Source organism: Capricornis sumatraensis, chromosome 15 (assembly GCF_032405125.1).
Source record: "Capricornis sumatraensis isolate serow.1 chromosome 15, serow.2, whole genome shotgun sequence".
In the NCBI taxonomy this organism is placed as follows: domain Eukaryota; kingdom Metazoa; phylum Chordata; class Mammalia; order Artiodactyla; family Bovidae; genus Capricornis; species Capricornis sumatraensis.
The window spans coordinates 21,107,244-21,244,190 of record NC_091083.1 but is presented as its reverse complement, the minus strand read 5'-3'; the positions used below and the strand labels follow the sequence as shown (position 1 = coordinate 21,244,190).

The window sequence follows — 136,947 nt, the reverse complement described above, 5'->3', positions numbered from 1 at the left end:
GAGGAAGGAAGATAAGAAAGAAACGAGGAAAGTAAAACCCCAGGTTTCAAGTGAAGGAGAAGGGTGCTTGGTACTCACGCAGTTATCATTCACTCCATCACTCAACCTTTCATTCAGTCGCTCAGAGTCCGTGTAAATGAGATGTATGTTCAGAAGTGTGGACACTGAGAGGGTGACCCAGGGATCGGCAGACAGGGCGTAAAAAAGTTGATGCTGGAGGTGCAGTAGGTCAGAATGGGAGGCATATGTGGGCAGAGCCAGATGGGGTCTTCCTGAAGGAGGCAGACTTGGGAGTGACTGGAAATGCAGCGGTGGGGGTGTGTGTATCTGGATGGGGTACAGAGCAGACACCCCCTCCTAGGAGAAGAGTCAAGGAGATGGAGGAGGTGAAGTTAGGAGTCATGGCGGGGGAGTCCATTTGGTTCGACAGAGGCTGTGCATATACATGTGTACCCCACTCTGTCATTTCAGGGGAAGGAGGTTGCATCTGACTACTTGGGACCCCCAGATAGCCAATGCCCCTCCTTTTCCCCAGTGGTTTAAACATGAGGAAATGTTATCATCTCATGAGACACCAGACCCAGATATTCAGTGGGAGATTCAGTGGCTCAACACGACCTCACGAGCATCGGCTCCCTATGTAGGCTGGTCTCCCAATCCTGGTATCGTTGTCTGGATACAGGCACCGGTGGGCAGCCAGCAGCACCTCTTCTAGTTGTCCTGTCTTCAGAGCAAAGAAAACCTGCACAGAAGACCTTCTGCAGGTCTCACCAGCTGAGTCTCACCTGCTGAGTCTCACCTGCCAGACGCTCATCGTCACCTCCTTCCGCAGCTGCTCACTGGCCTGGAGAGTGGAGCTAAAAGCTCTGGATTCCTAGTGAGGATGCAACCTCTGGGGCTGGGAGGGCGGCCAGCTTCTGTGAAGCATACGGCCAATTGGTGTTGAATAGAACTGGATTCCGGAAGAGCCAGGTGTGGGCAGCTAATGGGGTCTCCCATATTGGTGATGTGCAAGGCTGCAGCTGGCTGGGAGTTGGGGACCTTGGTGGGACTTGAGGCTGGAGCCGCACAGGACTTCCCCAGATTCTGGCTCGTCTGATTTGTACCTTGGAACCTCGTCTTTTGCTGCTAGATTAGCACAGTGTGCTAGCTCTCCACCCAGCATTAGCAGATACTGCCTGCAGCCTCCTGGTGGATGGAGCCACAGGTAAGTTGGAAGCTGTGTGAACATTGCTTGTCTCGTGCAGCAGTGCTGCATGTAATCCAGAGCTGTCACTGTGTCTGTGACTGTATTCTTCTAAGCGTGTCTGCACCTGGACTATTGGAAATAGAAATCGTTGACCCTAGGTTGGAGGATTACACCACCTTGTCAGATTTAACTGCGTGGCTTGTGACGTGAAATTGCTCAAAATGGAAGAATAGAGGGAGGACATTGCTGGGTGTGTGGCCAGGAGCTCTGCACTTACCCAAAGTAGCACCATTTGTATCAGCAGCCTCACCTCTCTGCTTCCTTCGTCAGCTCTTATGTCCAGTAAGGCTGTGCCTTTGTGCCTAAAGTACATTTTTAAAATATGAGGACTCTTGAAACCAACACACCGCTTTTCTAGTCCTCAACCAAAAATAATGGTGTGATTTGGGCACATGTGCGGCACAGGCTTCCCCCAGAAACTCAGCCAGCCCTGCTGAGTTATCAGCACTTCACAAGCTTCTCGGCAGCTGAGGTGGTCCTAGAGACACCCAACCCCACGCCAGCTACTCAAGCATGGCACAGTTGAATCTTTATGCTTTGTGGGTAAGCTTCTCTATAAATCCATTTTCCCCTAAGTACATTTCATATTCATACATTTCAGAATTCCAAATGTATTTTTTTAAACACAAACCATTGTTAACACAGTGTTTGTACTTCAAAGATTTATTTTGCCACAGGGTACTGTGTGATGACTTATGACGAGATTTAAGGTAAGTCTCTTCACGAACATATAATTCCATCAAAGATGTGAAATCGCTCAGTCCAACTCTTTGCAAGACCATGGACTGTAGCCTACGAGGCTCCTCCATGGAGTGGGTTGCCATTTCCTTCTCCAGGGGATCTTCCTCACCCAGGGATTGAACCCAGGTCTCCCGCATTGCAAGCAGACACTTTTACCATCTGAGCCACCAGGGAAGCTCATCCAAGATGGAAAATGAATAAAACAAAAGCAACCTTGCACTCTGTTACAGCAGGTTGTATGTGCTTAAATAAAATGCAACCCTTCTTATTCCTAAGCCCAGTCTTAAGTGTTCAGGAAGATAGAGGTTTTTGTTTTTTCAGATTTCCTTGTTTTAAAAAAAAGTCTGTTCGTAAATAGTACCAAAGCTCAGTGTGGGTTGCACTGCACACACTTCATTACCATTTGTTTTTACTTTTTTTTTTTTTTTATTGTTTGGCCGAGGGATCTTAGTTCCCCGACCAAGGATTGAACCAGTGACCCTTGCTTTGGGAGTGTGGAGTCTTAACCACTGAACCACCAGGGAGTCCATGTTCTTGCTTTTAATCCAGATCTTTATCTTTCCTGGGCCATCAATCAGATTTGGAGATAAAGCTTTGCTCCAAATTTATGAATTCCTTGGACCTTTGTGCAGAAAGAGTCAGAGCCTGAGCTTAACATCCTTCCTCCTCCCCTCTGTGCCCCATGGCTTCTGCCCACAGCCCTGAGGTGGGGGGCGGGGGATGAGGAAGCCTGTGAGGCTCGACTTTCAGCTCCCCAACAGTCCAGAGGGAAGGTGTCACCTTTAAAAAATAAACTGTATCCTTTTACTTTTCAGTAATCAACTTTAGTTTTTAATATAGGTAAGACATATTTGAGATTCAAAACTCAAAGGATACAAAGGTATAGAGCGCAAAGTCTGTTTCCCATCCCTGGCTCCCATCACCCGGGAGGCAGCTGCGGTCACCAGCTTCTTTTTTGGGAAAGAGATTCATGGATGATGCCTCCTGTTTCCTCAGATCGCTGTGCCATACTCAGGACCGTGATGAGAGGTTTCTGGAAAGAGACCTGCGGAGAAGGGCAGCATGTTCGTCGCTACAAGTGAGAAAGGGTCTGGAAGGAGAGAGGGGCAGGGCCCTGGCAACACTGGCACTTCACGGGCTCTTCTGTTACATCCTGAGTCCTGTGGAGGCTCCAACCGCACAGCTGTTATCCAAAGTAATGGCTGCCATTTATTGAGTGCTGTCCCTGTGCCCGGCACCAAACTGCATGCCATACGGGGCTTATCCCACCTAATTCTCATCTGTATTGGTGCTTTTACCATCATCCCCATCTTGCAGATGAGGAAGTAGACTTGGAGAGGGTAAGTGACTTGCCCGAGGTCACACAACTGCTAGGGCTCAGGGCCAAGAGCAAACCTGGCAGGGAGCAAGGGAGCCCAGACCCAAAGCAAGAAGGTGGCCAGAGGGCATATGTGCTGGCCAGGTGGGTGGTGGCTGGAGACAGCTCTGTGGTCCCACTGGGTAGACTTAAGAACACCCGAACCCTTTCTGTTGTGATGAACAAGAGCATGCATCCATTTCTTTTTAAAACTTTTTATTTTATATTGGAATGTAGCCAATTAACATTGTTGTGATAACTTCATGTGCACAGCAGAGGGACTCAGCCATACATGGACATTTATCCACTCCCCCAAACTCCCCTCCCATCCAGGCTGCCATACAACACTTAGCAGAGTTCCCTGTGCTATTCAGGAGGCTCTTGCTGGTTATCCGTTTGAGAGCATGCATCCATTTCTCTCTGGTGTTTAAAATCCATGAAGCCAGTCAGGAGAAAATGGTACTACAGATTTAGGATTAGATGTTGGAATATCAAAGCTGCAGACTTACACACTGGAACAGAATCCTCAAGCCAAAAAGAAGTGATAAAGGTGTAACTTGCTACTTTCATTTTATAGACAAGGAAACCAGATTTCAGGTTGATTTATTTAAGTGTTGAGAGTTACTGGGAATGGTGAGATTAGAAATTCTCAGAACTCTTAACTCCATTACCACAATGCCTCTCTTTTTTTATAAACTGGATTTTTAACCAGCTTTTGGAGAAAGCATAGTTTTCTGACAAACCATTTGCCCTTGTGACCCCTGAAACAGTGGGAGGCTGCAGGACCTTGGTGGATCCATCCATCTCTGACATGTGGTACAGAATTCATGAGCAAAATGGCCTTAAACTGAAACTGAAGGAAGGGGTGTCTACTTTGATCTGGATCATGTAGGTGAAGATTTTGACACCTGAAAACTTTATTTAGACAAACGTTACTTCATTTACAGTTATTTATGAATATGCTCAAAATGTGACTGAAAATTTTCCAGCTCATAAGTCTCTGCCTTGCTCAATCTTAACACGGCTGCACTGAGTAAAAGGAAGTACTGCCAGCCCAGAAACCACTGTGGTTTTCAATGCCTTAGATTTACCTTCCCATAACCCGACTTATTGATTTTACTTCTTCAAAGAACTAAATTAGTCATGAGTAAGAGAGACTATACTCCTTTTAGAAGATTTCTCTCCATGTTAACTAGTTATTTGAAAAGTTTTATTGATTATTTTATCTGATTTTTAAAATCAAACTTGTTATTTGAATAGTTTTATTGATTTTTATATAATTACATGGAAATTTTTAAAATTCTACTTTTAAATTTACAGTTTTAATGTATAATAGCTATACAAATTAAAGATTATATAACAGAACATATAACTAGTCCAAAACCAGTTTTAAAGGACTTTAATATTTCCAATAGGACTGAATTTCTAGTTTTCTTATTGAAGATTATTGTGGTGTGAGGTTTTTCACTTAATTGCATATCAGTTCAGTTCAGTTGCTCAGTCATGTCCAACTTTTTGCAACCCCATAGACTGCAGCACACCAGGCTTCCCTATCCTTCACCAACCCCTGGAGCTTGCTCAAACTCATGTCCATTGAGTCGGTGATGCCATCCAACCATCTCATCCTCTGTCGTTCCCTTCTCCTCCTGCCTTTAATCTTTCCCAGCATCAGGGTATTTTCCAATGAGTCAGTTCTTTGTATCATGTAGCCAAAGTATTGGAGTATCAGCATCAGCAAATATCATGGGTTAAATGATTTGATAGCTACGATCACTGTAGATTTGCATAAGCAAATATTTGAAAATATTTCCTTATTCCTGCTACCTGACTTTGGTGCTTGGTAACTTCAAACCCCTGAGGCCCAGGACACAGGAACTTCTGTGGTGAGAGGCAGCCATAGTCAGCGTGGTTGGTGATGTTCTCTTTGGAGATAGGTTTATGGGAAAATCCTTCACGTTTGTCTTGGCTGACACTCTGTGGTCATATAATGTACTGCAATGAATTTGGCATGTGGCAGCAACTTTGTTGCGCATGAATTCACATGCTGCAATTCATCTAGTTCAAGTGTACAGTTCAGTGACTTTTAGCTGTGTAAACATCACCACAATCTAGAAGTTAGAGCATTGCCACCACTCCACTAAGATGGTTCATACCCATTTATAGTGAACTAACTTGCTTTTATTTTGCTTCCTGTGATATAAAGAATGGTAAGATATCATTTGTAATTTGGGATTTCATCAAAACTAGGAGAGAATTTTTTTGGGGGGCTCCACCATACAGTTTCTGGGATCTTAGTTCCCTGACCAGGGACCAAACCCATGCCCCTTGCTGTAGAAAGTGGAAGCACAGAGTTTTGATCATTGGACCACCAGGGAAGTCCCCCTGTATTTTATGATGACAGTCTGGAGTTGCAGGAGAGAAGCTGCAGCAGCCTGTCGTTGGGCTGAGTTCCATGATAAAGATTGCCCTCGTGTGGTAGCTGTGTCCTCACAAACGACTGGAACCCACAGGTGTGCCCGAGGGGCCAGGTGGGGAAGCTTCAGGGAGGGGCTGAGGGGTCCCCTGGGACCTTGCATGGCGATCATTCCACCTGGTCAAGTTAAAACAAAGGTGTCTCAGGATACCTAGAGCTTAAACTGAAGTGTTATCTGATCAGACTCTGATCTGATTTCTTCTGGAAACTTAGAGGAAAATTTCTAAAGAAAAAAGGACAAGCCATAGTAAAATGGGAAAAATACTTTGAATTTTTTTGAGCCTTCGATCCTCAGAATTCTCATTTGTTAAATGAGATGCAAAATATGATAGAAATACATAAATTGCTAGATTAATGTATTTGGAGCATACTTATACTAAAAAAATTTTACTAAATTTTATACTAAAACTATTTTTAATCTGAAATTTAAATTTTATTGAGTACCCTGTATTTTTATTTGCTAAGCCTGTCAATCATATTACAAACCTTAGTGGTTCTTCAAAAAATGTTATATGGCAGTCTGGATAGAAGGGAAGTTTGGGGGAGAATAGATAACATGTGTATGTATGGCCGAGTCCCTTTGCTGTGCACCTGAAACTACCACAACATTGTTAAGTGGCTACACTTCAGTATAAAATAAAAAGTTTAAAATAGAAAAGATTTCTTATCCACTTGAAAAAAACCCTCATTCTTCAAAAAATGACTGTCATATTTGCTAAAAATGCATATATTCTCTTAATTTTAGTCAGTTATGCCCCCCCAAACCTTCCTAAGAAAAATGACTATGTTTGAAGAGGAGTTTTAAAGGTGGCAGTAGTGGTAAGAAATCAGCCTGCCAGTGCAGGGGACACAAGAGACGGGTTTGATCCCTGGGTCGGGATGATCCCCTGGAGGAGGAAACGGCAACCCACGCCAGTATTCTTGCCTGGGGAATCCCATGGACAGAGGATCCGGCGGGCTACAGTCCATGGGATTGCAGAGTCAAGACAGGAAAGCACATGCTATTGCATATTATTATTAAAGAACAGATGAGAGCCTATGAAAATTCCCAAACTGACCACTCAGTTCAGTTTAGTTCAGTCGCTCAGTTGTGTCCGACTCTTTGTGACCCCATGAATCACAGCACGCCAGGCCTCCCTGTCCATCCTGGAGTTCACCCAAAACTCATGTCCATCGACTCGGTGATGCCATCCAGCCATCTCACCCTCGGTCGTCCCCTTCTCCTCCTGCCCCCATTCCCTCCCAGCATCAGAGTCTTTTCCAATGAGTCAACTCTTTGCATGAGGTGGCCAAAGTATTGGAGTTTCAGCTTTAGCATCAGTCCTTCCAAAGAAATCCCAGGGTTGATCTCCTTTAGAATGGACTGGTTGGATCTCCTTGCAGTCCACTAGATGGAGCCAAATTGTTACACAGAAATAACAGCCCATCCCCGGGTCCGCTTAGTCTCAAAGGCACGTCAAAATGAACCCTATTTGAGAATCACTGTTCTGAAAGAGATGGGTTTTTCTTTTAACTTCCTCAAAACATAATTAACGTATCCAATTAAAAAAGGTATCAAGCAACCTATGCTTTTCAACAAAAGTGTGCTTTGTGTTAAGCATTTCCCATTTGCCATGAGTGGAGACGGGGAAGAGAAGGGAGAAGGTGCAAACTCACAGGAGATACCCAGGTGACAAGCCCTAAGACTGGTGATGTAATGCACCAAACCTAAAACTGCAAACCAGAATCAAGCACCAGGAAGGCACTGTAGGACATCGCCAAGCTCCATTCTCTCCACCACTGGGATGTTACCTTCCCGGCAGTCCTCTGACTAGAGGGCGAACCAATTCATTTTGCTGGTGCTTCCTCTCCCCAGACCTGGAAGAGATGGGATTTTTCTATTTTCCTTTCCTGTTTCAAGGGACTCCCTGGCACTCTGGTTTAAAGTAAACTTCTGTTTTACCCTTGCATTTTCCCACAAGATCATTAGTGTTAAAAACCAAGCTCTTGTAACAATGTACCAGCCAGCCTGGGTTTGCCCCTGGAAATACAAAGACAGAACATTTGGGATTTAGAAAGTCCTTTCTCTTTTGAAAGCCTGATTTGCAAGTTTGTGATCTTAAAAATTCTCGATAGCAAAGGCTAGACAGCGCAAACATAACATGTTTTCTTTGTCTTCTAGAAGAATCATAATTCTGCCTGAAACAAATAGATGCTACCAACAGGGCATAGGGAGGTCATGTACATGGAGGTACAGGGAGAGAAGGACATCACCTAATTAAAAAATAATATCCATTACGATTTTTCAGCATGACAGTGAAGCCAGCTTTATCAAGTACTTTCTAACACCTGATGTTTAGCCAGTAGTTATTCAGATCCAAGCAAACAGAAATGCGTCCTACCTTTAATTTTATTACAAGTTAATCACTGAAGGGACATTGCCTATAAACTTAAATCATACATAATGGCCCATCTCTGGGAACCCTGCCTCCCAGGTAATGAGCATTAAGCTAAAATACCTTTGTTTAGCTCCCAGGAAACATCCTGACCAGGCCCACCTGTGAAAGACTTCAGGGAGAAAGAAATTAACACATCCCTTCCGAAGGCTGACCGGAAACAGGAAATGTCTGACTTTACGCCCTCCCCTGTTAGTATAAAAGAAGCCTGAATGCTAACTCCAGACAAGCTGCTTATTTGGAACACATCCGTTATTTTTTTCAGGCTTCTGGCTTTCCTCTTAAAGTTGCTTTTCCTCGCCCCAGCAGCTCATCTCTTGATGTACTGGTCTGTCATGCAGTGAGCAGTACAAGCTTGGACTCAGTAACACATGTACATTCTCAAGCGAGATGGACAAATATCCCTGCTATTCGGAGGTCATCTGTTGGGGCCACTCCAGCCATCCACAAACACTAGAACAAACAGAACAAACAGATGTTCTCTGTTTCTCAGTGGCTGAAGTATCATAGAAGAGTCTAAGTGGCAAAAGAACTGTTCTAAAAGAATTTTTCCAAATGACTGCCCACTGTTAAAATTTTCAGCACTGTAATAATGAAAGAACTTGCTAGGAAACTGGGGTTGTAACAGTTATGTTTTTGCAGTTAAGTGTTGCAGAAAGTTGAATAGTGTTTTGCCATTACACAGCAGAAACTAGACATCTGCAGAAATAAAGAGCAACGAACAAAATGAGAAAAGGAAACGCCATTATTCTGAGTTTGCGACAGTAAGGGGGCCAGCCACAATCACTGGTGTTTCGGTGGAGACTCAAAGGTGGGCAAGGAGTGGGAAAACTTTGTAAGATGGAGAAAGGGAGGTTTCAGGTGTGCCTGACCAGAGGCTGGTGGCAGGGGGCAGCTGAGGGTGGAAAACCTAGAACCGGGGATCTTACGTGATTTCTTGGGGGTCAGATTTGACTGTCTCTGGTTGGCTTTAAATTGGAAGCAGGGGCAAAATTAGGAAGGTGTGTCAGTTATTAATCAAGCCCTAGCCATCTGAGGCCAATTGTTACAGAAGTTACTATTTAGCTTCCTGGCTTGTTGCTAGAGACAGCAATCTTGCTTCCTGTAAGTTTGATTTAAAGGAGGCTGGCTTCTTGGGCTGGTTACTATAGATAAGGGGTTGGTCTCCCGGGCAGGTGGCTGCAGGTCGTGGGTCAGCCTATTGCTCTGATGGTCTGGCCATTGGGTTTGTGTACATTCAGTCTCTCCCATTCCATTCCTTAATCTGTAACAGAAAGAAAAACTAAGCGGATACACCCAGATGTTGATGAGAGATCAAAATTAAAATTTTAATCAAAATGGGAATTCCCTGGTGGTCCTAAAGTTAGGACTCTGTGCTCCCACTGTATCTATGATTTGATTTCCCAGGTGCCTCACATATATAAGTAGAATCTTAAAATACTTGTCTTTTTGTGACTGGCTTATTTCACTTGGCACAATGTCAAGGTTGGTTCATATGTAGCATATGTCAGAATTTCCTTTCTTCCTTTTTTTAACAGCCCCTCCCTACCTGCTGCTCCCCCTGAGAAAAATTAGGAAAGAGTTAATCTGAGAATAATGAACACACAGCAGTGCCTTTGTTTCTCTTCACTTAATTTCACCTTTTGGAAACGGGCCTCAATTTCACTCATTTATAAGATTGCGTCATAATATATACCTGTTCATGTGCCCACTGCCTAGCACAAAAGAGGGGATGAGGGGCTGTTAGGTCTCCCCTGCTAGTCCCCTCAAGATGGTTTTCCCCTGCACCCCATCTTCCCCTACTCAATTTCCTTCTCTCTTCTTTTCACCCTCCTAGGAACTGAGAGAGGGAGGGACCAGGGTGAGCTGTCGGTCATGACATGAAGAGGTCATGGCCTGGTGGGGAAAGCCTGAGACGGAAGAAAACTCACTAGGCCCAGGACAACATAGAGATTCTCAAGGGGAAATTCAGCCTTTGTGAGGCTGGGAAATATTCCACTGTAGGTATACACCACATTTTGTTTATCCACTCACCTGTTGACGGACCCTTAGGTTGCTTCCACCTTTTGGCTATTGTAGATGCTGCTGCTGTGAACACGAATGTACAAAAATCTTTTTGAAACCCTGCCTTCAAATTTGGGGGGGGGGGGGGCGGAGTATACTCTGAAGTGGGATTGCTCAATCATACAATAATTCTATTTTTATTTTGGTGGAATTCCCCTGGAGAAGGAAATGGCAACCCACTCTAGTATTCTTGCTTGGAGAATCCCATGGACAGAGGGGTCTGGCGGGATACAGTCCATGAGGTTGCAAGAGTCGGACACAACTTAGCGACTAAACCAGCACCACCACACTAGTTTATATAGCAGCTGCACCAGTTTACATTCTTACCAGCAGTGCACAAACACGTTTCTTACTCCTGAGTTTGATTTCCTGGTGTGCTGGTCTCGAAGAGATTGCTTATTTAGTCACTAAGTCGTGTTTGACTTTTGCGACCCTCTGTACTGTAGCCTGCCAGGCTCCTCTGTGCATGGGATTCTGGGGCAAGAATACTGAGTGGGTTGCCTTCCTCCTCCAGGGGATCTTCTTGACCCAGGAATCAAACCCACATCTCCTGCACTGGCAGGTGGATTCTCTACCACTGAGCCACCTGGGAAGCCTGTGGATCAGAAGCAGTGAATTAGAAGGGACCAGCAGGTGAAATAATAGTGTGTCATCTGGCTGAGACGAATTCTAAGAAGCAAAACTAGCACTGGATTATTACAATATTCAATAATGTATATTTAATGATGCTTTGGAATGTAATGAAAAACTTAAATTATGTCTGATTTCCCATTTACAAAGAAGCAGACATCTATATATATTTTAGAAAAACAGCCACTGATAAATATGTAAGTACTGAAGCATTTGATTATATTATGATTTCTGAAATGAAGAGTGCTATCAAAAATGGTGAAACTTTTCAAAGGCTCCTTAAGGAGATCTTTTCACTTACCCAGGAAGTTCAGTTAAATGGCCTGGACCCCTTCCTATAATGCTGCATCAGCGAGACAATGCTGTTTCCATGTGTAATGATCATACAGAGGCATTCCCTGGTGGCTCAGCGGGTAAAGCATCTGCCTGTGGTGCGGGAGACCCGGGTGTGATTCCTGGGTTGGGAAGATCCCCTGGAGAAGGAAATGGCAACCCACTCCAGTATTCTTGTCTGGAAAATTCCATGGACTGAGGAGCCTGGTGGGCTACAGTCCATGGGGTTGCAAAGAGTTGGACATGACTGAGCCTGCCAGGCTCCTCTGTGCATGGGATTCTGGGGCAAGAATACTGAGTGGGTTGCCCTCCTCCTCCAGGGGATCTTCTTGACCCAGGAATCAAACCCACATCTCAGGGGCCTTTTCAAATTTAAATCATGATGTAATAAGGACATGCACTAAGCCAGAATGATATTTTCAGCTAATGGTGTTTGTATGGTAGTGAAATGTTTATTGATTAAGGAAAGCACTAATCCATTGAGTTGGGGAAACATTCTCCATACCATTGGAGAACGACAGGTCTAACAGATAGTGACCATTTGGGGGTGTATATTGAACTCTTATGTACAGAGCACTAGGAGTCTGAGAGAAGTGAGGAGGTGACATACGGCCTGAGAAGGGTCACGACCTAGTTATGACACACAAGGGACATTATTACAGTGTGTGGGCTGCACGTGGGAAGAGGGGGTGGTCAGAGAGGTGTGCCCTTTATCCTGGGCAAGCCAGGCCTGGGGTCCTGGGGATGCAGGGTGAGCTGGGAGGCAGATGAAATGGTTGTCGGAAAGCTTAGTCAGGGCTCACCATCAGAGGTCAAAGTCAAGGTTAAGGAATCCAGAGTAACCTGAACAGAGGTACTGAGACTGAATAAGTCACTGATGGTTAATGGGCTTCCCAGGTGCCACAGTGGGAAAAGAATCCACCTGCCAAAGCAGGCGATGTAGATGTGGGTTTGATCCCTGGGTTGGGAAGATCCCCTGGAGTAGGAAATGGCAACCCTCTCCAGTATTCTTGCCTGGAAAATTCCATGGGCAGAGGAGCCTGGTGGACTATAGTCCATAGACTTGCACAGTTGGACATGACTGAACACCATGCCCTGATAGTTAAAATGGCAGAGGTGTGTGGGGACATCTCACATGAGGTTGTGCGTGCCTACTTTTTTTTTCTTTTTAATGTCTTCCCATCTTGAAATGGGAAAAGTGCTGTCCTTTGTCTGCCCCACATCCTGGCCCCTTTGTGAAGTCGGCTGTGTTGTCAATTCACTGGGCGGTAAGCCCAACGTCCCTTCAGTCACATCATGTCAGGAGCTGAACTGGGACTGGAATTCCCTGCCCCGGAGCTTTCTGCCACCAGGTGAGTCTTGGTCCTGTTATTTTCCAGTGCTAAACATCTTCTCCTTCCTAGAAAAAGCTTTTGTTTCTAATAAATGTGTTACGTCTTAGTGGGCAGTGGGCTATGAAGCCTGGAGGGTAGCAAACTCAGTTAAAATTGCAGGTTAGTACCCTGGTTTCCTCAGCAATGTTAGGAGGTGGCCTGAAATTAAGGTGACTTGGCTTTTGAAAAGTCTTTTTGAGAGACACTAGATTTTTGGTGGCTGGCACTGAGACTTCTATTCAGTACAGATTCCATACTAACCAATAATCCTTGGCTGGACTGATGATTTCTTTCTAGGTGAAGGTATTCATCTGTTTCACAGGCAATGAAGCAATGGCTTTTGCATGTACATTTGACACTTCAGTGAATATTTCAGAAAATCACTAAAATATAAGACTACTGAGATTGCTTATGTTATTTAAGGCTTTAAAAAAATTAACTGGATTGGTAGGGAATGAATCTTGGCCACATTTTCTTTTTCAACTCTTAAGTTCCCTTATTCACTAGTTGTATCTTTAAACCTAAGTTACCACTCGTTGCTTACAAACAGTTCAAGGCATTAAAGTATTCTAGAATGTTCTGCAAACAAGTGCAGTTTAGGATGTATACTTACAATGAATCGCAAGGTGGAGTGGGCTCCCTTACTTCCTAACTCGCCTCAATGGTAGAGAAAATAACCTTGGAGCTTTGTTCTACGCATAAATGAAGCACTTTACATTGGTCCAGGTTAAGTTGCTATCAGAGTCATTACTTCCCCTGTAGCCGGTCACCATCATATTTTCTAGGGGCCTATTTTGGAGGGGTAGGGGTCACTGGAAAATAAAGTGACCGGAAGAGCACTGGTGGCACAACAAAGGGTCTTGGTTATCCCACAGCCACCTTACAAACGCCAGCGGCTGCCAGGGAAACTGGCCACCAGGTGGTTGGAGCAGACACACTCTGAGCAGGTACTTAGCCTGAGCTTGGGGCCATTTTCCTTCTTTTGACCAAAGGTCCACGTCCTGGGTTAACTTGGCTCAGTGTTTTCTGTCTTCTAGGAGGTGATTCAGGGAGTTGTGCAAATGACTGGTTTGTGTAATTATGGCTCCCTGATTCAGTTGAGGTGGTTTCTTTTTATAAGCAGATATTTATAAATTGTTTGAGCTGACAGTGATATTGCTCATGTTTTAAATATTGTGATTCCTTTCAAAATTCTGCTTTAAAATGCCCAGCTTCTATAGCTAAAAAGTTTGAAGAGCACTAATAAGCCATCCCCCCAAGTTTCATATTTATTTCTCTACAACAACCAAAACCTTCAACAGTGATTATGGAAATGAAGGAAAAAAAAATCCCAAGTACTTTTGTCTGCTCAGAGAGCAGGGTGGGGTTAGCTGATCCAGCTGGAAGCTTTCTAAGGCTGAGTGTTCAAGGACAGGGTCTCAGGCTGCTCTGCTTGCCTCCCCTTGCTCCCTCCAGCCCCACACCTGGGCCAGATCCATGTGAGAAAGTACCCCTGCATTCAGATCTCCAAGGGCTACATCACAGCAGATGCTGGGGTTAAAGGCATGGGTTTTTCCTGAATAATGCTTCTCAACCTTGCTGCCTTTGGTTGGGAGGGCTGAGTTCCACAGAAGAAACAAGGCTCCCCTCTCTTCAAGTCTAGAACTAGTCCTAAGCAGTCATTCCTAAACCACTTCAAAAAGAGGAAAGGAGAGAAGCAAGGCTCACTAGAATGGGTCTCTTTTCCATTCGAAACATCTGCAGAATCCTCTCTCATTATTCCAATATGCTTTCCTGAGCTCCTCCTGTTCAGTGATTCCTGGAGGTGGGGCAGAAGGGTGATCTTGCAGACAAGAGCCCCACTTTGGCCATTTCTCAGTAGTGTGACCTTCCACAGATTTAATGATCAGAATTAGTGTCTTTATTTGTAAAATGGAGGATAAAAGCATAGGCTTGGTAGTAAAAACAAACAAACAAAAAACCTTAGTATCCAGCAGGTGTTCAATAAATGACACCTTTCACCATCATATTGGCACCATTTCTCTGTAGTGTGACCTTCCCCAGGTTTAATGATCAGAATTAATGTCCTTATTTGTAAAATGGAGGATAAAAGCACAGGCTTGGTTTTATATATATATAAACAACCAATTTCAGAGAAGGCAATGGCAACCCACTCCAGTGTTCTTGCCTGGAGAATCCCAGGGATGGCGGAGCCTGGTGGGCCGCCGTCTATGGGGTCGCACAGAGTCGGACACGACTGAAGTGACTTAGCACCAGCAGCAGCAACCAACCAACTTAGTATGCGTCAGGTGTTCAATAAGAGATGCCTTTCATCATCTTGGCATCACACTGCTTCTGTGGCCTTTCCTGGAACCCTCACCACGTGTCAAGCAGGAGTCATTTCTGTCTTGAGGATTTTCATGTGCATGTGATGTTTTGGTGGGAGGGGTTTGGCACTCTGGAAAATTACTGATGAGGCCTTCGTACTTATCTTTCCTTTCCAGGCCTGTGGACCCAAAGTCATATCCTGAATAAGCCCCGCAGATGCATTGTTAAGGGGAATATGGCAGGAACATTAGAGGAGGAGGTGGGATGGGGGCGGGTAGTGCAGAAAAGTCGCTGTAGACCAGCAGCTGTCCATCACTGGGCAATAGCCTGTGGACACCTTGCCCCCTGGTCGTGTCTGAGCGCTCCCCCAGATGGTATTCTCAGTTGACACTGCCATTCTCTTCTGCCAATGACCCTTCAGCATGGAAAGCTTGCAGAAGTCATGCTGTCTCCTATGTGCCATTGAGTCTCCTTGTAAGCCCTTCAGCCCACGTCGTTAATATAAATATGTTAACTGTTACGATTAAATAAAAAGTTCATGTGTCTGCACAGACATGCCGCACACACAGGGTTGAATGACTGCACGCTTCCTTTCGCATAGCACCCACACCACAAACCAGCAGCTGGAGCAGATCACACAGTAACCGTGCACCGTAGCCCAGAAAATCTGGATATTCACTGACTTGCAGTTACATTCCAGCCAAACTTGCCTGGGAAGCAAAAGGGTCGGAACTGCCTTAATAAAGAGAAGTCATTTCATCCTGTTGCTACCTCCGCACCTCTATGCGACTGCAGTTCTTTAGAACTTTCCCTCCTCATCTTGGCGTTAGCACTTTGCTGTCATTCATTTTCCCAGTGCTACTGACCTGGGCCCTTGGATTCTTTAATCGACAGACATTGACAAGAGGCCAGATGAGAATTTCCAACAAGGTTTTATGGGGGCTCACACTGCAGCACAAGGGAACAAAGGCAAGAATCAGGTGGCCTTGCCCACCTGCTCCTTCACAAAAAGCTCCCTGGGTCCTTAGATGGGGTGACGGCGGGAATGGATCTGCAGTCCAGGCAGGGGGCATGGATCAGGTGGTCTGTCCATCCTCCTTGGCGGTGCCATACGCATGAATTGTGCAGTTTTTTGCTTTCTGCATTAGCACTTCAAAATGGCAGACTTGCCGACTACCGCCACCAGGAAGGGTGTGTAGTGGTCAACATTGCCCTGCTGCACAGGTGTGAGGTTGCTTTCAATCACTTGTGGTTAACTTATGGCCTTCAGCACCATGTTGTTTAAGGAAGCTGCATCCCTTGGTCAGTCTACGGATGCCAGCTTCCTGTTCAAGGAGGTGCTGTCCAGGGGCAAGTGTCCTGGAAGATGACTCAAGCTCCCAGATGATCTCATTTTCCTTTGAGGGGTTCTACACCCTTTGTTCTGAAGGGTCAAGGAGCCGAATGTCTCTGCTTCTGGAGCTTCTTCCTGCTGAGACCCTAGCCTAGCCGAGAGGTGCAGAAGTCCCTTGCTGACTGTTCCAAAGACCTATAGGGACCAGGATCACCTTCTAGGACTTAAATCCTTGGGTTTAAACCTTCTAGGACTTAAATCCTTGGGTTTAAACCTTCTAGGGTTTAAATCCTTAGGCCATCAGGAGCCTCACTTGGAACTGCTGAAGCATGGAAGACACAAATCTAACTAAAGATTAAACAGGCAGGCTCTGAATAATGACTGAAGAACTACGGCCACTAGAGGGCCCAGGAGAGGCAGGAGCCAAGGAATGTAACAGGATGAAACCTTTGAGTCCCATAGAGTTTGGGCAGTGGGGTAGCTGAACCCATGTAGCCATTTAACTTGTTCATAAATTTCCTGAGTATCTACTTCAACGTCCTCTGAGTTGTTGATGCATGTTCTACAAGTGTTGTTAATCACAGCATAGATACCCCCTTGTTCATCCAGATGATCCAGGGTTATTGTCAAACACAACATTGGCTAAGGATCTGGGGACTCTTGGAGACCTCTTAAAGGCATCACCAGTTGTTTTTTTGGCTGCACCAGGCATATCTTGCAGGATCTTAGTTCCCTGACCAGGGATTGAACCTGCACCCTTGGCAGTGAAAGCATGGAGTCCTGACCACTGGACCACCGGGGAATTCTCATCACTGTTTTCTGAGACCAGGTTTTCTATGGCTTGTGTGAGGATTCTTAAGATTGTTTCATGATAGGTAAAACTCCCCAAGGGGCAGCCAGACCTATGGCCACCCCAATCCCTGCCAGGACTAATCTGAGTGCCCAGTTATGTCTGTTTCGAGAGGTGGCACTATTATATGCAGTGGTGCTTAGCCCTTTAGCGCCCAATCGGCCCAAAGTACATTCTCCTCGGAAGTGAACGTTGTCTAGGCATGGGTAGGCCACTGCTCGGAGAGGCCAGGAGAAGGAGGAATTTGGGCTCCCTTCAAAGGGTAGTTTATTCTGCGGTGGACCACAGAGGAATAGATATCCGGCAGGGGTACAAGCTTGGCGGGGTGAAGTAGAATTAAACCATCGACGTAAAAGGGCACCCCAGCGAGGGGCATTACTGCACCTAGGGGACAAAGGCCCTCCGTCTAGCAGTCCCCCATCTAGTTCTGAATTTTCCTCTATTTCTTCCTCATCGCTGAAAGCAGAAGGGGTCTGATAGGCAAGCCTCCAGGCCGGGGCTGCTGTTCCTTTCCAGTGCGTACAAGATGTGTTGGGCTGGGTGCCTGGGGAGAGCAGAGATGAGTCCACACACCAGTGAGTCTGGTTAGGGGTGCAGGAGGAGCTTAACGTGGAAAATGACATTGGATAAATAGACAGTGAGCTTCCCGCATCGATAAGGCAGGCATCTGTCTGGCAGGGGCAACAGGGTTTTCCTTGCCCTGTGCAGAGAAAGGGCCGCTTGATCCAGAGACCCGTTTGGTTCCAACGGTCTGTAAGCTCTACACACCCCATTTCCTCATGATCTTCAAGATCCACTATTAGAAGCAGCGTGTTCCTAACCGGTTCAGAAGTCAGGGTGAGATTGACATCCTCATCTACAGGCACAATCTGGAGCTGAGGAACCCCCTCTTGTGGGTGGGGATGACAGGTCCAACTGGAGAGATTATTTCCTGAGGCCAAAATGCTGGAGAAGTTGACGACTGAGTTCTCTCTCCAGGCTCCCCTCTCCTCGTTGTTCTGTCCCCAACCCCTCCTTAGGAGAAGGGCCAGGAGAAGGGTCCATGTTTCCCATCCTGTCATTGGTTCTGGCCTTCTAGATGCTGAGGGTCCAAAAAAGCTGCTTATCCGGTGGGGGTGGCTGAGCAAACCAGGCGTATGTGAGCGAAAATGCAATGACAAAATTAGCACCCAGAAGTCCAGCCTAATGCATCACTCTTTACTCATCTGTTAGCGGTGCTTTTCTTCTGCATAAGTATCTCAGGTCTGCAACTGGCTCACAGGTATATTCTTCCGTTGTAGCCTGTGGGGTTTTTGGAGGCAAGAGATTTAATCTAGTTAAACGTAACTAACTAGGTATTCCTTCTAGTTCACTGGCAGTGAGGGTGGCTAAGATTACTCCATAGAGGCCCTTCCTTTTTGGTAGCTGAACTTCAGGGGATTCCTTCCTTCCAAGTTTTAAGAACTTGGTCCCAAAACTTCACTCATAAAGAAGCTGCCCCCTCTGTTGTATCCCTAGTGAGCGTTGGTGGTGCCTTATTGGCACTAGCCAAGGCTGCTTTGTGAACTTGTTCCAGGTTAACAGTACATTGTAGGCACTGGCTCAATTCCTCACACCGGTGGTAAGGAAGAGCCTCTGCTAGGTCATGTCAAATGGGCTAAACTTCAGGATACCCTGGGGGCTGTGTTCACCCTGAGGAGTGCAAGTGCCCTGGCTCGTGAGTCTCTTGGCAAAGTTTTGTTACGGTTTTCTTTAAAGTATGGTTCATTTTTTTCTATTTTTTCCTGAAGATTGGAGGTGCCAAGAGGTGTGTAGATTACAGCTAATCCCCAAGGTGTTTGTTAGGCCTTCCTTTGCTATGAAGGAGGGCCCATTATGGCTTTGGAGGGATTTTAGAAGTCCAAACCAAGCAACTGTCTCCTTTAAGAGAGACTCACAGACTTCAGTGGCCTTTTCAGACTGAATGGGGAAGGCTTCCCCCCATCCTGTAAAAGTACTGATGGACACAGAAAGATACTTCTATCCTGACTATGGGGGCATCTGGGTGAAGTTCAATTGCCAGTCTTCGCCCAGGTCTGTCCATCGATGCTGAACTGGCTTGAGTAATGAACCAGGGATTGCATGGGCTTGCAGATTATTACAGGGATACAAGCAAGGGTCACTTGCTTTATTGTTCCTTTAAGCCCCTTTACTGAAAAAGTCCTTAGTATCAAGTTCCATAGTGCACTCCTCCCACAGGTGGTGGCATCATATGAACCCGAATAAGCCTTCATTGTTAGGCTCCAGGGATAAGAAACTTGTCATCCTTTCTATACCAGCTTGTTCTAGCTTTCTTATAGCCCCATTTTTTCAGCATCTTCTTGTTCCTGTGGGAATACTGGGGAAGGCAGGCCAGTTCAGGGTGGGGAGACAGTCACTAGGGCCATGATTTGGTCATGCTCTGCAACTGCACTGTGTGTTTAGGGACTTGATCAGCTTTGTTCTTTCTTTGGGTTATAAAGGACCTGTCCTTCTGATGGCCATTACAGGGAATTACTGCTGCCTGGGTCAGGAACTGCACTGCTTCTAAAAGAGCCAAGATTAAATCTTCATGTTTTATGGCAGAATCTCTAGCAGTTCCTGTCTCTCTCCAAATGGCAGCATGAGTGTGTACATATCACATGGAATCCATATTTAGAATCAGTAAAAATATTTTTCTGGGCTGAAGTCTGGGTGCTGGGGCCTTGGCTTCGACGATTTTATATAAGCTAACTATGTGTGCTGTGCTTAGTCTCAAAGTCGTGTCTGACCCATGATGACCACATGGACTGTAGCCTGCCAGGCTCCTCTGTCCATGGGGATATCTAGGCAAGAATACTAGAGCGGGTTGCCTTGCCTTCCTCCAGGGGATCTTCCCGACCCAGGGACTGAACCCAGGTCTCCAGCATTGCAGGCGGACTCTTCATCATCTGAGCCACCAGGGAAGCGCTAACTATAGCAGCCTGCCATTTGGATTCCTATCTCTATAAACTACTCCCGTCAATGAACCGTTCAGCCTCAGGGTTGTCATGGGGTTCGTCCAGAAGACTGGATCTGACAGAATAAGTCTGTTTTACTGTCTCTGTACACTGATGCAATGAATTTCCATTTTCAACAGCTGGGAGAAGTGTTGGGTTTAAGGCTTGGCACACCTTTAAAGTAATATCAGGGGCGTCCATTAGAAGAGCCTGGTATTTTGCTAACCTTCCTCTGTTCACCAATGGTATCCTTTGGCTTCTAACACAGATTGCACTTGATGAAGGGTTAATTCATGTAGATGTTGTCCCAGGGTCAGCTTGTAAGCCTCACTGACCAGTAGGGCCATGCTGCTAAGCCCGAAGGCAGCTGGGGCATCCCAAGGCTACTGAGTAGAACTGTTCTGAAAAGTAAGCCACTGGCCGTCGATCTGCTTCCAATTTTTGGGTCAGGACTCCTAGTGCCATCCTTGCCCTCTCGTGGATAGGGTGAAGGGTTTGTCTAAATTTGGGAGCCCCAGTGCTAGTGCTTTGCTCAACTCAGTCTTTAGAGTCTCAAAGTGCTATTGGTGCTCCCTACTCCACTGAAAGGGTTCCCTTTCTCCCTTCAGAGCTTCATACATAAGGCCATGCTTGGAATCCAGACACGGCAGAACCCAGACATTCCGAGAAAGCCTCAGAGCTGTCTCTTTGTGGCTGGAGATGGTAATGCACAAACTGCTGTTTTCTGATCTATGGCCAGGGGGTCAAAACAAACCCTAAACATTGAACCTGTTGTAAAAGCTCAGGCTTTGTTGAGGAGACTTTATATCCCCTTTCTGCCAGGAAACTTGGGACCTTAACAGTATTCTGATCTGAATCTTGCCTTATCTCACAACTTATTAATGGTCGGACATGAGTTTCAGCAAACTCTGGGAGATGGTGAAGGACAGGGGAGCCTGGTGTGCTGCAGTCCATGGGGATGCAAAGAGTCAGACACGATTTAGTGGCTGAACACCAATTAATAGGTCATCAACATACTGGAACACAGCGTTCCACATTACAGGCTCAGTTCCATAAGTTATTTCGCTAATGCATTTCCAAGGACATGGGGGCTCTCCAGAAAGCCCCAGGGAGGCACTGTCCAAGTGCTTCCAGGGTATCAAGTTCCCTCCGTTCAAAGGCACAAAGGTTTGAGAGTCTGGATGAAGGGGGACAAAGAACATGCATCCTTGAGGTCTAGGAGAGATAAGTACTGAGCACCCCCTGGCATTTAGGTGAGTTGGGTGTATGTATGGGTTTGGCACCAAAGGGTGAATGGGGTGGATAACCCGTAAGTCTTGTACAAACCGGGGCCAAAACATATCCCTGTGAGGCTTTTTGGATGGGAGAATTCGAGTGCTGTAATAGGACTGACTGGGCTCAGTGGGCCTGTGTTTTAGGAATTTGGTGAGCAGAGCAGCAGTTTGATCTGCGACCCCTCCTCCCTGCCAAGGTCTCAGGCTTTAAAAGACAGTGCCTCTACCAGGGGTATTTTCCCACAGGCTTGACCTCTATTTCCATCCGGGGAACAAGCTTTGCCTTTCCAGGTACCGATATAGTTCCAAACCACAGGATCCACCTGTTCCCTAATTACTTGGGGAATGTTTTCATGACCAGTGGGTGGGGCATCTGGGGCTACTAACAAATGCATTCTCTGTTCTGATTTTCTGTCTTCTTGGCTCTCACCTGGTTCTAAGAGTATACTATCTCCCAGTTTATTTAGCAAATCTTTTCTGAGACGGGGAAGAGGCCACTCAGGCATACACAAAAAAGAATGAGAGATGAGACGACACCAGCTGCAAACTCACAGGTAAAGGGGAGGGGGTGTAAATCGTGTTACGTTTGGCCGCCCTTCAATCCCCAGTTAGTACAGTCGCGTTAGAGACGCGGGTGGGCTGGGGACGGCACAACCGGGCAAGGCAGAACAAGGATACACACCACTTATTCCAAAAACGGCAACAATACACTTCAGACATGGAGCTTTTAAAATACGGACTAACAAAAAGACAGAAGGGGAAGCACAAGTTTAAAAAAGAGTAAACTCGTCCAGAATTAGACAATATCATGTTTACAGTGCCTCTGGCAAGCTGTACACACATTGCGGATGCCGAGTATTTGCTCCCTTTTGTTACCAGTTAGCACCTTATTTTGTCCTTCCGAGAGGCGAGGGGGCAGTGCTGCCATGTGTGTGTGGGTGGGTGGCAGGATGGGGACCACCCTGCAAAGTTCTCGCACCCACAGCCGACTGCATGGTGGGGTGAACAGGAGAGCCTGGGGCACCTGACGACAAACCTGCGGGGAGCGCGGCGCCGCCCCGGCCCAAGGTGCATTCTGGGCAGAGGACGGGCGGCTCAGGACGGGAGAGCGCCCCAACCCTGCCCATTAACTCTAACCTCTGAGAGTTTAAAGGAGGAGAAAAAAAAAATCCCCTCCCTCCACCCCGACTCCCGTCCGCCGCTGCCAGCGGCCCAGGCGCCGCACGCACCTCTCTTCCCTGCGCCGGTTCCTCGCGACACCACTGCACCGCCGGCGCGCACGCGCGCGCGGGAGGCCACCCCCCTCCTCTGCATCCACTTCCAGGGCAGAGGGTGGGGCGAGGCCGGGTGGGCGGGGCGCCGAGGCCGCGGAGGGCGGGGCGGCCGGCGGGTGGGCGGGGAGCGGGGCGGGATCGGGCCAGCAGGTGGGCGGGCGCGCGGAGGGCGCGGCGGGGCGGGGCCGGGCCCCAGCGTCCCCCGGGCCGCCCACGCCCGGGCCCAGCGCCGCGCCTACCCGCCGCCCGCGTTCCCGTCGCCCACGGCCGCTCGCGTCCCCGCCGCCTGCTTTCGCCCCCGCCGCCTGCTTTCGCCCCTGCGTCTCAGCATCCCTAACGGCCGCGCCCCCTGAACCGGAACCGCTTGCGGCCGCCGGCGCAGAGCCGGGCCGATCGGGAAGCGGAGGAGGTTGCGCGGCGCCCGCCATGGCGGCGGCGGGGTGAGCCGGGCCGGGCGGCCGCAGTCGCGCGGGCGCGGGCGCTCCTCCGCCGCGGACAGGCCGCCGGGCCGGGCGAGGGGAGCCGGGCCGCCCATGGCGAGGCCGCGCCGCCGCCGCCGCTGCTGACCCGGGGCCGCGCCGGGGCCGGGGCGCCAGCCATGGGGAACACCGCCTCGTGCTGCGTGTCGTCCAGCCCCAAGCTCCGCAGGAATGCCCACTCGCGGCTGGAGTCCTGCCGGCCCGACGCCGACCTGAGCCGCGAGGACACGGGCTGCAACCTGCAGCACATCAGCGACCGGGAGAACATCGACGGTGAGGCGGGCGGGCGGGGGTCCCTCTGATTCCTCCGACGCCCCGCGCCGCCTGCGCGCTCGCCCCGCACCCCGCGCCCCGCCTGGCGGCCGTTGCTCTCGGCCGGTTACCGCGAGCGGACCGGGGTCTTCGCCCCGGAGAGCGGGCCGGGGCGGGGTCCAGGCCGGGCTCTGGCTGTCTGTCCGGCGGAGCTGCCTGTCGAGTTGCGCGCGGAAGGGTGAGCCTATCTGTATCCCGAGAGGCGAAGGAGATGGGGACCCTGGGCATGGCCGAGGACTGAATGCCTGGGTCGGCTCCCCGGAAACTGGCGAATTGAGCCCACTTGCTGGCCCTGACCCCATTTCTTTAAAAAACCAAAAAAAAAAAAAAAGTCCCCACAGCCCTCCTCGCAAAATACCAACAACAAAAAGGATTTTGGGTGGGGGAATGTTGAGAGATTGCAGTCAAATAACGTCACCTGAATTCTTTAACATTTTTTTTTTCTTTACAGTATTATCGCAGTGATTTGCAGACAGCTTTGGAATAAGTCCCCTTGTTTTTGCTTGAGGTTGAATTACAGTCCTGTGAATTTCTGAGTGATTTCAATGACTTCTGGACTAGGATTTGTAAAGGAAGTTAAGACTGATCGCTGCTCCTAGTAATGATTGTTGATTTTATTGGTCTTACAGTATTTTATTAGTACTGTTTTATCAATAAGCTTATGTGATTTAATATCTAATAGATGGGTAGTTTATGCATCAGTTTATGTAATTTTCAACTTAAAAAATTTTGAAATTGGAAATATATTTTTATGAAATCTTGACTTTTTCTTTAAACCACCGATTCTTTTCACAGTTGATGTGGTTGAACTAATTTGAAAAAAATTTCTTGTGTGAATGAATTGGCACAACTCTGTCATAATTCATTCTTGTCACTTTTAGAATGGCGCATTCCATCTAGTATGCAAAGCCAAATTTAAACTCTGCCACGGGGAAGAATTTTTTCATTGTTTGGCGTCATTTAATTTCTTGTAAATAGTAAATTCATCTTTTTAGAACAACTTTATTAAATGGGTACCATATGTAAAGAGAGACTAATAAAATATCTGGTTTATAGTAGACAGTAAGTTAGGGTTCAGTATGACATTTCTAATGGTGTTATTTTAACTCCCATTGTGTTAACCTGGGCTTCCTTGGTTGTCTGGGTGCATGGGTGCGAAGTGGATTCAGTCCTGGCTGACTCTTTGTGACCCCCATGGAGTGTAGCCAGCCAGGCTCCTCTGTCCATGGGATTGTCCAGGCAAGAATACTGGAGTGGGTTACCATTTCCTTCTGGGGATTTTCCTGACCCAGGGTGCAAACCCACATTTCTTGAGTCTCCTGCATTGGCAGGCAGGTTCTTTACCACTAAGTAGCGCCAGCTGGGAAGCCCTCCCTGGTAGCTCGGTGGTAAAGAATCCCTGGGTGGGGAAGATCCCCTGGAGAAGGAAATGACAACCGACTCCAGTATTCTTGCCTGGGAAATCCCATGGACAGAGGAACGTAGTGGGCTATAGTCCATGGGATCGAAAAGAGTGGGACATGAATGACGCAACTTAGCACACATGCACAGCAGAAAGGTATTAAGTCCCACTTGTCTCGATCACTTCTGTGGTGCCAAGCACCTGAAAGAAGTGTCCAGCATGTAATAAAGACTGAATAACCATTGTATTATAAAGGAATGAATGACTTTGTTGTAGAATATCGTTATTCATATACATTGTTGGAACATTGGAAATAACTTCTCCCTTGTGTTGTGTCCTGCTACTGGGTAGAGACATTGTTTTAAATAATGGATTAAAGTAAAACTAAGAAAAGGAAGACTCACATTTCTTAGACCCAGGCTGCATCCTGTTATGACTGTAATAAGGAAAGGGGAAAATAAAAGTAACTACAGTCAGCTATTTGGCAATAAGGTGTAGAAGGATTTTGCCAGAAAAATGTAGAATGATGTGTGTTCTTTCATTTGGAAGAAGTCTAAGTTTTGGTCATCATTTGTTTTTGAGGAAACATTTGAAAGATCATCAGTTCTTGTTTTGGAGCTTTGGGATGGTTTGAGAGACTAGCAGAGCAGGTTAAGAGGATTTCTCATCTGGGCTGTAGTGTCTTCGTTCCCCAGAACTCACTGGTTATGATGCTAATTTAAACCCAGAAGTCCTCATTCACTATTTAAATAATGTTCTGTCTGCCGCATTCAGTCAGTAATATTTGTAGTTTACCTATTCAGCTGTTCTCAATGATTTCAGTTAGACCAGAAATCTAGGACTGGGCTTTGGCATGAGTATGTGTAAAGCTCTCCAGGTGATTCTGAGATGATACTGGTTTGAAAATCACTGGTTGAGGTGTCTTGGAATTGTCATTGTTGTTCAGAGGCATTTTCCATGGGAACTCATTGTGTCAGAAGCTGACAGAAGAAAATAGATTTGTTTAAGTTGTAGTGTATAGATATGTATATATATATATTTGTATTTTAACTTCTGATTGTTAGACGATTAAACTTTTAAAAACTGCGTCTCAAGAGTTCTTAATTTTAGTACATAACAAAAGCTGAAGTGCCTAAGTACCATATTTCTTCTGTCCTGAAAGACCTTCCAGTTAGGTAGACTTGGAAGATTCAGAGAAATTCATAGAGCTTGGTTAGGTTAGTTTCTTTAGAGCACCAAGGATACTAGGTTCACGTTTTCCACACCCAAACACAGCAGGTAATGTTTGTCTGTAGAATTTCAATGATTGTATTAGGCTTCCATGATGTCCAAGGGGAAAGTGCCTCCTTTTATATTTGGTGTACGCTATCCACTGCAGGAGGGAATGGCTACCCACTCCAGTATTCTTGCCTGGAGAATCCCCTGGACAGAGGAGCCTAGAGGGCTACAGTCCATGGGGTTGCAAAGAGTCGAACATGATTGAGCAGTTGACGCACAATGTTAGGTTATTCTTGTCTTAGAAATTTATGTTAGACTCATTAGATAAGAAAATGAATGAGTTACTAAATGAAATAAATGTTACTAAGTAAATGTTTGAGAGTCCCTTGGACTGCAGGGAGATCCAATCAGTCCATTCTAAAGGAGATCAGTCCTGGGTATTCTTTGGAAGGACTGATGCTAAAGCTGAAACTCCAATACTTTGGCTACCTCATGCGAAGAGTTGACTCATTGGGAAAGACTGATGCTGGGAGGGATTGGGGACATGAGGAGAAGGGGACGACAGAGGATGAGAAGGCTGGATGGCATCACCGAGTCGATGGACATGAGTTTGGGTGAACTCCAGGAGTTGGTGATGGACAGGGAGGCTGTGCTGCAGTTCATGGGGCCGCAAAGAGTCGGAGGGACTGAGACTGAACTGAAAGAAATGTTACTTCTTATAAAGTTATTTTGAGATCAAGAAGTAACAGAAACACTTAGCAACAATGATGATAACAAAGTATAGCACTTACATGTTACTTGAGTTCAGCTCATTCATTTAGTAACATTTAATCACATTTAGTGACAGTAACATTTCATTTAGTAACTCATTCATTTAGTAACATTTAGTCACAGTAACCTTGGGGATAATATCATCCTTACTTTAGGACCAGAAGCAAAGGAGAGAGGAGAAATGACTTGCCCAAAGCCATGGAGCCATTAAATTACAAGTGGAAACTTTCCAGTGTTGCTTGACTAGCCATCAGATAGTAACTAGGCTGGGCTTGCCTTCTTGGGTAGGCTGTGGGTCACCGGGTCATATCTGTGGTTTCTCTTCTTCCATCTGTAACAACTGGTCTTACCTGATTGGACCATTTTTTATGGAAGAAGAAGAGGAGGAAGGGACTAAAAAGAATTTAAAATTCAGTGAGGCCAAATAAATCAGGATAATTATAATACCTGTACCTGGTATGTCAGTTTGGGTTGACGAACTCAAATCTTAAAATGATTGAGAGCCACTTCATCCAGGGACTAGCTGTCATCCCGGACCACCCTATCACTTCCTCATCTCCTGTTCAGTCTGCTGGGCAGCATGACTCTGCCTTCAAAGTACATCCAGAGGGACTCCCCTAGTGGCCCAGTGGCTGACTCCACACTCCCAGTGCAGGGGATCAGGCTTGATCAGTCGTCAGGGAACCAGATCCCACTGACAGCAATGAAGATCAACGACTCTGCATGCCACAACTGAGACCTGGTGCAGAATCTGACCACTCTAAAACCTCTCCTGCTGTTGCCATGTAATGAGCCCGACTGGTCTCCCTGCCTCTCTCCAAGCTTACCCACTGCAGTCTGTTCTCAGCACTGCTGCTGCACTGAGATCCTTCTGAGAACTTTTAACACATCACTCCTCTGCTTAGAAAGCTGCAGCGACTCCTTCTGTCACATAGAATAAAAGCCTTACAGTGAATTTGACAACGCAGGCCTTCCAGTGGGCCCCAGGGTCCTTTGTAATCTGCATGCCTGCCTACCTGCCTCAGTCACTTGCTCTTTGCAGCCACACTGGCCCCTTCAGTGCTGTTCCTTGAACACATCAGACATGCAGTTGCCTCAGGACCTTTGCTCTGTCACTCTGCCTGGAGTTCTCTTCTCCATGTGTGCTCTTGGCTAGCTAGCTTCCTCACCACTTTCAGTCTCAATTCAGGCCTCACTTTTCAGTGAATCCTTCCTTCCCAGACACCCCACTAGACACCCCTCTTGTCACCCCATCAGCAATCCTAATATGCCTTTTGTGCACCATTTTTCTTTATTGCATATCAGCTATAGTGCATTGTATATGTTCTTGTACCACTGCACCACTTGCGAAGCCCCTTTTCGTGCATACAACTGTAACCATAACTATTTCCACTTTAGCGTGTAAGTTCTAATAGAACTCTTTTATTCATTGATGTAACACACATGCTTACAATAGTGGGTTGTCTGATACCTTGCAGACATGCTCTATTTGTTGAATGAATGCATGACGCCACCCGCTGAAGGACATCAGTCAGAGCATCAGCGTGTGTTTATTGAGAGGAAGTAGAGAATGTGTAAGACTTGTAGTAATGAAAGCAGATTGGGATAGGAAACTTTTTGGTGTGCGTTTCTACCTGAGAGGTAAGCAGATAGGGTCATGTCCTGAAAATGCAACTTAAGAAAGATTTCAAAGCATATAGCGAAAGAAAAAACACCCAAACGAAAGGAAACTGAAAGGAAACCGTGGCTAGTGGCAATCTGTTTAACAGCAAGATACTGTTCAGTCTTCTTTCCTTGTCTCTTTAGATGAATGACTTTAGCTGTCTCACATCTTTGAGGATCAAAAAGAGTCTCAAATGCTTAACACACCAAAAAGTACTAGATAAGCATTTTTGATTAGGGACACAGCCACTCACGGTGATTTTCATGTATTTAATGTGAAGTGTGTTCTGGGCTGTACAGCACTGATACCTGAACCACTCGTCTCAGGCACGGGAGGTGCACAGGAGAGTCCAGTGTTTAAACTCCAGGGACTGCAGTGCCTGTTGGGGAGTATTAGCCTGGACTCCTGCAGTCAGTTTCCATGCTGTCTGCAGCCTATGGAAGTTCATCTCTTATGCATTCTTTTTCTCGGGCTCTAACTCACTTTAACCTTTCCAGTTTGATGGGCAAAACCATGCCAGTAGACTTTGCTTCCAAACTAAAATTTATTAGCAGTGCTGCCTGCGAGGTTGTGAAGATGCCCTGACCAAGTGTGGGCTGACTGCATACAGGTGGCTCCCTGACCACCACCCCGCTCACTTGTTTTCCTCTCTGATTTAGAGTAGGGGATCGTTTGCTCCCATCCCCTCATGCTGTGCATGAGGAAACTGAATCTTGGAGAGGTGCAGTCTCTTGCCCTGGTCTTGCAGATCCTGGACAAGGGCAGTGAATCTCTTCATGTCTTTGTCTTCATTTTCCAGGAGAGGTAATCGAGTCTTAAAGGTTAAGATAGTTGCTCGAGTTTCCGCAGCTGGTTAGTGGCAGAGTTGGAGTCCAGCCTGCCCTCACTTGGTAGAGGATCCCACCTCAGCTGCCCTGTGCTTGCTAATTCGAGGTGGGGGGTGGTCTGTGCCTGGCCCACACTTGCCTTGTTTTCAGAGATTCAGTTGTTGCCTGTGCACTTTTGACTAGCAGTATTTGTGATTAGGATTTTTACTTTTCTGCTCCTTTTTGAGAGGAGTGCATATTAAATAATTTTGTGAAATAATATTGAATAAATTTTCTCACGTTTTCTACAAAGCTGATTGTCTCTATCCTCTTGAGATGAATTGCTTTCACATTTCTGGCTAGATGAAACTTAACAACACAAAGATGAAATCCTTTCCTACCCAGGAAAGGGCAGAACCAAAAGGAAAAATATAGGAGACAAGCCACATGAGCAGTTTTGAAATCTTGTTTTAATTATGCAGGGTCAGAGATGTAGCGCCAAGTGTATAGTGTTGGACTTGTCTGTAAGGAAGCAGTGTTTGGTATTTTTCACAAGAGAGCTATTGACAGTGTTATACTTGTCACACTTCAAAGTACAAATCCCTTAACGATTCAACATCTGGGCGCCCAGGGTAAGTGCATGGCACCAGCAGCTGATGTCGGGGCCTCTCGTGTTTTCAGCAGAGAGCTAGAAGGAAAGAGAGAGCTCACTCTCTCTGCAGCCTTTGCGTCATCGTGAAATGTTGAGTTTGTGGCTGCGAGTCTTGGGTAGGAGATCGTTTCCTCTCTGTGCTCTGAGACTCACTGTTAGCCTGTCCTACCTTTCTGGGAGAAGAGGGAGGGCTCTTTTCTGAATGTTTTTCAGAATATGCCTCTGGCTATGTGAAGTGGGTGGAGGGTGAAGAGCCCAGAAGTCAGGAGTCTGCACTCTGGCCATGACCCCGCCTTGGCTATGGATCATCTGTCCTACTGAGCCTCACTGCATCTCTTCTTAAACATACTGCCTTGACATGTGACCCGAGGAACCTGAAATTAGACTAAGATGCTTAATAAACCAGAGGTGCTAGATGGATATATGTCGTTATGAACGTAGCATTCAGGCTGATTTTCTTGAGTTAAATATGCAGTGAGTGGTAAGAGCTACAGCAGCCTGTGTATGAACTTGCTGTAGCCAGAGAAGCCAGCAGCCAGAGGGCTTGTCCTGCAAACACATCGAGGGTTCAAGGCAGTCCTGGAAGGATAAATGGAGTTCGAGAGCTGGGTGGGATGAGGTTAAACAGAGCTCTGTGACTTGAGTGGATACTTGCAGGCAGTAGAATTTGAACTGCAAATCCTCCTCCTCTTGGCATTTATTGCCCTTCTAGGTTGTGTCTCTCTACAGTCACACCATAATGCCGCACAGAGATGGTGGGATGAGTGTTTGAGGCAACTCCCTTCTCTCCCGTGGGTGCTGGGCCCACCCAGCCGGCCAGTCCGCGTCCACCCTCATCCTCGGAACGTCAGCTTGTGCCCTGACAAAGGGTGAGGCCAGGGATTTAAAAAAAAAAAAATCTTCAAAGAATAAGGTTTAGAGGCCTGCATACAGGTGCTTTATTTTAACTGCTCTAACTAAAGAGGAGTTGATGGGCTGAAAAATAAGCGCAGGCAGCCCTGAGTAAATTTGGGGGATGGTTTGTGCCTGTTTCTTTCAAGGGAAAGTCTAACCAGCTGGCTCTACAGCTGCAGAGGTCAGAGGAGACCGATGGTCCCTTCCTTTGCTTCTTTTTGAGGCTTCTGTTGCTCTCTGCCAGCTTGGAGAGAGGGATGTGCTGAAGCTAAAATCGAGTGGTCGGCCCAACAGCAGACAACTTGGCAGGCTCCTTGGTTGGCAAGATTCTGCCTAGAAAGTCAGTTGGTGGCTCTAAGAAGAGAGGTCATCTCAGGGACGGTTGGTCCCAGTCAGCAGCGTGCTGGCTTCTCTGCTGCTTTGCTGGGAGGTTAAATACTGGAGTGGAAAGCCTTGAAATCCATTATTCTTCACCTTTGTCAGAATACTGACATTCTGTACATTGGTTTTGACTTTGTAAAGAGGTTTTTGTTTTCATTATTTGTTTTTTCATCTGGCTCAAAAGTTGGACTGGAAAGAGTCCAAAAAGGGAGTTCTAAAATGTTCCGGCAATGGAGACATCTCTGGGCTAAGTGTTTAGTCTCCCTTGGTTATACTACTTTGATTAAAAAAAAAAAAATTCAACCTGGTTTTATTATTCTATAGATACATTACCTGGCACGTGTGATTTTAACTTCTGGGTCATTTTCTGCGGTCTTTGTCCCCTACTCGGGCTGTATAGTGGGGGCTTATTGGGTGTGACAGATGAGTGCCGTGCCCAGCAGAGATGTACCAGCCTCCGCAGACATGTCAGCTGGCTCCTGGTACTGAGAGGAATACAGCTGGAGTACACTAAAGATAATTGTTAGCTACTGCAGTTACATCCTTGCCAGTGTGCTCTGTGAGCTTTGCAGAAGTCTTCATTGGATGGTGAAATGCAAGTCACTTCTATTTTGGATGCCTCTGATTATAGACCTTGTGACTCTGAGGAGGGTGAATAGGAAATACTCTGCATGGGAGTTGGTTGATATGTAGTATAGCCATGAGTGTAGCGCTTGAAACATTCTGTAAGCAAGTTTCCTCTTGTGACTGTGTGATTCTGGTCCTTGGTGGGGAAAGAAAAGCTATGAAAAATATTCTGATTATATTTGGGGAATCTTGTCTCTCTCTGCAAATTGACCATTAATCTGGGGAATTGGTGCATGGATTGATAGGTTGAAAGGCCTGTACTTCAAGAGAAGACTTTGCTCCACACTTAGAATTTTGTCCATTAATGAACCTCTGACTCAGGATACCAGTTGATGACAGCTGTTCTGTTAAGTGTAATCATCATCATCTTTTAAACACGCTCTTGTTTTTAGATGTGGATCTAGATTTTGTACAGTTGCTAGTCAGTCCAGGTTTTAGGGCTCCCTGTGTGTCCTGCCAAAATCTAGGACGAGAGTTGAAGTCATGATGCTGTGTTTGAATTCAGCTTCGAAAATTTTGAACTCCCAAAACAATCAAGCAGTACTTTCATTTATGGTGAACATTACTTTTGCCAGTTTTATGCGGACAGTCTTTTTTCCCCTCAAGCTGTAAGTGATGGGTGGTTATTTTAATGTATAGTCCTTGTTACTCCTTTGCTTGAAAGGCATTAGTAAGCAGAGTTTCTGCAGTGTTGGAAAATGCCTTCTGTCTTCTGCAAGCTGCAGTGGGGACTCGTTCATTCACTGTAATGTTAGCGTACATTTGATTCTTAAGATAAAGCTAATGTCTAATTTTCTGTTTCTTGCATTTTGTCAGACATCTGGAGGAAGCATAGCAGAGCTGGCCTTCAGAAGTGTGACTTTAGGTTTTAACCACACAGCCCTGAACTGGAGGAGGAGAGCATAGGCCCTTGCTTTGCACGCCGCTCCCTTCCCAGAGGCTGGTTGTTCAGAGCCCTGGCCTGGCTGCAGGGCCTGCTCCTTTGCAGCGAGGGTGGTGTGGCTTTGTTGCTGGCTTTGCAGCTGTCACTGGCCCCCGGGTGATGGGAGTGCAGGATGTGAGCAGAGTGTGCGTGAAGGAGCTGCAGTGGCCTCGAGAAGCAGGAAGGTGACCGAGCACAAGACCCCCAGGCAAGCACAGCCCCCACGGTGGCCCAGGAGTGCTCAGTGGCTCTGCTCCTGGGTCACGCTGGGTGTCTCTGAGCCTTTGAGAATGAGTGGGTCTGGATGGCGAGTGTGGCCGTGGTTTTCAGTTGGTGGGGATGGTCTGCTGGGGCCCTGTGGGCTTCTGGTGTGGAGCCAGGAGACTGGATGACTGGACCACATTGCCTTCTCTCATTTAACCAAGAATGTTCTGGGAGGAGCCCTTGGGGAATCTAGAGTCGGGTTTTTTGAAAACAAACGTTATTCCTGTGTCTGGGGTAAAATAATGCTGTGATGGCTCAGAGGGAAGGACAGAAGGCGCTGTGGACAGAGTGTGAGGACAAGAGAGGGCGGAACGAGTAAGTGCGGGCCCCAGCCACTGAGGCCAGGTGAGTCACCCTCGTCCTGGCCACCCAGCCCCCAGGGGCCTCAGGCTCGATCTGTGTCTTCACGTTGGATGCAGAAGGGTGGCAGCCGGGGCACTGGGCGAGTGCTGTCCCCCGCCTTCTGGGTCCGGAACATAGTGCTGACATCTAGCCAAGAAGGACCTCAAGCTGATTTTCATAAATGGGTTTCTGTCTTGATGAGCTGTATTCACGTGTGAGGGGAAATTTATGGAGCCTGGCCTCTTGGGGTGAAGATCAGGGTCACGTTCAGTAAAGCAGGCGTCCTCAGTGAAGGCCCACTGGGTCTCTCAGCCTTGGCGTTGTTGACGCTTTGGGCAAGATCCTTCCTTGGTGGTGGTGGTGGTGCTGCCTGTCCATGGTAGCATGCTTGGCAGCGCCCCTCCCTTCACCCACTGCTCAGGACAGTCAGACATGTCCCCAGACTTTGCCACATCTCATTTCCCCAGAGGGCAGCTCCCCTCTGCCCCTTTTGCGGGCTCCGTGAGTCAAAGTGACAGAGAAACTGACATGGTGGCCGTCCTGCGCACACCAGAGGCTGCAGTGCAGGCCTCCTGGGGCACCGTGTGGACCATACCACTGGTCCTCCACAGGACTGCCTTCTGTACTCATGTGGACTCTGTGGAGCTGGCCCAGGCCCTGAGGTGGGGCTCCTTGGAGTGCTGTGGACAGCAATCTGTGCCCTTGACTCTGATGGTGCCATGGCGTTCTGGGTGCACTGAATGGTGTGTGATTCCATTACTCAGATTAAAAGGTCATGTGTTTTTCTTCTCTGTGCCTTTTCCTTTTTTTCTCCTTTCTTTTTTCCCTTTTTAATGCAATATACTGAGAGGTGTGGTACATTTTTCTTCTTTTAGCCAGCAGTTTTATTTTTTACTTCAACTTCAAAATCAGCTGGTTTTTTGTGGGGGTTTTTCATATTTTATCAATACTCACATTGGACTCTCCTCTGAGACTCTGTTTTGAGGAGAAATGTAAAGATTGTTCGAGTTGGTAAAGCTCTCATCTGTGTTTTCTGCTTCATTCTGGCTTGGTTTGACTGCTTAGTGCAGTTTTGTATTTTTGTGGACCTTATCAAATCTCATCTCTGCAGCTGGACAATCTGGGTGAAATGGGTGGGTGTTTGATTCAGGGTCTGGTGTTCAGGTCATGCTCAGTAGAAAACTTGAGGGGGAACCCTCAGGGCATGGATCTCTGTTGCACTGTTGCACTCTGAAGGAAAAAAGTTGAGAGATGAACCCACTTAAGTCACTTGAAACACACCCCTGCTGGAATGAGGAAGTGGAGTTTGGGTTTCTTGAGATGGAAGTTTAGAAATTGAGGTCTTGATTTGTAGCTTGCCTAGATGAAGAAAGCCCCCTAAAATATGGTGATGCTGTATTCCTGACAGTTAAACGTTGCTTCTATGAATATTTGAAGCCAAAATGTCAGTCCCTCTGTTGTAAAAGTCCTTATAAAAATACAAATGGAAGTATGTATCTGTATGTATGTATTGGTTCCTGAAGTTAGAGGTGTCCTCCCAGAGCCTGGGGGTTGAAGGTGTCTGGTCAGTGCCCACATAGCACAGATCATTGGTTAGGAAGCATCCTTGTGGTCAAGGTGCAGCTGCTGGTTAGAGGGGTGCTGGTCAGCACCCTTGTTACAGAGCTAGGAGGGAAGCTGGCTGCCTGGACCTTGACTGCAGGATTGAAAAGGATCCCAGCAGAAAGATGGGAAGACCGAGGCCTTGAGGCTGGGACTGCGTCTGGGGCTGCCTGTCTGTGCACATGTAGTGTGCCGTTTAGCAGCACTGTTCGGAGTTATTAGGTCCAGCCCCTCTTGGTCCTCGGGACACATCTGGACGTGATGCAGAGGTGAGCCTCAGAAGCAGCCAGAGCTTGGTCATTTTCTCTCACTTCTTTCTGTATTCTAAAGTTCTCCAAGGTGACCTTCAGTATTGTTTTCAGAGTGACTCCTAAGTTTAACCAAGCCCAGCACATGCCTGTGTGCATGAAATAAGAGATCTCTCAGGAAGGGAAGGTCTAGCCTTACCCAAGCGAAGTGTGTCGTAGTTCTTTCAGCTCCTTTCACGAGCAGGCCGGCTAGCGAGTCTCTTTGCACAAGAAGAAACAGCAAAACGCATTCTGTACCACTTACAGAGTGGTGCTTAGCAATGTGTGGGAACTCTGAGACAGAAGATGGTGGTTTTAGAGGATTTTAAGTATTTTTATTTTAGGCATATAAACAAAACTGTGGGGCAGTATGACCAGAAGAGCTTCTTATCCAGGTGCCCTCACAAGACTTTCAGTGAGCAGTGACCAGGATATAAAGGGGTGTCCAGTGTGAACTTGCATCCTGTTCCCTTGGTAAAGAGCAATGTGCCTCGCAAGTGTCTACAGCCCAACAGTTCGTGTGACTATTTCTCTTTTTACCTGTTGGTGGTTTAACATAGCAGCCAGCTGGGTGCCGTCACTGAGATCTGTTTTGGCCATGTTGTTTGGTTTGCTTCCCGGGGTACAAGTAATTTATCTAATTTTCAGGCATTATTAGAAGACACTTGGTGTGTGGCATTTTAGCCTTCATTTCTCTATAGTCTACCAACAATACACAACTTTTGGTACTATTTTTATTTGAAATGATTATTACTGTTGATGGTAGGATCAGCGATCCCATCACAAAGCTGATCACAAAGCTTTATTTTTCTTCCCCCAGAGTTCAGAAATGTGGTGACAGTTTGGAATTCTCTCTATAGATAAAGCAGGCCATGTGAGCAAAATGCTAATGCTGAGAAGTCAGGGGGCTTCCTTCCCTCTTAAACCAATATGTCTAGCAAGTGGTAAATTCCTTATGAGAAAGTATTTCTAGAATGTGTTCTCTTCAGCCACAGAGTTGGAGAGAACGTGGAGTTCAGTAGCACTATCGGCTGAGAGACGTCGGGCCCACTTACAGGGGAATTCGTGGTGCCTGTGACCACTGGGCTCAGAGCCCTGGCTACCGTGGGCAGCACACAGCTACGTTGGCATTTTGTACGGGAGCGAGAATTTGATGCCCCCTGTTGGAGTTTAAGGTTCATTTCTTCTGCAGGTCAGTAAGTAATTGGTCATTCCAAGTACCAGTAAACTCCAGGCTCCTCACTGGATTCTGGGAATGCAAAGAACAGTGAAGCTCAGACTTTGCCCTTAAGGACCTGGTGATCCTTTAAGGGAGACAGATATGCAGATAAATGATCGCAGTACCTTATGCTGCGGTAGAAGGGAGGCCAGTGGTGACCTCTGGCCTAGGCGGTGAGGGGATGTGGTCAGGGGATGCTTTGCCAAGGCAGCCTGGTGGTGAGGGAAGAGGAGTGCGAGTGGGGAAGAGGCAGGAAGTGGGCAGGGAAACTGCTTCAGAAAGATCGCACACGAATTGGTCCCCGGACGGTGTGAAGTCAGTAGATGATATTGGACTTGTTGGTGGCTTAGTTCCCAGACATCCCGTTTAATGGATTCTGCTTGTTAAGGGGACGTTTGTTCTAAAAGATTTCCTAATGGATGGATATTCACTGGGGAGCGGTGTCTTGTGTATTTTGCACATACTCTGGATTCTGGAAAATGATGACTCAATGTTGTAACATGGAAGACAGAATAACGTCTTGAGAACTGTTTTTGTTGAGCTTGTGAAATTAACCTTCATAGAATCACAGAATGTTCGTACCATCAGGGACCACCGAGATCCTTGAGCTCTAGGCCAGGTGGCCTGCTGGGAGGGCTGCTCCTCCCCAGCGCCCCACGATTCCTGCTGGGTGGTGTGCAGCCGGGAGCTGTCTCCTGATGGGGTCAGAGCCTTTCACCTTGGTTCTCGCCACCAGGTTAAAGATTTCCCCAGAGGAGATAAATCTTGGCCCATCTTAATGTTCCTTCTTTACATGATGTTAGTCTGATTGAGAATTGTGTCTTAGAAAATTGTGTTAGTCATCAGGCTGTGCAACAAACTACCCCAAGTTTAGTAACAACAGCATTCATTATCCTCAGTGTCTGTGGGTGGGGACTAGACCTAGCTTAGCCCGGGGCCTCTGGTGGCATTGTAGTCCAGCTGCCAGCTGGGGCCTCCATCCTCTTAGGGCTCAACCAGGGGAATTGAATCTCTTCCCAAGGCCTCAGGTGCTGGCTGTAGATATCATTTCCTTGCCTCGGGCCTCTCCAGGGCAGCTCACACTGGCAGCTGCCTTCCCTGGAACCAGTGGTCTGAGAGGGCAAGAGAGACCCCTAGGGTGAAACCTCAGCTTTTCTGTACCTAAGTTAGAAATGGCATTTCATCATTGCTCAAGGCTGGCCCACACCCAAGGAGCCTGTGATCCACAGGACTGCAAATACCTGGAGGTATTTGGGGGGCTGTATTGGAGGCAGCTTACCGTGAACATTAGACCAGATTCTCTTGCTGGTATGTAACAGAAGTCCACTGAAACCACGAGAGCAAGGTGGGTGGGGAGTGTGGGAGGGAAGAGCTGTTGCAAGTATGGGAGGATATTTCATGGAAAGCGAGGGCCAGGAGCACCCTGAGTCTCACAGGGAACTGGAGTTGGGAGTTGGACACCCTGTTGGAACAGGTGCGCCTTTCTCTTCAGTATGTTACTATCAAATTCTCTTGTCAAGCTTAGTTGGTCTTATCCTTCTCCATGTCTCAGATTTACTTTTGTGTCAGTTTTTATCCTCTATAAAATTTCTTCTTTCCTTCCTTCCTCCTTCCCTCCCTCAGTTCTAAGACCCCCACCGACTGACTAGGATCTCAGTGTTTCAGCTTCCCAGGAGAGAGGACTGCATTCACTCAGCCCAACTAATGGGGTGGCTCCCCTGTGAAAGGCGTCCAGTCAGCTATGGTGCCTGAAGGTCGAGATGGGGATCTAGACGTGACTACAGAAGCATTATCTCTGTTGTTGTGGAAACAGATAAAAGGATGAGGATGCAGGGGCTGGTGAATGGTTGGGGGAAGCACATTTCAGAGAAGGGCATTTGGAAATAATTTTTTCAGATAGGTATATTTTAAAATCCATATTTCAGTTTTTCTTAGTAGGAAAAGAAATTCCTAGTAGACCTAAAATAAATTGATTTGGGTAAAACTCAAGCTAAGGATAAGTTTGCAAATAGTTTTGAAAAGAGGGACCTTAGCAGAAAAGCATGGCTATCTCTATTAAGAAACAAATTAAAAAATTTCTTTGAGGCCTTTGTTAATTTGAAAGCTGGAAAATCTATTCGTTACTAAAATTACTGTTTCTCTTTCTCACTCTTTCTGAGCTTGCCCCTTATAAATTCCAGGTTTATCCACTTAAAAAAAATGTTCTTAGAATGTGAACATCTGTCAGCTTTCCTATCTTAGATTTTTTTTTTTTTAGGAGTTTATGTAACTTGAATTGAAATAAGCATTTTTGTTCTGTTCTAAAACTGCCCATTTAAGTGTCTTCATAACACTATGTTTTGAGCTTTAATTGATTTAAATAAATTATAAAAATGCACAGAAGGTTCTTATCCACATTTTTGCATGCTTGTTTACTTTCACAACATTTTAAAATGATGTACACTTTGACTTAGCTGTGAAAAAAATTTTATTGTAAAGATGGGAACTGAAAGGCTCTCCCAGAGGTTTTTCTTTTTTTTCTTTTGGCTTTGTAGACAAGTTGGTTGGTTGGTTTCGAGTTTGCTCAGAGTTTGATTTGAATGGCCCCAGTAGTAGCAGCAGGTCTTTTTTCCTTCTAGATTCTAACAGGAAATAACAGCATTATTACCAAATCTATATCTGCAATAGGGGTTCCCCGGTGGCTCAGTGGTGAAGAATCTGCCTTCAGTGCAGGAGAGCCAGCTTCAATTCCTGGGTTGGGAAGATCCCCTGAAGGAGGGGATGGCAACCCACTCTAGTATTCTTGCTAGGAAAATCCCATGGACAGAGGAGCCTGGAGAGTTACAGTTCACGGGGTCGCCAGGAGTTGGACATGACTGAGTGACCAAACACACACACACGCCAACTGCAGTAACGGAGTATCGTGTGAGGAACAGACTAGAGTAAATAGAGCGGGCAGACTTTTCCAAAGGAGCACCAGCCAGCAAACCTTGCAGAAATCAGTGGACCCTGAAACGCTCAGAATACCCTCTGGGTCTCCACACCCACCGGTGCCAACTCTACTTGCCAGCTCCCTCACCCAGGGACCCGTGAGGGCTTAGCATTCCCAGAGACCATTCTGCCAGTTTCAATTTTTAACCAACAGAGCTACATCCTAAGATGTACAGGCTTAAGTATTCATCATGTATTAGTCTGCTTTGACTGGCACATCACACCCAGGGGCGCACATGTCCTGTTCATCCCAGTGCTGCTGATGTTGACTTCACCCTTAGTTAAGGGATGATGTCATCCAGGTTTCTTCGGCACTCTGGCTTTCAGTTCAGTTCAGTCCAGTCACTCAGTCGTGTCCGACTCTTTGCGACCCCATGAATCGCAGCACGCCAGGCCTCTCTGTCCATCACCAACTCCCAGAGTTCACTCAGACTCACGTCCATCGAGTCAGTGATGCCATCTAGCCATCTCATCCTCTGTCGTCCCCTTCTCCTGCCCCGAATCTCTCCCAGCATCAGGGTCTTTTCCAATGAGTCAACTCTTCGCATGAGGTGGCCAAAGTACTGGAGTTTCAGCTTTAGCATCATTCGTTCCAAAGAAATCCCAGGGCTGATCTCCTTCAGAATGGACTGGTTGGATCTCCTTGCAGTCCAAGGGACTCTCAAGAGTCTTCTCCAACACCACAGTTCAAAAGCATCAATTCTTCGGCGCTCAGCCTTCTTCACAGTCCAACTCTCACATCCATACATGACCACTGGAAAAACCATAGCCTTGACTAGACGGACCTTAGTCGGCAAAGTAATGTCTCTGCTTTTGAATATGCTATCTAGGTTGGTCATAACTTTTCTTCCAAGGAGTAAGCGTCTTTTAATTTCATGGCTGCAGTCACCATCTGCAGTGATTTTGGAGCCCCCCAAAATAAAGTCTAACACTGTTTCACTGTTTCCCCATCTATTTGCCATGAAGTGATGGGGCCAGATGCCATGATCTTCGTTTTCTGAGTGTTGAACTTTAAGCCAACTTTTTCACTCTCCACTTTCACTTCTGGCTTTAGTTAATAGTAATAAGTGATTTGTGGGGAGATCGAGACTGTTGTTGACACCCTGTTTCTGATGAGTTTTTTTTTTTCTGCGAGCTGTAGTGTCCACTGGTGACTTAGCCCCTTCCATGTTTGGGGTAGGCATCTATTGTGGGGGTGAGCTCTTTCTTCTCACCTATATATTTGCCAGTATGGAGTCATGGATTCTTATTTTATTCAGTAAGTTGCAATACCCTTGTCTTCTTTTTTTTTGTTATTGTTGTTGCTCAAGTTGTGCCAGATTTGGTTGGTGGAAGCCTCTTCAAACTGCAGACTGGTTTCTTTACAAGCTGTGTCATTTTGCTATGTCTTCCTCATTCCTTGAACACTTCCTTAATTTCCAGCAGGTTATTTGCCTTTTAGAAGTAATTTTTCTCTTAGTTTGGAAAAAGCTTTCCCCCTTAAGAAATACGGATGCAATATTTTCTTTTCCAGAACATCACAGTAACATCAGTAGCCAATCATTCTGCCTGAGAATGTGACTAGAAGCCAGTCTCTTGTAAACTCACACGATTTTGCTTGCTGGTCCTGAGAAATCAAAGAGAGGCAGCTTATCTGCTGGTAGCTTACGGAGTAGAGAGTTCAGTGAGATGCTGACAGTGTTTATGGAGTACTGCCAGTGGCTCAGTGGTAAAGAGTCTGCCTGCCAGTGCAAGAGACACAGGAGATGTGGGTTCGATCCCTGGGTTGGAAAGATCCCCTGAAGGAAGAAATGGCAACCTGCTCCTCTGGGAAAATCCCATGGATTGAGGAGCCTGGCAGGCTACAGTCCGTGGGGTCTCTGAGTCAGATACAGTTGAGCTCGCACACAAGCCAGTGTGTGAAGCCTTCTACCTGGAGCTGAAAAAACTGAAGACAGTTGCCGGCTCTGCTCCCTGTGATGGACTGTTTAGGGGAAGAAGGCGAGACTGTCTGTGCTGAAGAAAGTGAGGTCAGAAAGTTGGACTTTGGTAATGAACAGTCCTCTTTACCTGCTCACACACACAAGACAAGGCAAGGCCAGGGCCTGACCCTTTGACTATAAAGATATGACCAGTCACCTTCTGATTTAGATGGTTGATTACCTATATAGACAAAGGAGCTGGTGTTGCATAATCCTTGTCCCACACACCAGCAGGGGTGCACTGAAATAAAAGGGACCCATGATTGTGTGACTCGCAGAACCCTGCTGCCATGAAGCCACATGTCAGTGGGTTTATGTTCTGGACATCTGCTCAGGGCAGAGTGAGGTGTGCAGAAGGCCCCCACTTCCCAGAACCCCAGGGAAAGAGAAAACAGTCTCATGGCAGCTGCCAGAGAGCAGGGGTGGCCGACGGGAAGTGGCCTCTGCTGTGTCTGAGAGTGTGTGTTCCCCAGAATTCAAATGTTGGAATCCTCACTCCCACTGTGTTTGTATTCAACTCAGGCCTTTGGGAGTGCTTAAGTTGTGAGGGTGGGGCCCTCATGAGTTGGACTAGTACCTCATGAAAGAGATTTCAGCGTGCTCCCTCACCCCTTCTACTAGGAGAGGGTACAGTCAGAAGTCTGCACCCCAGAAGAGGGCCCTCACCCCACCGCGCTGGCACCCCATCCTTGGACTTCCAGCCACCAGAACTGTGAGAAATCAGTTTCTGGTGTTTATAAGCCATCCAGGCTGTTTGTATCTGCAACCAGAGCAGATTAAGGCAGGCTCCAGGCACTCCTTAGGCCCCCTCCTCTCGTGTCCCGGGAGAGGCTCAAGGTGTTCCTCCAGGACAGGTCAGCTGTGGTTCTGCCTCTGGGACTGTGTACATTGAGTGCAGGGTCGCTGGGGCATCACGGCAGAGCCATCCTTCTGCACTGTTTCACTTTGCAATACGGTTGATATCTCCACTTGGAGATAGTCATGGTACCTCTGATGATCGCTTACCTGGTTGTTCCACTTCCCCCAGTCCTGATCCACCTGGCTACACATCGGTTCTGTGATTGGCTCTCGTATGTATCAGGCTGTTCTTGGGGCTTTTTTTCCCCTGTCTACTCTTCTCTTTAGATCCAGTCTAAACTCACGAATGGCATTTGTTTGAGAATGCCAGGTCAGGCTGTCCTGACTGCCATTTTTCAGGAGCATCTGGTTTTGGGCAGCAGGCTCAGCTGGTCAGTCATTCAGGAAGATGAGTGTGTTGGAGCTGTGGAGCCAGAGAAGTTGCTAATAGGAAATGACTGGAGCCCATGGGTTCACGTGGAAAGTCTGAGGTGGGATAGTGGTCTTGAAAGTTGTGGAAGTGCCCTGCTGCCACATCCCCCAGCACCATGCAGACTGAGTCTGTTAGAACACCCGCACCGCTCACTCAACCAGCTTTGTTGAGAATGAATGGAGCAGTCTTGGAGTTTAGTGCCCGAGGGACGATTCAGAGCTGCCCTGGGTCCTTGGAGACGGGAGGATGCTGTGCTAGTGAGTGGAAACTGCAGGAGAGGAGGAGCAGTTGGCTTTGAGGAAGGAGGGGGCAAACTTTGGGGGCAGAGACAGGTTTCATACACTCTCTCTCAGTGTTCAGTGATAAGTAATTTTCACAGAGTTCATTGTCATATATTCCTGTTAAGAATGTAATTTTCTAAGATCTGAGTGTTCTCATCCTCAGATTGGTGTCAAAGGGATGATGAAAGGATCAAGATTTATAGTCATTTCACTTGATGAAAGTGTGTGTTTATAGCAGCTCTTGGTGGTTTGGGATCCTTTGATCTCATTTCTCATGGGACTTCGGGTCCTGTAGCCCTTTGCCCATAATTCAAAACAAGAGAAGAGGCGAGTAGGGGTGAAATTCAAGTATTCAGATTTAACTAAAGGTTCTTTTGATTATTTCTTTAAGTTATTCAAGCTAGCATGATAGAAAGTTGACCAAGTTTTATGTCCTGTTTGTCTCACTTGTAATTAAATATACCAAAAGATTGCTTTCTGACCCCCAGACATAGTTTTTAAGTTGAGTCAATATAATGTTATGCGTTTAACTAATTTAAAAATATGATGTGGTGGAATGGTCAGAAGTACCATTAGGGTGATTTTTTAATTTTATTAAAAAAATTTTATTGGGGTATAATTGATTGACAGTGTTGTATTAGTTTGAGGTGTACAGCAAAGTGAATCTGTTAAACAAATACTTTAAATCCACTCTTCTTTTAGATTCTTTTTCCATATAGACCATTGTAGAATATTGAGTATTGAAGTATAATTGATTTACAATTTTATATTACTTTCAAGTGTGCAACATAGTGATTCAGTATTTCTGTACATTACAAAACAATCACTGCAATAAGTTTAGTTACCATCTATTAGCATTCAAAGTTACTAAAATAATGCTGAGTATATTCTCTTTGCTGTACATCACATCCTTATGACATATAACTGGAAGTTTGTATTTCTTAATCTTTCTCGCCTATTTCACTCATCACCCCACTCCCCTCTCTTCTGGCAATCACTTGTTTATTCTCTTTATGAATCTGTTTCTGTTTTGTTGTTTGTGTTCATTGTTTTTTTTTGTTATATGCGTCCGCCTTCCCGGGTGGTGCAGTTGACAAAGAATCCGCCTGCCATTGCTGGAGTCACAAGAGATCCAGATTCGATCCCTGGGTCAGGAAGCTCCCCTGGAGTAGGAATGGCAACCCACTCCAGTGTTCTTGCCTGGAAAATCCCATGGACACAGTCGTCTGGAAGGCTACGGTCCGTGGAGTCACAAAGAGTCAGACATGACTGAGCACACACGCATAAGTGAAATTCTATGGTATTTGCCTTTTTCTGACTCGTTTCACTTAGCATAATCCCCTCAGGTCCATCCATGTTGTCACAAATGGCAAGAGTTCATTCTTTATGGCTGCTGCTGCTAAGTCGCTTCAGTCGTATCCAACTCTGTGCGACCCCATAAACGCTAGCCCACCAGGCACCCCGTCCCTGGGATTCTCCAGGCAAGAACACTGGAGTGGGTTGCCATTTTCTTCTCCAAGGCATGAAAGTGAAAAGTGAAAGTGAAGTCGCTCAGTCGTGTCCGACTCTTCGCGACCCCATGGACTGCAGCCCACCAGGCTCCTCTGCCCATGGAATTTTCCAGGCGAGAGTCCTGGAGTGGGTGCCATGGCCTTCCCCGTCTTTATGGCTAATACTCTATTTTATAAGTATGCCACATCTTCTTTATCCACTCATCTGTTGATGGACGCACAGATTGTTTCCTTGTCTTAGCTATTGTAAATAATAGTGCTGTGGATATGGAGGTGCAGATAGACATAGTGTTTTTGTTTTCTCGGGATATGTACCTAGAAGCAGAATTGCTGGATCATGTGATAGTTCTATTTTTAATTTTTTGAGGTACCTCCATACTGTTTCTCATAGTGGCTGCACCAATTTACATTCCCATCAACAGTGTCCAAGGGTTTCCTTTCCTCCACACATTAGGATGATCTTTGAATTTGTGTTCATAGTGGTATAAAATATCGAGAGACAGCATACTTCTGAAGAGTTCTGAATTCTGATGTGAAAGTCAGTTTTAATAGGAACATTACCTACATTGATGTGCTTATTAGACATTTCACCTCTGTGAACTGTATGTTTTTATACTTCATTTTTTCCAGCTGATTGTGTTTTTTCCAAACTTTGGTTTCTTTACGGATTTGCCTGTTAACTGTTACAACTTTTGAACTTCTAAAAGCCACCTTCTTTTACAGATTGAGGTCTTTGCCAAAGCAAAGGGTGTATAAATCTGATTTGGGGAATGGTCCCAAGTTAGAATTGGGCACCAGCTGTCAAAATGTGGATGTTTTGAGTTCTTCTAGTGCTCATTTAAGTTCAAGACTACCTTGTTTATGCTTTTGAAGCTAGCCAATTAGCATATGTTTAACAATCAGTCAATTTAAACAAATGCGTTTTGTAACATGTTGAACTTTGAACATTAGTGCTTCCGAAGGTGGAAAATTCCAAGTGCATGTGAAAGATTTTTATCACTGAGTTTCATACCTTAGAGTCAGTTCTATCTCACACTTACTGAGTACTGTTTGTTGAGCTGGTGAGGTTTCTGGAGTATAAATAAGATAGGTTATCTTTTCCCTGTAGGACATTTGAAAGCAAGAGTAACGTAAATTTGATACTCAGCTAGAAGAGAGAAGAAATGTGGCTGGTGGCTGCAAGTGCTCGTTCATTAAGTGGTCCACCTTGAATGCCAGTTTGAGTGTAAAAGAAGACACAGATATTCAGTTCTCCATTTTTGACATCAAATCTCCATTAAAGCACATGGAAATGGTGTTACCATGTTGACTGTCTTCTGTTGCTCTAGGGGTACCTTAGTGAGAATCACCTTTTGGGTACCTCTCTTTTTTGGGAGGGGATGACATGCCACATGTCTTGTGGGATCTTAGTGTCCTGACCAAGGATTGAACCTGGGCCTAGCAGTGAAAGTGTGGAGTCCTAACTACTGGACCTCCAGGGAATTCCCCTTGGGTACCATTTTAAAATATAATTATTTTTTCACGTAAACTTTTTTCCCAGGTCAGTAAACATAATTTATCTCATTGTTGTTAATCACTGTTGTAGTATTCTATTTTATGGCTCGTTGTTAATCACTATTGTAATGTTCCATTTTATAGCTCTGTCATCATTTACTTATCACCTATTCTTTTAAAATATTACATACAATTTTTATGTTACATGCAATTCTTAGGAGATTAATTATGTACATTCACTTGGGAAGGGGATACATCTTTGCTTTGTTCCTCAGGAAATTCCTAGGATTACAGTTTCATAGTCAAAGCTCAGGTGTTTATTAGGTTGGTTTGGTATTTACTGCCAAAGTGCCCCTGCTGTCACCCCCACCTCTCAAGGCTGGGCCAGTTTACTCTGTAAACTGGCATTTGTGGAAGGTTCATCAGAGTGAGACACATTTTAGGGGTCATGTGTTGAAATGAAGGTGGCTCTGAGGTGACATCTGCACTTGCCTGAATCTTCGTCTCTTCTTTCTACCCTGTTCAGGGCAGAGATGGTGTGACCCTGAACATGGTGTCGTGACCTCAGGGTGGTGGCTCAGCAGCACCTCCTGGGGGGTAGGGTTGGGGCTCGTCTGGTGGGTCCATGGGGAGCTCTGGCCATGGCTCTCACTGCCTGTCGGGTATCCCTGTAGAGAAGCCGTTTCCTGGACAGCTCTCTCTGCCCGACGCTGCTGCCCCAGGACGGAGGCCCCGGCTGAGCACAGTGATGCCGCGTTCATGGCAGGTGCATCTCTCGCTGGACCAAGTTAGCTGTGACAGGTCAGGTCAGTGCTGCCAGTGCAGTGCTGAAAACAGGTGTTATTTGACATTTGGGACAAAAGGGGACCATTTTCTTTCACGATTCTGTCTAATCTTCCTTTTGAAAAAGGCCTCAAGTTCAGAGACTTGTTGAAAGGAAGTAGCCTGGCTTATTCTTAATTTATTTTTAAAGACAAATTTAAAAAGAGCAGTTAAGGTTCACCACAAAATTGAGAAGGAAAGCAGAGCAGTTTCTCATACATGTTCTTCCCCAACAGCTGCAGAGTCTGCCCCACTGCCAGCATCCCCTCCCAGAGTGGGGCTTGTTACAGTTGTTGGACCTACATTCATTATCACCCACCGTTCATGCTTACATTAAGGTTCACTCTTGGTGCTGTGCATTCTTTGGGTTTGGACAGATATGTAATGACATGGATCCATCATTATAGTGTCATACATAGTATCTTCAGTGCCCTGAGAATCCTCTGTGCGCCACCTGTTCATCCCCCCCTCCTCCCAACTCCTGGCAACCACTGATCTTTTTTACTGTTGCCATAGTTCCTCCTTTTCCAGAATGTCATGTAGTTGGAATCATACTATATGTCACCTTTTTAGACTGTCTTCTTTCACTTAGTAATATTAATTCAGGGCTCCTCCATGTCTTGTCATAGCTCAATAGCGTATTTCTTTTTAGCACTGAGTGATTTTGCATTGTCTGAATGTGCCACATTTGTTTATCCATTCATCTACTGAAGGACATCCTGGTTGCTTCCGAACTTGGGCAGTTCAGGATAAAGCTGCTATAAACATCTGTGTTCATGTTCAGGTTTATGTGTGGGCTTAAGTTATTGATCCCTTTGGGTAAATACCAAGGAACATAATTACTGGATTGTATGGGATGAGTACCTTTAGTTTTGTAAGAAATTGCCAAACCCTCTTCTGCGGTAGTTGTACCATTTTGCATCCCCACCAGTAATGAATGAGAGTCCTTGATGCTCCACGTCTCACCAGCATTTGGTGGTGTTGGTGTTCAGATTTGGGCCATTCTTATAGGTCTGTGGTGGTATCTCATTTTAATTTACATTTGCCTGATGACATTTGCTTATTTGTCAACATTTTAGAAAAAGTGATAATTTAAAAATTGTGGTAAGAACTGACCTCTGCTAGAATTAAACCTGGGGAAGTGCAGGACCACTAGCACAGAGATGAAATCCCTGAACTTTAGAATGGTTGGTGGAAAGCTTTTTCTTTGACGGACTGTATGTGGGTGGGAATAACAGCCCTTGCTTATTGGAAAGCAGAGTGATGTGGGAGATAAGATATATAAGGAAAAGTCACAAAAGAAGGCTTGATTAGATCGTAAGAAAGTGAAAGAGGCAAATGGGTTAAAATTCATGGAGCACCTGCTGTGATTACCTGGGCCTGTTACTTCATGTCCCTCAGCCTCATTTTCCTCTTCTGCGAAATGGGACAATAAAAATACCTACCTCAGAAAGTGGTGCTCGCTTGGGAAAAAAAAGGATCAAGATCACTTACTTTGTTTGGTACAAAGTAAGGAGTCAACAAATACTATTTGTTATTAATCATATTACTAGGTGAAGGGTGTTTCTTGTGAAATGACATGGGCTCAAATGTCATGGATCTTAATAGAATAAAACAAACACCAGAAAACTTGGGACAGGTTAGGCATCTCTGGATTCTGAGTCCCAAGTGCTGACCATTATACCTTGGAACCAGCTAGTCCGGCATCTCTGGAATGCTGCTCTCCAAGAGGCTGGCTTCCAAGGTGGGCGGGCAGCCTCTTCTGGGGGAGTCATGTGGTTTGTGAGAGGGCACCTTCCCCTCAGAGCCGAGTGGTAGAGGTGGGCAGAGTCATCAGGGCACCTCTGAACCTATATTTTTTTCACAAGTCTGTGGTTTGAAACTGATTTTCCTAGAACAACTAGGAACAAGGAACAAACTAGGAACAAACTAGAACAAGGAGTGTCTGAATGACCAGAAGTTGAAGATAAAACCTACTCTTGGGGACTTCTCATTCTGCCCTATCTCCTGCGTAATGGGGTACAGAGAATAGTCACACACACAAGTTCCGCCTTCCCACTCCTCTGTAAAGCTTCAGAGCGTAGGTGCTGGTTTAAAGAATTCGGTTACGGCCTAGATGGAAGGCCACTAGCTTTTTTTTTCTTTTTTAATCAGCACAGGGAAATGGGTAAAATTATCAGAAGAGTGATTTAAGTGGATATGCTAAGGAAACTCTTAAAAGTAAGAAAGGTTAGAGCTGGAACTGGTCACAAGTGAGGCTGCACAGTCTTGCCTGGGGGGTGCTCACAACCAAGGTGAGAGCTGCTCCATTGGGAAGCAGCTCTGCCGCTGGAAATCAGGAGACCTGCCCTAATGTTCACCCAGCCGCTCTTAGCTGCATGACTTGGGCGAGTCTTAGGAGTTTTCTGGGCTTCAGGTGCTTAACTTTCATCTTTAGGATCCATCTGAAGACCATGTCCTAGTGTGTTTCATTTGCAGAAACTGCGCTGCAACAAAAAATGGAAGAATCATAAGTCTTTTCCTAATTTGCAAAAAGCAAAAAAAGAAAGCTTTATAATTGCATTGATGAGCTTTTCTTTGTTCTGAGTTTTCTTATATAAAATTGTCTTATACTTTTTTTTTTTTTGGTTCAGGCCCAGGGATCGAACCTGAGCCCTCTGCAATGGGAACACAGAGTCTCATCCACTGGACCACCAGGAAGCCCCCATCTTACACTCTTTTGCTTCTTTTCACCTGTATCGAGCATTCATAGATAATATATATGCTTATTCTGTTCACAAATGTGGTCATCATCATATCCTCTGTTAGGCTGTCAGAGGGCATGTCTGTATGGGTGAGACCATTCCCAATTTGCCATGGAGCCATCTGTGCTCCTGCCCAGAGACCAGGGCTACCCTGGGGTACTCACTGCCCTGCCCAGGCCCTTCCCAGTGGGATTACAGATGATGTTTGGAGTAAAGAGCCATAAAATCCTAGATTTTAGATCCTCAGAGGGGCCTCACAGAACATCTTACTATCTCCTTAACTAAGGCTCAGAGTTGTCCCAGCTCACAAGGCTGCTGAAAGGTTACTCAGTGGGCTGGGCAAGCAGCTCTCCAGACTCCAGGCCAGTGTACTTTCCACTACTGAATTCTGAGAACTTACCATTCTGTTGAGAAACCTTTTGGTGTTTGCCACTTTCTGGTGTATAGGAAAGAGCAGCAGTAGCCTGCCTTTTATCCTGTGGAACTTCCTGCTGGTCTGACATCATGGAGAGTGCCCAGCTTGCTTTGTAGAAGCGGTTCAGTGCCAGACATACAAATAGCGTTCTGGACTAATTCATTATCAGGTACAAATGGCCTTGCACTGTGTCATGGACAAGATTAGTTAAGATGATCTTAATGAAGGTGCTGGTGACTGTGGGAACTGTTGTCCCTCTGCGGGTGTCAGTGAATAGAGGGACAGAGCAGGACAGATGAATCTTGACAGAGGTCCTGCCTGTGACCTTGGACTCATTAGCACTGCATCTCGTCCCACCAGAGGCATCAGCTAAACTGTTAGGGTATGAACATTGTTTGGTTTCAGGGGTAAATTTGTTGTTAATCACATTTGCAAAGCTGAGGATGAAAGGCTCAGCAGAGTTCAGGGAGGTTGTGATCTCTAGCAAGTCATAAACAGAACCATTTCTGTAATCCCTGAAAACCTGGATTCTTGCTGTCAGAAAACACAGAACAAATTCTGGTCAGTTCTTTGTGGGAAATAATTATGAAAATGTAAATTAAAAGAATAAATTCTTGGCTTTGCTGACTTGAAAAAGCAGCACAGTGTCAGAGCTGTGAGTTTCAGCTTGATTTGGGGATGGCGGTGGTCTTACTAAGGACTTCAGCCTGGGAGACAGCCTCTCAGACAGCTCTGAGGAGCTGCTCCACAGAGAGAACCATGTGTGTGATTCTGGTGACGGGTAGTATGTGTGAGTAGGGCTTCCCTAGTGGCTCAGTGGTAAAGAATTCCCCTGCCAATGCAGGAGACGTGGGTTCGATCCCTGGGTCAAGAAGATCCCCTGGAGGAGGAAATGTCAACCTACTCCAGTATTCTTGCCTGGAGAATCCCAGGGACAGAAGAGCCTGGTGGGGTACAGTCCATGGGGTCACGAAGAATCAGGCAGGACTCAGAGACTAAACAACAGACAGCAACGTGTAATCAAGCACACTTCTTGGTAGAAGGTTGCTGCTCATCACGGGGAACAAATATCTCAGTTAATGATATTAGTGCTTTTCTAAGTATAGGAAGATGCCAGGAACTGGGTTCATGACATTTTCTCCTAAAAATACCTGTGTGAAGCTCGAAGTGCCTCATTCCTGATCTTTGCCCTGAATTCCTTTTGTGATATACTGTAGGTGAAACTGGAATGCGGGCAGCATTCTTTGTTTTATAGGTTTATATACCCTTCTGAGAAAACTGCTCCATCAGGCCATCCTCTATTACATTTATCTTCCTTGAGGTTTTCATAGCATTTTTCCCACTGGACTGAACCAACTTAGGTGAGCTAAACATATATAAAAATTTGCAGTTGAAATATGTTTCTGAGATTGAGCCTACTACTGTGTAATGGAGTATTTTTCTACTTCCCATTTGTGTGTATTTCATCAATTGGACCCCAGAGAAATCGATATCTTCATTAGATTAGAGGTGACCAGATATAAAGCGCATTTGAATTCTGCCCTGTGTTGCTCTAGACTTGGCAGACCACTTTTGAGAATATTGAAAAGGGTGACTGTACATTATTCTGGATCAGAATTCCCTGGGTGGCTGTTTGAAAATACAGATTTCTAAATCAGAATTTACAGGAATGGAACTTGCAGAATATGTGTTTTTAGGAAATTGCCCAGGTGATTTGTCCTAAAGCCTTAGCTCCTCCAAGACTCACAGCATCCCCGTGATTTCACTGGTGAGGGCATATGCTCAAAGAGGGGAGGTGAATCCTGTCGGTCACCCAGGCCATATTCTCTGGGCATTGACATGTATTTGCTGTGTGCCTGGAGGTGTTCTGGTTATGAAGCCTGAACTGAACGTTGTTCTGACTTAGTGAGTTACAGCATTGCCCATAAACAGGGATCTTCTGCTCTGTTCCCATTGCTGATCATCCGGAGACTTGGCCAGGTCATGTCACTGCTTTTCTTCTTCTGTTCAGCTGTATCTGGTCTCATCTTGGAAGAAACTCTTAGACTCTGTTCCTTATTGATTCGGCTCTTAGGTAGCTTATTTCACTTTTTGTGCTGTGAGATTTTTTTTAATAAGGCTGGATTTCTTTTCCTTCCTCCCTGCCTAGCCTGCTCAGCAGGGACTGTATATGGATGGTGTTGGTAACGGCAACAAAGGGAAGCAGGAGGAACGTGGTGCCTAGTTAATGGTGTGTACTGGTGAGACCTTCCTTTCTGTTGCCACCCTCACTCCCGCCCTCATCTCCTAAGGCTAGACTTGGTGGCCTCCTCGGCCTCCTCCTCTGTGGTCAAGACCCGTCTTGGCCAACCTGCCAGGCTGATGTGTGAACACTGCTTTGACTGAGTCCGTCCCTGTTCAGTGACCTTCACTGATCCTCGCTAGCCTAGGAGACTCTTCACAATCTCCCTTCTGCCTGCTTTCTCAGCGTCTCATCCTGCCCTTTCAGATCAAGTCTATACCAGCTGGGATTGGCTTTTTCATCCTCCCCCCAGTTTTAAATGTTGGGCTCATGCTGAGCAGGGTCAGGACAGGGCCGAGGTGGTGGAAGTGTTCTCCTGGCATAGGCTGCGGGCCCAGAACGAGACGCGGGGCTGCAGCTCCGGTTCAGAAGTCAAGCGGAAAAGGGTGGTCAGAGTTGAGACGGGAACCAGGAGAGGCAGCCTCTAAGTCCAGGGAAGAAAGAATTTCCAGGTGAAGAGGATGATTGAGAGTATTGCGTGTTCAGGCAAGTGGGCGAAGACTGAGGGAGTTCCATTGCATTTGATGAGTGAGTGATGACAGTCTGGTGTGCTCTGAAAGCGCTTCAACAGGAACAGAGGTTAAATTGCAGCAGGGAGGAGCCAGACCACACACACTTTTGTGAGATTTAAAAACGAAAAGGCAGGTTTTATTATTTTTATTTACCAAATAGCAGATTCTTAGGTGTATTGAATTCTCAGAGGATGGAGCTGGAATAGAGGAGAAGGTTCAGAATAAAGAGCTGTCGTGGAGGATGGGGGAAGGGACCGGGTTCCCCTGGGGCAGTCAGGAAGGAGGAGAGGGCGTGAAGCCAGTGGAGGCACTCAGTCCAGCTCTGTCCCTTTCGCTGCTGGGAGGAGAGGAGTCTCACTGTTGGCCGCCCACCTGGGGCTGCTTGAGATGAGCCTGCACAGATTGGTCTGGCAAAGGTCTGTCTTGTGCCATCCTCTTCTCTTCACAAAGCTTAGGCGATTCCCTGTTGCTGACGTGAGCTCGGGTGACTTCTGTGGTGGCCAGGCCGTTGCTTGTGTGCCTGCCCAGCCCCTCTGTTCTGAGTGTCGTTCCCCTAACACACCCGGCTGTTTGCCGACGTGCCTTCACTCACACAGGCTCAGGCCTTGGCCGGAATCAGCCTTTCCTGCTCCCCTTCCTCCACTGTGCTGTGGGTCAGTTAACTGTAGGTCTCACTCCATAGAGAATGGAAACACATTCCTTAAACCTGTGGTTATTTTTAGTCATGCTTTTATTTCCTCTGCTAGGTTGTGACTGAAAGGATTTTTAAATCCAGGAATAATTTTAAATGTTTATAAAATGTAGTGAGAACATGCATGTCAGTTATCAGAGGACAAGCCCTAACTGGGCTGACTTCAGTTTGAATCCAGGCTCTGCTTCTCCCTGGGTGTGGTTTGGGGTAGTTACATCCTGTTACCTTATTAACCTACAAAGTGGGGATCATGCAGCTGACCTTTTAGCAATGTAGGGCCCAGGCCTGGCACACACTAAGTACTTAGCGGTCTACACCCCAACAACATCTGGCTGTGCCTCGGGGGGCGGGGATGACAAGGTAGAGGAGAGCGGATCAAGGTGCCCCTGCTCCTCATCAGGATGGCAGGGGCAGAGGTGCGTGATTCTACCCTCTGAACATCCTTTCCCGTGTCTGCGCATCGGGTGGCGCACGTCACAAAGAGCTGGGGACGTTCTTCATGATTGTGCTCACTTGTTTCCTAGAGTGTCCTATGCTAATAGAGGTTTCATTTTTTTCTGCTGGTGATTGCATAGAAGGAAGCGCATATTTATTCTGGGAAAGCAGTGTACACTGCAGTCAATAGCATCAATTTGTACTTTTTAAAAAAGATTTGATTGGCAACTATTTGGGAGTATCACACAGTTTGATATTTATAACATTTATGGCAGGAGGTGCAACCTGTCATGTTAGTTTCCCCACTGAAGTTGCTGTGTTTTGCCTTTGCCCACAGAACTCTGGGCATGATTTGGTTTTTGGCCCTCTCCTTTTCAGAACAAATGCTGAGGCTTAAATGTGTAGTAGGGCAGCTGTATGAAGTGTACCTACCATATCGCTTATGCAACCAGAGAAGGAATATTACCACGGGGTTCGTTTTTTCCTATAAATTTTTAATGTATTTGACATGGTTGTGGGTAGCTGATATTTCCGTTTTCTCAGTAGGAATACAAATGTTTCCTAACAGAGAAAGGAAAAGAAGCTTGCTCTATGAGAACTCGATAAACCAATATAAATATTTTAAGGGTATTCTGTTCCTCTCCATAGCCAGTCACACCAGGTTTTATCTCTCATCCATCTTCGTGATAAATGAGTGCACATTAATTTTTAGTGCTGGAAATCTGTCTCATGACATGGAGGCTGGTGACAAGTGACACTTCCAGCCGAGAGACTGTGCTGAGATGTTTTGCAGGTGCAGATGGGGTGGTGGTTCACAGAGCCAGTGGGAAGCGTCTCATTGACTGCCAATGCATCCTTGACCTTTGTGGAGTGTTTCTTGGTTTTTAAGATGAGCATTCTGAAACAGTTTATATTCATAGCATACCAGAGGCCTAACTGGAGGTCTAACACGTGGATCTCTGGAAAATAGGTAAATATGCCAAAGTGAACCCTGACAGAAAAGGTGGGGGAAATGAAGTCTTGCCCACGGAAGAGATTTGGATCGTTAAAACCAGAATGCAAAGGAGACAAAAGCGTATTGTCAGTACTGGGTATGAAGTGGTGCTGAGCAGGTACTCTGATGTTTGTCATTCAACAGAAAAGAATAAGGGTTACGAATGAGGGTTCAGATTGTAAGAAAGGATGTTGAAAAGCTCCAGGGAAAGAGCATGGGTAGGTCCGTGCCTCTTGCTTCCTCGCTCCGTCCATCCCTGCCTGCCATCTGAGTGTTTGCAGCAACTTTATTTGGAATAGTTAGAAACCAGAAACCACGCAGATGTCCTTAAACGGGTCAGTGAGTACCCCATGGAACTCTCCACAACAATCAGAAGAAACACCACCTAAACATGTAGCTCCCTGGGGGCATCTCCAGAGTACTGGGCTGAGTAGAAGCCAGTCCCCACTGATGACCTCGTGTTCAATGCCAAGCGTGGGGCCAGTCTCCTTTTGCTTTCTGGGCTCCTGTCCACCTCTCCATGCTTGTCTCCCCTTCACTTTCGTCCCAAGTGTCTCTCTTCTCTCATCTGCTGTACTCCTTGGCTTCCCGTAAAAGACGGCCCGTGACAGGTACCAGCAGGCAGACAGCGCTGTGCTTCTTGTGTCCCTCTCTGAGCACCTGTCACAGCAGACTTGGAGAGGTGGATTCAAAAGCCACTCTTTAGAGTTTCTGAGATACAGTAAAGATAGCATAATGCCCTTGTGGTCTGTCTGTGCTAAAGCAAAAGGCAGGATTTGTTTCTTTTCAGGGACCTCATTTCGAGGTCCGTTGGACTAGCACATAGTAGATGTTAAGTGCATACATCAACTACTGTTTCTCATATTATAATTCTTCATAGCTCTATCTTTGATCCAGGCTCTCATCGCTCCATCTCCAGCACTGGGCACAGTGCCCCAGGGAGAGCAGGGCACTGATAAACCTGGGATTAACGCATGAACTCCTGCGGGTTGGTATTGGAGGAGGTCGTGTTCAGCAGCTGCCTGCTGTGCCGGCTGCTGAAGGGAAGGAGGCTGCTTTCCGGGATGAGTAGTTCATCTTTTGGTGCTTTCTTGATAACTTTGATGGTGAGTGACGTTTTCCCCGAGGGTACCAGATAATTGCAGATTTTGATATTTGACATTTGGCTGAGACCTCCATCTCGGGAGTCTCTGTGATGATGTTTGAGCTCAAGAAGACATTTCAGGCAGGTGATAGACGTGTGATTTCCAGTCATCCCCTCTTTCGAGGAACTGGCCCCAGTGTCCATTTGGATGTGCACGGGGAACACAGGTGTCAGCGCAGGGAGGGGGCAGTGGGGCCACGGGAGGCTGAGTTCCACTTGGATCCATTTCTGCATTAAGACCTGCTTTCTCAGCACTTTGAGCAGTTTTTGTTTGTTTTGTGTTTTGTTTTTGTTTTCAATTTGATGACAAAAAGTTTATGAGTATGGGAGCCATTACCTTAAAGAGGTTTTGGTATTCTTTATCCTAACCCTGAAACTTGGATAATTAACCTGGAGGTGACTTGTTATATTTAGATTTTTCAAAATCGACATCTGCTTGACTTCTGAGCTCTTGCTTATTACCAGTGTTGTCGTCAGTGGGAGAAGTGGCTTTTCTTTTTCAGTGATTCTCTGTGGTGTGATCAACATATTCCATTCCTCCAAGGGGCTCAGAAGTTGAGAGGGAACCCTAGCTCTTGGCCTTGGGGGCTGTGATAAGACGTGTGATATTCAGTGTTTGGCAGTATGAGAGATTGTGGCTGGTGTTAGCCTGTTTACATGGATGACTCCCTGGAAGTCCTCTGTTACTGCTTGGTAGGAGGAGAGCTGGGGTTTTGTTTGTGTTCAGTGATCTAAGCCTTTAGAGCAGAGCCCGAGGGAGCGGAGGAGGGCAGAGAGCAGGGCAGGTGCTGGGGGGGTCGTCACCTCAGGGAGCCACTGTATGTGTGGCACCACAGCTTGCAGCATGCCATCCACCCCTTCCGCTCCTCAGCATCATCAAAGGGCAGGCAGGATGGCCAGCCGTGCTTATAAGTGTGAAAGTGAGACTCACACCTGCCAGTCTCAAGTCTTAGGTAGTCGGGGGTGGAGTGGGCCCTGGTCCTCAGGCCTTCTGTTCTGTGGACGCCTGTAGGTTTGTGACCACAGAGTTGGCATACCGAGTGGCGACCGTGGAAAAGACCTGGGCTGAAGTCAGAAGGAGCACCTGGAGACGTGTGGGAGTGGGGTGGCCCCTGCTTGAGCTTGGTTTAGAGGTCAGGGGCTCATGAAGCCACACACACAGGGTGTGTTGTCACATCTGAAGCTTTACAGGTAGCACCCTGTGGGCTCTCAGGCAGGCTGAGGGGTGTCTTAGAAGAGCAGGGGAAGGACATGGCATGGCTTTGTGTTTCAAGGGTGAGCTTGACTGAGGGCTTCCTTGGTTTGAAAGTCCTGCATGTGCTAAAAGGGGTCCCCAGCTTTCTTCCCAGCTCACCCCCAGAAAGCCTTAGAGTCATTTGTGGTGTAGTATCGCCTTCACCCCAGTCAGCCTTTTGAGGGGGTATTTCCTTCCTCCAGCAGCAGCCCCCATCGTTGTGTCCTTTGCTGTGCTCTGGTCCGTGAAGAGCAGGGAGATTCAGGCACCAGTCTTGGGTCATCGGGGGCCTGGGTCTGAAAGTGCTGGTCCCATTTGGGTTTGTATTTTGTAATGAAAGCTTGGAGTCGGTCTGACATACAGTCATTGCAGTGAGTATGTGTAGGATGCTGAAATGGAATAATATGATGTATCCCTAAGATTCATCCCCCAGATTCAGTAATTTCAAGGTATTTCCTGGGTACAACTGCCTATTATGTCTAGAGCACTTAACTCTGCTTTCATTACCTTACAACAGCCCCATGGGGCAGATATTATTTAATTCCATCTCGATGATGAGAAAACTGACAGGCCCAGAGATACGAAGTAACTTATCCAGGGTCACACAGCAGCAGCTGGCCTTGGCAGCCTCTGTGCTGACTCTCTCGACTGCACTGCTTGGGAACGCTTCTTAGCTTTTCTGATACAGTTTAGTAAAACCATCCAAAAGTTTGTCTGCAAAATCCGAAAGTCTAGAATTGTGCATGTAATTGTGAATGTCAGTGATGGCATACTCCTCCAACAAAAATTTGTTGGTGTGTGTTCTGAATAATTGCTATGGTAACTTGAGTTTTAACAATATATGTGTAAGCCTCAAATGAGTACTTTTTGATTACTTAGCCTTTAGTAGACATCGTAGACTGCATGAAAGTTAAATCAGAGACTGCTAATTATACAGTTAGCTGCTAACATGTGGTGAGGGACTCAGCTATGTGCATTCATTTCGAGAGATTTTTAAGAGTTTGGAATTGTTTCAGCTTGCTTCAGACCTTCTTCCCCTACTTAACCCCTGTGGTACTGTGTATTTCTGTATTTAAACAGTAGATTTGAAATGAACAATAGTGGTATTATTGAGTAACTCTGTCATTCTATGTGACCCTGTGGAGTTTTTATTTCTGTTTAAAAATTAAAACAGATCTGGAGGTGTAATATTTTTTCTTTGGTAAGTTCCAATTTTAGGTCATACATGAACTGTTTTACTAAATTTGCTTAATGTCAGTAAAGTTGAAATGTATTATTTTTAAATGGGTGGTTCTGATACTGAAGAACAAATCATGAAAATAGTTGATTTTTACGTAATTATTACTGAAAATAGTGTTTTCGTATGAAGAGAGTGTTTTTAAAAACGGTCCTTCCTGGCTGTTGAATACACGAGGTGTATCCTGGCAGGCAGAATTCTTTTTCTTAGCCTTTGGCAGGACAGGAAGAAAGACTCAGGACTCTACTGAGGGAGGAGTCTGTGCCAGAAATCACCGTGGGCACGTGCTGCACCTTTATATCCCTCTGTCCCTCTGCGAACTTCTCCCGGGCCTGCAGCCTGTGAGACTGAGCAGTGAGGGCTCTTACAGGGCCAGCTGGATGGAGCCGCAAAGATTGGCATCAAGGCTGCTCCCGCCCAGGTGGTGGGCTGGTGGAAACTTCTGCTCTGACCTGGAGCATCACTCAGGGCACACCTGATTGTATGCCCGGGGGGGTGTGGTGAGGACTGGAGACATTCATGGTCACAGCTGGAGGGGATCTGACCTTGGCATCTTGTGTGTAGAGGCGGGTTATGCAGCTCAGCATCCTCCAGGGCACCAAGCAGCCTCTCCACCCGCATGGCAAAGAATTCTCTGCCCAGAACATCCACGGTGCTGAGAAACTTTGACTTGGGGCAAATGAAGTAAAATTCCCTAGCCTGTTTCATTTCCTTGAAATGGGAAAAAATTAGTACTTTTCTCATAGTGATTTTGTGGCAAACTGGAAAATGACACCTTGAAGAGGCCAGTTTTTGGTGGCATAACAATGATGGTTAATTGTTGGGGAGACATGTAGGATGGAAACCTGTTGCTATGACAGCTTAGGTGCAGTAGGAACGCTCCACTCTGCATCCTAGGTGCTCTCCACGGGTGATGATGCTTAGGATCCAGCCTTAGATATTCATTCATTTTGGGGTGCACTGTGCAGCTTACAGGATCTCAATCCCCTGATCAAGGGTTGAACCCAGGCCACTGTGCCAAATTGTAACCACTGGATCCCCAGGAAATTCCCAAGATCGTGCCTTTAAATTAGGAAATTGAACTGGAAATCACTTAGAAGCGTTTGAACAGGAAGTAGTGTTTCTGGCCAAATGCTGGCTTGTCAGTCTTTTCCCAAACTGGTCTGATGATAAGCCATCTGGGTTGCTTGTTACATGACAAAATCCTCCCCTTGAAGACTCAGAGGTTAGAAGAAGGAGCCAGGGTTGTAGCCGTGTGACGGGAGTCCTCAGTGTCAGCAGTAGTCCTCAGTGAGTCTTAAGATCAAGCAAATTTGGGAAGCAGTCCTTTCAGGTGGGGAAAAGATCCTTTGTCAGTGAGTTTGGAAAACCATGGTTTAGAGTAATGTGCGTGTGTTAGTCACTTAGTCGTGTCCAATTCTTTCAACCCCATGGACTGTAGTATGCCAGGCTCTTCTGTCCGTGGAATTCTCCACGCAAGAATACTGGAGTGGGTTGCCATTTCCTTCTCCATGGGATCTTGCTGACCCAGGGATAGAACTCAGGTCTCCTGCATTGTGGGAGGATACTTTTACCGTCTAAGCTACTAGGGAAGCCCATCGTTTAGAGTAAAGCAGACATCTTTCGTATAGCCCTCTGCTGAGCCTTTAATAGGATAATTTGCATTGCTGTCTGCTCAGTGTCCCATCTGGTGCAGATATGGGACAGGGTGGTGGGACGGGAAGCAGCTTTAATCAGCCTGCTGACCGCATGTGCAAAGTTGCACATTGGGTGGTACCTCCGAGAAGCTATGAGGAGATCAGGAAAAAGAAAGAACTTAGACATGAGCAGAGGGGAGGATGCACATGTTCTTAAAAGTGACTGTATTCACAACAGTTCACTTGTTTTTAAAAATTTACTATGGGAAGTATTCTAAGCGCAAAAAACTAAGACAAAATTTTGGACAGTGTAATAAATTTAATCGTTAATATACAGCACATTGAAGGCAACTTGCTGCCAGCATCCACAGGATAATTTTTAAGCCACAGATCGTTGATGGATTCTGGACACAGCTATGGGATTTTGTACTGAAGCCTGACTTTCCTGAAAATACCCCCTGAGGCATGGCCCTTTGCCTTTGGCCTCGGTCCTCCTGAGAATGAGCTCCCCAGAGTCATCTTGAGGGACGCACACACTCCGGGCTGGGACCCAGGGGAAGCTGTCGCCGTGTGCTTTTCCACATTCACGTCCAGTTGGTGTTTCAGAATTCAACCTGGCAGGAGACTTGGGTGCTATTTCCTTTGCAGAGCAGTTCCGGAGAAGCAGACTCTGTGGCCCCTGATTCTGTAGCTTTTTGTGGCATCATATTTAAATGCTGTGCTCCATAATAAGCAACATTTATAGTCTTTGTTGACCAAGGCTGCCGCAAAGTAGACTCGGCTAGCAGGCACCTCAGAAGGCCTGCGTCAGATGCGTGGCACGCACGCATTCAAGGTGGTGGTACCAGCCCAGTGGTTGTGGCCTTGTAATTTGGCAAGTAGTTTGTCTCCCAAATGACAGCTCTCTGGCTGGTGAACGAGTGAAGGGTGTTTCAAGAGCAGGCCCCGGAGACGACCTGTAGCACCATGAACGTGTGGAGCTTGGCCGTTTGTGCTTCTGGGTGGAGCGTTAAGGTTGAACAGCCTTGCGGTCCTTGCCGAGCCTGGCTGATGAAGCTTTGGTAAGAGTGAGTGTTGTCGTTCACATGTAATTAGTATCTTCCCAATGAAGGGCTCTTGATTAACTTTCTGTTTCTACCTTAAATTACTGCACACTTAGTGGTTTAAAATGCTACAGACGTATTTATTTTCTCTGGTTCAGAAGTGCGCGTGCATCACCAGGCTGACATCACGCAGCCCCAGGAGCTCCCTCTCTCCCTGCCTTCTCCAGCTGCATCCCTTGGCTTGTAGTCCCCTCTGTCTTCAGAGACAGCAGCCTCACATCTCTTGACTTGCTTCTCTCATTGCATATCTTCTGTTCTCCATGTTTATGGGTTCTTGGGGTTAGAGTGTGGACACATGTGGAGTCATTATTCTGCCTACCACAGGCTCTTTCTGTATTTCCATAGTACCCTGATCTGTACTAAGTCGTATAGAAGTTCTCTGTTTACATATATTTCATCCCTACTAAATTTCCCAGACTCCTCTAGGGCCACCATGTTTTCTGTATCACCTTTGAATTCCCAGCATTTCCACAGCACCTGGCACACAATATAGGGTCCTCAGTAAGTGTTTGCCAAGCTAAACAGAACTGTTTCAACCACCCCCCACCCCACCCTGGCCCAGATTTTAAGAACAAACATAAGAGCTGGAGAATTGTGACTTTTATAGCAAAGCAGTAAGAACTCAAAACCCCTTTTGTCTCTTGACTTCTGAAAACCATTGAGCGTAAGGCTCAGACAACCTACATGTGCAGCAGAGTGCATTGTTGTAGCCATGTCTCAGGAACGCATCATCTGATGCTGGTCATGAGTGTGCAAGATGAATTACCACTTGTCTATTTGAAGACTGCTCTTTGCTAAACCAAGTATCGCTTTGTTATAAATCATGGAAAATGGAAAACCTCAAACCACACATTCATTATTGCCTTGCTCTTAAGGATAATATTGTAAAACTATGAGGACTTCAGATTATTTTTGTATCAAATGTACCATATAAGTTAGCACAAAAGCATGATTTGATCTTTCTTTATATAACAGGTGAGGATAGATAAATTCTCGTCCATTAATTTTGACTTTGTCTGAATGTCCTTTGTGCCACCTTTTTAGTGATTAATTTGTAGGAGGCACACCTTGGATAGAGTAACACCCCCCAAAACTTGCCCAGAATACCTAGTGAGACTGCCTCAGGAGCAGGAATGCTGAGAAAGCTCACTTTCTTTTGCAGGATTGGCACACATTCAGTTGATTTTAAAACAGAGCTACACATCTGTTGCATTTGTCTTGGTATTTGAGTTTTTAAATCAGAACCGGCTATCCCAGAACAGCAGGCTCTCTGAAGTTTGTATTAAATGTCATTGCTTCGAGAGTGACCTGCACATTTGGTTTTGGTGTGGATGGTTGTTCACCTCTCTCCTGCTCCAGGTCCTCTGGAACGTCCTGGCCCTCGTGTTCCATCTCATTTCTGTTTCCAGCACACGCCTCTTCCTTCCCACTGTGTCACTTGCCCAGCATACGTGCCAAATACATCTCAGCCCCTCAGGGCCCATGTAATTGGCACTGTGGCAAAGGAAGGTGGTTTTCAAACTGCTGTTAATTTTTTGAAGCATTGAGAACTCCTGTTTTTTTTTTTTTTTTTAAATGCTCTCTTACACAGATACTGAAGACACAGAAGATGGGTGCAGGTGGAACTGCTCAGGCGACACTGAAGGGGCCAGGACCGTCCCTGCTCAGTGCGGAGGCTGAGGCCAAGTGTCTGAGGGTCTCGGTGGTAACACAGTGCCCCTCGAGAAATTGGTGGAAGAGTAGAGAGAGCACAGACTCCATCACTTACTAGATGTGTGCTTCAGGCAGGTCGCCCTGGTTTTCAGTTTTGTCATCTTTAAAATGGAAATAATAGCTATACCTACCCCCTTCACCACCACTACCACCACTACCACCACCACCACCACGCCAGCGGCACCCCCACCCCCACCCGGTGGTTGTAAGGACAAGATGAGATTATGCTTATCAGGAGCCTGGAGTCTGGCTGCTCTCAGTAAATGGTAGCCTTGGCTGGAGATCGGGCTTTATTGGGACGGCAGGCCAGGCATCTGTTCTCCTATTTATAGGGACTCTCAGAAAACGCGTGCAACCAGAGGCTTGCTCACCAGCGCCTATTGGATACTCTCTCTCGCCTGATTCCAGCCACGTGGATAACTTTCCTTTCTATTTGGATTCCCTTCCAGCAACATATATTTGATGTGGGTAGTTTTGCAGAGGAAGCCTTGTAGCCTTTGTGAGACACTAAGAAGTTGTCCTTGTCATGCAATGAATAGTCATTTTATTCAGAATCTCCCTGGTACAGTGCTGGGGTTTTATTCTGGGAGGAGAAGCTGAACAGTTACCTTCTTCTCACCCCATCCTCCTGCTTTGGGAATGCACGTTCAGGCACTTCAGTGGGTCTCTCGAAGAGAGGAGGGCACTTGGCATCACGGCCTGGAGCCTTGTAGTTGCCGACTTGATTGGATTATTTGAAGTAACCTTGTGTGCTTAGCTAAAAATAAGCCTTATTGAGAAAGTGTATTTTTTGTTCTAAGAACTGACAGAGATTTTCCTGGCTGACATCTCCCAGTCCTCCAGCTGAAAGAACTATCAGGAGATGTCTCCAGAGTCGTCAGCTGTGGGTTAGATGGCTGGGAGCAGGGATATGAATGGTGCTGTAGGTGCCCAAACAGTGTTCTCAGTGGAGAGAATCCCAATCACAGAACAAGGGAGCCCTCCCTGCCCTGGGAATCTCTGCCGCATGGAGGCATTCAATGGTTGATGCCGCGAGTTGGGCTGTGGAACTGTTGCTGTGGCAACCTCTGCATAAATTTCCAGACTATTGTGTTTTCTTTTAGTTGGCATGCTGTGGCAGTGATCTGTTGTTTTTAATCGGCACTTACTTTCTTTTGAGAGAAGGAGAAGATGGTGGAGAAGAAAAGAGACTTTTGCGTGTGTACTTTCTAGAAAACGGACTGCAGTGAACTGTGCTCTGAAGGGCACGTGGGACTGGCAGGGAAGGCACGGGGCTGGAATGCCCCTGCGGGCGGTACTTGTGTTTGGGGGGGTTCCCGTCTGGGGGGGTTCTGTCATGAGAGGCATGTGCCTCTTCGCATCCCTGGCCCCCAGCTGCCCTGTGATTGCTCCATCACAGCTGTGGAGAGAGGAGTGGAAGCAGGGCCGAGGGCAGGCCTGTGAAGAAGAGTGTGTACTCCCAGGGGGTCTGCAGCGTGTTCCTCTGTGACCCCCTCATTGCCTGGGAGGTGATAACAAAACCCTGGCGCTACTGGAGGACCACAGAGTGCTTGCCCTTCCAGCTCCACTCTCCTGGACTGAATGATTGCCTGCCAGTCCTCTCCTCAGATATCTATAGCAGAAATTTGTTTTGCCAGAAGCCAGCACGATTCTAAATTTTTTGCAGGGTAGGGGGAGGGAGTGGCACCTGCTTTTCTCTCTCTGAAGTGTTTTTCTCAAAATAAGTGAAAATTCAGGACCTGACATGAGAAATTGATGAACACAGGCCAGCAAACTGTATTGTTTAATCGTGAATGGCTCAGCTTATGTTCTTGCCATCCGCCACCCTGCTTAACAACTTGTTCTTACTTTCCAGGAGAAAAACAATAATTATTCTTTTCCCTGAACCCAGGCACAGAGATGAAAGCAGAAATCAGTGACCCTACATCATAGCTCATGATGAGAAGCAAACTGTGTTGGGAGGACTGTCTCTCCCTTGCGGACTCGCCTGGCTGTGTGTTGTGACCAGGAGTCACCAAGCTTCTGGCCCAAGTCCAGGTCGGGAGCCGGGATGCCGCATAGTCAGGCGCCTCCATGGGGGCGAGCCCTGTGCCTGCCGTGGTGACCTCCCCCAACCCCACAGCTGCGGTGTCCCCGGGTCGCTGCAGTGATGGCTCCAGCTCCCTTGCTGGCTTTTCTGGAGCTCCTGTGCTGGGAGAGCCCCCTGGCTGAGGGGGCCTGGCCGCAGCTGCTGTCCAGGCATCTGAAGCAGGGCAGCTGTATGTGGGGTGGCCAGGCCACACGCTCTGAGAGTCACTGAAGTCACCGCCGGCAGCCGGAAGGTAACGGCTGCTGTGGACAGAGGACCAGCTGGTCTCCTGCCCTCCAGAGGCTGGGCCAGAGTGAGGAGAGAAGAGAAACAGCCGGGAACAGAAAATGTACTGTAATTCTAAAGTGCAAAGAGAAATTGCCTTAATGTAAACTGACGTACAGATGATTCCTGGGCTTCCCTGTTAGCTCAGCTGGTAAAGAATCTGCCTGCAATGCAGGATACCCCAGTTTGATCCCTGGGTCAGGAAGATCCCCTGGAGGAGGGCATGGCAACCCACTCCAGTATTCTTGCCTGGAGAATCCCCATGGAGCCTGGCAGGCTACATACAGTCCATGGGGTCACAAAGAGTCAGACACGACTGAGCGACGAAGCACAGCACAGCATAGATGATTCCTAGGGAATAAAGGCACAGTATAGGGAACACCTTGAAGAAGTCATGTTAAAATGAAATTAATACTAAAATGTTACAGATAAGAGATACTCCGCCCCCATGTGATAAAATTGTCTGTGATTCTTACATACGTCTTGGATGGTACAGAAAACAAAGGAACCAAAAAAGTCAGCCTTGACCTGTTCCCCCAGAAAGAGGAAACCGTAGATGCAGGAGAGGCACTGACTTTTATGAACACTGTCAAAACCCAAGATAAGCAGCAGCTTTCACAAAAGCTAGAGACAACAGAACAGTGAAAATGGTCTTATGCCTTGAGCACGACCGAGGAAGAGACAGGCTCCCTGCATGGAAGATGATACAAAACAAGCAGCTTGGTTGTCTTGTACATTCCCCTTGCTCTGCTTGCATACCAGCTGGGCAGAGCTGGACTGAGAATGAGAGGAGACATGGGGAGATGTGATGCTCAGGACAGAGGCGCCCCCTCCACCCCTCACCCTGCTTTCTTGGGGAGATGTGGAGCCAGTGGTGGCTGAACTTGACCTCTCAAGTTCCCTTCTGCCATGGAGCCTCTGTCACAGAGTCAAGTTGCAGATACTGATCTTTCAGTCCAAGGATTTCTCCCTTTTTTACCTGTCCCTTCTGTGTTAGTTGTTTATTGCGGTATGAAAAATCACAAATTCAGCACACCTTGAGTGCTCTGCTATTGCTATTACTTGGGAATTCTTGAAGGAAAGTTAACAAAAGGTAGGTTGAGGTTAATTGTGAAGCACCTTTAATGTGATTTGATGCTAAATAAGTTGGACTTTGTCCTGTAAGTCTTTAAAAAAATTAAGCAAAGCAATGGCATGGAGAAGTGTTTCGGAGATGTTGGAACACTGGCAGAGTCATCCATGATGGACCCGAGGTTTCACTGGAAACCTGGTGAAATAATGAATGCAGGTGTGCCTCAGGCATGCACCTGGGTGGTATCCATGGAGACATAAAGGGAGCTGGGGTGCATTGGTCCTTTCCCTTTCTATGCAGTATGTATCAGGTGTTAAATTAGAGGTTGAGAGACTGACTGAGTAGCTAATTTGGAGACTGTCCCAAACTAGGTCCCCATAGACACACCACTCGCTGTACTTTCATCCTTAATCATTCATATATATGTGTGTGGATTTTATATATATATGAATTATAGATGTATATATGGTGTTTTCAGTTTTGATGCTTCCCCATCATTGTGGCCATCTTCACTCTTCTGAAGGTAGGATGTAGGTTGACTGATTATCAATTCCTAGATAAATTTTCTAATTAAAAGAAATAAGAAATATGGCTGTCATTATTTGGTCCTGCAAATGATTTCTTCCTTATTCAGTTATTCTCTGTAGGAAAAGTTTGGTGCCCCCTGTTCCTAATCTTCTCTTTTTTCTTAGTTGAGGTCCTAGGCCTGTGCTTGCCAGATTTCTTCCTGCACTGTCTCTCTTTCCTAGCTAAAATAATGGGGGTGTTGTCATGTATATAAATTCCAGAAAATTTCCTTTGAACCACTTTGCTCCCCAGAGAAATCTGCATCCTGCTTCATCTTTTGTTTGTGTGTAGGAGTGTATAGAGCCATGCCTGAGTGATTCATGTCCTTCTCTGGGCGAGAAGTTTCTGGTATCGTTTGCCTTGTGTACAGTGGAGTGGGCTGGTGGGATCTGGCCCCAGTGGTCCTTCGTAATGGGGAGGAGGGAGCTAGCTTGGGAATTTGGGTCCGCCTGGATATTCTGGGTCTTTCTCACTGGTGGCCTGTTATTTCTCGAGAAGGTGTGAAGCTGTTGCGATGATATTTTTATGCCTCTGACTTGGCACAGGTAGCTTCTTGGTGATTTTACACCTACTCCTCCAGCGTATCTTCAATTTGAGGTTAAAAAAAGATGAAAATGTGTGGAGTGCGACTGGAATGAGGTAAAAACCCACACCTGCAGATGGAGGCTCTAGGGAGTGGAGTGTGAAACCCAGGATTGCCTATCTCGTCCCCAATAATCGAATCATAAGGAAAATCACTACCTTACCTCAAATTCTCATTTGAAAATGAAAACGAAGTCTCACCTAAAAAGCAGAAACTGAATGCTAAGTAAGCTCTAAAATGAAGCAACTGGCTGCCATGCCACAGGTGCTGCCTAGGCTGAGTGTGAGTGGAGAGTAATTCTTAACTACTTCAATATTAATTTGTTGGAGTCTGGATGAAAATGAGTCTGAATTCTCATTTCAAAATCTCACTTGGCCGATCACAGTGAAAAATGTGTCATTGTGTTACTAATTCAGAGTCATACCCTGTAGCATTTTAAGCCAAATCTGAGCCTGTCTTCATCAAATGTAAATGTGCCGGTTTCCATTTATTTATTTATTAATAGCGCAGGCCTGTCATCTAAGTCAGGCTGTGCTGAGGCCTGCTGGGCTCGGGAGCTGGGCCTTGGGTACAGGACTAGGGAACCTGGCTGAGGACATGGAACGGCCACACAGGTGTCCAGCAGGCCCGCTCCCAGAAGCCCATGCCTGTGCCCTGCTCGGGTGATCTTTGGAAGGCCAAGTGTAAGGAGAGGGCATTTCTTCTTTAGGTTGGCAGTCCTGGCTTCGTGGACATGTCTGTACTTTGACTTCTCTGGAAGTTACTGGGCAGACAGTGTGGGGCTTCGTGCTTCTGTCCCTCTAACTCAGTAACTCCCAGCGCCTGTCTCCTGTTGCTCAGGTTCACGGGGCCGGTGCCGTCTGGAGTCCTGTCCAGGAGCCCTCCCCTCTTATTCTGGACCCCGACCTCGATGGCCCAGAACTTGCTAGTGTGCCTTCAGTGTCCTGTCTGCAGCCTGCGGCCAAGGACTTTTGACTCCATTGGTATTTCAGAGAGTCAAGCTGTTCATGTCAGAGACTCAGTTTCATGCCCCCTTGGCTTTGTTTTTCTCCAAAACCACCCTGCTCGTCTTACGCAGATGCTGCCGTGTCCTCCTGGCTGGACCCCATTCTCCGAGAGTCTGAGTGGCCCTTCCCGCTGGGTCTGGGCAGCCCACCCTGTGTCTCTGAGTGCAGCTGCCCGTCGTCCTGCTGGAGCTGTGTCTCCCTGTCTGCTCTGTCGTCTCCTCTGTGCTCTGTCCTTGTCCATGGGGTAACCCTGCCTCCAGACGTCTCCCTTCACAGCAACAGCCCTAGCTCAGTGCTTGCTGTAGCCAGACGTGGTTCTCAGTTAGGGGCACATTTAACCCATTCCTCATCACGGTCTTACCAGGTGCATTATCCTTGCTTTGCAGGTGGGGCGACAGAGGCACAAAGAAAAGAAGGTAGGTCACTGCTAAGTCGGGGAACGGGGATTTGAACTTAGACCTCTGTCTTTGTGGCCAGATCTCGTACCACTGCTTTATTCTGCTTGCAGGTCTTGGTTCCTCCGTTCTCTGAAATCTTCTTTCCATCTGGCCCAGTGGTCCCAGATGGGTCAGCTCATTCATACGTGCTCAGCCACCCTGTAACACAGGCAGGTGTGTTTTGAAAACAGCCTCGGGCTTTGGATTAGATCTGAGGTCCTGGCTTCAACACTCACGTAATTGTGTAACTTTGGACAAGCTTCCTAACCTCCCTGATCTGTTTCCTCCTCTAACTCATGACCATTTGGGAAGATTAAATGTGAATAAGTAGCAAGGTTCCTGGCACAATACTAGATGTTCAGAAAATGGTAGTTATTATGTCCTTTATGAAAAAGCGGTGAACTGTTATTAACTTGAGAAAGACGCTAGTTCAATGTTTGCAGTTAATTCAGGTTTATGATGGATGGGACCAAGAAAAGACTTTGCAGTTTACATTCAGTTTGGGACAAAAAGGCTTTTTTTGTTGTTGTTTTTTCCAGTTAAGAGCTGAAGGGATAGGAGAGAACTTTTCACATATAGTTAAGTCTGAAGATACTGATTTATATTTTGCATATTTTTTTTTTCCCATTTACTTTCTCTCTAAAGAAATATTGACTCATTTAATGTCTATAGCTAGGGTAAAGGCCCTTATAAAAATTTTCTCTAAAAGCACAATAAAATAGTCTCTGCTTTCATTTAATTTGCAGCCTTTGAAACTGACTCCAAATGTTGTTAGATGGCAGTAAGTCATCCGCAGTTTAGTGCTTGAATTAATGGGGAGGAAAACCCCCTTGATTTATGAGGCTCTATTTTGAGCCACCAAACCCCCATCCCCTCAGCCTCCTAAAATGAGACGGGCCCTCCTCGGGTGCTGCTTCGTCAGCGTGATGCTCGCCTTTAATTCAGCCGGTTTTCTATAGATAGTCTTCTTTCATTTATTTAATCATTTTCTACTGAAAGAGTCTTTTGGGGGAGCAGACGTGCATACTGAGGGGTTGACTGCAGCAGTGGGTTATTTTGGTAGAAACTCTTGTTTTGGGAAGAAGCTTTCTCTCCCATGTGCCGGACAGTGGCAGATGCGTCAGTTTGGTTTCAACACCTGAGACCTCTTGGAGATCCTGCAAGGAAACCTCTATCCAAGAACTTTGGCCTGCTTGAATTCCTGGGGCAGAAATTCCTGCCATGGCCAGATCAGGCAAATGATTAAAAACAGCAGACCTCTTTGACAGACGTCCTCCTTTGAAAATTCTCACATTTTTGCTGTTTCGAAACTCCAGTGAGGCTGCACGTATCCAAAGGTTGCTTTTCAGGTCACCTAACAGAATTCATGCAGTGGAACATGCTGGTTAGAGAAGAACCCTTCAGATTGCCCTCAAGCCCCTTCAGCATGGAGATGAGGAAACCGGGGCGGTAATGTGCCCAGAACAAGGGGGCAGAGCAGAGAGCAAGAACGGGCCCTGCAGTCAGACTGCCTGGGCTTCTCCACGTCCCGAGCCGCTCAGAGCAGGTAGGAGCCCCTCCTTCAGAGCAGCTGTGAGGGTGGGACGAGTTAATGCATGCAGAGTCCACTGTACGCTCTCAGATGTTAGTTCTTCTGATTGTGGTAAATAACCCCTTGTGTTTCTGCAGTGCTTTGTGGCTTACAGAGTGTTTCCTCACACATTCTCTCATCCGAGGTTCACAGCATCTTCTCAAAGGGTGTGTCTGCTGTCCGTGATGCCGGACCTTGTGTTCAAGGGGCGTGAGCAGAGGCTGGCTCTGCAGCTGTCCAGAGTGTTGAGAACGAAGGTGGGTGTTCCACCATGTGTCTGAGGAGACTTGTATAGTTTATAGAATTCATGCTTTGAAACTTATGCCTTGTGTGATTGTAGAAATTCCCTTTGCTGAGAACATATCTACTGTCAGGCACAGTCAAGAGAAATGTCTAATCTGCATTGTCCTCTAGCTACAGGAGCTTGGAAAGTGCAAGTAAAAACGTCAGGTACAGGATTGGTTCTAAAACAAGTAGAACTGTGATTTCTTCTCAACCCCATAAACTGGCTGGAGTTTTCTCTGGTTCTGCAGAAGTCCTGATGCTGTGTGCTGTGTTCCAGGTGTAACATGGGTGGCCCTGCTTTCACTCCACATGTGTACAGTCACGTGTGCAGCCAGGTATGCAGCTTGGGCCCCCAGAAGGTATGTGGCAGTCCTCTTCTCCGGAGATGGCAGGCTGCCCTGAAAGGTGGTGGTGGTGGTGGTTTAGTCGCTCAGTCGTGCCTGACTCTTTGTGACCCCATGGACTGTAGCCTGCCAGGCTCCTCTCTCCATGGGATTTCCCAGGCAAGAATACTAGAGTGGGTTACCATTTCCTTCTCCAAGGGATTTTCCCAACCCAGGGATCGAACTCTTGTCTCTTGCGTTGGTAGGCAGATTCTTTACCGCTGAGTCAGCAAGAAAGCATTGCCGTAAGAGGGGCTCCTTCCAAGTAGCGTGGGCTTTGGGATCGCAGTTCCCATTTATTTGACTTACTCTTTACTGTTTTCTCCTATTAGGGCCAGGAACCTTGGAAAGGCCTAAAGATGGTCGCATTCGTATCAGATTAGAAGTTCTGTAAATTGTCACAGCCTGTTGGGAAGGTGACTGGGCAATATCTGTTTAAATTTACTTGAACCCAATGACCAAGAAATTTCCATTTAAAGGCATTTATTACTAGTATGCATTTTCAAAGGTCTAGGGTTTCCATCTGGGCTTCCCTAGTGGCTCAGATGGTAAAGAATTCGCCTGCAATGCAGGAGACCTGGGTTCAGTCCCTGGGTCTAGTAGATCCCCTGGAGAAGGGAGTGGCAACCCACTCCAATATTCTTGCCTAGGAAATCCCATGGACAGAGGAGCCTGGCTGGCTAAAATCCATGGGGTCTCAGAGTCGGACACGACTGAGCGACTACCACCTTTTGGGCGTTGATGACAGCATTATTCATAGTAACTATTTATTGGAGGACCTCTGGAGAAGGAAATGGCAGCCCACTCCAGTACTCTTGCCTGGAAAATCCCATGGACGGAGGAGCTTGATAGGCTGTAGTCCATGGTATTGCAAAGAGTCGGACACGACTGAGCGAGTTCACTTTTTTCTTTCATTCAGTTAAAACCCTGTTTCCTCCTCCCCCCTCCACTACCCCAGCACACACCCATGTGCACACACCCACACCCATTCTTACACACTTGCACACACAGTGAGCAGCAGTTAAGCCTTTGCTCTGAAATCTTCTCTACAAACATGCTGTGTTGCCTGCTTTCCCAGTTGGAAGCAAGTTATTAGGAAGGTGTGATAGTGAGGAAGGAGACAGCAGAACTATAGAGAAATAAACCAAGACCTCAAAAAACACCCCAAGTCAAACTCCACGTTGGTGCAAAGACCCCAGCATCCTCAGTTGCCTCTTCACTGCAGTAATGTGTTGTCCCCGAGGATTTATCCTGATAGATAATTTTGGGCAGGCATTGAGAACAGGCAAGATGTGGTCTCAGATACTCTGATTAGGAAGGCAGGAGGGTACACAGTACATTTTAGAAACACTCTTAGAATTTCTTTTAACAGCATGGTATAATACAGTGTCAGTTATCTGGAAATTCTGAGATGCTGAACCACTGGTTTCACTGACTTTTAAAGACAATATCCATCTCCCTGAAACTCTTTGTCTCAAAATGTTAAGTTGAAGCCAGAAATCTTTCTAGCAACTCTTCCACCCTGGTAGAGTATTAGAGTATTCTGAATTATCATTTCTACGTGGACAAGCACTCTGACAGAAAAGACTTCGATATTTTGTTCTGAGGAAGAAGTCAGATTTCTACCCGTCTGTGTGTCACAATAGGTTTTCTTGTTCCTTCATTATTGTTAGATCGAATTTGTAATGAGGAGAAGCCATTGTGCCCCTGAGGCTTCCTGTCTGGACCCAGACAGATGTAGCCACAGTGGCAGAAACCATTTCTAAGATCCATTGTGCACTCTTAAGAAGTATATTGGTGTCTTGAGCAGAGCAGAAAAAAGGTCCCTTTAATATCCTGGGCTTTATGTTATAATTAAATGCAATGACCCCTATCACAGATTTATTAAGCATCACTAAGAAATCCACTGCTCAAGCTGCCCACCAGGGCATGCGACATGAATTTTGTCAGGGACGTAGTTGGTACCTGGATGGACTAAGGCATTAAAGCCTTGGAGTGAAGAACTCGGGTGCCTTATGGGTCTTTTTCATGGTGAGGGGTGGGGGTGGTGCGCTGCCGGAGGGAGGCTGGTCCAGGACCCCACCCCTCCCTCCGGCTACCTCACGGGCTCCCCAACCAACTCTGAGATCTGCCTGGCCTGAGCCCATCCCAGACCTGTGGAATCTGGAGCTGTTGGGGTGGATCCAGGCATCAGTATTTTGTAAACTTCCCAGGTGAGTCTCACCTGAAGCCAGGTGAGCCCGATTGCTTGGGATGGATCAGTGGGAGGAGAGGAGCTCTCCTTCGAGGGAAGAGGAGGTGGTTACCTATCTCTCCCAGTCCTGCCCTCACGTCCAGTCAGGGAACCAGCTCCACCTTTTCTGTGACACCTACACACAGAGAAAAATACTATAAATTTGAAAGGGAAGGAAAGAAAATGGAAAACTGTGATCGAAGCATAAGATGAAACAGAAGTGATGCTGAACACAATTCCAGAGAGCCTGAGGACCTGCTGTGAGCCGGGGGCTCATTTTGCGGCAGCCAGAGTCACAGGGAACTCTTCCCGGGGTTCACAGAAAACGGGCTTCCCAGGCTCCATGCCTTCAGCCTGCCTGGGGTGCTGGGAGGTGGGGCACTGTGCCAGGGCTCGGCTGTTTGCACGCACACTTGTGCCTGCGTCAGTGCGGCATGAACTTGCCTCTCCACACTGTGGCTCATTGAGCAGAGCATCAGACAGCACAGCTGGAATTAACTAAATACCAGGATTTATGAAACAGTGCACTGTGGAGAAGATGTGTAAGTCACGGGTGGGCAAGGGTCATACTCCGTGCATCTGTTTGTGTGCAAGTCTAGAGAAGACGCCTCCAGGTCACTGTGAGTGACGGGGGATCAGGGCCTGCCTGTGGGTAGGGGTGAGGGGGGTGTGTGGTCTGGGAAGGGGCACAGGAGCAGATCTGAAGTTACAAAAATACTCTGTGTCTTGACTGTGATGGTGGTCATACAGTGTATAAATTAGCCAAAACACCCTGAGATGTACACTCAAAATGGGTGTACATTTAATTCCCTGTAGATCACCTCCATAAAGTTTATTTTTAAGAAGTGGACAAGAAAAAAGGTGGGCGAGGAGCAGCAGTGTGAGCGGAGGGCCCTGGCATTGCTGTTCTCAGGGTTTGTACGTCATGGGTGTTTTTCCAGGGAGGGACGTGGTCATTTACTCTGTAGTTAAAATACATGCTTCCTAAGGGCATGTTGTAGTTTTCCATCCAGGCCAGCAAGGGTGGAATCAAAAAAGCTGGTTTTAAGAAATGTATTAAGTAAATGGTATTACCCTTGGTAGTTTCCCTGCCTTTCTTTGATGTGTGTGATTGTATGTGCTTACACCTAGCCTGAGAATTCATTCTATGGTGGAGATGGATCTCCGAATAAACCCACTGTTCTAGCTCTGTGTGTGGTTAAGGCCTGCCATGGCATGGAAAGACTAATTAAGCTAAGGATGGTATTTTCTTCTCTTAAAAAAGCCAAAACATTTTTCTTTCCAAGCTCCTGCTGGTTGGCTGTAGTTTGGCAGAAGTCTAGGGAGCTTGCGGGAAGAGATGGCTGGTCTGCAGCAGACAGACGCCTGCTCTGCCTCTCCCCTGTGGTTGTTCAGTCACTCAGTCTTGTCCGACTCTGTGCGACCCCATGGACTGCAGCACACCTGGCTTCCCTGTCCTTCACTATCTCCGGGAGTTTGCTCAAACTCATGTCCATTGAATCAGTGATGCCATCCAACTGTCTCTTCATCTGTCGCCCCCTTCTCCTCCTGCCTTCAGTCTTTCCCAGCTTCAGGATCTTTTCCTATAATTTCGGCTCTTCACATCAAATGCCCAGAGTATTGGAGCTTCAGCTTCAGCATCAGTCCTTCCAATATTAAGGGTTGATTTCCTTTAGCATTGACTGGTTTGATCTCCTTGCTGTCCAGGGAACTCTCAAGAGTCTCCTCCAGCACCACAGTTTGAAAATGTCAGTTCTTCGGGGCTCATCCTTCTTTATGTAGCCTTGGGCCTTGGGCCAGTTATACAGCCTTCTAACCTTCAGTTTCCTCATTTTTAAATGGATATGATCATAGGATGTTCTGGAAAGCCTTCTAGTAAGTAACTGCAATAATACATCTAAAACCTTTGTTATTATGCCTGGCACATAATGAGTGAAGTGAAGTCACTCAGTCGTGTCTGACCCTTTGCGACACCATGGACTGTAGCCTACCAGGCTCCTCCATCCATGGAATTTTCCAGGCAAGAGTACTGGAGTGGGTTGCCATTTCCTTCTCCAGGGGATCTTCCCAACCCAGGGATTGAACCCAGGTCTCCCGCATTGCAGGCAGACACTTTACCATCTAAGCCACCAGGCACATAATAAGTGTTCCCTAAATGTTAATGAATCTGTTTATCTGTTGGGAGTGTTATAATACTTACTGGTACACACTTTCTCCATGTATGTATTTGAGATAAATTTGTTACAACCCACGGAAGCATATGTGTAAATAAAGAACATAGATTGCAAGGGAGTTGAGATCAGCGTCTGGGATTTGCCAGGAGCAAATATGTGTAGTGTCAGTGGGAGTCTGTCAGAGGTCTTCTTAAAAGAGGCTGAAACCCAGTCTCAAATTACATCCTTCATTGAGATTTAAGAAGCAGCAACCAGCCAAGTGCTGACTGGAGCCAGCTCTAAGGGCACCGCACGCTACTGTGTCCTTCACCACTGCCCCTCCTGGGCCTGGCAGCCACCACTTAGCCAGGACATGGAAACTTCCCTAGTACCTGGTGACGAAGGTGGGAAAAGTCACTGTCACCTCCTGTGGGAGTGTAAATCGGCTCGTTCTTTCTGGGCGTGTATCAGCACATTCTGATTATATGTTGGCTTTTATTTATCTGACAGCTGTCTATTATGTTCTTACTCTGTGCTGAGCTTTGGGTTAAAATGGTGAGCAAAGCAGATGTCGCCCCTGCTGCTAGTGGTTGACAGTCAGGAGGGAGAGGCGGTGCTCTATGATGGATGCCAGGGTCGTTCAGGAGAGCCTGCAGGGAGAAGCAGCCCCGCGGGGCCGGGGCGCGTCTAACTGAGACCCGAGGGTCTGGCGGGGACCAGTGGTGATGCGAGGCCTTCTGAGTGGAGAGGTAAGCGTGTGGACCGCTGCCCGCCACCAGCAGCTGCAGGAAGCCCATGTGGCTAGAACAGGAGTGTGAGAGGGAGGGAAGGTGGTGGAGGGTGGGCCCGGAAGGGTGAAACACAGCAAGGTGGCTGTGGCAATCCTCTGTGTTTACACTGAGCAGTGAGAAGCCAGTGATGGGGTGTGAGAAGAGAGGGAGGGCGGGTGGAACACTTGTTAGGATTGGAGAATAGACGAGAACAGTCTAGAGAGGCGATGTGGTGGGGAGTTGTGCAGGTGAGAGGTGATGGAGATAAGGTTAAGGTGGTGACGTTGGCAGCACGTGCTGGATGCATGAGGGGAGGGAACCACTGGTTTGAGCCACTGCACGGTGCTTCCGCAAACTCAGGGAACCCTGGAGGAGAGCGTTTTGAATGTATCCGGACCTTCTCTCCTTTTCTTCAATCAAAATAAGGACAGTTGACTGTTGAACACGAGAGTCTCCCGGAGGGGAATGGAATCCACCATAGGGCAGCGGGTAGCCACAGCCTGAATGAAGCAGCATTTACCTGGCCTTTGCGGTGGCAGATTTAGGGATTGGCGACGTGGACTGAGGAAACTGCCAGCTCCTCTCCTGACTACGATTGCATTTCCCTGGATTGTCTTAGGCTGTGGAGAAGAAGAATCTGGGGCAGCTTTCCTTATCCACTGCTCCCTAGGGGCAGCTCTACAGGGAAGTAGCTTTATGCTTCCCTGGTGTGCTGAGTTCACATACGATTTACATCTGCAGGAGATGAAAATGCTTTATAGACTGTGGGGTCAGGTGAGCTAGGTTTGGGTATCGGGTCTGCCAGTTTCTAGCTTTGAGACACTAGGCCAGTTATTTAGTTCTCTCTCAGCCTCAGTTTGGGCTTCCCAGGTTAAGCTCATGATAAAGAACCTGCCTGCCAATGCTGGAGATGTAAGTGGCGCGGATTCGATCTCTGGATTGGGAAGATCCCCTGGAGGAGGATATTGCAGCCCACTGCAGTATTCTTGCCTGGAGAACCCCATGGACAGAGGAGCCTGGCAGGCCACGGTCCATAGGGTCGCAAAGAGTCAGACATGACTGAAACGACTTAGCACGCATGCACCAGCCTCAGTTTTCATTTGTAAGATAGGAATTAAAAGACCATGTTTATAGGGTTGCTTTAACTAACTACATTAAGACTTTGTTATCTTGTACCATGCATAACCTGCTCAACCCACTGTGTGTGTGTCGTGGTGCAGTGGTGGGCAGAGGAAGGCAGGTCGGTGGGGCAGAGCAGGTTCTCGTGTCAGCAGTGTGCACACATCTTTTGAAGCATATATTTGGGTTATATAAATGCCTTTCAAACACTTAAGAGTGTTTGACATCTTTTTGAGATACTGATAATTAGCATTGAAGGGTAAGAGACTTGAATAAACGGTACATCCCTGTATTCCTTACATGGATAAAAAGAAAAAAACATTTTCAAAAAACTAAGCATAATTATTCTTTGTTTCTTGTGGTGTGTCTTGTCGCTTGTTTATGAGAACTAACACGTGTACTTTTGCATACATACTTTTTACTTAGCAGAGTGTGTGCTCTTGGGGGATCGAGATTAAGAACTGGGTGGGACTGGTCTAGAAGCTTCCTTGTCCTACCCCCTGCTTAACCGTCAGATGACTAAGACATTCTTGTTTTCCTGGGGAGTGACACCTCTATGCCCCTATCCAGAGATTCCCTCACCTGTGTTTCCAGCCTTGGTCTTTTTTCTTAGCTCTAGACCAGAGGTCAGCTGACTTTTTATGGAAAGGGCCACGTGGTCTGCATCTCACCTACTCAGCTCCACCAAAGAGCTACAGAAACACCCACAGACAAGCTGCACATGAACAGATCCCCCCGCTGCAGACTCTTCTTGTTTCCCATGCCTCGTACCGCTGTTTCTCCAGCACTCCCAGAAGCTTCTTTGGGGTGTCTGACTGGGGCTTCTGCCCATGTTCCAGACCCTGTTCCTGATCTCCAGTGTTTGAACATTTGACACAGACTCAAGCACACTGGGACCCAGTCTCTAGTGAGCTGCACTTCCGGTAGACTTTACACAACACTTGTTTGCTTGTTCACAGCATTTTTAGTGATGCTACCCATAGAAGTCATCCACTCAGCTGAAGCATGTCTGCATTTTCACGTAGTGTTGCTGAGTCAAAACATCTCTTTTTACACATCATTTTGGCTTGTGCTTCTGTGATGTTGTTTAAGGATGGGTGCTCTTATTTCTTTTGTATAGCTGTGACCAGAGACATTGCAGAAAGCTGTGCTTTTTCTCCAGTTAGACTGTTGTGGTTGCTAATCCAGAGTTGATGCTATATTATTAGCACCTCCCTGACAAGACCCCATTTGCTGGAAATTTAAAGGCAGAGTCTCTTAAGAAGCCAGACTGAAATGAATAATATGCATTAGATTATTTACTTGCGATTAAGCCTATAATATGGGCTTTCCTGGTGACCCAGTGGTAAAGAATCCACCTGCCAAGGGGAAGACTCAGGTTCAATCCCTGGGTCAGGAGGATTCCCTGAAGACGAGGGTGGCAACCCACTCCCGTATTCTTGCCTGAAGAATCCCATGGACAGAGGAGCCTGGTGAACTGTAGTCCATGGAGTCCCGAAGAGTCGGACACAACTTAGCAACTCAATAACAACAAAGCCTGTAGTAGAAAAGGAAAGATGATAAATGTTCATGACAAGAAGGGAAATCCCCTTCTCCCCTCCCCCCACCTTTTTTTTTTAATTAAATAAAGTCATGTGTTACAAATCAGACTGAAATTGCTTGAAATGTAAAGTTTCCCAAAATGTCAACTTCATAAAAGTTCTCCTTATACTAAAGGGAGATAAAATGTAGCAGTAGAAATATAGGAATCTGAGTCCCAAGTGCTGTAATTATACAACAATCTGAGAAGAGCACTGTTGCATAACATTCCATGCTTTGAAAGATGGCTCTGTGCTCCTGGCGGTCCTGTGGAGCGTGTCATGGGCTGGGCTGGGCTGGGGGTTCTCCAGCTCCGACAGGTGTCGGGCCCCCTCCTTCGGAACACAGCCCGTTCCACCGTCTTGCAGAAAGGCGCCATTGTGAGTGTGGAACAAGTTGGCTTTTAGACTATTGTCAGCGGAGAAGCAGCAGCAGTCTTGTTTGAAACGACTTTCACTGTGGAAGGGACGGTAACAGGAAGAGCCGGAGCTTTCCCAGATGTGTGTGTGTGTGGCCTTGGGTGGCTACACAGAGTGTTTCTTCCTCTGCATCGGCCTTGTGTGTGCTGCTTGTTTTACCTTCATGGTCTATAACTAGACTGTGCCTTAGAAGCTGGGCTTTTAAATGGAAAAAGCAGGAGGTTATTCTTATAAATTTGGTAAGAGTTTATCTGTTGTATCTCATTTGACAGTGGAGATGCCTTTTATATAAAGTTAATTTCGGTTAATGACTCACTGTAAAATTAAAAGAGAAAGCAAATATGTTTCTTGGGAAATAAACTTGGCTTCAGAGTTGAAGATACTGAGAATACCCAACCTTATAAGAAAATCTATGAAAGGGAAAGTTTCCATTTATAGTTTTAGATAGAAAAAATTTTAAACAGTGAAACGGTTATAAAGAAAGGTTTTAAACAATAGTTTAAAAGTCTGAGTAAAGCAGTATGAAAAGTGTCCCCGGGCATAACCCAAGGGCTGGAAAGGTCAGTTTGTCTCCACAACCAGCACTAAATGACCAGTTACCTGCCCAGCAGAGCGCATCGGTATCGCCCCTGGTGTTTAAGGTCGTGTGCTGAAGTTGGGCTTTGGCAAACCTTGAAGTCAGGGCCTTTTGCCCTGCGTGGGTTTACAGTGGAGCCTCAGGATCCTTCCCAGGGCAGAGCACTGGGAATTGACAGGAGTTGGGGCAAAAAGTGCACCGTATATGAAATCTAAGGGAAGTCTTAAGAGTCAGAGGAAGAAAAGCTCATGGAGAGACAGCAGCAGAGCAGTAGTCAGAGTCACATTGCTTCCAGGAACGCTGGAGTCTGCTTGGAGCTAGTGTGTCGGGAGTGAGAGTCATTGATGGCTGTGGTGAGAAAGGATTCAGGTGATCAGAAACAGAAGCCGTGTTTGGAGGTGGCTTGGAGCCAGGAGTGGGGTGAGAGAGCCCGCCTTCCTACAAGTCTAAGGAAGCATGGAGGTTGGATGAGAACCAGAAGTGAGGAAAGGTAGAGAGTCTCTAGGAAACACTTCACAACCTAAATAACTCTTCTTTCGTGTAGTAAACCTGCTGATACATGTTCCGTCATGTTTTTTTTGTAAACAGTTTCAGACTTACAGAAAAGGTGGAATAGTACTAACGTTACCACAAAATGTAGTTAACATTTTGCCACAATCGCTTTATTATTTTTTCTTTCTTACATACATTTTTGTCCTGAACCATATGAGAATAAGTTGCAGACAGTAGGTATTTTTACTTCTAAATAGTTCATGTTTTAAGAACTCTCACATTTGTTTTATAATCTGTTTAATACCCTTTACTCTCATAAGAAAAGGCTTTTGAGATACTCTGTTGGAAAATAATTAGGACACCCCAGCATCTCCTAAAATATTTTATGTTATTGTCTAATGAGAGGCTTAAACACAGAAAGTTCGGGACTTGGACTATACTATAAAGTTCTGAAATAAAAACTATTCTTTTAGATATTGGTTTTTCTTGACTGGTAACCAATCAGCAGAAAAGGTAGAGGAACATGATGGCTATTTGGACCTTTTTCAAAAAATAGTAAATGTTTGATTCCACAGTGTAACACTGCGTTATTTATTAATTTTATTAATTGAGAAGTGAGATAGATTAGTGAGGTTCAAAAGTCTTCCCTTCAAAATACTTACGTGTCAAATTAATCTCTAAAGCGTTGTCCCCTTTTCAACGTTGGACAAATATATACGCCCAGTGGAAAATGTGAGTTTGTTCCATCTCCTCCAAATACAGAATATTTTAGTTCATTTAAATAGTACTTAACTGTCCTAAATCTGCTGCCCTCTGGACCATGTTTGTGTGCAGGAAGTCATTCCCTTTCCTTCCCTGCTTTCAGTGAAAACGGGTGGTGTATATTTGCCACAGATAGTGTATATTTGGAACACAAAACTCAGAAACAGGAATTATCATAAAATTGTGTTGGATCATCTTTCTCGAGCAGGTTCCCCTCTTTGCCAGGGTCTTTGTTTGGTGGTGAGGAGAGACGGCCTTCTGTCCTTGCTCTGCCCCTTGTGGGATCTGTGAAGCTGATGACCACCCACCCCCAGCCCCCTGCCCACGATGTTTCCCCAGGGCTGTTTATGGTTCCCTGCTCTGCTGGTTCGGGGAAGAAGTGGGTTGGTTTTCATTTATATTTAAAAGCAGAGGATAAAAGCCAGCACTCTGGGCCTGAGATGGTGATGATGACAAAGATGGTGGTGATGATGATTGATCACCATCATCATCGTTGTCCTCATCTCAGTTATTTCTAACACTGTGCATTCATGTTTCTTAAGAAAATATGACGGGAGTTCCCTGGTGGTCTAGTGGTTTGGACTCGGCACTTTCACTGCCATGGCCCAGGTTCGATCCCTGGTGGGGGCCACACGATGTGCCCCCCCCCCGCCCAATTAACTCTGAATCCTAAAAAAGAAAAGAAAAAATATGGCAAGACTGGAAGTAATGTAAAATTTTAATTTCTAAGATGTCAGGGGTTATTTAGTAGCAGTGTTGTTTCAGTAGTTTGAAAGCTTTATAAATAATAACCCAGATGTAGTGTGTCTACCATGAAACGCCAGAAATAGCATGTCTGACGCCGGGGCGTTTGCAGGCTTCATGTGATTTCTGTTCACTGGTTTTGCTCAGTCTTTTCACCCAAAGTTGGCTATTTGTGCTGTGTCTGTGATTTGGGACCACAGATAGCTGGATAAGGAAGTAACCCAAATGTGTAGGTCTGTCCTGGGATTTCTTTGGGGCACTGAGCTGCTCAAGGTGCCCCTGGGTGCTCTGCTCAGCTCCCTGCTCTTCTGTGAGACTTTGTCTCTGCATATGTGCTTAGTCGCCCAGTCATGTCCTACTCTTTCCAACCCCATGGACTGTAGCCCACCAGGCTCCTGGGGGATTCTCCAAGCAAGAATACTAGAGTGGGTAGCCTAGCCCTCCTCCAGGGGATCTTCCCGACCTAGGAATCAAACCAGGGTCTCCTGAATTGTAGGTGGATTCTCTACTAGCCGAGCTACCAGCTGAGCGACAAGAGAAGCCCCGTCTCTACATATACATTTAGGGTAAATGCTGCTGAGATAAGAAATGACATGCACACTTTTCACCTCCTGTTCAGACATCAAAATAGCCTTTTAGTTTAGCCAACAGTGGTATTGGTCTTCTTAAACCAACCATAACCTTGCTTATCTGGAATGAAACTATTCCTGTTCAGCAGTAAATAAATTTAACCTTGTTTAATTTGTAAAGTTTATCTTCCCATCTCATATATGAAGTTACTACCAACTCTTTGTTTTTCATCTAAGTGACTGTGGAAGTTTCCACCATTTTAGAGTAAATTTTTTTGTCTTTGTTGATGCTGAAAATTTAATGGTAAGATTTAAAGCTCTGTAGCATGATATAAAGGGCAGCTCTAACTTTCTCTTCATTTTGAATGTGCAAAATATGTCCACAGAGAAAACCTGGAACATATAGAAAAGCTTTTTTTTAAAAAAAGGAAAGACTCAAATGTGTTCCTTTTTATGACTAATATTCCATTGTGTATATGTACCACAGTTTCTTTATCCATTCATCTGTCGATGGACATCTAGGTGCTGCCATGTTCTAGCTATTGTAAATAGTGCTGCAGTGAACAATGGGAAACATGTGTCTTTTTCAATTTTGGCTTCCTCAGGGTATATGCCTAGGAGTGGGATTGCTGGGTCGTATGGTGGTTTTATTCCTAATTTTTAATGGAATCTCCATACCATCTTCCATAGTGGCTGTATCAATTTACTTTCCCACCAGCAATGCAAAAGGGTTCCCTTTTTTCCACACCCTTCTAATGAGGTGGACAAACCTAGAGCCTATTTTACAGAGTGAAGTGAGTCAGAAAGAGAAATATAAATATCGTATACTAACGCATATATATGGAATCTACAAAGATGGTACTGATGAATTTATTTGCAGGCCAGCAGTGGAGATACAGACATAGAGAACAGACTTAGGGACACGGGAGAGGAGAAGAGAGAGTGGGATGTCTGGAGAGAGTAACATGGAAACTTACTTTACCCTATGTAAAATAGATAGCCAATGGGAGTTAGCTGTATGACTCAGGGAACTCAGACAGGGACTCTGTATCAACCTAGAGGGGTGGGATGGGGAGGGAGATGGGAGAGGGGTATGGGAGGGAGGGGACATGGGTGTACCTCGGGCTGATTCTTGTTGATGTTTGACAGAAAACAACATAATTCTGTAAAACAGTTATCTTTCAATTAAAAAAAATAAAGTGGAAAAAAAATGAAAAGAGAACAAGTTCCCATGCTTGCCTTACACAAAAGAAGTACTGGGAACATTTTTTTGTGTAGTTTCTTTTAGTACTTTTAAAAGCTAGATTTACTTAAAACCACCACCAAAGCAATAAAATCCAAACCTGGGTGACATATAATTCTGGTGACACTTGTGTACAAAATTTTTTATCTTCATTTTCATTTAGCATGATATATAGAAGCATTTCCCCAATTATAAATGCATTATGCATTTTATAAACATTTATTATTTGTAATAGCTACAAATTTTTCAGTGTGGTACATTTGCCACCTACTTTATTCAGTCTCTTATTAGTGAACATTTAGATTATTTATTATTTTCTTTTTCCTATTATAAATAATGCAGTAATGAACATCTTTGGGCTTAAAGCCTTGTCTGCATGTGAGATTATCTCACTAGGATAGAGTCCCAAAACTAAATGACTGACTCATAGTTTCAGATTGCAGTCTGAAACTACGTGAGAAAGTAGGTAATACTAATATTTAATGTAACTAGCAAAAGCTACTCGTTGGATGTCTAAATTGAGCAGGTGTAGCTTATTTTAATTCTTTTTAATTACTTTTTCTCTCTTCAGTGACTAGACTTTTTAAAAGAGTTTAATCAGGTAAAAGAAACTCTGGTATATTTAAGGCTTTTTGCAGTTGTGCATGCTTTCTAGTAATAATAATATTGGTGTTTTACTGATATACTTGTGGCCCTTATCAATTTTTTCACTGTGACCTGTCCAAATCTGTGTTTTCTGTTCACAAACTCCCGTGAAGCAGTATGATCCCCGCTTGGATCAGAGGTGGCTGCTGGGTGCTTTGAGGAAGAGGCTGTCAGTGACTCAGACCTCTCACCACTCTGACTCCCAAGAAGCATGATGCAGTGACCATAGTACCCAAGGGTTTCTGAGGGCCTGATGTCGCTGGAACTGTCCCCTTCCCTTCGGTTCGGTAACCACGGCAGAATGACCTTTCAGTGAACGCTCTAGGACATTCTAATTATGGAAGAAAATCAAAGCTAATCACTGCTAGTGTCTTCCTCTTCTCAAAGGGCAGTTCATTGTATCATGCAAACAAGGGACATTTCCTATTTTGAACATAGTCACCAGGGTATGTGGTTGATCATGGATTTCTTGGAATGCTGAGAAAAATGTTGCCTTAAAAATCCATTTTCACCAAACCTGGCAGATTGTGGTAGGAAAAATGTAATAAATGTGGCATTCTCCCCTCTTCTCCGTCACAAGAAACCTACCAGAGGACCTGCTCCTATTCTGCTTGGGGTCGCCACCGTGCTGCCAGTGCAAAGAAGATGCCCAGCACTCTGGCTGCCGCACTCAAGCCTGGCGACACCGAGCAGGCTTGGTGCCTGATCTCTCACCGGGTCTAGAGAGGAGAGGAACAGGACGGGAGCTGAGCCCCTGGTTCTGGCGTACTGATCAAACACTTGTTTACTAGGTTAACAAACCAGGGACCCCGAGTGACCTGCCCCAGTCAAACGTGCCTCTGTTTTCTTCTGCTGTCGCGACAGCTGTTTTAGTGGCAGGCTGGGCTCTTGGCTGCCTGTCCCCCTGTCTCAGCGCCTCGGGTTTTGCGGAGGACTGAGGGCTGTCACATGTGCTGGTGTGTGTGCTTGCACTCACGTGCTGAGAGTCAAGTTGCATCGTTGGCCAGATGGTTGTGCAGGGAGGACTTGCTGCGCCTCAGTGCCGCCGGGACTGGAGCCTGGCGCGCCCAGTGCTGAGCCCTCAGACGGGACCAGAGAGTCCGCACCGCGCTTCTCTCCTGCTGGACGTGGTGCTGACTCAGCTTTAAAAACGAAATGTGATTGTTTCAGTTCGGTGCTAGTGAACCGAGCAGCAGGTGTGTGATGGCAGGGTCGGAGGCGCATTTATTCAGTTGAATCTTCCAGTGTGGCTCTTCTGAATGCACGTCTTGTCCGTCTGGCTGCCTGTTTTCTTTCCCTCTGAAGCTCGACAGACCCGATTAAATACAGAACAGCTCGGCCCTGGCAGTTGCCTCTCAGATTTTAATATTAGTTATGCATCCCATTCCCTTGTGTCTGAGTCAAGTAGGATGCTCAGAGGCCACAGTATTCCCTTCTATATATTTCCCCAGAATTGGCAGGTTGAAGTTACAGATTGAAGAAGGAGGTAAATTCTGGATTTAACTTTCTTCTTAGATTGTAAGATATAGATCAGGTCTATATCTTAGGTGGTAAGATATAGATCAGGTCTATACTGAAGGGTGATGATCTCATTTGCAGAGTGAGTGTGACCTCTTGGGATTGTGGACATGCTCTCGGCTGACATACTGAAACTGAGAGAACAGTCTTCAGAGTCTGTGGAATAGAATTGCTGTAAGAGAGGCAGACTGGTTCCTTTCCTGTCATATATTCCCGTGTTGTTGGCGTCAAGAAGGAGCCAGGTCTTTCTTCCCCTCAGATGGTTCTGGGGCGTTGCACCTCGGTGCCTGCATTCTGGTGTCACTCACCCAACAGGTCTCCTCACATATAGGTTACACTGCATTTGCCCCGAGTTACATCTTCTGTTTACCTGTTTTCCATGTGATATCCTTTTGTAATCTTATTTTCGTTTTTTATTTGGTTTATTTCCTCTCTTTAAAGTGCTTTCAGATAATTCCTGATTTATGTAACCATGATCTCTGCTTTTAGCGCTTTCTGCTGCTGCTGCAAATGTGACCCTCATTTACATGTGCGGTGGTGACTGGGGAATGCTTTGGATTACTTGGTGAGAATTGATCAGAGAATCTCTTGCCACCTCTTGCTTGTGCTGTATTCTTTACGGCATCTGTGAGTTTTTGGTGGTTTTGTGTTTGAAAGTGGAAATACTGTCGGATCTGTTATTTGGGAGATCTCAGTATCCCTGACTTCATTTGTCCAGATGTTATTCAGTCCCACCTGCCTCTAAAATCAGATGTGAGTCTTTTTGTGGACTGAGTGTTCTTGGTGCGCTTATGTTTTATCCCCAGCACCCCCGCATCCCTCTCCTCTCACTCAGCACGCAGTGTGGCTCGATTCACGGCGGCCTCAGCTCTTTGCTGGGTTCCGTGGCACCGCCCTGCCCTCTGCTTCCCTGCCCCCAGGCCTCAGCATTCCTGGGGCCACGGGATTTCCACTCTGTATTCCTTGCATGCAGCGCCTGCATCAAGTTGATTCTGGGTAAATATTTATTGACCGTTGAATAAAGTAATAATTGGAACTCAAGTGTCTCTGCTGACTTTCAGGGTGTCATTTCAGACACTTTCTAGTTGTCTGCAGTAGCCAATTTTACCAATATTGCCCATACTGAATCTAGTTATTTGCCTGATATTAAAATATCAGTGTTCCAAGTGGTGTTTTTCCTGTTTGGTGATAGCTTGATTCAGGCCTCAGGAGAGGCTGGTTGCTAGGAGATTCTTTCTCTTTGAATTAATCTACATGTGAGTTAATGGTTGGTTCTTGCCAGTTTTTCTTTAAAGAAAAAAAAAAAAGAAAAGCTGAGAAGAGCTGCTTCACTTGATCATTCTCTTATGTATTTCCATTATTCACCTTGTTTGTTGATTATTGTTGAGCATTTGGACTTTGTACATGTGGTCTCTGTCCTCAGTGCTGATCGGTGGGGCTGAGGGCCCCACCTAACCTTTCCACGGGGCCCCCGAATCCCATTGGCTTTAAGCAGCACTGTCTCTGATCATCACAGGGTCCAGTAGCCTGTCAGAGTGTCACCATCATCTTTAAGTGATTTGCTCACATGGCCGAGGAGAAGCCAGAATTCAGTCTTGTCATTTTCAGTTGTACGTTTTTATCTTTTTCTCTCCTGGACTTTAAGTACTTCAGCCTGTGCTTATTTTGCCGTCTCTCACCAGCTCTGTAATCCAGGTTCTAGTCGAATCATTTGTTGTGTCTCTTGATACTCACTTTTGATGGATCATTTCCTCTGAGTCATGTCGTTTGGGATGGGAAGCCTGGCTTTGCAGGGGCTCAGAGGCAGACTTCTCCAGAGTGGTTTGCAGTTACTTCTGCTAGCCACACAGGGGTCTCACTGGCATGTGACCAATTTGGTATAAAAGTCTTGTCACAGTGTTCCCTGGACTACATGTGCTGAGTAGAGTGGAACTCCAGAACCATGCTGGAGATTCAGACAGACCAGTTGGGTACCATTCACTGTGAGCATGGGGAGGGGGGACTTGGGAGATGTTTCCCCTTCTGAGGCCCAGCTCCTTTTTCATTTGGGTTTATAGATAACTGTTTTCTAATTCAGTTTTTGTTGCAATTGTATCTCTTTGAGGGTTTCAGACACATGTACAAACATCTGTTCTAACTTGTATCCCCTATACTGGCTTATATTCTATCCTACAGGACATTAAAATGAGCTAACTTCCTAATCAGGACATTATAAGTAAAGAGGATAGAATTGGTTATTGTGCCAGAATAATTGGTGTGAACCAAGACATGTGGTCGCCTTGGTTGAAACCTGAGACCCAGGGCACACAGCCAGACAGCCTTTGCTCTGCCAGAAGACTCCATTTCACTCTTCGGTTAGAGGCTCAAGCCATTTCCCTTGCCTCACTCTCTAGGCTTTTTCATGGATGTCTTGTATTTTATCTCAGATTTCTAGGTGCTTGTAGTGTGAGAGCTTATAGGTTATCTAGTTGCTGTATTGGCAGAACAGTCTCTCTTTAGCCTTAAACATTAGGATCTTTTCTCTCCTTTGATTCATCTTAACAAAGAATATTTGAAAGGGACAATGGAGAGACTGGAGAGAGTTTGCGGGAGGGAAAGAGGAGACAGATACAGGAAGAGAACAAGAGTGAGTAGGAGACTGAGAGATAGGCAGTTTGGAAAGAGGTGGATGGAGAGACAGAGCACATGAGTGGGAGTCAGATGTGTGCACAGACCTAGGCTGGAGGCCCACCATGCACAGGTGTGCCTCTAGGAGAGTGAGAACAGAAAATAACCAAATCTGAGCACGTTAGAATAATTGTAAAGAATAAACATGAAGTTAGCAGGGGTACAAAAGATGGCTTTGGAATCAGTCGAAATTGTGGTAGCAGCAGTTTGCTGCCACAGCAACAGCAGCAGAGTTTATAAATAGGGGTGCTGATGCGGGATGCAGGGATTGGGGCTGGCCCAACAGCAACCAGTGGAGCAAACCAATGGGGTCAGGTTCTGATGAATGGAGCACTAATGAATGGAGATAGTCACTGATCTTCAGGCAGTGGGTCAACAGTGACTAAAAATAAAAGTAAACCAAACTGATTTAAAATTAACAGGCTTTATTTGCTGATTTTTCATTATTGCTTTGCAGATCCTAGTCACACGTAGCAATGTGACTACCTAAAATTGAAATTAGAAGTTTAATATTATGACCATGTCAAATACATTTGTCTAAAGATAGGAAACAGACCTGATGGAGTCATCTGAGGTTAGGTTGGGGTGGTTAGCTGACCACATTTGGTCTTAAAACACTACCAGGTGCTCACAGGGTCCTTGAGTCCTTTGGCGTCTACTCACTGATGCTGTCAAGGCCAAAATGAACAGCTTGTCTCTTGGATGAGTCACTGGAACATGACCAACCTGAGGCCAGGCAGTGCGGAGAAAGTGGGTGGGAGGTGAAAGCTTCTGGTTTTTGCAGCTCATCTTTTATGTCTCCTCATCTATCCTAATTAGACCCAGCACTGTTCAGGCCTTGCTGCACCGTCGTGTTTTTCTTTTTCTGGTTTTCCAGACCGTCAGTCATGGATTATGACTCCCACTTCTCTTAGGCACCATCACAGGGATCCTTATAGCATCAGTGCTAGTTTAAAAGCTGAGACGAACAGGCCTGTGACATCTGTGGAAAGGACAGAAAAAAAACTAAGTTACGTGGCATGGGAGAATATAGTCATTCCTCAGTAACCACTGGGGATTGGTTCCAAACTCCATGGATGCCCAAGTCCCTCATATAAAATGGCATGGATTTGCATATAACCTACCACATCTCCCTATACACCTTAAGTCATCCCTAGGTTATTTATAATCCCTAATGCTATGTGAATTTTATATACAGAGTTGTAAATATGCAGTATGAATGTTATTTAAATAGATGCCCATGTGTGGCAAATGCACTATTTTTGACCAAAGGTTGATTGAACACACAGGTGCAGTTCCCACAGACATGGAAGGCTCACAGCATTGCTGTATTAAATTCTGTCAGTTTCTTTTCAGTTTTAAATAAAGGGATCCTGTCATGCCTTGTACTCAGCCAAAATGTGGACTGAAAGCATTGTAACCAAGTATTTCTGTTTTCACCTGAAAGTCTGGCGATAGACTCATAATGTTCTATTAGTATGAGGTGCTCAGTCATGTCCGACTCTTTGTGATCCTGTGGACTGTAGCCTACCAGGCTCCTCTGTCCATGGGATTTCCCAGGCAAGAATACTGGAGTGGGCTGCCCTTTCCTTCTCCATGGGATCTTCCCAATCTAGGGATTTAATCTGCGTCTCCTGCATTGGATTCTTTACTGCTGAGCCACCTGGAAAGCTTAATAAGTATCACCATCATAAAGAAGCAGTGGGTTGAAGTCAACTCCAGGGACTCAACATCGCCTAAAACTGCCTTTTCTCTCTGAGGCACAGTCACCTCAAAGGGGTCTCTGTGACAGCCATCAGGTGTTGCCTCCAGGGTACAAGGCAGAGTGCCAAAGTAGTGATGGCTGCCAACTGTGGTGCTGGAGAAGACTCCTGAGAGTCCCTTGGACAGCAAGGAGATCAAACCAGTCAATCTTAAGGGAAATCAACCCTGAATACTCATTGGAAGGACTGATGCTGTAGCTGAAGCTCTCGTGTTTTGGTCACCTAATGTGAACAGCCAACTCATTGGAAAAGTCACTGATGCTGGGAAAGATTGAGGGTAGGAGGAGGAAAGGGCATCAGAGGATGAGAAGGCTGGATGGCATCACCAATGCAATGGACTTGAATTTGGGCATGCTTTGGGAGATGGTGAAGGACAGGGAAGCCTGGCATGCTGCAGTCCATAGGGTCACAAAGAGTCAGACATGACTTAGTGGCTGAACAACAAAGAATAATAAAGTGCACAATAAAAGTAATGTACTTGAATCACCCCAAAACCAGCCTCCCCACCTAAATCTGTAGAAAAACTGTCTTCCACAAAGCTGGTCCCTGGTGCCAAAAAGGTTGGGGACCACTGGCTTAGAGCAAGCCCTAGGCTTTAACCTGACACTCTGAATGGATTCTGAAGCCATTTCCCCTGTGTTCTCTCCTGATTGGCAGGTAGATACTTATCTCCTCAGAGGATATGATCCTCAAGTTAAAATGAGCAAAGAGCGACTTCCCTGGTGATCCAGGGGCCAAGACTCTGTGCTCCCAAGGCAGGGGACCTCAGGTTGGATCACTGGTCAGGGAACTAGATCCCACCTGCCACAGCTGAGATCTCAGGCAGCCCAAATAAATACTATATATATATATATATTTTTAAACCATTTATCGTTTATTATTATTATTTTTTTAACTTTACAATATTGTATTGTTTTTGCCATACATCAGCATGAATCTGCCACGGGTGTACATGTGTTCCCCATCCTGAACCCCCCTCCCACCTCCCTCCCCATACCATCCCTCTGGGTCATCCCAGTGCACCAGCCCCAAGCATCCTGTATCCTGCATCGAACCTGGACTGGCGATTCGTTTCTTATATGATATTATACATGTTTCAGTGCCATTCTCCCAAATCATCCCACCCTCTCCCTCTCCCACAGAGTCTAAAAGACTGTTCTCTACATCTGTGTCTCTTTTGCTCTCTCGCATACCGAATTATCGTTACCGTCTTTGTAAATTCCATATATATGCGTTAGTATACTGTATTGGTGTTTTTTCTTTCTGGCTTACTTCACTCTGTATAATAAATAGGCTCCAGTTTCATCCACCTCATTAGAACTGATTCAAATGTATTCTTTTTAATGGCTGAGTAATACTTCATTGTGTATATATACCACAGCTTTCTTCTGCTGTTGGACATCTAGGTTGCTTCCATGTCCTGGCTATTATAAACAGTGCTGGGATGAACATTGGGGTACACATGTCTCTTTCAATTCTGGTTTCCTCGATGTGTATGCCCGGCAGTGGGATTGCTGGGTCATAAGGCAGTTCTGTTTCCAGTTTTTTAAGGAATCTCCACACTGTTCTCCATAGTGGCTGTACTAGTTTGCATTCCCACCAACAGTGTAAAAGGGTTTCCTTTTCTCCACACCCTCTCCTGCATTTATTGGTTGTAGACTTTTGGATCGCAGCCATTCTGACTGGTGTGAAGTGGGCTTTATCCCAGGGATGCAAGGATTCTTCAATATCTGCAAATCAATCAATGTAATACACCACATTAACAAATTGAAAAATAAAAGCCATATGATGATTTCAATAGATACAGAGAAAGCCTTTGACAAATTCAACATCCATTTATGATGAAAACTCTCCAGAAAGCAGGAATAGAAGGAACATACCTCAACATAATAAAAGCTATATATGACAAACCTACAGCAAACATTATCCTCAATGGTGAAAAATTGAAAGCATTTCCCCTAAAGTCAGGGACAAGAACAGGGTGCCCACTCTCAACACTGCTATTCAATATAGTTTTGGAAGTTTTGGCAACAGCAATCAGAGCAGAAAAAGAAATAAAAGGAATCCAAATTGGAAAAGAAGAAGTAAAACTCTCACTGTTTGCAGATGACATGATCCTCTACATAGAAAACCCTAAAGACTCTGCCAGAAAATTACTAGAGCTAATCAATGAATATAGTAAAGTTGCAGGATATAAAATCAACACACAGAAATCCCTTGCATTCCTATACACTAATAATGAGAAAATAGAAAAAGAAATTAAGGAAACAATTCCATTCGCCATTGCAACGAAAAGAATAAAATACTTAGGAATATATCTACCTAAAGAAACTAAAGACCTATATATAGAAAATTATAAAACACTGGTGAAAGAAATCAAAGAGAACACTAATAGATGGAGAAATATACCATGTTCATGGATCAGAAGAATCAATATAGTGAAAATGAGTTTACTACCCAAAGCAATCTGTAGATTCAATGCAATCCCTGTCAAGCTACCAATGGTATTTTTCACAGAGCTAGAACAAATAATTTCACAATTTGTATGGAAAAACAAAAAACCTCGAATAGCCAAAGCAATATAGAGAAAGAAGAATGGAACAGGAGGAATCAACCTGCCTGATTTCAGGCTCTACTACAAAGCCACAGTCATCAAAACAGTATGGTACTGGCACAAAGACAGAAATATAGATCAGTGGAACAAAATAGAAAGCCTAGAGATAAATCCACACACCTATGGACACCTTATCTTTGACAAAGGAGAATATACACTGGATTAAAGACAATCTCTTTAACAAGTGGTGCCGGGAAAACTGGTCAACCACTTGTAAAAGAATGAAACTAGAACACTTTCTGACACCATACACAAAAATAAACTCAAAATGGATTAAAGATCTAAGACCAGAAACTATAAAACTAGAGGAGAACATAGGCAAAACACTCTCTAAATCACAGCAGGATCCTCTATGACCCACCTCCCAGAATACTGGAAATAAATAAAAACAAAAATAAACGGGACCTAATTAAAATTAAAAGCTTCTGCACAACAAAGGAAACTATAAATATATATTTTTTTAATGAAGTGATAGAACACAAAAACACACAAGGAGTCAGGGTCCCCGCCAACGTGAGCCACAGGCACCATGACGGCTCTCCTGATCTGATTCTCTTTCCACCAGCAAGTCACAAACGCCCACCTTCCACCAGGTCATGAGCTGCCACACCTTAATGCAGGTGGCACCTCAGGCTGAGACACAGTCATTCTCTCCCTCAAGGCAGTCTCCAGAGAAAACTCACAAGCACAGACACTGAGGCTGCCCTGAGCCCAGGGCCCTGGATGCCCCGAACAACAACAACATGTGACCATCCTTGTTTTTTCTTTCCTTTTATCTTTGACTGGATTAGCTGTTAAAGCTAAGGATAAGATACCTTCTGTTTTTTGTTGGTGTTGATTAGATTTCTTAGCAAATTTATTGAAATAATGGAACTCAGACGTTTTCACTGTGATGTTGGAAGCTGATTTGAAGACCATTCTGACTTTCCATTAATTTTGATCTTCTCTCTTCCCTTCTGTAACTTTATTCTTTTGTTTTGCTTAACCATTCTTTCCATATGGAATTTTTTTTTAATTGAAAAAACTCCCCTGTGATGGGATTCTGATTGTTTATACTGGGCAAGTCTGTAGCCCTTGGAGACTGTTCTAAGGCAGGATTACAAAGGCAGATGCCAGCAGGGGAGGAACTGAGGAATGGCCCCAAGGAGTGGGTGGTGGGGCAGAGGGTGAGGACTGGGCACTGGGCTCTTAGGTCCTGCCAGTTGCTACCATTGGGGGGGGGGGGCGGGCCTGGTGTTGCTAAAAGATCTGATTTCTCAAGAGAAGCTGGAAATAAATTTTTTTCCCTTTGTGATATGTGTTTGAAATACGGAAATTATACATGGGTTCAAATTTATTAAAAAAGAAAGAAGATGAATGAATCAGACAAAACACATCTGTGGCTCCGATTATGCCCACAGATGGGCAATGTGAGCTTTTGCTCTAAAGGATTAATTTTGCCTTTTCAGAAAATAACCATCTTAATTAAGCAGAGTGTGTAGATACCAATTTGGCTGAGATATCCTATTTTAATCACATTTAAGAAGGAAATACCACTTGCTTAACTGTGGATTTAGATGAGTCCGTTTTAGCACGTACCTCTCCTTAATTATGTGTTAGGACGTTGTCCTGCTATTTTGTAGTTACACTGGGTGCAGAACAGACTTTTAAAAAGAAAATGGAGTTTTCAGTTAATAGATCTCCAGCCAGGTGTCTAAGTTTTATGTATGAGTTTCTCAAGTTTCTAAATAGTTAAGTGTTCGAAGTTGAACCTGGAAGAATCTATTAACACAGTAATTGTTGGTTTCTTCCAGAATCCTTGAATGTCTTAGTGATCTGAGGTTTAAAAAATTGAAAATCTTGATGCCCTTTAGTTATCAGATGGGTTTTCATATATCTTCTTTTTCTTTCTTTAAAGATTTGAACATGGAATTCAATCCCTCAGACCATCCTCGGGCCAGCACGATATTCCTCAGTAAATCTCAAACAGACGGTAGGTTCTTTCTTTCTTTTCTTTTTTTTTTTTAAAGACTTATGCTGGTAACTAGCCTGTCTTGATTTTCCAGTCACTGTGATTCTCAGGATAAAGATAGAATCCTAAGTGGTCATCCTTAGTGACCACTAAGAATGTTTGGGTGGTTACCCTTTGGGGTTTCTTTATAGTAAGTCATATTTTTAGAATTTACTATTTGAAGCAACTGTCCTCATTTTGCCAATCAGTTGGGATAGTTCAAGGCAGTTTCTACCCTGAGAATCAGAAACTTTCATTTAAAAATTTATTATTTGCATAAATTCTCTAAAGATCAGAAGTATTAGATAGTATGTAAAAAGAAATCATAATCCAACTCTAAATACAAACACCATTATCTCAGTTGTGTCATTTGAGAGCCAGATTGAACCTGTACACTAGGGTTAGATGTTTTCCTTCTGTCATGCTTGTGTTAAGCTGTTTGTTCTGTGGCGTGGAATTTCTTCTGGGGGATTTCCCCCTCTTTTCAGCCCTTGACTTATGTCGCTGTTCCCTGGCTCTTGGCTGCAAAGGAGAGATAAAACACACAATACAGTGAACATAGCCTGTTCCTGCAGAAAAGAGCAGTGGAGGAATCTGTTAAATCATGTTGCAGGGACAGTGCTGAGGTCCTGGGGCTTCTAGCCGTGACTCTTGTCAAATTGCTAAGGTCTCATTTTGAGAAGATCCTAAGTTGACTAGAAAAGTAATCAAACATATTTAAGAGAGTTCATTTTAAGAACTGATAACTCCTCACTTATGGCTAGGTGACAACTTTGATGTAGCATAATGCTGATATAATATTGGTGATCTTGATTTAAGCAGGCCAGTGATGAGATCTGAGAGAATTTGGTGCCTTTTTTTTTTAAAGTGTATAAGAAGAAATCACTGTAGGCATCAAATCCTTGTGATTTAAGTTTTGAATGTTTTGGGTGGAAACTAAGCAGGACATTTTTTTCTTCATCTGGTGAAGTGGGAGCCCATGGAGAAGGGAGGTTATTGCCAAGCAGGAAAGTGGTAGTGGGGTGAAGGTTTTGGACAATGAAAAATGAGAGTCAAAAGCAAGTCTTTGCACTTAATATAGTACTATGAAAACAAGTCACACGAATCTGGCACACTTTCAGATTTGGTTCTCACTTCCTGTGAATTCGGGGCACAGACCAACGTCAGTCAGAAGCTTTTTACCTATATTCACGTGGAATGGCACTAGAGACTCTTAAGTGGATGATACGTGGCTTGGTTGTCACAGGGAGATGGATGGCAGGGTCCTTTGACCTCACAGGATCCCCGGGTGTGAGTCAGGGGCACGCATCTACCCCTTCCCCCTCACCCTCCCCTCCTCCACCGATCACTGGGGAGAGTTGGCAACTCTCATCCTTCTGTTTTTGCTTCATTCCTCAAATGCTCGGTTTTCCCTTTGAGTGTAAAGTATCTACTTGAGTCTCAACAGGTTGAAAACAAGGAAGAGGAACCGACACCCATCTCTGTGCGGTGTCCTGTCTCCCAGCCTGCAGAGCAAACACTCCTGTACCTCCTCCTCCTCTGCTTGCCCACTAGGCTCTTCCTCCCGCCAGCTCCGTTCAGGGGATGTGTTTGCAGTGAAACACTGAAGAATCCATAGGTTCTACGCTACTTGGTTTATGTGTCAGAAACTCCAAGGGATTTATCACCCAGAATCCCTCCTAATCGCGGCAGTTCAGCCTTATTCTCCTTCAGTTCTGTTGACAGTAAGGAATTCGAGTCCACTTAATTGTAAGAGTTTCTCACCTGGTCATGGGAGCTCCTTAAAAGTAAGGAGTTTCTGGAAAGTACACCCTAAAGCCTGTGAATGACTGTCACTCGCATCCAGTGCTCTTGTCTTTTGGTGGCACCTGGGCTGAGCTGACACACTCAGGAGCCTGGAGAAAGTGGACAAGGGGTCTGCAGCATCTGCGTGCCCTCTGGAGCAGCCGCGGGTCTCTTCTGCATGCCAGGCGCAGCACCTCACAGACAAGGACCTCACATCCACACTCAGTCAGAGAGCCTCACCTGCCCTTTTCCTTTCAGCTGATGTTCCTTTTGGTTTAAATATATCTCTATCCTCTCCAGTGAGCTGCTTGTTAACTGTGTTGATTGATTTCTATGTTGTTGTTCAGTCACTAAGTCCCATCCGACTCTGCAACCCCCATGGACTGCAGCACGCTAGGCTTCGCTGTCCTTCACTATCTCCCCAAGGTTGCTCAAACTCATGACCATTGAGTTGGTGATGCCATCCAGCCATCTCATCCTCCGTCGTCCTTCTCCTCCTGCGTTCAGTCTTTGCCAGCATCAGGGTCTTGTCCAGTGAGTAAGCTCTTCACATCAGGTGGCCAAAGTGTTGGCATTCCAGCTTCAGCATCAGTTCTTCCAATGAGTATTCAGAGTTGATTTCCCCTAGGATGGACTAGTTTGATCTCCTTGCAGTCCAAGCTACTCTCAGAAGTCTTCTCCAGCGCCACAATTTGAAAGCATCACTTCTTCGGCGCTCAGCCTTCTATATGGTCCAGCTATTACTTTGTGCTGTGCACAGTCATGCAGTCGTGTCTGACACTTTGAGACCCCATGGACTGTAGCCCACCAGGCTCCTCTGTCCATGGAATGTCCCAGACAAGAATACTGGAGTGGGTTGCCATTTCCTTCTCCAGGGAATGTTCCCAACCCAGGGATCGAAGTGGGTCTCATGCATTGCAGGCGGATTCTTTACCGTCTGAGCCACCAGGGAAGCCCCAGAATACTGGAGTGGGTAGCCTATCCCTTCTCCAGGGGATCTTCCTGACTGAACTCTCACTCTATATACTCTCAAAAGGGAGTTTTCAGGAAAGAAAATGCAAAACTCAGTGATACTAGGTTGTTAAAAAGCTCCTCTGGGTTCCCTATCTCCCCCCTCTACATCTTTGAGTTTGAGGGCCCCAATTTTGAGAAACACTGAGGTCTGGGAAACGAAGGTGGGGTGCTGACCCTGCCACACAGACACCAGCGTGAGAACAGCCTCTGAGAAGGGGTACTTTTGTTGTGAGTTTGCTCGGCCTCCCTGCAGGGAGGCAGGGTGCTCTGGGAGGCCCCCAGCACCGGCGCGGAGAGTAACTGGTCTCCAGCGATGCTTCGGACGTCCAGTGTCCTGTATTTTAATCCAGTTATGGATAGTATTGTTATCATTTGTTGTCTAGTCACTATGTTGTCTCTTACTTCATCCTAATAGTATGGACCTGTATGGGTCTGTTTTGGTTAGAAATAAACAGTCCTGCTTTTTGTTGACAATCTTAATTAGTGGATACATGCAGAATTTTATGAGCTTTACTAGTTACTGTTTTCTTTAGTTGGGAAGCCGTTACCACTCAGTTAACTATGGTGCAGTGATTTTGTTGGGTGCTGTGATGTATGTGGTTTCATGTTCTGCTGTCTTAGCAGAGGTCACATCTGCATGTGTGCAGGTCGCATTTCTTAAGTCATAACTGAGCAGCTGGATATGTTGGTTGGTGGAAGGATGGGACCTTGACACAGAGGACCGTCCTCAGCAACCTGCCAGGGGTTAGCACGCAGGTGTGTAACATTTCTGTTGCATCTTTTGTTTTCACAGTGAGAGAAAAGCGCAAGAGTCTCTTCATTAACCATGTAAGTGGAGCTGTTCCCCTGTGTTCTTCGTAATAACTGTCCAGAGACCATCCACACTGTGTGTGCGGTGGGGAAGTGGTCCGCGAATCTTGTCTGCACGTGGAAGAGTGTGAAGAAGGCTGCGGGGCACTCGTGCTCTGTTTGGCCTGTGGCTGGACGGGCACGGCTTGGCATTTATCACCAGGGCCAGTGTGTGACCTGAAGCCCCGGGCTGCTGCTGCTCCTGGATTGTTGTGCGTGGACAGGGCGACATCAGATCCCACAGGTCCTTTCCTGCCTCCCTTCCCCCAAGTGACTGTCTCCTAACTCTGTCCCATTTGAATAAGCAAACACATGTTTTCTTCCCGCTTGTTTATAGGTGTGGTAGAGTCTGCGTTTTCCTTCGATGCTCTAAGAAAGGATGAACAGACAACACTTGAATTTTAAAACGAATTAAAAAAAAACCCAGCTGTAGTCTTTTACCCATTCTGAGCAGCGTCTCCCTGCCCTGCTGGCTGGCTGGGGTGCAGCCAGCCTCCCTCCACCCTGCCCAGGGGTGATCTCAAGCTGCGCCACTACCCCCCCAGGACTGTGGTGCCCGGCCACCAGGAAAACTATGGCCACACATCCTAATCCTCTAAACTTAGGCCTCTTGATGAAGTAGGTGTGTTACCAAATAAGTATATGCCATCAATTCTCATATTGAAAACGAGAATGATGTATTTGATTTCTCAGGATTTCTAAACTGTCTGCATTTAAGTGTTTGTGGATCTTGAAGTACTAGGCACTGGAGCTTTGTGCTAAACAGACTTAAAGCCATAGTATTGCCTTTTCTGCTCTTTGAAAATCTGGGCAAAATGCAGTTGAAAGGAAATTCATAGCCAGACCCTTGCACCCAAAGGGCTCAGCGCATAGGAGGTTGGTGAGTCCTTCATAGGCAGTGGTCTCAGGGTTGGAGAGACGCCCTATAGTTTTTATCAGATTCTTACAGCAATTCGCAGCCTTTTCCCGGCCCTCTCCAGTTTTGCCGCAGCAGTGTGAAGCATCTGTGAAATTACGAGCTGTGTCTTAAGGAAAATATGCGGAAAACTGCTGTGCCCTTTTTGGTTTTTTTGAAAGCTTTATCTGCCTGGACCTAGAGAGCTGAGAGGTTTGACCCCATTCTGTAAGTCTCACTCCCGCCTCTTCACGTGCCGGGGGCACTAGAGCACTGCCCCCCAGTCTGCACGTCTGCCCAGGAGCCTGTAGACCACCACTGCCGGTCATTGCAGCCCATGCCAGTGGCTGGAGGGGAGGCCTGCCCTTGTGCCAGCCGCACGCCCCACGTGTCTCCCCCATGCCCCACGACTTCATGCTCTGCGGCGTGCCGTCCTGGCACCTGTCCCCCACGCTGTGCCCCCTGACTCAGCGTGTCCTCTCACCCCTGCCAGCCCTCTCGCCCCCCAAGACAAAGAGTGGAAGCACAGTTGTCGGAATGTGCTCAGATGTGCTCATGCCTATAGAAGAAATCTCTGTGCTGCCTTATGTAATAGATGCCCGGGTACCAGCGTGCCCTCCAGACCACATTGCACAGTAGCATCTCAGCTCTGCCCACGCTGGGAGAAGCCACTGGAATGTGCCGTCAACCAACTGAAGTAGAACTGGAATGGAAGTACCTGCAGGTTCAATTAGGCTAATAAACCAGCTGTGCTTTTCAAGTTTTGAGACACTTGAGTGTCATAAGTTAGGGCAATAAAGAGACGATAAGTGGTAATAATCATCAGTACAGTCTAACGAACGTTTTATACCATGTTTGTGTCAGACTCTGTTCTTTAGTTTAATGTACTGGATAACTTTGCCCAGGAGGTACTGTGTGTCACTCCAGTCTTCCATATGGGGAAAGTGAGGCACAAAGAGTCAGCCATCTGAGCAGTGGAACCAGCCTGGGGCCCAGGGGCCTGACCCGGGCCATTCAGTCCTCAGACAGTCATACCAAGCGCCACCCGGACACAAGTTGTTTAGCTTTTTATCTGAAGACAGAGAGCGCTGTTTTCTGAATCAGGGCCCCAACTAACATTTGTAGTTTCTTTTGTCGTTGAACTCTGGAATGACCATTGTTCTTTGCCCTTGTTTATAAAATCCGTTGTGTTTTTTATTTGCTTTATTGTGAGGGATGTTGTTTCTTAATTTACCCTTCAAGTTTCTGAAGAACCTACTTATTAGTACATGCTGCTAAGACAATCTATAAAGAGGCTGCTATTTAAGAAAAAGCAGTGGACGTAGGTAAGCCATGTGAGGAAGGGTGAGGGGTGATGGTCACAACAGGGAAATAGCTTCTACCAGGTGGAGAGAAACAAGGTTTTTCCTGGCTCCAGGACAGTAACACAGTCTAGCAAGTGATGGAAGCTGACTTTGGATACACCCTCCAAGGAAGGGGCCAAAAGAAGGAACCCCTGGCTGGTAAAGAGGGTACCGCTTGCTGGTTGAGAATTGCCAAGAGACTTACAAAGTAAAAGGAGCTTCTTCTAAAAGAATTATAGGTTTTAAATCTTGAAGCTATTTGAGGATAAACCCTTTGGGGGTGTTTTAACAGTAAGTTAAACCAGGGCAAATTATAAAGATTAATATTCTAATAGCACTATGTTTTAGATGTAATTATCTGATCAACAGTTACATGAAAATTTAATACAATAGAGACACTTAGGTATTTTAGCAAAGATTGTGTAAAGGGCTTTATTTAAAGTTCATAGCTTAAAATTTGCTGAAGTTTTGGCTAGCTGTTTTAATGAATCTTTTAATTAAAATGCGGTAGTCTCTGATTATAAATTGTGGGTGGCATTGTCAGTGGCTAAGAATCTGGAATCTCTCTCCTGAAACCTAGGGAAAATGCACATCTTTTGCTTTAGCCTAATTTTTCCATGACATTTCCTCCCCTTGATGACAGCATACCTGAAGGGAATTGATCATTCTAAGTTAATGAAAAAATTAAAACAGAGTGAGTCAGGAGTTGAATGGCCTGCCTCCTTCACCCTCAGCAAAATAATCACAGTTATTTGTCTTAATATTGAGACAGGTGGTAGCTGTAAAAACTTTGCGAAGGAATATAGAGCCTTATCAGTTTAACAAGAGCCACATTTGTAGCTGGACTTGGAGCCAAAAGAATTTTGTTCAAGCCCTAAATCTACCAGCTGATAAAAGGGGGACCTTGAAAAAGTCTTGAAGTCATAGTTGTCTGATCTCGTAAAATGACTCCTGGTCTGCCTGTTTACCTAGTGGACTGAACAGAAGGTGATTTGCAAGTGATTTTAGCACCATCTGAGTATGTTGATGTTGTTATTGCTCATTAGATTTGTGAGTAAATTTTGTTTACTTTTCCAAGTTCAGTAGCAAAACTGATCAAAGTCTTTCTGGTGTTTTGAGTACGGATTTAGTTTTTTCATAAGTATTAAGCCATAGAAATTAAGGAATGAAGTGAATGTGATCCAGGAACTGAAATTTTTAAAATTCTAAACTTTGCTTTTGCCTCTTTGGGAGCTTTGCTCATAGAGCACAAATTTATTGAGCACTGTTCCTGCCTGCCTCTTCCACACGAAAGAGTTCAAACCAGGAACCAGGCAGGGGAGCTGCCCTGGGCTCAGGAGACTTTCTGTGGAGGGATCCTTGTTCTCTCAGCTCTTTTTTTTTTTTTTTTTGGTGGGGGGTGGATGTCAGATCAAGAGAAGTATACATTCTGTGAACCTTGTAGCCCTTCTAGCAAATGACTTAATGCCCAAATAGGGTTTCAAACTTAACCCTGTTATAACAATGCCAAGGACTTCTATTCGATTTAGAAATTACTAGATAGTTTGAAGAGGGCTTCCCTGATGGCTCAGATGATAACGAATCTGCCTGCACTGTAGGAAACCCGAGTTCCATCCCTGGGTCAGGAAGACCCCTTGGAGAAGGGAATGGCAACCCACTCCAGTATTATTGCCTGGAGAATCCCATGGACAGAGGAGCCTGATGGGCTACAGTCCATGGGGTTGCAAAGAGACAGAAAGCTGAGTTGGCATTCCCCGTTGGCACACCAGCCCTTAGTGATAGAGGGCTCAGACTAACAGATGGGGATCCCCAGTCACGACTGGCCCCTGGGGGTGCTAGTTTCCAGTTAACCCTGTGACCCCAAAGGGTACTTCTACTCCTGAAAGGAGGATGAGGAAGTGCCCACTCTGTGACCTGGTGTATCACTGACCTCCTCTCTTTAACTCTACTGCTCATGTTTTCTTAGGGAAACCATTTACTCTTGGCTGTTCCTATCACATTTTCATCTTGAGGAAATTTGTGTCAGAGGAAACAGTGGAAACCTCACAAATAGAAGCCAGTCATTGCTGTCCTTTGCTTCACTGGTGTGATTATTCCTAAATAATAATTCTCTTGTATCTCTAAAGATTCTTTAATATATCAACTAATTACTGAATTTTTGTGTTAAGTATATCTGTTAAGGTTTCTGTTTATAGTAGATTTTCCATTGGTGGGGAAATTTTCATAAGAATTTTTTTAAAAACTTGGCGCACATGTTAATATCTATTATTAGATTGCAAGTTTTTGTCTGTGACTTAAGTGTGATTGCTACCTGACCTACAAAAGAGATCAAAATGGTTTTTAATGTCTCCGGCTTGTCTTAATGAAACTGTTGTGATTAATTTGATAGACGTGAAAAATGCCATGTTAAAATTGCACTCAAGAAACTTGAACTTGACAGGCTTTTTTGGTGCCCTTATCTTACACAGGGCTTCCCTAGTAGCTCAGTTGGTAAAGAATCTGCCTGCAATGCAGGAGACCCAGGTTCGATCCCTGGGAAGGAAAGATCCCCTGGAGAAGGGAATGGCAACCTACTCCAGTACTCTTGCCTGGAGAATTCCATGGACAGAGGAGCCTGGAGGACTACATACAGCCCGTGGAATCGCAAAGAGTTGGACACAACTGTGCGTGTTATCTTACACAGGCACAGAACAATGTGTGCCTAAACACACTGGCCAAGATCAAGCCTTATCTTTTGAATTCCCTGACTCTGGTTATTTCCTCCTGACCTACATGCCCTTCGTAAAAGCAGCGCTCCGGAGGGTCATAGTGATTCCGTGGTGCAGTGCCCTCTGGCGGGAGTTTTAGGAACTGTATGCCCCAAGGAGTGACGATTAGCAAGAGGGGAGATTGTTTATAACACTGTCTTCTGTTTCTCAGGCTGTTGCATATTTCCATAATTTTATCACATGTGAAAGTGAAAGTCGCTTAGTCGTGTCCGACTCTTTGCAACCCCATGGATTCTCCGGGCCAGAATACTGGAGTAGGTAGCCGTTCCCTTCTCCAGGGGATCTTCCCAATCCAGGGATCAAACCCAGGTCTCCTGCATTGCAGGCAGATTCTTTTTTTTTTTTTTTTTCGGAATTCCTTCTCAGGTAGATTCCCTACTTCTTCCTCTTTTGTTTGGTTTGGTGGGCAACTCTCCTGTTCCTTTACCTGCTGAGTATTCCTCTGTCTCTTCATCTTGGTTATATTGCTGCGTTTGGGGTGGTCTTTTTATATTCTGGTAATTTGTGGAGTTCTCTTTATTATGGAGCTTCCTCACTGTGGGTGGGGTTCTATCAGTGGCTTGTCAAGGTTTCCTGGTTAGGGAGGCTTGTGTTGGAGTTCTGGTGGGTGGAGCTGGGTTTCTTCTCTCTGGAGTGCAGTGGAGTGACCAGTGATGGGTTATGAGACATCAAAAGTTTTGGAATAATTTTGAGCTGCCTGTATATTCAAGCTCAGGGGAGTGTTCCTGTGTTGCTGGAGAATCTGAGTGATATGTCTTGTTTTGGAACTTATTGGCCCTTGGGTGGAGCTTGGTTTCAGTGTAGGTATGAAGGCATTTGATGAGCTCCTATTGCTTAATGTTCCCTGAATTCAAGAGTTCTCTAATGTTTTCAGGCTTTGGATTTAAGCCTCCTGCTTCTGGTCTTCAGTTTTGTTTTTACAGTAGCCTCTAGACTTCTCCATCTATACAGCACCGATGATAAAACATCTAGGTTAAAGATGAAAAGTTTCTCCCCATTGAGGGACACTCAGAGAGGTTCACTGAGTTACAAGGAGAAGAGAAGATGGAGAGGGTAGTTAGAGGTAACTGAAATGAGAGGCGGTGAGATCAAAAGAGGAGAGAGCAAGCTAGGCAGTAGTCACTTCCTTATGTGCGATCTATAGTCTGGCCCGCTCAGAGGTATTTACGGAGTTATACAGGGAAGAGGAGAGGGAGGAAGTAGACAGAGGTGACCAGGAGGATAAGAGAGAGGAATGAGAAGGAGAGAGACAAATCCTGCCAGTAACCAGTTCCTTAGGTGTTCTCCACCGTCTGGAACACACAGAGATTCACAGAGTTGGATAGAGAAGAGATGAGGGAGAAGAGAGACAGAGGCCACCTGGTGGAGAAAAAGGAGAATCCATAGGAGAAGAGAGTGGTCAAGCCAGTAATCTCGCTCTCAGGTAAACTTGGGTAGTGAAGTTTGGGTTTTTAAATGAACAAAATTGACAACAAAAACCTAAGAGCAAAGGTTAAAAATCTAGAGTAGAGGTTGGATTTTCAAAAATACAATATTAAAGAAAAGAAGCAGAAGGAAAAAGGAGGAAAGAAAGAAAGAAAAAAAACCAAGAATTATTAAACAAACAAACAAACAAAACAAAACAAAACAAAAAAAAACCCACCAACAACCATCCAAAGGCTATATATGGTGTTTGCCTTAAAAAAAAAAAAAAGTCTTTTTTTTTAATAGTAATAATAGGTTATAGTAATAAAAATTAGAGGAGAAATAGAAGACTTAACAATTAAAAAAAAAGTTAGAAAAAAAAAAAGAAAAAGAAAAAAAAAAGGAATGATTTTTAAAATAGTAAAAATATATCTGGCCCTTCTCTGATGTTTTGGGCCGTGTGGGAACACTTCCAAGGTGGTTCCCTCTGTTTAACTTCTTCCGTTTGCTGGTTTTTCAGGCTCACTAGTTCAGTCGCGCTGTGGGGAGGGGGGATGCTGCAAATAAATAGCACTGTCGTGTGCTCACAGTGTCTCAGCCCCGCTTGACCTGTCCCTTCTCGCAGCGCACAAACTGCTCTGGCTCTACGATGCACAGCCGGGAACCGTCTGGGGCCGGCCCTAGGCTGCGTGCACTTCCCAGTCCAAGCCACTCAGGTTTGGCGCTCAGGCAGCCCTCAGAGGCACAGATTTGGCTGGGACTGCGCTTTGTGCCCTTCCCAGGTCCGAGTAGCTCAGGAGTTTGGCGAGCGTGATCGCCGCGGCTTGTCACCTTTTCTGTCGCTGCTGCTCAGCTTTCTGGGTGGACCGCTGGCGTCCCCCGTGAGGCAGATTGTGACTGTCCAGCACCCCCAGAAGTCTTAGCAAAGAAGCCTGCTTGCAGTTAGGTAAGTAAAGTCTCTCTGGGTCTGCAATTGCCCCTTTCCAGTCCTTACGGCTCTGGCTGCCTGTCCCTGGCGGGGGATGGTCTGCAGCCGGCTTTTTCCGTTCCGTCCTTTATTCTGTGCTTGGTCCTGGCGGTGTCTTATGTTCGAGCTTTTCGTGCGGTAGCTATCACACAGTCTGGTTTACTAGCGCAAGTTAGATCGTTCTGGTTGCGCGTGGGGCGTTCCTGCCCGATTCTTACAAAGCACTGCAGCCCACGCCTCCCGCGCGTCCCTGCTCTGCCCCCACTTCCCAATGGCGGATGCAGGCGTCTGTGCTGCTTTTCCGCTGGGGGAGTTACTGTTGGGCTTGTAATCTCTTGGTTTTAATTATTTCTTTATTTTTCCTTCCTGTTATGTTGCCCTCTGTGTTTCCAAGACTCGCCACAGACTCGGCAGGGAGAGTGTTTCCTGGTGTTTGGAAACCTCTCTTCTTAAAATTCCCTTCCCGGGACGGGCTTTCCTTCCCGGGACGGAGCTCCCTCCCCACCTCCTTTGTCTCCTTTTTCGTCTTTTATATTTTTTCCTACCTGTTTTTGAAGACAATGGTCTGGTTTTCTGGTTGCCTGATGTCCTCTGCCAGCCTACAGAAGTTGTTTTGTGGAGTTTGCTCAGCGTTGAAATGTTCTTTTGAGGAATTTGTGAGGGAGAAAGTGGTCTTCCCGTCCTATTCCTCCGCCATCTTTATGCTCCTCCTCCTGCAGGCAGATTCTTTACCAGCTGAGCCACAAAGGAAGCCCTTATTGCATGGGAAACCTTATTAAATAAGAAGTAAATGTTAAACAGGGCTTTTGGTCTCTGATGAGCTTTAAGGCTCCCTTCGTGTTCATAAACCATGGATACTAAGGGCTTCCCTGGGGGTGGGCAGCTGAGTCAGGGCAGTGTTATTATCCTTAAGGAACTGATTGTTTTGGTTGCTGAAAATGACACTTTTGATTGTCAGCATAGCACCAGGCCAGTCGAAACTGGTTTGGATGATTTGCTTTTTTTTTTTTTTTTTAGCATGCTTTGAGCAAGAATGATCCAGATTGATATATACTAGTCAAATTGCCCACAATCGCCTGATCTGCTTACTATTCAGTTAGATGTCATCTGTATGTAATTTAAATTCTTTTTCTTTAGCAGTATGTTTTAGAAGTATAGTTCTCAGTTCTAAAGTTTTCCAAAGAGCTCAGAGTTTACACAGCCTGAAAGAACCAGATGCTCAGCTGCCACAGGCACCCCTGAGGCTCATCCACGGGTCATGTTTTCAAAAGCATCAGATAACTCTCACCTTTAAAACGTATTTTGCCCTTAAAGGAGTACTTTTTTCTTTACATCTTCACCTCGTGAAATTGAAGAGTAGGAGATTCTAAATTAACAGTGGCTGCATCTTCCATGGTCCCCAAATTGACTGTACCTCAGGGGTAGGAAAAAAAATGGGTGCTGCAGACTCCTGTCTTAATTCTGGCGCCTCACGCCAGGTTGCCTCCTGAAGCATGGGCTTTTGCTGGTGAGATAAGTACATGCTTCTTGTTTCTCAGTGATTTTTATGGACTCTGCAGCATACCCTTTGATGCTCGATTTTGGGAGTGTGCTGAGCTGATGGAGGTTTCAGACCGGGAGTGGTGGTGGTGACTTTTTTATATGGAAGAACATGGAATTCCACTGTAGGAAGAAAGTGAGTTTTGTGCTGTACTTGATGATAGTATTAACATTTCTTGGTAAGACACTTTTCCTCTATAGGCTGGTCTCAAGGTGAAGGGGATGATGTTCCTTGGAAGAATTTTGAGCCCCTTTTTAATTGTTCTTGTCTTGTTGCCATTGTTTTTGTAGCATCCTCCAGGACAAATAGCGAGGAAATACAGCTCCTGCTCGACTATTTTCCTAGATGATAGCACAGTCAGTCAACCAAACCTCAAGTATACAATTAAATGGTGGGTATACGCATTTTTCCTTCACTGAATGTCTTTTCTGTTCCTTAACCTGCTGGCTAACTGTTCGGTTGTGGGGTCTGTAAGTGGTAGGATTGGGTCGAGGGAAGACATTGACACTCAGGGAGTCTTTTAAAAATGTGATTTTGGGAGTTAAAATTTGGAGGTGTTCAAAATATTTATGTATATTACCATTTACAAAAAAGACCAAAATTTTCAATGACTTGAAATTGTTCGTTAAGCATAGTTTTGTTTTGTGCATGCTTTCTGCCTTCCCAGTTTGTATGAACTCCATCCCAGCCTAACTCTGCCTGAATTTTACCGTCAGAATGTGATGGGTCCCACTTTGACTTGGGGCTTCAGTAGAGAGCAGGCCTGGCACCGTGGAAGTGTGCTTGTCTGGAGCAAGGACAGCAGGCTTCTGACCTTGGCTCCCTCCCCAGCGGGGAGGATGGGAGTGAAGACCCTTTGCTTTGGGCTTCTGCTGTAGAGTGGGGTTTAAGGGAGGAAGGGGAGTCTTTGGATTAAAATCTTTCCCTTTGGGCTTCAGCTCCCTTATTTTAAAGTGGGAAGTGGGAGAGTTGGAACACTGGTTTTCCCTGAAGTGTGCCCCCCAGCATTGTAGTAGGAAGCCTTGACTGAGGTTACAGAGACCCACTTGCTAGGGATCTGATCTAGGCTTAACTATGAAAAACCTGGGATATTTTGCCTCTGTACTCATTTAAGGAGAATCCATGTTTAACAGTTCTCTGTGCCATTGTGTGCAGTGAGTGTTTGCTCTCTAAATAAGATGCTTTCTGTTCCATTGGGCCAGGCCTTCAGGTCTAGAAACCCTTTCCTGCACATGCCCATATGTGACAGTGAGTTAGGCCTGCTAGGCAGTGGAGACTGGGATAGTCTTCTATGGACCGTGTCCCCTCCAGGGGAAAGGTGAGAGGTGGGCCCACCTGGAGAGTTGGCTGAGTTGCATGTCTCTAAGACCTAAATGGGAATGTAGCTTCTTCCTTTGTTCCATTGGTGATAGAGGGTGTGGTGGTGACCAATGGGCATCACCCCATGATAGACACTCACAGCTAAGGGACCATGTGTGCCCTCGCTCCACTGTTCTCCCCTTGGTCAAGCCACTTTGCCCTGGGAGCTTCATGCCAGGAACGAGAGGTGCTGGGGAGTGGGAGCCTGGAGACCTGATAGCTAGCACCCACTCCAGCCCTGGAGCCCAGCCTCCCTGGGGTCTGAGACCTGCCTTCCGGGGCCAGTGGGTTTCCTGGGCCTCCGACTCTGTTGCTTAGCACTTCCCCTGGGGATGACTTCACACTGCCCCTGGTTGTGACACAGACACTCAGGAGCCCAGCAGGAAATCTGGGTGACAGTTGGATACTTCGGTATTGAGTCTGGGAGGTACCAGCTCCAAAGTCATGTGTGTGGTTTGTGCATCAGCAGTTTTAGCCATACTGCACTTGCAAGGCCCCCACAGGGGCTTAAGGGCTCCACGAGGTGTGTCTGGCCCCACACATCTAGGATCTGGATTGTCAGCCTTTCCAGGAGGGTTTCATGGGTAGCCAAGGCTGAGGACCCTAGACGTCTGTGGACCTCTGCCTTCCAATTCTCTTGAAGGTGTCACCTGTGGTTAATAAACCAAGAGGAAGAAAAGGGTCTCCCATGCAAAGGGTGGAACGTCCAACCTGACACCCTCAGTCTCATCAGGTCATGACTTGTATCTGCAAAAAATACAAAAACTTAACCTGTCTTAAGAACTACCACAGATGCTGGACTCTTCTAGAAAACATCACATCGACTTGGTCTCTCCTCGTTGTAGACACTGACAACTGGTATATGGTATCAGTTTGTCTCATTACTGTGATGTTGTGATGTTGATTATGTGCCTAAAGTGGTCACCAGAGAGCACCAGGTAGAGTTCCCTGTGCTGTACACTCTAACACCCTCTTACTGAGATGCCCATAGTTCCCTGTTGGTGGGTTTTCTTCTTGTTGAAACAAGCAATGAAACTACTCAAGGACTCTGATGAAGAGGGACATGAAGAGGTCAAGCCCTGAGCCTCTAGAGTGGGAGCACTGACTCTAAGACCCTCGACTACCAGAGAACTAACCCTAGGGAGTACCAAATAGTGAGAACTCACACAAAGGAAACCACTTGAATACAAGATCCAGCATCATGCAACCACCAGTAGCACCCTTTGCAGGATGCCCCATCTAAACAACAAACAAAACAAAAATACAAACTCAATGATCAGCAGACAGGATTATCACCTCACTCAGCCTTGCCCATCAGAGGAAAAACAAACAAAAAACTCACCACAAATCTCACCCTATACCAAGCTTACACAAACCACTGGACCAGCCTTAGGAGGGCAGAAACCAAAAGGAAGGAAGAATTCAACCTTGAAGCCAGGGAAAATGAGACCTCAGACACATTGTTTAAAAAAATAATAATGAAAAGGCAGAGAAATACTACACAAATGAAGGACCAAATTAGAAACACAGAAGTCCAAATAAATGAAGAGGAAATAGGCAAACTACCTGAAAAAGAATTCAGAGTAATGATAGTAAAGATGATCAAAAACCTTGAAATCAAAATGGGCAAAATGCAAGAATCAATTAACAAAGACCTTGAAGAATTAAAGAATAAACATACAGAGACAAACAACACAATTACTGAAATTAAAAATACTCTGGAAAGAATCTGAAGCAGACCAAATCAGTGAGCTGGAAGATAAAATGGTGGAAATAACTTCAGGAGAGCAGAATAAAGTAAAAAGAATGAAAAGAACTGAGGATAGTCTCAGAGACCTCTGGAACAGTATCAAATGCACAAACATTCGAATTATAGGGGTCCCAGAAGAAGAAGAGAAAAAGAAAGGCTATGAGAAAAATTTTGAAGAGATTATAGTTGAAATTTCCCCAACATGGAAAAGGAAATCGTCAAATCAAGTCCAAGAGGCACAGAGAGTCCCATACAGGATAAACCCAAGGAGAAACATGCTAAGACACATACTAATCAAACTAACAAAGACTAAACACAAAGAAAGAATATTAAAAGCAGCAAGGGAAAAGCAACAAGTAACATACAAGGGAAACACCATACATTTAACAGCCGATCTTTCAGCAGAAACTCTGCAGGCCAGAAGGGAATGGCAGGATATATTTAAAATACTGAAAGGGAAAAATCTACAACCAAGATTACTGTACCTGGTGAGGATCTCATTCAGAACTGATGGAGAAATAAAAAGCTTTTTAGATAAGCAAAAGTTAAGAGAATTCAGTACCATGAAACCAGCTTTACAACAAATGTTAAAGGGACTTATATAGTCTACAAATGCAAGAGAAGGAACAAGATCTTCAAAATCAACCCCAAACAATTAAGAAAATGGCAATAGGAACATATATATCAATAATTACTTTAAATGTAAATGGATTAAATGCTCCAACAAAAAGACACAGACAGGCTGAATGTATACAAAAACAAGACCCATATATATGTTGTCTACAAGAAACCCACTTCAGACCTCAGGACACATATAGACTGAAAGTGAGAAGATGGCAAAATATATTCCATGCAAACAGGAAGCAAAAGAAAGCTGGAGTAGCAATCCTCGTATCAGACAAAATAGACCTTAAAATAAAGAATATCACAAGAGATAAGGAAGGACGCTACATAATGATCAGGGGATCAATCCAAGAGGACGACATAACAATTGTAAATATCTATGCACCCAACATAGGAGCACCTAATACATAAGACAAACACTAACAGACATAAAAGGAGAAATTGACAGTAACACAATAATAATAGGAGACCCCGCTCACACCATTGGACTGATGGTCAAAACAGAAAACTAATAAGGAAACACAAGTCTTAAATGATACATTAGATGAGATGGATCTCATTGATATCTTCAGGACATTCCATCTAAATGCAGAAGAATATACCTTCTCAAGTGCACATGGAACATTCTCCAGGATAGACCACATCTTGGTCACAAATCAAACCTCAGTAAATTTAAGAAAATTGAAATTGTATCAAGCATCTTTGACCACAATGCTATGAGACTGCTGCTGCTGCTGCTAAGTCACTTCAGTCGTGTCCAACTCTGTGCGACCCCATAGATGGCAGCCCACCAGGCTCCCCCATCCCTGGGATTCTCCAGGCAAGAACACTGGAGTGGATTGCCATTTCCTTCTCCAGTGCATGAAAGTGAAAAGTGAAAGTGAAGTCGCTCAGTCGTGCCCGACTCTTAGTGACCCCATGGACTGCAGCCTGCCAGGCTCCTTCGTCCATGGCATTTTCCAGGCAAGAGTACTGGAGTGGGGTGCCATTGCCTCCTCCAGATAGCAGTTATAAGAAAGAAAACTGTAAGAAACGCAAACACATGGAGATTAAACACTATGTTTCTAAATAACCAACAGGTTCCTGAAGAAATCAAAAGGAAAATTAAAAAATTTCTAGAAACAAATAACAATGAAAACATGACAACTCAAAACCTATGGGATGCAGCAAAAGCAGTCCTAAGAGGGAAGTTTATAGCATCACAACCCTACCTCAAGACACAAACATCAAATAGACAGCCTAACTTTACACCCAAAACAACTGGAAAAAGGACAGAACACCCCCAAAATTAGTAGAAGGAGAGCAGTCATAAAGATTTGAGCAGAAATAAATGAAAAAGAAATGAAAGAAACAATAGTAAAGGTTAATAAAACTAAAAGCTGGTTCTTTAGGAAGATAAACTTGACAAACCTTTAGCCAGACTCATCAAGAAAAAAAGGAGAATCAAATCAACAAAATTAGAAATGAAAAAGGAGAGATTACAACAGACAGTGCAGAAATACAAAGGATTATAAGATAAGAGACTATTATGAACGACTATGAGAGTCCCTTGGACTGCAAGGAGATCCAACCAGTCCATTCTGAAGGAGATCAACCCTGGGATTTCTTTGGAAGGAATGATGCTAAAGCTGAAACTCCAGTACTTTGGCCACTTCATGCGAAGAGTTTACTCATTGGAAAAGACTTTGATACTGGGAGAGATTGGGGGCAGGAGAAGAAGGGGATGACCAAGGATTAGATGGCTGGATGGCATCACTGACTGGATGAACACAAGTCTGAATGAACTCCAGGAGTTGGTGATGGGCAGGGAGGCCTGTCATGCTGCGATTCATGGGGTCACAGAGTCAGACACGACTGAGCGACTGAATTGAACTGAACTGATATGGCAATAAAATGGATAACCTGGAAGAAATGGACAGATTCTTAAAAAAGTTTAATCTTCCCGGAAGAAATAGAAATTATGAACAACCCAATTATAAGCACTGAAATTGAACCTGTGATCAAAAATCTCCCCAAAAACAAAAGCCTAGGACCAGATGGCTTCACAGGAGAGTTCTGTTAAACATTTAGAGAAGAGCTAATGCCTATCCTTCTAAAATTCTTTCAAAAAATTACAAAGGAAGGAACACTTTCAAACTTATTCTACGAGGCCACCATCACCCAGATACCAAAACCAGACAAAGTCAACACAAAAAAGAAAACCTTATTGCCAAATTCAGACTTAAACTGAAGAAAGTGGGGAAAACCACTAGACCATTCAGGTATGACCTAAATCAAATCCCTTACGATTATACAGTGGAAGTGACAGATAGATTCAAGGGATTAGATCTGATTGAGTGCCTGAAGAACTATGGACAGAGGTTCATGATACTGTACAGGAGGCAGTGATCAAGACCACCCCCATGGAAAAGAAATGTGGAAAGGCAAAATGATTGTCTGAGAAGGCCTTACAAATAGCTGTGAAAAGAAGAGAAGCTAAAGGCAAAGGAGAAAAGGAAAGATATACCCACTTGAATGCAGAGTTCCAAGGAATAGCAAGGAGAGATAATAAAGCCTTCCTCAGTGATCAATGCAGGGAAATAGAGGAAAACAATAGAATGGGAAAGACTGGAGATCTCTTCAAGAAAATTAGGGATACCAAGAGAACTTTTCATGCAAAGGACAAAAGGACACAATGGTGTGGACTTAACAGAAGCAGAAGATATTAAGAGGAGGTGGCAAGAATACACAGAAGAACTATATGAAAAAGATCTTCAAGACCCAGATAATCGAGATGGTGTGATGACTCACCTAGAGCCAGACATCCTGGAATGTGAAGTCAAGTGGGCCTTAGGAAGCATCACTATGACCAAAGCTAGTGGAGGTGATGAAATTCCAGTTGAGCTACTTCAAATCCTGAAAGATGATGCTGTGAACGTGCTGCACTCAATATGCCAGCAAATTTGGAAACCTCAGCCGTGGCCACAGGACTGGAAAAGGTCAATTTTCATTCCAATCCCGAAGAAAGACAATGCCAAAGAATGGTCAAACTACCGCACAATTGCACTCATCTCACACACTAGTAAAGTAATGCTCAAAATTCTCCAAGCCAGGCTTCAACAGTATGTGAACCAAGAACTTGCAGATGTTTAAGCTGGATTTAGGAAAGACAGGAACCAGAGATCAAATTGCCAACATCTATTGGATCACGGAAAAAACGAGAGAGTTCCAGAAAAACATCTATTTCTGCTCTATTGACTATGCCAAAGCCTTTGACTGTGTGGATCACAACAAACTGGAAAATTGTGAAAGAGATGGGAATACCAGACCACCTGACCTGCCTCTTGAGAAATCTGTATGCAGGTCAGGAAGCAACAGTTAGAACTGGACATGGAACAACAGATTGGTTCCAAATGGGAAAAGGAGTACGTCAAGGTGGAATATTGTCACCCTGCTTATTTAACTTCTATGCAGAGCACACCATGAGAAACGCTGGGCTGGAGGAAGCACAAGCTGGAATCAAGATTGCCAGGAGAAATATCAATAACCTCAGATGTGCAGATGACACCACCCTTACCACAGAAAGCGAAGAAGAACTAAAGAGCCTCTTGATGAAATTGAAAGAGGAGTGAAAGAGTTGGCTTAAAGCTCAACGTTCAGAAAACGAAGATCATGTCATCCAGTCCCATCCCTTCATGGTAAATAGTTGGGGAAACAATGAAACAGTGGCAGGGTTTATTTTTTGAGCTCCAAAATCACTGCAGATGGTGACTGCAGCCATGAAATTAAAAGATGCTTACTCCTTGGAAGGAAAGTTATGACCAACCTAGACAGCATATTAAAAAGCCAAGACATTACTTTGCCAACAAAGGTTTGTCTAGTCAAGGCTATGGTTTTTCCAGTAGTCACATGAATGTGAGAGTTGGACTATAAAGAAAGCTGAGCGCCAAAGAATTTATGCTTTTGAACTGTGGTGTTGGAGAAGACTCTTGAGAGTCCCTTGGACTGCAGGGAGATCCAACCAACCCATCCTAAAGGAAATCAATCAGTCCTGAATATTCACTGGAAGGACTGATGTTGAAGCTGAAGTTCTGATAGTTTGGCCACCTGATGCGAAGAACTGCCTCATTTGAAAGACCCTGATGCTGGGAAAGATTGAGGGCAGGAGGAAAAGGGGACGACAGAAGATGAGATGGTTGGATGGCATCACCGACTCAATGGACATGAGTTTGAGTAAACTCCGGGAGTTGGTGATGGACAGGGAGGCCTGGCATGCTGCAGTCCGTGGGGTCACAAAGAGTCGGACACAACTCAGCAACTGAACTGAACTGAAGAAGACAAAGGAACTGTACACAAAAAATTATAAGACACTAATGAAAAAAATCAAAGATGACATTAAACAGATGGCGAGATATTCCATGTTCCTGGGTAGGAAGAATCAATACTGTGAAAATGACTATACTACCAAACGCAGTCTATAGATTCACTCTGATCCCTATGAAATTACCAATGACATTTTTCACACAACTAGAACAAAAGATTTCATAATTAATAGGGAAACACAAAAGACCCCGATAGCCAAAGTAGTCTTGAGAAAGAAGAATGGAGCTGGAGGACTCAACCTTCCTGACTTCAGATTATACTACAAAGCTTCAGTCATCAAGACAGTATGGTACCGGCACAAAAACAGAAATATACACCAATGGAACAAGATACAAAGTCCAGAAATAAACCCATGCACCTATGGGTACCTTATTTTTTACTAAGGAGGCGAGAATATACAATGGGCCAAAGACAGCCTCTTCAATAAATGGTGCTGGGGAAACTGGAGATCTACATGTAAAAGAATGAATTTAGAACACTTCCTAGCACCATACACAAAGATAAACTCAAAATGGATTAAAGACCTAAATACAAGACCAGAACTATAAAAACCCTTAGATGAAAACATAGGCAGAACACTTGATGACATAAAGCAAGATCCTGTGTGACCCACCTAGCGTAATGGAAATAAAAACAGAAGTAAACAAGTGGGACCTGACTAAACTTAAAATCTTTTGCACAGCAAAGGAAACACTAAGCAAGCTGAAAAGACAACCCTCAGAATGCTGTCTGGAGAAAATAATAGCAAATGAAACAACTGACAGAAGATTACTTTCTGAAATATATAAGCAGCTCATACAACTCAATACCAGAAAAACAAACAATCCAATCAAAAAGTGGGAAAAAGACCTAAACAGACATTTCTCCAACGAAGACATAGATGGCTAACAAACATGAAAAGATACTCAACATCGCTCTTTACTAGAGAATTGCAAATCAAAACTGCAATGAGATGTCACCTTACACCAGTCAGAATGGCCATCATTAAAAAAGTCTACAAACAGTAAATGCTGGAGAAGGGTGTGGAGAAAAGGGAGCCTCTTGCACTGTTGGTGGGAATGTAAATTGATTCAGCCACCATGGAAGACGGTATGGAGATTCCTTAAAAAACTAGAAATAAAACCACCATACGACCCAGGCATATACCCCGAGGAAACCAAGACTTAAAGACACACGTGTCCCATTATTCATTGCAACACTATTTACAATAGCTAGAACATGGAAGCAACCTAGGTGTTCATCGGCAGATGAATGGATAAAGAAGGTGTGGTGCAGATAGACAACGGAATATTACTCAGCTATAAAAAGGTGCCTTTGAGTCAGTTCTCATGAGGTGGATGAACCTAGAACCTATTGAACAGAGTGAAGTAAGTCAGATAAATATCGTATTCAACGCACATATACAGAATCTAGAAAAATGGTACTGAAGAATTTATTTACAGGGCAGCAGTGGAGAAACAGACATAAGACTTATGGACATGGGGAGAGGGGAAGAGAGGGTGAGATGTTTGGAAAGAGTAACATGGAAACTTATATCACCATATATAAAATAGATAGCCAATGGGAATTTGCTGTATGGCTCAGGAAACTCTGTCTAACAGGGGCTCTGTATCAACCTAGAGGGGTGAGATGGGAAGGGAGATGGTAGGGAGGCTCAAAAGGTAGGGGATATGTATATACCTATCAGCTGTGGCTCAGATGGTAAAGCGTCTGTCTACAATATGGGAGACCCGGGTTCAAGTCCAGGGTTGGGAAGATCCCCTGGAGAAGAAAACGGCAATCCCCTCCAGTACTATTGCCTGGAAAATCCCATGGACAGAGAAGCCTGGTAGGCTACAGTCTGTGGGGTCGTATGGCTGATTAATGTTGAGGTTTGACAGAAAGCAGGAAAATTCTGTAAAGCAATTATCTTTCAATAAAAAAATGTTAAAAAAAAGAGGAAGAGAAGCTGGAAAGCTACGGCAGTGATAAGGCTTTAGTGTCCAGGGGAAGAGTCCAGTGTGGACGCTGTGGCTTCCCTGGACACCACCCAGATTTGAGATGCCTTCAGGCAATGGCTTATTTGGTTTAAAATGTGCCCTCTTTTTAAAAATATCCATTTTGGATCTGAGAGCTTGGCAGGGTGGACCCTAACTGTAGACATACCATCAGAATCCTTCCCTGTAAATCTGGTAAGTCATACATGACTTGGTGATGGTCATTTTGAGGTGTTAGCCGGCCTGGAAGACTTCAGCCAGGGCCTTTGCCCGCACAAGGGGAACGCATGTCATGAAGGGCAGGGTGTGCAAGGTCTGAATGCCCTCCTGTTCTGAAATCCTGCCACCTGCTAAGGGCCCTGTGGCCTCCTCCCCCAAGATGTTAAAATTGATACAAACTCACTAATCAGTCATTCAGCTTCCTGTGGGCAGAGCAGGGCATTCATAGGCTGAACTCACCTTATGTTAACCACTTTTGACCTTTGAGAAAAGCTCTAGGTTCTAACAACTGCTTTGTAAGCTAATTTTAGAAGAAAACCTTCTGGGGAGTTCCCTGGTGGCCTAGTGGTCAGGATTCTGGGCTTTTCATGGCCGTGGCCCGGGTTCAATCCCTGGTCGGTACAGCCAGAAAAAAGAGTAAAGTTACAAAAAGACCCAAATAGAAATCCAGGAACTGAAAGGTACTGTGAAATAAAATTCATATATATATATATATATATATATATTTTTTTTAAGAAAACTCTTTTGTAAATTGGGGATTGCCCAAAGAGCAAACATCTTTGCACATTCTGGTTAGGGAATGGGTGGAGAGTTGAAAGGTCAAAGAGAAGCAGACGTGTGACAGGTTTCCACACGACTCTGTTCATTTTTTTTCACAGGCATGATATCTTCCCTGAAAACTTGATTTTTCCCATCTTTCCCCTGAATGCTGATATATATGGCATGAATTCAGAGTTTGCCATCCACCGCGGTACCCCTGTAACCACCCCAGACCTCCAGTTGTGTACAAGCATGGGGCTGGTGCTCAGAGGATGGGTGCAGGTGGTGAGGAGCTGTTTGCAGCTGCCCACACCATCCATGGCCCCTGGCCTCAGGGTCAGAGCAGCTTCGTAGACCTTCCAGAACCCTGCACCTCTGACCTAGCTCTAGGTCAGAAGTGAGGCAAGGGTGGTGCTAGCTGTCAGAAATGGGGTTTGTTTTCCTGGGCAAGAAAATAACATCTTTTCCTTCCAGGCTCCCCTTTCCACCGGTTCTGCAACTAAGGCGGTTGCTCTTGCCCTCTGGTCGGCCTGTCCTGGGAGACCTCGCCAGTTCTGAGGATGTGGCCGACTGGCCAGGCCTCCCAAGCTGGCCATTGGGAGTGAAGCCTGGGATTGATTCCATTTCCAGCTGGCCAGGCTTTGCCCCCAAGAGTCGCTTGCTTCTTTCACGGTGACCCGCTGAACTGGCCGGTGGAGCTGGACCACACGTGCATCCTCAGCTTGGTTTTCTCACTTTGGGGGTTTGACCTTGAGTGGACATTGGCCTTCCGAGCATCCCTGTGTTTCACGGGGGTGTGAGTCATGATAACGTCCAACCTGCCTTTCGGCTCTGGAGATATGGGAGATAGTAGTAACCTGGGGCCCTGAGACTTTCCCTCCACAGAGGCTGGAAGACCTCCAGAGGTGGTGATTATTCATAGGGCAACAACAGCAGTAATAATAGTAACTTGCATTTGAGAACTTTATATTTGAGATCATGCTTTTATTTACTTCACTTGATTGTAATAACTACTCTGCGATGCAGGTTGAAGTGTCCGAATGTTATAGATGAGGAAGTGAGGGCTCTGAGGGGTGGACGAACTCTAACTCATGAAGGAGCCAGGTTTTGAGCCTAGCTGGTCTGACTTTAGTCCAGTGATGTTTTTCCTATGACATGTTCCCTCACAGGGAAAGCAGGGACCATACTTTTTCCTCAACCAATTAAAGCAATTAAAGTAATCACTTTACCAAACCCATCATATGAAACATTCAATTTAATCATCACAGCGTGACTTTTAAATGAATAAAACAGTATCTCTTCCTTTTTTCCAGAGGCTGGCATTATAGAATGAAAGGGCACAAAACCATTATATAAGTCAGAAATCCTGACATCTGATATCTTTACATGAATTTTCTCATTTATAAAATAGAATCGGTAACATTTATTATTTCTCATGGCAGGGCTTTTTTAGGTGCATGTATGTGAAGGTACTTGGAAAACTGTACCATTATTTTTTAAATTTTTGAAGTCCCTTCACCCCAATTACAATTCCTCCATCAGCTTAGATGCTTTTCAGGATGTTAGGAGAATGAATATATTACACTTGCTCGGGAATACTTTTCACGCTTGTCTAAAATCTCTTGAATTCATAGATCTGGAAAAAGAGGTTTGGGAGAACGTGCTCTCTTTCGGCAGAGTGAATGAGCTGTTGTGTCAGGTCGTGGGTGAACGTCGGGCCCGCTTGGAGTCCAGTGTGCATGCCCAGGCTCTAGGTGGGCACCGCCAAGTGAGGGGAGGTGTCTGGGGCTCAGTCTGCTCGCTCCATGTTGGGGCCCTGGGTGGCAGTTCCTGGGCTCAGAGACCAGAGCACAATCTGATGCAGCCAGTTAGCTACGTTCTTAGAAGCTTAAAATTGGCCTCCTCAGTAAATTTTAAAATTGTGGAAGGATCTAGACAGGTTACAAAGAAGGAAGTAATAAAAAGATTGAACAGTTCAGCCTGAATAACCCTGCCCACTTGATAGGTGATCAAAGAAACTCAGGGTGAAAGCAGTTACCCTTTGTACCCTATCCAGCTGGAGAACATTTTTTCAAAACATTCAAGGTGAGCGTTGGTGAAGGTGAAGTGAGACAGACACTGGTGAGGAGGTGTACACTGGTACAGCTTTTCTGCAAAGATTTTGGGAGGTATGTTTGGGGGAGCCTTATGACTATTAATGACCTTAGAGCTGTTTCCAATTACAGGATGTTTTCTTGTGGAAATAATAATAAGAGTTGTAGGTCACAAAATGTTTATTTGTGGGAATATTATGGTGTTAATCATAATTGCAAAATACTATAAACAACTTAAATGTTCAAGAATAGAGAAATGGTTAATAAATTATTCAGTAGTATGGTGGAATATGGAATATAGTCGGCCATTTAAAGTTGTATTTTTGAGTAACGTTTTAATGGTAAGAAACATGTTAATGAGGATGAAAGTGGGATGCCAGCCTGCTTCCTTACACACATAATTTATAGGTAACTAGGAAGAGATGTCTCTGTATCTCAAGCTGGTAGTAATCATCTTTGGGCAGAGGAATTATTTTCTGGATACTTTTATTTTCCAAAAATTTTTACAATATGAATATATCTCATTTTATAATCAGAGAAACAGTACTTGAAAATTCAGGGGATGGGAATATCTTCATTAAATTCTTTTAAAATGTAAAATGAAATTTTAAAGTATTAAAGTATAAGGTATTACAAATAGGAGGTAAGTACCATTTCAGCAGATGAATGAATAAGTTAGGCAGATTGTCAAGAGGTTATTGATTTTAAGAGAAAAAATGTAAAACCGCTGTGGGTAATATTCACGTTTTTCTGGTAGTTATAAGGAAACCACTGATTGTCTAAAATAGCAGGTGCTGAATTGGGAGACCTCTAGAGGAGTTTAATTTCATCACTTAATTTTTACATAATGACTATATTATAAAGTGAGGAAAGCTTAAAATTTCAGATAGAGAAATTTATTTCTGAATATCACAAAGTTTTGGTGTTTCTAGAAAAGATTTAATAACTGCTGGGTATAAATACCTGATTGATTTACTTCACAGAGTGCATATTCTTAATCAGCATTCTGAATTAAATGGGGGCTGTTCACATGGATCGTTTTACTTAAGTTTTAAACATTTATGATCAGACTGATGCCAGAGAAACTATAACATCTTGACTATGCTTATGAAACACTGAACTGCATTTTATTTTACAGTGTAGCTCTCGCAATATATTACCACATCAAAAACAGGTATGTGGATTTTGTTTAATTTTGTGCTGAAAACATCATACTTTATCAGCAATTACATTTTTCCTATTGTGTTCTAGTTGCCTCAGCCTTTGAGTTTTGTATTCTTATCTCACTTTCATAGAATCTGTAAAGGTAACACAGTTTACCCACACCTCCCAGAGAAGTACTGAACTGCTTCTGAGTCAGAGGAAACCAAATGAAGTCAGCAAAAGAGAACAGAGTTTCTTGACAGTATTCAGCCTCCTCGTGACTTTATTTTCTGTGTCATTCACTTAAACATTCAGTCTTTTATAAAATATTTCAACAAGTTTCTGTGCACAGCTTTCATATGAAAAAGAAGTTTATAGTTTCAATTCAGTAGAAACAGTTTTGTTGTAAAGTTAGTCATGAACTCTTTTAAGGTGGTAGAAATCCTCTCTGATGGGAGTCTGGAGATAGTTCAGTTAATTTTAGAAGTGAATTGAAACACGGAATCATGGAAAAATCATATAACAAGTTAGCTGTTCTGCCAAGCTCTCTTTCGTCTTTTTGCAGATAGTAAGTCATAGAACAGAAACTGTAGTGTGTGCCACGGGGGTGCATGGCAGAGACAGATCTGCAGCTTTTGAAAATCGGGAGCCTAACTAACGTTGGAACATTACGTACTGTTAGCAAAGCAGTGGTTTCCAAAGAAAATTTTTTATTTTCACTCAAATGACATAAGTCAAGTGGAAGCAGAGCCGTCACTAGCGGGGTGTGGCCCCCCCCAGAGCCCAGCGCCCCTTCTGCCTGTGTTCACAGAGAGAGCCACCGCTTTAAATGGGTCTGTGCAGGTACCCGCTTGGTAACAGCCAGGTACACTTTTCTACATGCCCCTGTTGTTTCTCAGAATTGAGTTGTGGGGCTTCCCTGATGGCTCAGTGGTAAAGAATCCACCTGCCAGTGCAGGAGACACAAGTTTGATCCCTGATTCAGGACAATTTCGCATGCTGCAGAGTGGCTAAGCCCTCGCACCACAACTACTGAGCCTGTGCGCGGGAGCTCAGGAGCCACCACCACTGAGCACACATGCCATGACTGCTGAAGGCCGTGTGCCTAGAGCCCATGCTCTGCAACGAGAAGCCTGCACAGCACCTAGAGAAAAGCCCGCGCGGCAGCGAAGGCCCAGAGCGGCCAAAGATAAATACATTCATAAAATCCTTTTAAAAAAACAGTCGTGAAGCCCCTCAGTAGTGAAGTGGTTAAGCTGCATGCTGTGAGAATTTCAGGCTAATTTCCAGGACACACTGCGTGTTCATTCTTACCCTCAGACTTCTTTTGTGTTGACCACAATGTAGTTGTGGTTTAAACAGATCCATCAAACTTTGCTCAGAAACAAGATGTTAAAGAAATACAGATTTGCTGCATTTGAAAACTCAAGAAATGAAAGTCTTTGATTTTTACTTTACTAAATGAGGGTTCATAACCTTTATTTTATGGACTTTTCAAAAGTGATTAATTATTGTTCCCCAAAAAATGATAATTCATGTTTCTTGAAATAACAGTTGAATCAGAATATATTTTGTTTTCATTTTGATTGGTACTCTGTTACAGAAGGGAAACTCCATTTTTCTGTTACTTTCCTCCCCAGGGACCCAGATGGAAGGATGCTCTTGGATATTTTCGATGAAAACCTTCACCCTCTTTCGGTAAGCCTCCCCTTGGGTCCCAGGGTGTGGTCCAGTCATGTCTCTGTGGCTCCTGTGGGCCACTAGTCATTTGAGAATGTCTCCCTCCCCAGAAATCCGAAGTGCCACCAGATTATGACAAACACAACCCAGAGCAGAAGCAGATTTACCGGTTTGTTCGGACACTGTTCAGTGCTGCTCAGCTGACTGCAGAATGTGCCATCGTCACCCTGGTGAGTGCCCGCAGGATGACCTGGCCATGGAGTGGGGTGCAGGTGGGAATGTCCACTGTAGACCTAGGAACCCCAGCCACCTCAGGGTTATCTTTTATCCAGAATAGCAACTGGATCTCCCAAAAGAGGGCATGTGGTCTGTTCCGCAGTCCCACCTAAAGCCCCCTGTCAGATCACACTCAGAAGCAGGAAAGCTGAAACGACCCATGCAGGGTCCACAGTGCTGAGAAGGACCAGGGCCACCTCACTGATGTCCAGGTTTGTGGTGTTGGTTCCCTACGTTGTAAGGACTGCTGTAATTGCTGCCTTCTCCTCTGCGATTTTTGTGTAAATACATGTCTGTAAGATGAGACATTCATCTTACATTCAGAGACAGTCACGAGACATTCAGAGACAGTGTGGACATAATCTGCACATTGACTCAAGTTAAAAACCTTAACCTTCCTTAGATTCTTAAAACCTTAGGGACGGTTGATTTAGCTCCGATCTCATTGGGGAAGCAGCTTTAACAGCGGAGCCCACTGTCACTGACCTTTCCCATTGTGCACCACTCAGATAAGAAATGGGCTCTGCCAGTGCGTGGGCTGCCCCGCGGGCCCATGCAGTTCCCTGAGAAGAGACCCTGTGGTATGACGACGAGTGTAAAGACCATCCGCATCTCCGCCACCCTGAGAGCCCCGTGTTCTCAGCCGACGGCATAGGACTGCTTTGTTTGTGCATTCCTTCTCTCCTGGAACTTGCCCCCTGACAGGTGAACAGACATCCAGCAAATCTTCCTCAGGTGATGTGGCGTGCTGATAGACCCTGAGGTCATGACTGAGAAGCATATTTATGGCTCAGCTTTGTTCCTCCAAAGGATGTCAAGTCCTCAAAAATCCCCCTCCAGGCGGCAGGGTTGACATTTTAATGAAGGGAGATTGTGACAAAGAGGGAAGAAGGGGAAGAAAATCAGATAATGAGTACTTAAATTGACGCCCTGAAGAAAGATTTATTTTGAAGCTCTTGCTTCAAGATGCTATGTGGTAGGTTTTTTTGCCTTCCATTCTGAAGAAAATGGTGACCTGACTTTGCCCTATAGCACCTTCGAGTTTGGATTTATCAGCCTGAAGAAGCTGTGTCCTGTGAAAGAGGTAGTTTCTGCAGACTTCTGTTGAGAACATGTAGAGTTTGTTCCCCTGTCTCTGAGCAGACGTCGGTGTTTAGTTTGTCTTGGGAGTGCTGTGGGAATGGTGTGTGTCTGTCAGTCGTGGGAGCTGCTGAAATCCTCCCTTGTCCTGGGACATCAGCTGGTGCCTTAGCAGGAGATGAGCATCTCTGGCTACAGCTGACAGGTGGGCAGCGTCGGGGGCCCTCACAACAGGCACAGCTCTGCAGACTGAGTCTCCAGGGTTTGCCTGGATGCCGCAGGCAGCCAGCTCTGTGTTCCGATCGAGCCCTGAGTGTGATGGTTCCCACCTGTCTCTCCAGGTTTGCAACAAGCCTTCACAGCAGGTCTGGGCTAGAGCTGGCGGGCTGCATCCCTCTCTGCCTTTCTCCTGGGCCTTCCCTTGGTGGCCTGGCCTGTTGCCCGGAGGAGGCAGGGAAGACCACAGTTAGCTCTGCCCGGCTGCCCGCAGGGAACCAGACCGCTGCCTGCCTGTGGGAGACCCTTCGAGAGCCTTCAGCCACTTGCTGCTGCGTGTGTCCTGGAGCACCAGGCATGCCAGCCCAGCTGGGTTCCCCCGGGCAGCCCTGAGGGCTGTCACTTGGCCCTCAGGGGCCGGCGCTCTGGTGAAGAGGCCACCTGTGGAATCTATCCATTCTCACCCCAGAGAACCCCCTTTATAGGGCACATTAGTGGTTTCTACCAAGGTCAAAAGTGTTGTTCAGATAGAGTCCAGTGAGGAATCCAGCTACCTCAAATATTAGCAAATAGGAAGCACTGGGGAGGCCCAGTCAGCTGAGCTGTTGTAAGAGTCTACAGTGAACGGACCCGGAGCTGCTCTCTGTGATGGACAGGGAAACCCAGCATCCCCGGAAGTGTGGTCCTGTGTACCCTGGAGTCCATGAGTTTGCACTTTCTTTCTCCCCTCCTCCCCCATGCCATGCCTTCAAACAGCTTTATTTTGTACAGTCACCTGAACGCTCTGTAAGCACTCACTAACCTGTATTTTCTAGAGACTCTCAGGATGGTCCTTCTTAGGAAATTAAATCTGAAAATTTAATTGAGCAGCAGTGTCCTATTAGCAATGGTGTAGGGAATGGTGTTCAGAAAAAAATCAATCGTATATTATTTTACTTGGCAGAAAATTAAAATACCCAAGTGGGAGTTTACTAAAGAAATTACAGCTGACCCTTGAATATAGCTTTCTTGGCAAGTTCTGCCAAATTACATGCTATTATGTGGTGCTTATTATGAATTCCTTCCCCCAAACATAACATCTGCTTCCCCTCGGTAACGGAGTGTGTTATCATATCTAATTTCTCTAGTTCATGTTAGTGGAATATCAGATGTGGTAGATGCCTGGTTTTTTCCAAACATTATCTTAAATGTTACCTAGTGTACCTGTTAACTGGAGAAGGAAATGGCAGCCCGCTCCAGTGTTCTTGCCTGGAGAATCCCAGGGATGGCGGAGCCTTGTGGGCTGCTGTCCATGGAGTCACACAGAGTCGGACATGACTGAAGTGACTTAGCAGCAGCAGCAGCAGTGTACCTATTAATATCTATCTACTGTGGTTAAGTAAGAACAAAATTGAATAACCTTCTTTTTGTACTGGGTCAGTGAGAAGCTATTTCATTGGGGAGCTTGGAGAGGTTTACATAGCTCATTTATAAAAAGGAATAGCGTCTAAGGGGGAGAAGGCAATGGCAACCCACTCCAGTACTCTTGCCTGGAAAATCCCATGGACGGAGGAGCCTGCTAGGCTGCAGTCCATGGGGTCGCAAAGAGTCGGACATGACTGAGCGACTTCACTTTCACTTTTCACTTTCATGCACTGGAGAAGGAAATGACAACCCACTCCAGTGTTCTTGCCTGGAAAATCCCAGAGACGGCAGAGCCTGGTGGGCTGCCGTCTATGGGGTCGCACAGAGTCGGACACAACTGAAGCGACTTAGCAGCAGCAGCATCTTAGGGATCTGGTTGAAGAGTGTCCATAATGATTGCTTCAAAAAATCTGGAGTTAGATCCAGCCTGTTTTCTACTCTTAGTACAGTTTTGTGGCACTTAAAAAATTCTTTTCTTAGTGGAATGAGAAGAGTTGGTCATCAAACTTTGTAACATACATAGTCTGGGCTCCTGAGGTTGGTGTCCAGTTAAAATTCCACTCAGCCTGGCCTGGATCTCTCGCTGAAGAATTTCAGTTTTCACACAGAAATAATGATCTAAAACATTAGCTTACTCTTCCTGCTCCTTGAATGTAATAAATGCCATTAAAACTAAAATCTAAACAACAGAAAAGATGATTGAAGTCTGCTGAGTGACCTACTCTTTTTCACCAGAGGTTGTCACAGCCCGGTGCTGTTCTGTCCCTGAGAGACGTTTGGAAGTGCCCCTGAAGGTCCATAGAGTATGGTTGGCGGGCACGTGTCGTGACCTCAGAGGCCTCTCTGAAGGCCTCTCAGATGTTCTGTGCTGAACACCGCAGAGTGGGCTCTTCCCTGAGTGATCTCCTCTGACCCCCTATTCCCCCGCACCTGTCTCTCAATCCAAGGCCTGAGTTTCCCGACTGCGGCTCTTCCTGAATGCCATTGCTATGGTCATCTCATCCACTCAGGCCTCCCTAGACCTGCTCTCTTGTAGCCACATTCCACACCCAGAGCATCCTTCCTGCAGGGTCCTGTGTCCCTGAGGCCAGCACGCGGGGGCCACTCCCTGACCCAGCCCCGGGCTGGATGCTGGGCACACGGTGGGAGTGAGGCCCGGGCGTGGTCCTCAGGGGACTTGGCTTCCTCGGGGGAGACAGTGGAGGAGGGCAGCTGCCCAGCCCGGGGAGAGACGCAGCCACGGTGGCGGGGCTGGGTCACCAGTCCAGGATGGGGCAGGTGGACGTGATGGCCTCCTGTTTCATCACCTCTCAGGAAACAGGGCCTCTTGGCAGCTCACTGGGTATGGCTGTTTTGTCCTTGTGATTACATTAGTAATTTCTTTCTCATGATTTTTATTTTGTCTTTCATACTGTGCCCCTCATCCAGTCTGAGGAGGACCTGGTATCTGAAATCAGCCATAAAAATCCTGCTTCTTAAGATGGAAAGAATTGACTTTTCTTTAGTAAAGCAATGGAAGCAGAACGAAAACCTTTTAAGCAAAAGAACCATCATCACTCGTCTGTTTACTGACTTAGCAGACAGTTGAGTGCCGGCCCCCATCTCGAGGCAGAGAGCTCCTGTTTGGGTGGCAGAGGCAGACAGGTGCTGGCCCCGGTCAGCCTCCCTGGGGCTTCCCCACCTGGGCCCTGGTTCACAGACCACAGGCTGCACAGACGGGCTGCCGAGGCCATTGGGGCTGCTGCGGCTTGGGAGGGAGCCCCTGACTCTCCCTCTGCCTGTGGTTTAGGGATGAAGGGCGCTGGTGTGCTCGTGTCTTCCAGGTGTACCTCGAACGGCTTCTCACATATGCAGAGATTGACATCTGTCCAGCCAACTGGAAGCGGATTGTTCTGGGGGCCATCCTGCTGGCCTCCAAGGTGTGGGACGACCAGGCGGTGTGGAACGTGGACTACTGCCAGATCCTGAAGGACATCACGGTGGAGGATATGTGAGTGTGGGCGGGGGCATCCCCGCGTGGACGAGCTCGGGGTGGAGTGAGTGACTCTGGCTGTGCGTCTGTTGTGAGCTGGCCGAGCAAGGACACTGTTGCGGATAGGATTTACAAAAACCTGTGCGTCTTGTCCTTTGGGTCCCAGACGGGTACTGGTAACACTTTCTGGCTTGTGAATCTAGACTCTGAAACCATGTTTCAGGGCATGTTCCTTTACCTTTCTGCTCCCCGTCTGCGGTGGGGTTCATCCCCACTACTCACTGCAGACTGACGACAGGCAGCAGACGGGCTAAAGTGCTCCCTGCCGCTGCTCAGTTCCAGAGAGGAGATTGTCACTGCTTCTGTCTCATGTTGCAGGTTCACTTGGCTTCACATGCACTTTCTGTCCCTCAGGGTCCTCCTGTGTTTCCCGGTCAGGCCACTCCTCTCTCAGGGCACTGTTCTGGGTTCACCTGCAGCCCGGGGCCTGGGGTCCCTGGGGCTGGGTGTTTAGGAAGTGGGGTCAGGATGAAAGGAGCTGCTTTGGGAACAATCAGGATGAACTTCTGCATTGCTGACCCAATTCTTACTGATGTTTTTCCCATCTTTTTGTCCACCTTCCTCAAGCCGGACAACCTCCTCTTACTAGAGGAGGTTCCACTGTGTCCCAGCCCCCATCTGTGTCCCTGGACCCTACCTGCTCCTTCCTCCGGTTGCTGGCTGGCTGGGCATCCCCTCGCTTTTGTCTGCCCTGGGGACACTTGTTTATGTTCATGCATCTTTTGCCACAGAGCCTTTTCCTACTACAGACCAGTAAAGACTCTTTCCTGCACCTATTATTCTTTATCCTTAAAAAGTAAGAAAAATACGAAGTTTTTGATAGCAAGAATAAGAAAAAAATTTTTTTTTAAAGTCTTGATTTTATTTCAGGCTGAAAACAGTTATTAAGAGAATTGTCATACAGACCATAAGTTGGTCCCTCCCACCTTTTGGCTGCTGTGAGTAACTCTGCTGTAAACGTGAACATCACTGTGCAGATTCCTCCCTGAGGCCCTACTCATTGGAGTCTGTGCCCAGGAGTGGGATTGCCGCTTAGTAGCTGGTGTTTAAAAGTGGGCTCATTTTTCTAGAAAAGTCAATAGGCCATGAGGTGATGAAACAACTCTTTCTTCCATTGTAGAGCCCCATTCACAAGTTGCTAAGTGGCATCAATTCAACTGGGTTTCTTTACAGTAATGACCTAATGTAACAAATACTTCTGAAATGTTTTGATTTATTGGCTTGAATTTACTTATTATAAAATTTTACATCAGAACTATTTACTGGTAATTAGGCTTCCCAGGTGGTGCTAATGGTAAAGAATCCACCTGCCAGTGCAGAAGACGAAAGAGACTCAGGTTCGATGTCCTGGGCAAGATTTCCTGGAGAAGGAAATGGCAACCCACTCTAGTATTCTTACCTGGAGAATCCCATAGACAAGGAGCCAGGCGGGCTAAAGTTCATGGGGATGCAAAGAGTCAGACATGATGATTTATCATATAACAAGCTGTCAGATGTCCCTGGAGGAGGTACTGCTACCGTTTGGAAATTCAAATTTGGGGAATTATTTTTATTTTCTAAATATTACCCTAGTTTGAAAACACAGCCACTCTAAAATCTTTATTTCCCCCAAAACTTAAACAGAAACATTAAAAAAATAAATATTCAGAAAGGCTGTTTTTACCTGGGGAAACTGCCACCTTGCTTGAAACCAGATTCCTCTTGACTTCAATCCTGGTTATACCCTCAACAAAAGGCAGTGGTGTCTAGATAACCGTCTGGGGTGGGAATAGCTTCTCTGGCTCTCTAACTGGTGTTTCTTCCTGGCATTGGAGAATGGGAGCTGCAGTGTCACCACGTGGCCACTAGGTGGCAGTGTGTCCACAGGCAGCTCCCAAGTCTTGTTAAGCTGTTACCTGGATTCTTGTATTTCACAGGATGATCTCCTGTCTGACTTAGAGCAGGCATAAATAAAAGTGATTAGAAGAGTAGATTTTGACATTACATATACATTTGGGGCTTAATTCCTTTCTCAAAGCTGCGTGGAAGCAGCCCTTCTGATTAGATGAACTGAATTCAATGTCTTGATCTTTCCCTCCAAAGCGCTCAGGCCTTCGATAACAACTTGCTGAGGTTTCTTAGTTATCTTTTGCCTGAGAGCTGCTGTCAGGGAACCAGCCACTACCGCCTCCCAGACTTAGCTCAGCTGTCACTTCAAGGAAGCTTTCCCTGATCCCTCCACTCAGGCTAATCTTGGTCCACTCCACTCAATAATTATTAACAGTAATTATTGAGCACCAGCTGTGTGTCAGGTGCTGTGCTGGGGCCAGGCTGCAGTTAGATGTCACGGATTATGGCTTGGAGGAGAGGAGGAGGGGAGACTGTGATAAACGACAGAAGTGAGTCCAGGGTGCTGCCCGGAGGGTGGCCTAGAGCTGAGAGTCTGGTCCAGGACCAGTGCTGACAGACAGACCTCTCCCTGAGGATGCTTCTCCCCCAGCACTGACCGCTAAGAGGTGGGCCTGCTGATGGGGGACGTTTTACAATTGTGTTCTGGCTTCATCCAGCTAGAAGGGGGTTGGCTCCTTTATGAATCAGGTGCTGTTATCCAAGTTTTCAGCAGGAAGGAAGGCTTAGCAGCAGGAGCATACTAGAGATGCATGTTCTTGGGCCCACCCAGACCTGTCAAATCAGATGGGTGGCCCAGCTGTGGGTCCTCACAGACCCTGCAGGTGATGGGTTAGGCTTGGGGTTAGGGTGGCTGGGTGGGTGCATGCTGAGACTGGTGGTCTCCTCCCTCCACTCCCATGGTCCTGAGGAAGCTGCTCATCGCTTCCCCACCCTTCCCTCCCAGCAAGGCGATCCTCTGGGTCTTGGAGGCCTGTCCTCTCGGCAGCTGTCCAATCTCACTGGACTCTGTTTGACAGCTCCTAACTGTGTCTTCTGCCCCCTGTTTGAACTGATGGTTCATGTGGTGAGGTGAGGCCAGAGCCTGCTGCATGCGTATGTGTGTGCACACACACATGTGCTTGGTCTCAGTGTTGGGGTCACCCTGAAGCACTTCCTGGTACTGATCATCCCAGTTAATCAGGCCTCATCCTTCCGGACACTGGACCAGATGGGCTTGGCTTTTATCGCCAGTTTGGTGGTGAGATGGCAACTCTGCGTCTAAGCGGGCCGCTGGTGAGATGGCGCTTCTCCCTGGAGGGCGCGGTCTTGTGGCCTCCGTGTCCAGCAGCCTGCTTGGGCCGTCCGCGGTGGGGACGGCGGCCGAGCTGCGCGTTTCTGTCTTCCTCTGCAGGAACGAGCTAGAGCGACAGTTCCTTGAATTGCTCCAGTTCAACATCAACGTTCCTTCCAGTGTTTATGCCAAGTATTATTTTGATCTTCGTTCTCTGGCGGAAGCCAACAACCTGAGCTTCCCCTTGGAGCCCCTGAGCAGGGAGAGGGCCCACAAGCTGGAGGTAAGAGGCGCCAGCGTCCTGAGGGTACACTCCTGCGGCAGAGCTCTGTGCTCAGGCTAGTTCCTGCCATTGCCAGTCATCGAAAAATAAGGACCAGATGACCTGGATTGCATTGGTACAACCTCATACTTTTAATAACCTTCTCAGTACTGGTTTTTATTTAATGTGCATTGATTCTGTTTTTTAAATCAAATAAGTTTTTTAAAACCGGTTTTAAACAAGCATTCACTTTTATAAGGGAAAATATACCAGATGACCCTATGATTGGCAATCCAGAAAGGTCTGAACCCACTTGTTTCATTTTTTTGAAGCATTTTCTCCACAGCCTTGTTGTTGGTCTTGACCTGGGTGTAGGGCCGTCACTGTGAAGCTGTGTGACACTTGTGTCTTACGTATAGCTCGGCTTTGCATTTGCACCGGGCTCTTTCCATCCAACTTTGGCGGCTGCAGGTGTGGGAAGAAGGCTCACATGTCAGAGCCGTCTTCCAATGGAGGTGCGGGGCCCTCAGCACCTTCATCCTGAGTGTCTTCAGTGTCGGGGATGGTGCTGGCCCACTGCGAGGATGGAGAGTGTGGCCAGGGAGCCGGCCCCGGGGCTGATGTGAGTGTCTCTCTCCTGCCCCTCAGGCCATCTCCCGCCTCTGCGAGGACAAGTACAAGGACCTGAGAAAACCCACGAGGAAGCGGTCAGCAAGTGCTGACAATCTGACTCTGCCTCGGTGGTCCCCGGCCATCATCTCCTAACTGTGGGCGTCCCTGCCGGAGGCCGTGCCATCCCTCAGTTTCTCCTTTAGTTCGAGAAAAGACAGACGTGGGGTGTTTTTGTTTTTGTTTCCCCTCTCCTTTTCTTTTTAATTCATAGTTCTGCCAGGCTGCCTTGATGAGCGCCTCCAGGCTGTGCGCACGCGCAGCAGGGCTCCGAGGACGCGGTGTCGGTGCCATGGGATCCTGTCCACGCCTTCCCAGCCCCGGGTCAGCGCTTCCTTCGTGGAGGAAAAAGACTCTAACCCTGGAGGAGGCAGGGAAGGGACGGGAAGTCACATAGAGGCAGGGAGAGCGGCTTGGCCTGCTCCCTATGTCCCCGTCGGTCAGTAGCCGAACCACCCTGATAGGAGAGCCCGGCCTAGGTGACAAAGTTGGATGCGCATTAAAGGCGCGCGCCGCGTTCACCACCCCACCCGGATCAGTATGTCCCGTTAAGACTTCTTGCATTCCTTCTTGCTGCTTCTCGGGGATCTGGGGGGGGATTTTTGTTTGTTTTATTCTGTTTTGGTTTTGGTCCCACAGAGCAGAGAATATAGTTTGTACCCACCATGGCACAGACATCCAAATAAATAGCACTGGCTGTTTCTCTGCACCACTCCTGCGAGCTGTCTTCTGAGCTTTCTTGCTCTCCAGGGGGGCACTTGTCCCGTGTCTGCGCACCTTTATCCTAGCCGGTTTTCTCCACAGTGGCGGATGAACCAGACGACTCCCTTCCCCCAGTTCCTCCCCCACGAACATTCTAGATCACATGGGTGCTTGTGCCTTCTGATCCTGCGGTGGTCTGTCTCTCTGCCTGCCCCAAGGGGCAGCCCCTTCCTCGCCCTGCCCACCCCACTCCTCTACTTCCACGTCCATTGTGCAAGCAATATTCCTCTCAACTTTTATATGTTTACTTCAAATCAAAGTTAGTCTATTTGTATAAAAATTTTTTAAAAATCTAAAATTAAAAAAAAAAGGGGGTGGGGGTGGGTATTCACATGGAAGATCACTGAAGGGCAAAATGTTCCTATTTACTGAGGTATTTTTCACAGAATGATTGAATAAAAAACTCAACTTGCATTTTCATTGTGGGTGCTTAGTGAAGTTATATGAAACTAAAACTGTGAAGGTTTACATGTCATTAATTATGACCGTCCTTTTTCATTTCTGACTGTTCTTCATTTCCTTATGGGCTAGATGGAAAGCTTTTTATAGCAAGGAAAATTAAAGGGTTAATGACAGAACCTCACAGTTAAGTCTAAGAATCTGGGTTAGTGAAGTATACAGTGCTTTGGGGGTTGCACATTTTCTCGGGTCACAATGACAGAGGTTTCTAAGTTTTTCCTTCATCAGGTCTTTGAGGCAAATGGCAGTAGATAAATCTGTGTTTTACCACCCTCCTGTGTGAGCTTGGAAAACTCTGGAATCTTTTGTTATTTGTCTTGTGCCCTGAACTCATACACCTGCTCCCCAGACATGCCTGCCCCTGAGGAGACATGCTTTGTTAGTGGGAGGGACTCAGAAACAGCCAAGCAGCCCAAGAACACGAAGCCCAGTGCTCATCAGACGGCCCTGAAGTTTGTAGCATGTGTAAACCCAGCTGTGTGGGCCAGAAATACTGTCAGATTCTTTCTGGCTTAAACTTTCAAAAGCAAACAAGCGGAATATGAAAGGTTAATTATCTTTCCATTGTAACTGTATCAATCTATTCCATATGGGTTCCAAAATCAGCTGCTCTCTTCAAGTAAGATTTGGATTTAGAACATGAAATAGAGACCCCCCCAAAATGTAGAAAATACCATTTTATATTCCCTAAACTATATAGCTTAAAAAGGGACATATTTTCTTAGCTGACTATGAATACCTCTCAAATAAATTGGTTCCTCCCATGTAGCTTACTTTACCGATCCATTTCAGGAAAGAGGTTTTGCTGCCTTTCAAGCAGACATCTTATTTTTATCCCTTTTATTTGAATGAGAGATTTGAAAATTGAATTATGTAAATATTTCAATGCATCTGCTATTATTTTGTGGAGTTTATTAAACTACTTAAAAAAATTGTATAGTCTATTTATTGTATGTATGTACATACAGTCTGCTAACTAAAAGTTTAAAGTGGATTCCGTAAAACCTGACTCAGTCTTGTTTAGACTATTGAATATTGTTTTAGCCTTGTGCACTGGATTCTACCTCTGTATAGGAAAATTTTCCATATTCCTGAGCATTGATCTGTATTAATTGGTTATGTTTCTTGCACTAAGGATTTTTAAAACTCTGCTGTAAGTGTAGATTTCAATTTTACTTTTGCAGAATGGATCCCTTGACATGAAGGTAATTTAGGTTGAGTTTATTTTTCTACATGATGAAGACTTAAACATTACGTTCTCTGGTTTGTTCTAAGTTTGCGAAAAAAAAAAAAAAAAAGCCCGACAACACCCAGTACAGTACCTATTGATAAATCATCGTGATGTAATTTGTTTGCAAGGTGGTTCATGCCCTACAATTAAAGCCGGATTGCTATTTAGGAATACATTGTCTTAGTGTAGTTTTTGAACGGGCAGTTTTCATCATTAATGAAGGGTGAAGAAAGCCACACAATTTATTGCCTTTAAGTTTAGATTTGACTTAAACAAAGTCATTTGGGAAAATAAGTATGCCAATGAATTTTCCCTTTTTGTTTTACCTTTTTTCTTTTAAACTGGGAGAAGGCAAAAAAGTCAGGGATTTAAAACCTACTGGAGGGCAAGATGGGAGGTCCTGCCAAGATTCCAGACATCACTGTGCCTTACATGCACCCGCTGGGGCCATCACCTGGCCCCTCTCCTGGTGGCCCACCCGTGCCACCCCCAAGCTCCTCCTCTTGGTCTTTGGCAAGACCATCTCCATCCTGGGCTTTCCTTTGGGTCTAGGGGTTTTGATGCTTGGCCTAGCTGCAGAGCAGAATTTGCAGCGTGAGTGATTTTGATCCTTCCAGGCTACTTTGGTAACCTCTCACCTGGGGCCATATTTTACAGCTTTGACATTTTTAAACAATAAGAGACAATTCCTGGTTCATTGTAGGAACTTATTAAGTGTTAAATAAACACAGAGACCAAACAGTGCTTGCCTTCCTGCTGCATTTTTTTGAATATGACATTGAGATAGAATTGAACTGGTTTTGAGGATGCTGAGTGAACCAGTTATTTTCTACATGATGAAAAGCAGTGCAGAATATTATGGGTTCTGTAGGTGTTAAGTGATCCTCAGAAGGACTGGATCTTCTTCATCCGCTTTGACTTTACTAGAATTAGCATCTCAAGACTCCCAGTGGCTGGACTGTGGCAACATGGGTCGTCTTCTGAACCACAGGAGCCAACCACAGGAGCTCTTCCCTGCCCTTGTGGGAGGAAGGAAGTAGGGAACATACCCTCAAGGAAAATGGGAACAGAGTACTGAAGGATTAATTTGGGACTCATTTTAAGCGCTGCGAATTACAAGGAAGGCCGTGCACACAACTGTGTTCGGTTCATGACTGGAGCGTCCTGACCGCCAAGCCTTCCTAGCCCCACTGCACTGGAAACAAATCGTCCTGCAGGGGCCAGCGGCCCTGTCCACAGCAGGGAGGTGAGCAGAGGCTTGCAGCCACCAAGCTGCTAGACTCTGACTGAAGTGGGGTAGCGGCTTCCTTCCACTTCCTGGTAGGTTTTCTCACTAAGTTTGCATGTCTGGAGCTGCTCAAGGTCAGTTGTGTCATTTTCCATTAGAAATGTTCATCTCTGATTTGAAAGGGTCATGGGAGGCCTTTGTCTATATCGCTGTGAGTCTGGGCCGTGGGTCAAACTGGGGGGTCCTGGTGCCCACAATGCCCATCGTAGGTCTTTGCAGCAAGAATTGTGGAGGAAGGAGCCTGTGTCCTTTAGGGACTCAGTCTGGGTAGAGAGCTTTATTTCCTTAAAGAGCTTTGTTTAAATAGAATGCAGGATAAAAAAAAAGAATGGCATTCCAAAACAACTGGCATTATGGGCAAAAATATTAAATGTAACTAGAACTTACGCATAACGTTTATATTAACGTTATTCATTTATATTGTAACAGAACTTTGGGTTTCAGTCTCAGCCCAGAGTTAACTTGCTGTGTGACCTTGGACAAGTTCCATCACCTCTCTGGATCACTCAGCAAACTTCACTGGCAAGAGACCGACTTGCTCGTGTTTTCTCCACCTGTCTTACTCTTTCTAAGCCCACACTGCTCAGCCATTCTTACATTACAATTGTTGGATGCTGCTCTGCATGTATGTAGGAAGGCTGGACACACTGAAAGACAAGTCCAAGCTCATCTGTGAGTTTCCCCAGGGAAATCGGTTGTCCCTTTCAGGGCCAGGGTGGAAGAAGG

The 136,947-nt window shown here is 45.7% G+C and overlaps 2 protein-coding genes across 4 annotated transcripts; one reads left to right on the top strand and one right to left on the bottom strand.

The window, feature by feature from the left end:
- Nucleotides 1-15,912: 15,912 nt before the first annotated feature.
- LOC138091509 (endogenous retrovirus group V member 1 Env polyprotein-like) lies at nt 15,913-22,653 on the bottom strand. The gene is made up of 2 exons (XM_068987397.1): nt 22,624-22,653; nt 15,913-18,426 (listed from the first exon to the last, which is right to left on the bottom strand). The coding sequence occupies exon 2, from the start codon at nt 18,204-18,206 to the stop codon at nt 17,151-17,153; it is 1,056 nt and encodes a 351-aa protein (XP_068843498.1). The 5' UTR covers nt 18,207-18,426; nt 22,624-22,653; the 3' UTR covers nt 15,913-17,150.
- A 613-nt stretch (nt 22,654-23,266) lies between these two features.
- On the top strand, nt 23,267-135,074 carry CCNY (cyclin Y). Of its 3 annotated transcripts, XM_068987916.1 has the most exons (10): nt 23,267-23,420; nt 94,979-95,053; nt 98,664-98,698; nt 107,927-108,027; nt 121,698-121,733; nt 123,343-123,400; nt 123,493-123,612; nt 128,182-128,348; nt 131,671-131,833; nt 132,461-135,074. In XM_068987916.1, exons 1-10 carry the CDS (start codon nt 23,267-23,269, stop codon nt 132,575-132,577), a joined length of 1,026 nt encoding a protein of 341 aa, XP_068844017.1. In that variant the 3' UTR covers nt 132,578-135,074. The 3 variants fall into 3 exon arrangements, with proteins under 3 accessions (XP_068844017.1, XP_068844018.1, XP_068844019.1); XM_068987917.1 differs by lacking the exon at nt 94,979-95,053; XM_068987918.1 differs by lacking the exon at nt 23,267-23,420 and having other exon boundaries at nt 94,982-95,053; nt 121,703-121,733.
- The last annotated feature ends 1,873 nt before the right edge of the window (nt 135,075-136,947 follow it).

Excerpts from the sequence above, each read along its gene's own strand:
- CCNY (XM_068987916.1), top strand. The coding sequence starts at position 23,267 with ATGGGGAACACCGCCTCGTGCTGCGTGTCGTCCAGCCCCAAGCTCCGC. Across the intron at positions 23,421-94,978 it reads CGACCGGGAGAACATCGACG|ATTTGAACATGGAATTCAAT; the intron begins GTGAGGCGGGCG and ends CTTTCTTTAAAG. Across the intron at positions 131,834-132,460 it reads AGAGGGCCCACAAGCTGGAG|GCCATCTCCCGCCTCTGCGA; the intron begins GTAAGAGGCGCC and ends CCTGCCCCTCAG.
- LOC138091509 (XM_068987397.1), bottom strand. The coding sequence starts at position 18,206 with ATGACAGGATGGGAAACATGGACCCTTCTCCTGGCCCTTCTCCTAAGG.